Below are 144179 nucleotides of genomic sequence, written 5' to 3'. Positions count from 1 at the left end.
GGCACAGCAATGTGTTCTTTCCACAGCTGCATTTATAACTGCAGTCAACATTCAAAAGACTTGAAGAGGGAATCAATGTACTTCCCTCTTCAGTGAGATGAAGAGGGAAGTACATTTAACACTGAGAGTTATGTAACCACATGGTCTGTATTAAACACTGAGTCCTAAACATTTCCGATGATACTCGTCTTGCTTCCAGCTTTTTCTGCCCCCACATGTCATCAACACTCTTGGGTTTCGGTAACCCATAAAACTCATTATACATAATAAACAAAAAAAAGCTAAACGATTTAATGATTTTGTGGCCTGAGGGAATATAGATAAGTTTAAGTGTATTATCCCCCCAATATTAGATTAGTAATGAGAACATTTCTTTTAGGGTGTACTGAGAATTCAAGGGGCTACTGAGGCAGGAAAAGACTTCTATTATAATGCTACTTATCCAGCACAGAGAGCACTTGTCGTTTATCTTTCAGGACACAGTCTGCTTGTTTCATGGGCATACTGATCAAGTGTCCAGAACTAGAAAACAACGTGACTCCTTGCATTATAACAACCCCGTGGCAATAGTTCAAAATACAAAAGAAAAAGGGACGGAAGTAAAGGACCTTGGGTGGCTTGTCCTCAAAGTTACCTTAAAGTACATGGGCTCCACTTTGTGCTTGACAGCATGGGCCTTTCCCACCAGGGCGAGCACAGACGACACCTTCTCTGGGTCATGGAGGTTCTCCACCACAGTGTTGATGGCGTTCATCACCCTGCGGGCATGGTGCCGAAGTTGGCTGCTTCGCTCCATCTCCTCAGGATCCTCCATGTCCTGGAACTGGCTGAAGTACTGTTTTGCCGATGGGAAGTTGACAAAGAACCTAAGGAGACAAATACAATTAAAAACATTCGACAAAAATAGTTTTTTAGGTTGTGGTCCCTCTCCACAACAATCAGGTTATCAACATGATATCATGATATCAACAAGTCTAAATTAGCTGGTGTTGAAAATGTTTTAAAGTAGTTTTGCACTATTTATTTCTTTGTTTGTTGCTACCATTGCTTTTAATGTACAATGATTGTAAATCAGCATTTGATGATAATCATCATGTCATGGGACTAGTGTTGGAAATTAGCTTGGGCTATAAACATGTATTTACTACATTGTTTCCTGTTTTCCAGCTCTGGAGCACTTGTCTTGACATGCATCTAGTGACAATATACTGAACAGAGAATGAATCATGACAACTGATTTTTTTTTGCGCTGCCACCAGGTTCACATTACTTTGAAAATTAGGACTAAATAAATCAGGACCTTAAAAAAAACTGTAGAGGAATTACATCATTTATCTTTACTGGTCTGAAATAAAGACAGACTGAGAGAATTGAGAGAAGGAATTTAAAGGCAATGTGCTTTCTACATATAATTTGTGTTATAATTGCATTTTGGAAGAAACCCCATAAAGGATGTAAAAAAGAAAAGGTTTAAAATCCTACAGCAGAAGGAGCAAAAACATTAAAATCACAAAAATAAGAAAGACGTCTTTACTTTGCTGTGATGGACTGTGTCTTACATATAACTATCACAAATCCCATTAGAAACCTACAAAACCCTCAATGAGAATATCAGAATCAGAACACACACAATCACAACTTTTACCTAACTCAATTTTTCCAAACGACAAATGGTTGAAAGCCACACACTCTACATTTCATAGCACATAGTACCGAAATGTCATCTAGGCTACCTAGAAAAGATATCCTAAATGTTGTAAATGCTCTGTGTGCTCAGTAATTCAAATCAGTCTATATATTTCTTCTTTACTAAGTAGGTTTTGACTGAAGTGCAGTTCACCAGTGTGGCAGGAAGTCCCCAGTAGAAACCTTCACAGAACAGATACACTAATGAGACCCTGTAGTTAAGACTGATGGGATTCTTTGTGTAATTGAGTGTAATTGGATGCAGGTGTGCTGAAAGTGTTTAATTTTCAGGCATATCTAGTGCTGTGGATGCAAGAGGATCGAACTGAGAGACACCAACTGAATGTGTGACACTGGGCAGATTATAATGCTGTATCATAGGTTTTCATCTCCAAGGTGCCCTACTCATGTACGGAGAACACTGAAATTCAGTGACTGGTCGACAATAATTATATGTCTTCTTGTATGAATGCTAAAAAATGAAGCTTTGGTTAATGGCCACTGTTGAGGGCAGCAGACAGCATATACTGTGAATCAAATGATTCAGTTTATAATAAATCCATCTCCTCAGTCTTGAGGTCCACAAAACATGAAAATAATCTTTCCTTTCTTCATGGTGCATTAAAATGTACATCATAAAGGCATAAGCACCCCATGTAAACATGTACATCTACCCCATACTCCCTCACTGGGGCATCCCCCAGAGGAGTCCATATTAATGTCCCCCCTCTAGTGGTATTCAGACACATATAACTGGGAATGTGTTTGTAAGGAGAATGTTCACAAGGTATCAGGTGTTTGCAAACATCTCTTGAAAGGGAGGAGTATGGTAGCTTACTATGTAATTTAGTTATGAGTAATGGGTAAAGACTTTTTCTGATAATTTATATGTCTGGGAAATCCCAAAAGTGTTGTTTCACGGGAAACATTTGTCTTGGTTGCTTCTTAACACCAGAGCTTGCCTAGCAGCCGTATTCTCACAAAGTTACCACTGGAACAACAAGGATTTTGTGTTCATGACTTTCAATGTTTTAACCAAAAGCTCATTAGCAACGTGTGAAGGCAGCCATGTTTTTCTTCGGGAAAGGGGTGTGGCCAGCATCTGTCTCATTTGCATTTAAAGACAAAGACACAGTCTGAAAAAGCCAGTTTGCATGGCTAAATCTAGGGGTATCCAGTCACGTCAGAACAAATGATTTTTGATAAAACTTGAATAGACATGTGAGACTTGATTTAACTTGATCATTAATAGCAATTCAGACAGATGTTGGTCCTAAGACGACCATTTTGACTGACATGTAAAACGGTGTTAAATCCTTTAGTGCAAGGTGCAAAGTGTTTTCTGATCAGGTGCTCTTACGGAAAGAACAGCGTAATTTTTCTGTTTCAAAACTAATGTAAAACCATTTTATGATTCAGCTACATAGTCTGGCATCACCAGCCCCTCTCTTTAGACCTAAGCTGAATCATTTTGTTGGTCATTTAACACTGTAAGCTGACACGCAAAGAGCTTAAAATGTGTCACATTTTGCATCTTGTCAGGATGCAAAATGTCCAAAACGTTTGTGCTATTTATACACGTTCACATAATATCACGTAAGACACTGTACTAAGATGACTTGGTAAGGTTGAGGGAAAGGTGACAAATATGTGCTAAATATTAATGTCAGCAGGCTAAGATATTCACAGTGCCACGCTTGGTGGGAACAATTTAAACATATTTGGCCTGACACCAAAATATTAATGCGTAATAACACACAGGATCGCTGTTTAAAGTTTCACCGGCATCTATACAATAGTTATAGAGACATTTCAGTCTGGACCAACCAGTCGAGAGATCGCTTGTGTATGTCAAAATGGTAGTAAAGGTAGCCTGTCACTGACAGAAAAAAAAGATCCTTGCAATGCTTTATTCCAAAGCCTTTCTAAACTCAGTGCTGAGCATTTAAGACCTGCGATGTGACATTCAAGGACACTTATTTAGGATACAATAAATTACACTCTTGAACCACCCCTGTAGCTTTAAGCACACAGATAAATAAAGTGTAAATTATCTTGTGTGATTCTAGTTGCGAAGATTTGTTTTGATTCAGGGTTTGACAGTTTTCATTACAGCTGTCTGTGTCTCACAGCAGCTCAGTGAGAGAGAGGAAAGAGTGAATGCCAGAGCGACAACAAAGTTTGTGCGAGCCTAAACAAGGGGGATGTGAGAGATCTGACGGATTAAGCATCGCTGGTTTTCACTGACAATGCAGAGTCTAGATGTTAACACAAATCTTTAGAAATTTACACACAAACACTGGCTCTAACAGATGGATTTAAATGTGCACACAGGCACAACACACTTTTCCGCTCTGACCCACTTTAAATCTTGTCAGTGCTCCAGCTAACTAGAAATGCTAGTACAGTTATTTCCCTGTTGGAGTTTGGCCATTGGCAGCACCGCTCCACTACATCCACATCCCCCAGATCCTATGTCATGCTAGGCTTACAAAGGCTCAGCTTGCCTATAGCACTTCTAAGTTGGATCTACCAGCTGTCACGATGCGTACACACTCTCCTCCTTGGCGGCAGGAATAATTCGGGCTGTCTGGTAGCTCTTGTTCAGCTTAGACAAACATGAAAGTTAAAATGCGGCTCTCCTCTTGATGTTTTTTCTGAAGGGAAAAAAAGACATTGTCTTTTTGTTTTATTTGAATGCATGTTTCATCCCCTACAGCCAGAGCATGGTTGTACAGTGGATTTTAAAAATTCATTAGCATATTTTAATTGAGTTATAGAAGTGTACAAAGCCTCGTAACTGTAAACCATCTTGAGATGCCTACAGTACAGCAATAGTTCCTTACTTTCTAATAATGTGCAATGTGTTCTGGAGCACACTGGTAATTTTGTACCTTTTCTGACTTCTATAACAGCACATGCTTTTGAGTCAATATGTGCTGCACACTAATTTCGTTGCACATCAAATAGCTTAAACTACTTTAAGCTTTTAGTCTTACTTAAGGGGTTCAAACAGGACAGTCTGAACAGCTACAACTGACTCATTTGACGTTTGGTACCTAGTCATTTCACCTGACCAGAGGACTGGTACAAAACATCATAATTATGATTTCCTATTCTGATGCTTTTTCCAGTTGACTGCACCCTTATATAAGAGGATAATTTGTTCACATTGAATGATTCTGCAGCACTTCATTTACATCTAAAGCAACCATTTGGTAGTCTGAAGCACCAGAGGAATCTTGATCTTTTGACCTTGTGAGGATTCAGCTCCCTCTCAAGTTAACCACAGTGGTCAGGGTTTGGGTAGATGAATACACCTCATGCAACAGATCTAAAAACATTATTCTTTACCATAAATGCAATCCTTTTCTTAACAAGGGGTTCTGTTTTTGCTTAGGTTTTTTGCCTAAAGATACAGACACAGCAAACTGACAAGAACTACCAGGACAAAGGCTGGCAGTGATGTCACGTCATGTTATCTGGGCCGGAAAACTGAACTTGAACCATGAAAACTACAGCCAAGAACCAGCTCTCACATACTGTAAAAGGAAAAGCTACAAACTGTCATGCAGAGCTGGCCTCTCTTGACTCATGCTGATCAGTTGGTCTGCAGTAGCTGATAAGTTGAATGTTTGATGAAGATGTAAAATGACAAAGCCTTCTGTGTGTTGTTTTATTTACGCGTCATGGTCCTAACACTAATTATGTCTTAAACATACACAGTTTACTTTCACATACAAGGTACAAAAATCTCACCTAGCTTCATTTACTTAGTAAACAGCAAAATGTGTCAAGCTTGGAGAGAGAACAGTTCTCAGCAGTTTATGAAGTTGTGTCAACACATCAGCTACTGACTGACTACAACTTCACTGACAAGATGAATAACTTACTGTTGCACTTACTGTATACTTATGCGCGGCTGTAGTATAGCGCACAGTCTAGTAAATCCTATATGAAAAATATGAATGAACTGCTTATATGCTAATGCTTTAATGCCTGTGGAAGGGGCATGAATGCATAGAGATTTTTCTCAACTTTACTTTCGTAGCTTTGAGTTCCATTATCACGATCTAACCACATTTCTTTAGAGGCAGACTCTAAAAGAGAGACTGATATATTCGCATCTAAGATAATATGAGTGTATCGCCTGAAATATTTGCAGTTGATTATACAAGCAGAGAAAAACATTACGGTCCACACTGTGGAATGGATATATTTCAGACCTTTAAACTGCATGTGTACAAAGTCACAGTGAGAAATACTTTGTCCCTGAGTGGGTGAGGCTCTAGTGTTCAGTACTTTGGAGGGCTTTGAGCAAATTAGTGCACCTGCCTCTGCATTTAAATTAAGTCATAAAAGATAAGCAGTACCCTTAGTGGTGCTTGTTAATTGCTCTTTGATTACACTGGAAGGGTTTCTTTAATTCTGTGCTGTAGAAACCTTGAGATGAACTGCCAGAACTTCAAGGACGTCTTTTATACACGGTAAACTCTATGACTCCACACCGGCAACTTAATTACTGGGGAAAAAAACAGAGTCCTAAATTTAGTTTAGCACTATCAAAGGAATTCAAACAAACCAAATACAATTACTAATTAATTTGTTGTTTATCAGTAACCACCACAATCTACAGACATTCTTGGTTCCGTTTGTGGTTTATTTTCTGACTTTTTCAGTAACAAATTCTTGTCTTTATTGAATTATCGTGGTAATTATTTAATTTCGGATAGTCCTACAGCCAGACATACAGTATGCTTCGTCACAAATACTATTGTCCAATGGAAACCATGTGTTATAAGAAAATTAAATATTGTTAAGAGGACACATGACTATGTCATTAGCCCACTAAAGCCCAGCACATTGTTGCTGGACATGATGAATTCCAGACAGAGCGAGATCCAGATGGAAAGTGGGGGATTTCAGTTGGTTAGTAGGGTGCCCAAACCAGAAGCCACCAGTGGCGGCTGGTGGTGAAATTTGGTGGGTGGGCTAACAAATGGGTGATGCCAATTAAACACAGCAGCACAAGAAACCTCATCTACAATACACACAGTTCCCTCAATTACAGGTATACTATACTTTTCAGTGCTCTACGTCAGTGGTTCTTCTCATCTGGTCTGGCTTCAGAACCCACCATCAACCCTTCAAAATAAGCTGTGATCCAAATCAAACACCCCAAAAAAAAACCCAACTACTGAGAAATATTAACAAAAAAAAAAAAAAAAAACTCAATTTATGTAGATTTAGCAGAAAATCATCTTCACTCACTGAATCTACGACAATCAACACTGCACAAAAACTCAATTTTCAGTTCAACGGATGTGTTTTTGCACTAACCGAGGTTTGATCCACGACCTCCCATATGGTAGCCAGAGTCACTGAGCACTGCACCACCCAACCATATATGTCACATTGCTGAATCAAACCAAGAAACACAACATTTACGATTTTGTCGTTTGTTCCTGTTGAGTTATTTGAACATCGTTTTCCGATGTGATTCCAGTATCTTAACTTCCAACCTTTCCTACAGGTAAGGAAGTGGCTGAACTTCTTCTCCCTCCTCCCACTCTGACTCCAGCAACACTTTTAACCAATGACCAGTGGCCTGAGTGCTGACTGGATTTTGCCCAAATGATCAGCGAATGACGGGGGCGTGGCATGACACCTGTCCATCACAAAATCAGCCCATTATCATTTAAAGATATTCTGTGCTAATTTTGTCTTTTTGGTGGTGTTGCTGTCCCACTTAAAACAATCTGTTGTAAGCTATTTAAAAAGTATTTTCTCATCTTTTTTTTGTGTTAGCTTGGGAGTGCTTAGCCCTGTTAGCCCATTTAGACCAGCCATCCTTGGAAACCACTCAGCTATTCCATTAGAGGAATCATTTACAAATATTTATCTAGCTTCAGCATCTTCTTCTAAACACAGCATGAGACAGACCCAATCAATATTAATCAAGTGAGTTTGTCTATAAATTCTGACACTTAAATATCTTCCACTTGGAATGACAATGTGCCCGATGCCTCCCATCAGTGGCATACATGCAACATTACCATTTGAGTCCAAGTACGGAGGCTTCTATTGTGTTCACAACGCTGCCATGTGCACTGCTCTGCCCGCGCCTGGAGGGCTCTCACTCTTTGGTGCAATTGCATTTGTACGCATTGTTGAGATCGGCTGAGGCTTTTGTCACCATCCATTCTTTCTGTGCGTACAGGCAGATGGATCCACGCGGAAATGTAAATGTGCGTTCTTATGTGGTATGCTGTGCCCCGCTCGCAGTGATAAGAACTCAACCGAGCAGGAAATCTGAACCAGCGTCAGCCTCAGGTTGGGAACGGCAGGCCAACTGTTGATAATTAAACTCTTTGTGCATCACATAGCGGTGAAATACTGAAAATAATGAGTGCTGAAACAACACATTTGATCATTGATCTGGTATTTAAATGTTTTTTATCAAACTGAAAGGTCAATATTCTGGCAGACTTCCCAGCGACAAGAAGCAACGTTACATTCATTTTCTGACATTTTGAAAATGTTTCTTTGCTGTGGTTGTAAGTCCAAGAAGAAAACAAACAAGCAACTGGAACATTTTCATGTTTCATTGCCACGAGAACATCCCTACGACTCCCATGTCTGCTGTCTGCTGCCGACAGTCAGCTAAACATAAAGACTAGAAACAAAGAGCTTGTCGAGCAGTGACAAACTAGTCACAAAATTTTAACTATGCATCAATGGTAAATGGAACTAGCATTTTAAGGCAGACAGAAAGAACAATTCCAGCCAAGAAACTAAGGTTAAACTAAATACGTAATTGTCTCTTTATGACTTAAAGAAAGAGGATTGTTCTTGCTTCAGTATTTCTAACTATTAGATGCTGCCTCAGTTGAGCATGCTGTCTAACCTACAGTCTGTTATCTGTGTGCTCTGCTGTTTCTTGGCTATGACTTAGTTGTCAATATGCATCTACACCAGAGTCAAATAAACAAATTTTTGCATAGGTAATAGGCTTTGATGAAATTGATTTGATAGTCATTAAATTTCCCTTTTCCTCTTTCTTCAAGGAAAGTGTCAAGAAGATGGATGTAGAGGCTTGGGTAAGGGCATTTAAAAGCTAAACCTTGTAGCTGTCATCCCCAGATAAGAACACAAGTCACACACATGTAAATGATGCTCCCTGCCCCTTCTGCTCTCTCCCTCGGGTATTCTCGCCACCCCAAACCTAAAATCAGTTTGTTTCACTCGCATGCTGTTCACTCACATCAGTCTCCTTGGCTACGAGCGGCTGTCCATTTTAACAAGCCCTTAAGGGCTGTCTTAGTGTTGCACTGAGACAGTTTAACTGAGGACATTCAAATGAATCAAGGCTTTCTTCTTTCAGATTTATATATTTATCTTAACATGAAAAGAAGCAGGAAAAACATACTCCAGTCCTGTTACAGACAGCTGGTCTGCAACAGTTTTGCAATGAACCTTCACAGAGAATTACAGGTTTACGGAAGCTGTGACTGCTGGACTTTATATGGATATATTTAAACAACTTACAAAGACAGAGGCAGAGCTGAATCAGTAGAACATAATTAAAGCTCCGTGCTCAAAGTTAAAATTGTCTTCTATTAACAAAAAAATCTTTCTCAAGATTAATTTAAACTAGTCATTGTCTCAAGGGTGACATGTGTCTTGTCAAAGTGTGAGAGGAAGTGGACCAGAATCGGCCTTCTTCAGCATCTTAATGAGAGAGGAATGCGATGTTCCCTCCTTGTCTGTGCTTGTCACAGCTCAGTTATTGGTGAGAGGTTGATGGAATGGTTGCAGAACGCGCGTGTGTGTGTTTGTGTGTTGTGTTACTCATGTTGTGGGGACATAAACCTACACACATTGTGGGGACCCTCATCCCTTTTCAGAACAAACTTCTTCATGACATGAATAATTAAATCTAAGACTTGCTGCATAATTTGAGTAATGCTGCTCTGAAGGAAACAGGCTGTGTGTGTGTGTGTGTGTGTGTGTGTGTGTGTGTGCTCTGCATGTTTGCATGTCTGCATGCAAACAATCCTCTACACGCAGTTAAATTAAAGTTTGACATTTTCAGCTCATGGCTTCAATGGCTACGTGATGAAGTTCAAACAGGTGTTAAGTTATATTTGTAGTTTACATTTTTCAAAATATTCCAATGTTGACAGGTACTGTTTAGTGCACAGCAATGATATGGGACAAGAGAGAGGCAGCCACTGGTGCAGGAATGTTATATTAGAAAGATTTGTTTCCACTTTGGCGAGTGGGTGTATTCTAACATTTAGTCCTCAGCATGTTTTATTTTACGTGACTGTGACAGCTCTGATACAGCGACACATCTCTGCTGATGCTTGCACCAAATATGTATAGAGCATAATTCCAAAACAAAAGAAAGGCGTTAGTTGTTCTCTTTCTTACAGATAGATTTTAGATAGATGGATATTTATCACACAACTTTTGCCTTTTGCATCTTGATCTGTGAAGATTTCTGAATTTACTTACTCTGACACTGATTTGGAATTTTCACACAAAGACTATAAAATCCTTTTTTCCTCTTAACAAAACTCACCTTATGAGCACAGACACCCCCACATCCTCGCAGTTCTTGTAGACATGCCCCCATGTGCCCTGGACGATCTCCCGCTCGGCGTCGGACAGCGGCTCAGCGCGCTCCGGACGATCCTCGCAGTCCACCTGTCCTCTCTGCATTCCCAGCAGCTGTGGAGGAGGCGAGGGCGGCGGAGGGGACTCCCTGCGAGACATCCTCCTGCGGCGCAGCAGCCCAGAGGCTCCCAGCAAGGCCCGGGGGAGGTAGGGAGCGAGGGAGGGGGGGAGGGAGACGGAGAGCTGAGACCCCACGGCGGGAGCTGGGGGGCGAGTCTGGGATGAGAAGTGGAGCAAGAGAAGGGGAAGAAGAGAAAGGGAGAAGAGAGGAGGCAGACTGCACCCGCCGAGAAAAGAAAAGGGAAAATGAAGCTCCCGATCCCCCACCAAGCTCTCTCACTCCAAACTCTCCTTTGCTTGTCGTCAGTCCAACTAAAACTTCTTCCTCTCACTGTTCTGCTGTCTCCCCCTCTCCTCTTCCCCTTCTTTCACTCCCCCCTTCTCTCTCCTTCTCTTCCCCTCTCTCCAGCAGTGAGGGAGACTCTTGTCAGTGATGTTGATGTTGTTCTCCCGTCACTTCTCCTCTCCCTCTCTCCGACCCTCCCGCTCTGATGGAGGAGATGAGGCGTTCGGAGGCTGTGTTGTGAGGACCTGATGGAATGAGAGCGGGGTGGGGAGAAAACAGAGAAAGAGACACAGGGGTGGAGAAATCTACAGATAAAAAGAGGAGGAGAGACACACACACACGCACACACAGAGCACATGTCTGAGCGCACAGATTGACACCATCACTGAGAATGTATTGTATAAGTCTCTGCTTTAGAAACCCATAACACCATCAGAATACATCTGATGAAGATATTCTTATGTGGGTGGTATTTACAATAGTATTTCTGCACAAATGTAGAAGATTCAATTGTGTGTCTGTCAAGCAAACAGTACCAATTTTGCATCAGTATGCCCCTGCAGTTATTTCTAATTATTATTTCTAAGGCATCGTGACTCCTGCTCTATGTAATATGTTAATAACAAACAAACAAGTGACTGTGTGAAACTGAACAGCGTTGCCCATAGTAACACAACCTAGAGAGAATGATCCCTTCTGGATGTATGGATGACAAGTTTGTGGTTTTGTTTCACTGTCACCACTCTCATTAGTCTCATTGATCTTCGAATTAAATAAATAAAATTCTATGATGCCAACAAACACAACCTGCTTAGCACCAAACAGCACGCAGATTTAGCAACTACCTGGTGAGTGTAACAGATTAGTGACGTCTTAGTGGAGACCAAAAATAGAGATAAAACACAGTGACACTGGACATTTTCCAGTTCATCAGTACTTCAAAACATGCCAGTGTTACCTCACATTTTATCCATATGTAGGAGGCTGTTCAATCTAAAGAACTACTGGTTCAATTGTCATGTTGCATTTTAACTTATTGCAAAGACGAGAGTCAGTTTAGGCAGCACATTCCTCACCTGTCTGAAAGAAAATCATTCTCCACCCCAGAAGGGGCAGTAGTCTGTGTTCAACACTGACAAAGGGAAATCAGAAAGTCTACCATCTGGATGTGGTGCCTGGTCCATTTATCAAGAATGCATCATAAGGTCACTTGTGTGGAACTGGAGCAGCCAGGTACCTAAAAAGCATTAGTACACTGATGTTCCAGTTACAGAGTGAGCATCAGCATCCTCCAGAGTCAAACTACCATGTGCACAAGTTTGACGTTCTCATGCAATAATGTTTTTTGCTACTGCATGTTGTCTGTGTTATGAGGAATAAAATATCAACGTGCTGCTGCCTCTGCTTTCCTCCTCCTAGATTTTATTCACCGCTTTGCCCAAAGGTTCATATCTGGTGATAATTACTGTCACTGCTGCTCTCTATATGAGCACGCTGGTTGACCATTCCCTGTCTGAGAAATATAATAACCAACCTTCTTATACCTCATATTTTCTGCTCTGAGACGCTGACACATATTCCAGCTGTTCCATTCACTGGTTTGATGTATTGGAGCCCTGAAGCTGAACTGATCTCAGAAAGCGTTGGCTGATGGAATAATAAACCATGGCGCTAAGTTCAAGAACGTACTCTCTCTCTACCTGCCTGTGACTTCTCTCTGTGAACCTGTACCTTGTTTGCTGTCAATCTCCTGCTTTACTGATTGGATCTGTTGTGAATCTATTTCATGCTCAGCCAAACTATAAGACTGAATAGATAAATAAAAAATGTGATGCAATTTATTGTGACACACAACGATAGGCTAGTATCTTGTCATCATGGCATCTATCAGTCAAAATGTTTTCAGCGAATAAACATTTTAAAGCTGAATTGTAACAAGCAGGAAAACTGTGCAAGTTGAAGGATTTGAGTGGCTTTGGGGGAGGGACACAATGTGATGACAAAGTGTGATAGCTAGGTGACTGGGTCAACACATCTCAAAAAGCTCTGCAGCTCTTGCAGGTTGTTCTCGGTCTGGAGTGGTCAGTATCTGTTGAAAGTGTTCTTTAGAAAAGTGTCAGAACACACAGTGCATTACAGCTGGTTTGTTCAGATAATTCGCCATGCCACAACGCAAAAATGGTTCAGGAATGGTTTCAAATTTACAAGATATCAATCCAGCAGAGTATATGTGGAATGTGCTGGACTAACAAGTCTGACCCCAGGAATTAAAAATCTATTTGTAACATCTTGGTTCCCAATATCACAGCAGTCCTGCAGCGTGGAGTCAATGTCTCAATGGGTACAAGCTGTTTTGAAGGAAAAAGATGTACCTACACAATACTAGGTAGATGGTCATAATGTAATGGCTGACTGCAGAATGCTGGCGTGACTTTATCTTTAAAATGTAAGATGTTTTTCCTTGTTATTCGCTGTTTCTAATGCAGCTACTGATGATTACTGCCATTATCAATGGATCATCCTCAAGTACATTAGAAAATTAACGGAACGTCCATGATATTTTCCCACAGCATCGAAATCAGAAACACAATCAGTCTTTTTTTTTTATCCACAATAGTAGCTGATTGATTTTTGGTCGATTGACACAAATAACTGTCTGTACTTTTCTTATAATATCAGTCTGCACTATGCTCACAAATGTATTTACTATATATGGCAACAAAACAGAACGAAGAAATGAAAGATGCACAAAGTAGAAGATGTGTGTCTTGTAAAGGCACCTGCTTTGTCTCTGGACATTTTTAGCAGACAGTTCGTCGGGTGAGGAGGAAGCTGAGGATGACTTGGGGCTAGAAAGGAAACAGATCAGAATGTCATTACAGCCAAGGCACCGGTTGCTACGTAACCACAACGTTCCTTTGTTTTGCAATCCTTTAAACTTTAATCAGGCCATTACTTGCACAAGGATCTTTGACCAGACATAGAACTGAAAATAAAATTCTTTTTATGTTTAATTATTCAGTCCTGTCTTATTTATACAGTGACATTTAATTATGGTCTTTCTCAAGAATCAACAAATGCTGGAATCAAACTATAAAACAACCGCAATGTATGACGTAAACTTTCACGGGGCTCCTCAGTGTCCTCAAAGTCAGGAACGATTCTAACACTACTTCATCTGATTTCAACTGAAGCGTTATTTTGACAGGTAAGATTTACTACAAGATGACGAGAGATGACACTAGAGTGTGAAAAAAAATCATTTGTGTATAAAAGCCATTTAAAAGATAAATTCAAACCAGTGAAGAAAATATAATTTAAGAACTCACTGGTGGAGAAAATTACATATTAAAATGGAGATTCTCCAGTGAACATGTGCAGAGAGGGCACATCAATCAGTTTGCACGGGGAACTAAAGGTAGTGCCTGTGGAGGTCAAACTTTCATCTCAGCCCAATCAGGCTAGGTGGTACCGAAAACGCCACATATGACATTCCTTATCTGCACGTGCAAAATAAGCAGAAGAAAATAAAAAAGACGGAGATTTTTGATAAACTGCTGTCTAGACAATAGCAGAAGAGAGGCGGTGCAGGACGATGCGGATGACAGGTCTATTATGCCACAGAGGCGACCGGAGAAGCCAACAATTGAGCGATGGAGCTGTCACAGCATTTTGCAAAATGGCAGATTTCTGTGCAACACCAAAGGGTGTCACACTGTCACTCGTCAAGACTGGATGAAATAACTCGCTCAGACGTCTCGCATCTGTCATGCAAACTATGCTAGAGCTCAGTATGCAACATGAAAGTTATGAAAAAAAAATACTCTATGCTGTATGTGTGTTTTTTTTTTGTGACTGACTAATCTGTGTGGCAATTCATGTCTGGTTCATATATGAAGCAAAACACTGAGTTAATGAAGGGAAACACAGATGAAGTAAAAATACATAAAATACAGTCAGACACGGCTGCACCTCTGACAAAAACCTGACAGATTCATGAGCAAGAGAAATATCATGGACTATATTTTTAGCGCATAAAAGTATATGCATCATACAGCACATGTGAGGCTATAAGTAACTAATTTGAAGCTCTGTCAAGATGACACTCAGCAAATCTTTACCTTTACTGCTGCTGCCCTCTACTGTCTGCTGCACTCCAGGAACCAAATAATCAAGTCAATCAAATAATCTTAAAACTGTGGTGTATAAGGAGATGTGAATTTCTAGCATAACATTGCCAACTACATGGCAATTCTGTTTGTTATTGATATTTAGTAATGCAATCTTTGATTTTCAAATGGGCAAAAAATGTAGCCGTCAGCAGTTCAACATAACAGAGATATATAAGGTAAGACACGTCACCTGCATGAAGAACATGTGGATCCTCTGTGGTTCAACCTGTAGTTTCAGCCATCTCTGCAGCAACAGAGCTTTTGCCAAAGCAAACCCTCCAGTACCTGAGAGTCAGAACCTTCACTCAGTGAAATGGCGATTAAATGTGTGTCTTTAACTGCCATATGTGCAGGTGGTCAAAAGAGAACAACGCAAACAATGACTTACCTCATATGCAGTGCCTACAGTAACTGGAGTAAACAGAAGAGAATAAAAAATAAACAGTCTGTTATGAATAATAGAAAAGTGGAGCTAAAGATAGACTAAGATAGACCCACAGCCATACTGTGCAGTAAACCTGTACAATGGTAGTTATATAATATACTACAATATACTGAAGAGGCCACAGAGCTCTTAAGGTTGCAGTAAGAATCAACCAGCAGTTGTTAAAAATGTTAAATGTTGCTGTTAATGTTTTCCTAAAAGCCACTGATTTCAAGTGTTTTTAGCTAAGTTAGCTATTTCTAGCGTTACGTTAGCTAGCATGTGTTCATTGTCTGTAGGCCATCTGGGCCTGGTTTAATGCTCTTTTGGAAATTAGTGTAAAGATAATACGAATCAACCAACCAGCAGGTCCAGCGTTGGTTTCTTTAGTATGTAAACCTAACTAACTAACTAACTAACTAACGAACGAACTGACTGATCTTCACAGGTGTCACATTCACTCAGGTTCCTGACTCACTCTCTAGTTTCCGCTGCAGCATTTAAATTAAATCCTATACACATCAAACCTCACATAGGAGTCATAGAGGTATTTCATAATTTCACCTGGATAACACAATTAATTGCAATTTTCTTGAACGTCACCATGACAACAGCTGTTCGGGTCTTTCGTGCAGGAGCTTGGGCAGCGCTTTACTGTCGCCCTCTTGTGGTCATGTCGAGGTAGCGACGATTCCCCAACAATTCCCCCAACAAATAACATTCCGTCGAGAAACAGCGAGACTCATATTTCAGGAGATATAAAAGCAATCTGTAGACTAGAGCTAACGCAACATTTTCTTGGTTCACATATCTTTCCACCATGCTACTAATGTCCTAATCATCCGCTAAATCCCTTTTAATTGCCTGAATACACCGCCGGTCATCAGTTTGGGCTGAACTTTCTCATTGAATTAAATGCGTCCAAACGTTTATTCGGTAGTGTATGTCTTATCATTACATTCCTTGTAGAGAAAATGAAGCAGCAAAAATAAAAAAATAAAAAAATCAGGACATAAAAATCTCCTGACTTTTAAATATATTGAACAAAATCCCAATAACTGCTAAAGATTCAAGACGTCCAAGAGTCTTTCTTGTCATTATGAGGACATAATGACATTTTGCAGAGACTCCGACTTAAAGGTACACATAAGTATGTGGGCATTTAAATAACACTTATGGAATAGAAAAAAAAACACCCTTAAGTGAAAAACAAAATAAAGTAAAAAATATATATATACACAGACCAGCTCTATAGACAGAAATATCCACATGTCCTCTCCAAATCATATTAATTTAGTGTTGTGATAATAAGCTCCAAACCTTCTGTATTCTTGTTTTCATGTTGGATTTTCTGACTGTATAATCACATAGTATTGTTCCTTTGCAGTTATTTACCATCATTCTATTTTACATGGAGGTACTGCACATGAATGGCACCAGCAATGTGTGTATTTATACACTAGAGGGCAGTATTTAAACAGTATGAATAATGTGAACCCATCAAAGTAGACACGTTGTTTTTGATTGAAATTTAGTATGGGTTTATGTGTTTGTCTCGTGATTTTTTAACTAAATTGAATATATAAGAGACAGACATCACACAAACAAACAATGAAAGATGAAGGAAAGGATGACATACCTGTAGACAGGAAATAGCCTGTAAATATTTGGAAGATAAACAAAATAACAGCCACAACAAAAGACTCAAACAGAGAAAGTGAAATAAGAATAAAAGTTAAGTTATGTACTTTACTGAGCAAACTATATACAGTACTGTGCATGAGTTTTAGGCAAAATGCTGAAAACTGAGAATGCTTTCAAAAATATAAATAATGATTGCTTACTTTTTATCAATTTACAAAATGCAAAGTGAACAAAAGAAAAATCTAAATCACATCAGTATTTGGTGTTACTACCCTTTACCTTCAAACCATCCCTTATAGATGCACTTGCACAAAGTCAGAGATTTTGCAGGATTGTAGTCAGGTGTATATCGTCAAATGCTGATCAACGTCACATGTAAGTTGAAACACAGTCGTTAACTGAAAGAGAAACAGCTGTGTAGGAGACGGGTGAGGAGCAGACAAACTCTGCTATCGAGGTGAGGTTGTGGAAGACAGTCACACACTATGACAAGACAACGCAACAAGACACAAGGTAGTTAAGTCTCTCCCAGACCAATATTTGAAAGCATACTGGTGTTTCAAGATGTGCTGTTCGAGCAGACGAAAAACACATCAACCTTATTTCCCTTTGAAATCAATCGGAAGGTGTATAGCAGTGCCATCAGCTCAGGACTTGCAGAAACCAGTGGGACCCAGGTCCACCCATCTTCTGTCTGGAGAAGTCTGGCCAGAAGTGGTCTACATGGAAGAGTTGCAGCCAAAAGTCCATCCCTCTGACATGGAAACAAGGCCAAGAGACTCAACTATGAATGAAAACATAGGAACTGGGCTAAAAAATAAAATGGCAGCAGGTGCGCTGGATTGATGAGTCAAAATTTGAAATATTTGGCTGTAGCAAAAGACATTTTGTTCACGGAAGGGCTGGGGAGTTGTACAATAATTCAATTCAATTCAATTTTATTTATATAGTGTCAATAACAATACAATTTGTCTCAAGACGCTTCACAAAAACCAGCCTGCAACCTCCAGAGCAGCCTGAGGGCAATGGTGCCAAGGGAAAACTCCCTTTTAACCTTGAGCAGAACCCAGCTCATATGGAGGGACCCATCTGCTGAAGGCCAGTCTGGTAGAAACAGAGAAGATAGAGAGAAAAGAAGAACAAGAGAAACAAGATAAACTTCTGTCATAGATACATACATCAAGCTGAAGGAAACACATAGGATCTAGTAATATAACACATAGCTGATGATCTTATGTGACAGTTTGTGAGTATAACAGGAGTCATGGGCAATAATAAGTGTCTGCAGGCAACAGTGAAGCATGGCGTAGGTTCCTTGCAAGTTTAGGGCTGCATTTCTCCAAATGGACTACTTGTCCATCATGTAATACCATTAGGGAGGTGTATGATTTGTCCCAAATGTATTCTGTAGCAAGACCCCAAACATACAGCCAAGGTCATTAAGAACTATCTTCAGAGTAAATAAGAACAGGAAGTTCTGGGAGTGATGGCATGGTCCCCACAGAGCCCTGATCTCAACATCAGAGAGTGTGTCTGGGATGAAGAGCCAAAAGGATTTAAGGAAGCCTACATCCACAGAAGATCTGTGGTTAGTTCTCGAAGATGTTTGAAACAACCTACCAGCCAAGTTCCTTTAAAAACTGTGTGCAGAAGAATTGATGCTGTTTGGAAGGCAAACGGTGGTCACACCAAATATTAATTTGATTTAGATTTTTTCATACCTGTCTAAAACGTTTGCACAGTACTGTATGTGATATTGCAGAAGCAGACATTACACAATATGACAAATGCATATGTGATACTGTACTTTATTAACGATGTGTAAAATATACAATAAACATTTCAGCATTAATATAGGTTAAAATCTGTTATAGATCATTCTGAGGGTAAAATATATCAATATATTGTTCACTTACCTGTCAGTTCATTGGGCACACACCTCCAAAATGATCAAAATGAGTAACCACCTTTCTGATGCTAACATAAACTGAACATTATAACGGTCATGAGGGAGATTTAGTGTACGACATTGTATTATAATTTATTTGATCACCAATATTGTACCTCATATTTTGACATGTGTTTATAAACCAGAGAAATAGAAATAATACAAAACGAGATTATAAACGACATAGTCTACTTTTCGGAGGAGGAAGCAGAAGCAGCATTAAATGAAATGAGTAATATCAGAGTAAATAATTAATAAATAAATACATATTTTTCGGTAGACACTGATAAATGTGACTACAGTGTTAGGGAAACTTGGCCGACCTCCATCCGCGTCGAGCCGCAGGTCAGGAGCATCCATCCACCCGCCCACCGCTCTGCAGGTGTTTATTATCCAGGGCGGCAGTCGTCAACCATCAAACTTTTGGGACGGAGACTGTTTTTGCACCAATCACTGCAAAGCACCAGACTTTCACAGCCAATCGTAGTCCAGATCTCCGTTGTGGGCGTTTCTCTGGAAGAGTGCGGCGGTGCGGTGCATCTATCCTCCCGGGCTGACCGGAGGGAGTTCGGTTGAGAGGGTGCTGGCTGGTTGGATGGAGGAGGAGTACCACTGATGAGAGAGCGAAGACGCGTAGAAGGGACTGTTTTAGCACGCTTTGGAGGACTATTACATTTTATAGAGACAAACACCCGGGCGGGGGTTCTTCGTCTACTGGTAAGTCCAGGTGCTGTATCAGTGAGGATGTAGTGGCTAGGAACAGTAACCGTTAGCTAGCGGATTACTAATGATGGACCAACATCCACTGTGCTAACGTTAGCCGGCGCCGCAGAGGCGATGTACCGTTTCTATCAACACTTTATTACATAGTATTTGTGTTTCAGATATGTGTTTGAAAAGTCTAATCTCTAAGTGCTACTGTGGAACGGCGTGGTCATTGTCCTCCAGCGTTTATCCCCACCCAGACGTCTGTGAGCCACCCACACCCACGGTGCGGTTTTGCCCGAAGAGGCTGCACAGTAAATCTCCCGTTACATGAGACTAGTTATGAGTCTTGGTTCAGTTTTTTTGTGACTTAACGTAATTTAAAAAAATAAAAATAAAATAAATAAAAAATAGCAGAACTATCCGTGTTCCGCCAGTTAGTCCGTGCTGTGGAGTCCATGCAGGCATCTTTTGGAGCGGGTGTGACATGATGAAGCACAGCACGCCAACTTTGAGCTAGCGGTAGCAGGCTAACCTAGCCGATGCAGCTGTGTGGCCTGGCCGGGATGATCACCCCACGATTCCAAAAGCTATCTGCAAATCCTCCCACCCCCTTTCTTCGATATATCTTAATAGAGATGTGATGTGATTCATACCCTCCTGGGTTGACAGGAGATACAGTGACACGGTAGGCGACAGCCACTCTGATTCCACCCCCCATCCCGTGACCTGACCCAGATTCGTATCTAACCAGCGCCTGATTTAAGCATGGGACTAGATCTCTGAGCATTATTCGGCAGAGGTCGTCTCAGAATAATAAGATCGATGCAAGCTAGCGGGGAGCTTTCTGTCAGGCTAACTTTGAACGTGTCCCTGCATCAGCTGTTCAAGGCATCAAGTGTCAAGTTTTCACATAGTCACTCTTTTCAGCACACTGGACGTGTAGAAGTGCCTGTGTTGGTTATTCATTGTCTTTTTATTCTCTATTGATTAACATACTAACTTATTAACCCTTTATAGGGCACTCATTGAAGTACTAAATATGCATTTCCGCTAGTGTTGTTGTAGGGCATTAGGACACTTTTTTTTAACTTGTGTGTTTTTTTTTAAAATGTTTTTATTGTCATGGAGGAAATCAAGATGAATGAATTTACCAAATGTGGTCTGTGCCGTGGTAATCAAATGTAAACATGTATTTAGACCATTAGAGCATAAGTACTGATTCAGACACATGTTAACATCCACATTATCACATTAGACAACATTAGGACACTTCTTCTTGGTACCTAATCAAGCAGTTATGGTTAGTGTTCATGCAGAGCTGGACCTCGAAGGCCACATTAGACCTGAGGATGTCTCCTTGATCTTCTCTGATTGGCTGAATAAAAACCACATGCTTCTAAACCTCACTGAGAGGCACAGGGATGCATATTTTGGTTATAACTAATTATGTGGTGTTTTAAATCAGAAGAGAGTGTATAATAATGATAAAAACAAAACATTTCTTATACCTTAAAGCCCATGGTGATGTATTCAAATTTGGGCTGCAAAAACAGTTTTAATTACTAGGTTATTAGCAGTTTCAAAGCACCATCTATTGACTTGGTCAATCGTTTCCCCTCCAAAATGTAAGAAAATCTACATTTTGTGAATCCACCATAAATATTACATAATATCATATATTATATATGTATATATTATGATATAGGAGAAGCAGAAAAACAAACATTTGACAAGCTGAAATGAGGAAACGTTGTAGAAATGATTTGAATGAAGTTTTTGCTAACTTATCAGTATAATAATATTTTGTACTCTGATTCAATTTTACCGTGAACAGAACAGTCATGGTTTCTCATTTGCTTGCCTCAAATGGTGATGTCAGTCCACGTGTCATGGTTATATACACAGATGGATGCACACTATTCTGTGTGGGCCAAACACATCCTTCTGTAATACATTGAGAGCGAATTAAACTGAAGGCAGTGCACATTAGAATAGCTGTATTTTGTGAGTTTTTCTTCATCATACTCGCATTTACATAAAGGGAGCCCAGTGGTTTTAGCTGACATACTTTTCTAATAGTACCACAGGAATATGAAACTAACCATGACAGTCTCCTGCAGAGGAATGACAGGCAAACAGCCGCCACCATGCGTGACGTGACAAGATGTGACACTTGTCAGTTCATGACATTATCCATTATTCTGCATTATTCATGCACTATACAAATGTTGGAAGCAATGGTCATACTCAGTGAGATCTCAACTTTTTATGTGAGAAATACAGTGGGGGAAATAAGTATTTGATCCCCTGCTGAATTTGTAATTTTGCCCACTTCCATAGAAATGATCAGACTCTGGTTTTTATGGTTGTTTACTGGTTATGGGTATAGACAGAATATCAATCGAAAATGCATAAAAAACACACAATCTAAAAGTTATAAATTGTTATGTATTTTATTAAGGGAAATAAGTATTTGATCCCCAACAATTCACTTAGAATTCAGGCTCCTACAGATTGGCTGGTGCGCATGTGGCACACAGCTGTGCTCAGTCAACTAATTACCAATACTCCTGATCTTAACTCGTCATGTATATAAAGCACACCTGCTCTAAGAATCAGTTTCTTACATTCCAACTTCTACAGCACCATGGGCAAGACCAAAGAGCTGTCAAAAGATGTCAGGGACAAGATTGTAGACCTGCACAAGGCTGGTATAGGTTACAAAACCATCAGCAAAAGGCTTGGTGAGAAGGTGACAACTATTGGTGCCATTATTCGCAAGTGGAAGACCCATAAAAGGACCATCAACTGTCCTCGGTCTGGAGCTCCCCGCAAAATCTCGCCTCATGGAGTGAGGATGATGATGAGAAAGGTGAGGGAGCAGCCTAAAACAACACGGCAGGAGCTTGTAAATGATCTGGAAGCAGTTGGGACCTCCGTCACCAAGAAAACAGTTGGCAACACACTGCGCCGTTATGGATTGAACTCTTGCAGTGCCCGCAAGGTCCCCCTGCTCAAGAAGGCACATGTACAGGCCCGCCTTAAGTTTGCCAGTGAACATCTAAATGACTCAGAGAAGGCTTGGGAGAAAGTGCTGTGGTCTGACGAAACCAAAGTTGAGCTATTTGGCATTAACTCGACCCGCCGTGTTTGGAGGATGAAAAAACGTGAGTATGACCCAAAGAACACCATACCCACGGTTAAGCATGGAGGTGGAAACATCATGTTTTGGGGCTTTTTTTCAGCAAAGGGTACAGGGCAACTCCACCGCATTATGGGGCCAATGAATGCAGCCATGTACTGTAACATCTTGGACAAAAACCTCAGCAAGAACACTGAAGATGCCTCGTGGGTGGGTTTTCCAACATGACAATGACCCAAAACATACTGCCAGGACAACAAAGGAGTGGCTCAAGAAGAAGCATATTAAGGTCATGGAGTGGCCTAGTCAGTCTCCAGACCTTAACCCGATCGAAAACCTGTGGAGGGAGCTGAAGCTCCGAGTTTCCAAGAGGCAGCCAAGAAACTTGAAGGATTTAGAGACTGTCTGTAAAGATGAATGGGCCAAAATCCCTCCTGCGCTGTGTGCAAACCTGGTGACCAACTACAAGAAACGTCTCATCGCTGTGCTTGCCAACAAAGGTTTCTCTACAAAGTACTGACTTGTGTTGTGCTTGGGGATCAAATACTTATTTCCCTTAATAAAATACATAACAATTTATAACTTTTAGATTGTGTGTTTTTTATGCATTTTCGATTGATATTCTGTCTATACCCATAACCAGTAAACAACCATAAAAACCAGAGTCTGATCATTTCTATGGAAGTGGGCAAACTTACAAATTCAGCAGGGGATCAAATACTTATTTCCCCCACTGTAGGTTCCTGTTATTTGAAGAATTTGCTGGTTGTTATTTGAAGAATTCAAGCCTGGGCTTTCTTGGAGCCAGCATTTAGCATGACAGACATTAGAAACCAGCTGGGACCAGCTGTATTACTGTAATTTGGTTGGATCAGTGTGTTAACTGATATGGTTGTATTATGAAGCTACAGCCCTACATTTTAATATAGCTTAGATAATTTGCCATTAAACCTGACTGACTGACTGACTGCAGCTTTTACCATATTATACGGAAATAGCAACTGTCTGTGCCGTATCAGTAGCTATAACCATTTGCTCTCTTCTAGTCTGGATGTGTTATTATTTTTGGGCCATGTTGGAAATGATGTTGGATTTTAAAGAAAATAATTTAATACCGGTAATATAATATTTTATATATCCTTTCCACATGTCATAACAGGAAAGAACACGGATAAATTTCATGTCTCACTGAGACATTTTATTTATAACATGTTATGACAAGTGACAAGTGAAATGTCTGCTGTCAAATGTCTGCTGTGAAAAAGGTCTTAAAAGGATCATTTCACATCGACCTTGGTTCGCAGTGCTGATCTCATTATCAGGAAATTAGTCAACTTCATGATTTTTTTTTTTATTGGTCACATATACATTATGCTTTCCCCTTTTCCTACAGGTGCCCTTGATTGTTTTGCTTCTGGTTTCCAGCAGCAATGTCACAGAGGAGTGGGCAGGAGGACCCGGAGCGGTACCTCTTTGTGGACCGCGCTGTGGTGTACAACCCAGCAGCACAGGCCGACTGGACTGCCAAGAGGCTAGTATGGATCCCATCAGAGCGCAATGGCTTTGAGGCTGCGAGTATTCGTGAGGAGCGTGGAGATGAGGTGGTGTTGGAGCTGGCAGAGAATGGAAAGAAGGCAGTGGTCAACAAGGATGACATCCAGAAAATGAACCCGCCCAAGTTCAGCAAGGTGGAGGATATGGCTGAACTTACCTGCTTGAATGAGGCGTCTGTGCTTCACAACCTTAAAGACCGCTACTACTCTGGCCTCATCTATGTAAGTATTGTAATTCATGAAAATGTAATAGTTTTCACCATAGTCAAAAATAAATTAACGTTCGAAAAAGTATCATTTGAGTGCCATTTGTATTGCAGTGATTTACTACTTGAGAGAATGTTTATTATTGCATTTGATTTTTATATTGACAGTTGTTATGCCTGAAATATTTCTTTACAACGGTACCGCTGTCCCACTGGCTTCTGATGTCCTTAGCAAGGATTATTTAACGTACCTAGTTGATTTGTTGCAGTGATGTACGAGTCACATGTGGTTATTGGTTAAAAAATGATGCAAGTTGGCCGCATCAGTAATGATTTAACCAGAGGGACAAAGATTACTAAATCACCTGTTCTCCTACAGGCCACAAGGAATCCACCAGAGCAGCGTAACACTGAGATAGCTGGTCGTGGAACATTCCCTGTACTGTTTAACAGAGCACAGAGAGGCATATTTAATGTAATGTTGTAATGTCAGCACAATACTACATTTCTATAGAATCATTCACTCTTAAGGCTGTTTTCTACCAACATGTTTCTATTATTTTGACAATCCCATTTTAGTCAGCGGGCTAGGCTAAAAGGCAGGAAACCTTTAACAGCAACATAAACAACTAACCAATTGACTTACCACCTTTCTGACTAAATTTGTTTGAAAGTGTTTATTAATCATAACTGGTTCATCTACATACTACTTACTTACTACTCCGTAGCCTTTTAAACTCCAGCCTTAGCTCCAGAGACACATTCCTTCAACCGACAAGTCATAATGTCCAATATAATCTGCTGATTTCCCCTGTGATTATGACCCACTTAATGACGTGCATTCCTGGAATAGCCCAGCCTCAGAGCGTGTGGACCACCTGAGACCCCACGAGGAGGCAGGGGCTGTGGGGTTCACATCTGAGCCCTTGGTCAGATAGAATGAGAACCTAGCTTTTACTTGGAGCACAGTATGTGGAAGAAAACTTGTAAGGGGTTTGAGAGTGGTCATGAAATAACATGTGAAAAACCGATTCTTGTATTTTATCTATTTTATTCTTAAGTTGTGTTAGGTTGGTCATTGTGAAACAAGAAGCTTTGTGGATGAAGTCATAACATTTGGAAAAAAACAGATGCCTTAAGGCATTGGGTCCATGATGGGACTAATTAAAGGAAAAAAAAAATCTTCTTTCAAGTAATATTACTCAGCTCAAATTCAAAGACTCATTGACCATTTTATTTTGCATTGGCATATTTGGGACCTCTCTATTGGCTTTTTCTTACACAATCTACAGCAATGATGTCTTACAGTTCACTTGGTTTTTATTCTGTCAAAGGAAAAAAAACATGCTTGTATGTTCACAGGGCTTATAGTGAAGAAAGAAATGATCACAGCCCCATCTCTTAGCTCAGGGAGGCCAGTGCTGAGTCATACTGTAACCAAACCGCCTTAAGAGAGCTCTTTGTGTTCACTGATAAGCAACATCTGTCTGCTCAAATAACTGAATTTGGTCAGTTTTGCTGAGAGAAACACGTGCCAATCCATGTCAGCGTAGGTGCTCTGAGGGTTAAACAGGCGTGCCTTTCTTTAGGTGATATATTACCATCTTTTTTTAGCTTTACTTAAGGCTAATGTCCACAAGTTAATAATCAAAGAGTTGAAAGAAGTTTAAATGCACATAGAACTACTGGTCAGCTGTGTTAGCACTCCTGCATATTTCCCTGTCCTGCTTATGAGAATTGTGTAACACCTTAGATTTGATGAGCATAACCATGAGGAATCACACATGGGCTGACCTGATCGCTGAGGAGAAAGGAAAAGTGGATAAAGCCATGAAGTCACTACGATGTATTATTGAATGCAGGTCACTGTATGTTCATCCTTTGTTAGATAAGTGGTGCATCCTGAAGAGGATGGGGGACAGCTTCAGGCTGAGAGCTTTGTGTGACAGCCTGTATTGGCAAGCTGTTTCTGTAAGCCGCTGTCTTATTGGGGCACTGGTGTCATTGTTCACAAGTGAAACCTAGACATGAGACCCCACCTCTGTTTAATGAAAGAAAATAAGCATACTTTTATTGGCTGTGTTCACATCTCTGATTTTAGGGCCTCATACACCAGGGAGCATGCACCTGTGGGTTAAGTGTATTGCCCAAGGACACAATGGAAAGACTAGGGAATCAGAATCGAACCGCCAACCTTTCGCTCTACCTCCTGAGCTGCTGCCGCCCACTGTATTTCCTGATAGATTGTTATCCAGTCTCCCCAGGAAACATTAAGCGTTCTGGGTTGTTTGAATTTGGTCTAGCTCACTGTCATAAGCAGTCAAGAGGCCACAGTGATGACAGGTTTGCTATTTTAATCAAGTGCGTTTGAGCGAGATTAAGAGCACCTCAAGATTTAGAGCAAATACAGATCTAGGCAAATCTTCAGCTTATCTGGAAACATATGGAAATAATTAAAATGAGTTGTGCTGGGCAAATGCATTTCTTCCCTGTGTAGTCAGCAGAGATACTTTAAAATATGTGGTAAAACCCACTTATGTTGGAATGGACGACACTTATTCATGCAATCACAGAGACCCCAGAAATCTTTTCCGCTTTTCCCAGAGAGAGAGAGGCCCTGTTGCTAAGCACTGTGTAGTTCACAGACATTTATTTGAGCATTTCTGGAGAGCCAAGAAGCCTTTCAAATGTGTCAGAGTTTTTCTCTATTGACCACAGTTTCTGTGGGTAGGAGGTTTGTTCCTGCATTGACTCAGAGAATGATATACGCTTTTGTTTAAAGTATTGGTAACTTTCCTGTGAGGAGGCGTTCCTAAGTCATAGCTTGTATTTTCACATAGGAACGCAACACAACCCTGTGGTGTTTTGTTATGGCTGCTGGCTGGTGTTGTTTGGCCTAGTTGTGTAGGTGGCCAACCCCTTACCTTCAGGGCCCCACTAATCCCCCAAATACCCCCTGAGGTACGCCATGAAGTACAGCCAGCTGAGTCATCTGTCTCCCCACTGCCTGTGGTCTGTGCTGGGTCAGGATCACAGATCTGTCTGCTTGGCGCTGTGCCCACAGTAGGGGGTCTGGGAAGGGGTTATTATAACAATGAGCATACAGTACATTTTATAAATTAAAGTTAAAGTTAACATTGAATTTACCAAGGTGTGAATATGGGCTGTGTCAGTTTTCCTACAACAGGGAACGATGTTTGAGTTCAGCCTTTAGATACCTCCAGTGATCCCAGAGCTTCAAATCACTGTATGGCCAGCTTTCAGCACCGAGCTATGTCTAAAGCATCTGTGCACATACAAGACTCGGGGAGGGGTGGGTTAGTGGCCATCTGGTGACATTACCCCCACCTTCCACACTGTGGGCTACAGCACACGACACAGCCACCACCAGTGATACCCGCTAAGGTTAGATAAGGGTCTACATGTATAGAGGCATGTCTGTGAATGTTGTGATTTTAAACCAGCTTTAACATCTTTGGCACAGACATACTGTAAATCGTAATGAACATTTTATTGATATTTTATTATTGTTTATTGGTTTACCGGAACAACATTATACTAAACAGCTTTACATAATTTAGTTCCAAGGTCATATTCTAAGTGATGATGTTTTGCTGCCTTTGCATTCGTGAATGCTGCAGTAACTTCATAGTATGAAGTCCTCTGGTCACCACAGACAAGATTATTCAATTAATGTCCAATTGTTCTTATCAAGCCTTGAACAAAAAAAAAAAAACTAACACAGAAAGCTGTACTGAAGGAAGTTTGGCATCAAAACGGTAAGGATCAATAACTGGATACATGGTTTGATGTTACCCCCTAAATGAAGCTATTGTGTAGCCCATGTGCTCTCAGGTTAGTGTATCAACAGCAGCATCAGACAGTGAAGTCAGGGATTAACCCTGTCCTGCTCTGTAAGTCTGTCTGCATTATACAGATATACTGTTTGTAGATTAAAACGGCCTCATTCTACAACAGATTTCAGTTGTCTGGGTAAAAATACTACCAGTTCAAGGCACAGAAAAAGATTCCTTTTTATGCTCAGACTAAGTAAGTGGATTAAGAATCTTGAATGCTGTAAGGTCCTTCACAGTCACTTCACAGTCGTGCACAGTTTTCTGATGTACTCTATGAATTCATAATATGGACTTCACAATTGGCCTCTTGCCAGTATCACTCATACTAGCAGATTTATTCTTAAATGTAAAAGAAACTAACTGAACTTCCAAAGTTCCTGTTGTTCAGAAATTTCTTGTTCATACAATTCAAATTCAAATCTGTCATATGTGTCATTAACAAAAAGTCTGCCTATAAATACAGTAAGAGATGCTGTCAAAATGTAGGATTGGGAATGGATCAGGTTTTGGGGGATTTTCCAGTCTTTACACAAATTCATCACCATTGATTTTAGTGTTTTAAAATATTTCCACATATCTGACATTTGGTTTTCTGTGGCCAGTGTCACACCAAAACCTATTGGTACCATACACACAGTTTGGGTATTGTAATCTGGATTATGGATGAATGCATGCAAAATGAATGCACCTAAGTAGATGAGCAGCAAACTATATGACAGAAATAAGACAGTATTTGAGGGAAAAAATATTTGAAGACGTGATAGTGAATGAGTTTTTTTGACTAATTCTTTGATAAAATTAAATGCAGCATGTCATTTCTATCTCTAAGTAATTCCTGGAGGTCCTTTAAGCATTACTTGGAGGTAGAAAAAAGATTTAGCTTCATTAAATCCTTCGTCTACAAGTGTTAACCCACCAAAAAATAAGTCATCCTTTAGCACAGGCCTGAGAGACGTAATCATCTTTTTTTTCCCCGAATAAGAGGAGTATATTTATTTTGTCATGGTAGTCAGCACAGCACCAGTTTAGAGAAGCAGCCAGGAGCAACGGCACAGAAGCCAAGCAATGATCGTCTGTGGAAACGGTCAGAATGTGTTTTAACAATCTAAAACAAGACCCCTCTTAAAAATGAATCAATACCATCTTAAGTGTACACTATACTACTCTACCTCTCCATCGGATAACCTTTTCTGAAAAAGTGAATCGAAGCTGTTTTATTAATGAATGCTCTCTTCAAAGCCACCATACTCCATTAAGCTGCTTGTCTATTACTAGCTAGAAAGCTTAATCTGTGTTATTGTGTGACTTGGTTGTATCAACATGTTGGTTTGAATTTGTACTATCTGAGTTGAAGTGTTAAAACTACATAGTCACACAGTGGTAGACAAGTAACTCCTGTGTTCTACAGAGGGTTTGTTGTTGTCCAGCAGTCTGATGTCTGATTGTTGTACACATTTTTTGGTAGGCCTTATTTTATGTGCCTAAAATACTTTGCCTGGCCAAAAAAAAAAAAACTAAAACCCAAACTGATGCAACGAGTAGCTTCTCATTTCTTAAACAACCATGTGGAAAGACACGTCACATGGTTGTGGAAAAGATGTTAGTCTGTTTGAGAAGGGTCAAATCATTGGCATGCATCAAGCAGAGAAAACATTTAAACATCAAAATTGAATTCAGAATTGTCCAACGCATGATTAAAAACTGGAAGGATAGTGAGGAACCATCATCTTCGAGGAAGAGATGTGGTCGGAAAAGGCAGATGGTGCCGATCTGGAACTACTGCAGTTGCTCAGGTCTAGATTCAGCAACATTATGTCCAAAGAATAAATCAGAATCAGCTACTACCTGAATATACTGAGTGACCAGGTTTTTCAATCAGTGGATCTTTTCTTCCCCGATGGCTCAGACATATTCCAAGATGACAATGTCAGGATTCATGAGGCTCATATAGTGAAGGAGCGGTTCAGGGAGCACGAGACATCATTTTCACTCATGGATTGACCCCCACAGAGTCCAGACCTGAACCCATTGAGAATCTTTGGAATGTGCTGGAGAAGACTTTGATCAATGTTCAGACTCTCCCATCATCAATACAAGATCTTGGTGAAAAATTTATGCAACACTGGGTGGAAATAAATCTTGTGACAATGCAGAAGCTTATTGAAACAATGTCACAGCAAATGCTGCTGTAATCAAAGCTAAATGTGGTCCTTTTTTTTTTTGGCCAGGCAGCGTATATTTTGGTGAGCAACACTTTCTTGGTAGGGCTGGTATATGGCTGTGCCAACCACCACCAAAGATAATACACTGCTACTGTCACATTGATCGCTACAGGAAGCATTGTCATGGTGCCACAGTATCCTTGTAAAGTCATTTCGGTTCTTATGACAGTAGACTGAAAGGTGCACAGTCATTTCCCATTTAGTGCTCAGTGTAATCAATACACATAAATATTAAAATACTGTAAAATATTTACCGTGGCATAGTGATGACAGTTGCTGTGTGGGTGCTGTGTGAACTAACAAACAACGATGTTCTCTTTTCTTTCTGTAGACATACTCTGGCCTCTTCTGTGTGGTCATAAATCCCTACAAAAACCTGCCTATCTACTCAGAGAACATCATCGAGATGTACAGAGGCAAAAAGAGGCACGAAATGCCTCCTCACATATACGCCATCTCAGAGTCGGCGTACAGATGCATGCTTCAAGGTAAGTCTGAGTGGTCCTCATCAGTTTCTACTCTATCTCAGTCCACCACACGTACAGGAATGACCACTTTAACACACTTTAAAATGTCATTTAATGTCAGCGTATGGCTTTAAATCTTTTTTCTTTTTTTGTCAGATTATGCTCTTTATTGCTCTTTAAAAGGTCACATCTATTTACTATATGTTCAGTGTCCGGTTAGGTATGGTCCGATAATCATTCTCACTGGGATGTGACTTTGACCATGAGCACGAGTGTATAACTTTTGTTCCTCTTTTCACAGCCACTATGCTGTCAGTCTCCTCTAGTTGTTGCTTTTTTTTCTTTTAATTCGTAAGGAAAAACACTAAATCTTGTAAGTGAAGGTGGGTCAGACTGAATGATGTCTTCGAAAGATCCTTGCTCGGTGGTTGGAAATATTCCAGGCTCTATGAGCAGTGACTGACTAGGATCAGACCAGCGAGAACAGAGAGGGTGACCCCATTGTGCTCGACAATAGATCCTTTGTGTGATTGTGAGGGCTGGCCAGTGGGGGTGGTGACAAGCTGGACAGTCCCGTCAGTCCTTTTAGACTTTTGCTTTCCCCATGTTGGTCCACAGAAGGATGTTTTGGAAGCGTCAACAAGTAGCTTGATTACACGTTGGCTGTCTTTGAACAAAAGCATGCCGACAGTCACAAGACATTTTTACCAACCACTTTCATTTAACTGCAAATGTGCGTTTTGTTTTTTTGTTTTTTTTTTTACATAGCTGACTCAGTTATTTTTTCTAAGCTTTATTAAATAGACGCATGTTTGGGTTAACTGATGTTTCCACGTCAGTGCTTGACATGTTGTAAAAGTTATAGATACATATTTTTAGTAGCTGATGTGGAACTCTGCCATCCCATCATTTAGCCCATCTAGGTTCTAGTTTGTGTTGCCGCCTTTTCTTTTATTCACACCCTCTGTTCTCTGCAAACCTTTCTTCTGCATGGATGGTCGTAGACGTATGGGGGCAGGGTGGCAAGATCTGTCAATTAGTAATGCTAGCAATTTTTTGTTGATTCTTTCTGAAGCTTGAATCAGGCAGTGACCTCTGCCTCGAGCATTTCAGAAGGCTGTGACGGGACCTGTGATTTATTTTTTTTATGCAACTCCAACCCTTGTGGTGATATCAGATTTCAGATTTGATATCAGAGTTGTGGCGGAAAAATAGGTTTGTAGGTTGGAGATTAGTGGATGCCAGCTGCTGTTCAGCTGTGGCCTTGAGCGTTTCAGCAACCCGGTTAATATAAAAGAATATCCAGCTGTACGGCCATCAGTAAAGTTAGAGGGAAGCCTAACACTGAACAATATCATCAGTTTCCTCTATCCTCACTTCATAGGAAATCTATTTACTGAAACAACATGACAGAAATGTCTGTTTTTGGCTCATTTATCAGCGTTCAAATAGATTAAAAAAATCTGAATTGCAATATGACTGCAACAATTGATTTTTCTACACGTACTGTATATTTTTAAATAGACAAATTTGATCAAGTTTAATTAATGCTACTACCAGAGTATTGTCTACCAGTTCTGGTATTTCATCTTATCTAACTATTTTCCCCACCTCAGCCTCTGTTATCTGAATGATTCCTTTCATACTTCACGTTTATGCTTTGCTATGTCAATTGCCCCCTGAACAAGTAGCACTGGAGTCAAATAATTTGTTGCCTTTGATTTATGACATTTGGACCTGAGCGTGTTGGTGAACCATATTTATGACCGACGGGTGTCTGAACCTTGCAGGGATCTGTTAATTACTGCAACATTGCTGTGAAACCAGTCATTGCTCATGTGGGAGGTGAAATGAAGTGTTAGCTAACAAAGACAGGTTGTGTGAGCAGATCTTGAGAACACCCTGCACATCTGTCATTGATTAGACCTCAAGATTCTTTACATAATTGACCTCTCTGCTCTGTCGATGTGTGCTCACTGACACAGAAGAAGCTAATCATATCTGGGAGTGTGTTGGGAGGAAGTGCTTGTATTTGCTGGAATGACATATTAAAGAAAGGATCATGTCTGCAGTAGGATGCGTTCCAGGAGTAGACATGCATCAATAGAGCTGCAAGTGTCCCAGGCAGGGTTATGTAAAAGAGGGTCTTTGTTTCAGTGATAGTGGAGTTTGAGTTTGCCCGTGGTGTTTAATCAGTGCATTAGATCAAGTCCAGCTGGATCCATCTGTCTTAGTGGGGTTTCTCCCAATGCTCTTTGATTCGTCTCCATTTTAGTAAAGGATGAACATATGACATAAGGCGTTGCTGATTTTAATATAATTAATGGCAGGGCTTCAAAAAAGGTAAGTTGTTTACAGGAGTGTCCCAAAACGTGGGATTAATCAAGCTCAATAATGTTTATAATGGCACAGCTTACAGTCTCAGACAACACTGGCCCCACCTGCCAATAATCAGGACTGTAGCAGAAATAGCTTTCATTGCCTTTTGAACTCTTGCAGCTCCACACATTGTCCTGGACACACATGTAAAGCAAACAGGAAATATTTGCTCGACCATTTATTAAAGATGCAGAGGATGAGGAACAGATTTCCAATCACTGGAACTATTGTTCCAGTGATTTGTCCCATAAATGTGTGATAAGTACTACCAGAGCAGATTATCTGAATATCAGATGCATCGACTTTGTGTTCATCAGACTAGCTTTCTTCTCAGACACATAAATCCACATGCAGGGATTCATTCAAAAACTGCAGTTGTGAGTAGGGACATCCTGACCAAGGTTTTTCATTTTCATTCACTGTTGAGTATCAGCGGATCCTGAGTCCTGGTCTGGTGACCACAAATACTGTTTCAGTGTCTTTAGTCAATGGAAAAATTATGTCTGATAATGTAAATCACTATTATGGCTGTTTTGTTTTTAAATATTGTTCTTTCTACTTTTTGTCTTCTTTTGCCCTTTTGTCTTTATATGTAGCCTCCTGCATTTCTTATTTTCCCTTTCGCACTCACTGATTTCCTGTCTTCTGTCTTCTAGTCATTTCCATTTGGCTGCTACACTGGCCATCTCCACTTATTTGTTTTGAATCTGATGTAGCTATTAAGTTCCAACTTCCTAAACGATTTCCATCACTCTGGTTGCTTCAGCTTGCACGCATACCTTGAATAAAAATCTAAATCTCGTTGTCAGCTTTTCCAAACAAAGTTAATCTTCCCTTTCAGATTTCATTACGGTCTTTCCTTTTAAGGAATCCATATAGGAAACAAAACAACCAACGCTTGCATTTGTTTCCATTTGTAAGTCCTTGGCAGATGCTTTAGCCCCAGGTGTGGCCACACCAGAGGCTTTTGCCATTTCAATCTTTAAATGGATGGTTTGAAATGATTAACTACTTGCAGTTTTATATTCTAACTGACAAATACCTTTGTCTGTGTGTCACGAATATCAGGGTTAGTCAAATCCCTTTTGACTGATAGTAAATGGGTTTCTAATATCTACAAGGTGTAGTAGGATAATGGACAAGTATTTGTTCATACTACTGAAAGCTGAAATATAGCTTTCCTGCTGTAAAGTCCCTTTGGCAATGTGTCATAAGTTTAACTGCTCTGAGGCCTTGAGCTAATAAACAACCACAAGCCCCTTTTGTGTTTGAAGATGGCGTTTTATGCCAGAAAGGACGCTGCAGCAGACACCAGAATTCTTTAAAATCAGCAAATATGACTACTCTGTTAAAGCTCAGCTTCGTGCCAACGCTTAGCTGCTTCCAAATGTGCTTAGAGGCAGATCCTTTAATTGCCGCATGGGATGGATACTCACTACTTTATTTTTCCTGGAAAATCAATTTTATGAGATAGTCTACGCATTGGTCATTATACAGCTATGAAAGTGTTTTTTGTGTGTCCTATATTAGTCACTGCGGACATTAGATAGTGTTGTGCCATGACCTGATAACCTTAGATAATTATGTAAGAGTTAAATTATGGAATTTATTGGCACGTGTAGCTGTAGTGTCTCAACATTGAAGAACAGTGGAAACACTGCATTCTCAGTAATTGAGTAAAGTGAAGCTGTGATGGAAAGGTTGGTTGTTGCCACCCAGGTTCATCCTGTCAGTCAGGACGTTGAGCAGCGACTTTTAGATGGGTCATTACAAGGTTAGAGCACACGTGTATCATTTCAGATGTTATTCTTCCTGTTCCAGCACACTTCATAGATGGAATGTTTTTAAATCTTTTTTTTAAAGCTCTAACTTTGTGTGAGTTGGTGCCAGCTGTGATTGAGATATGGCCTTGTTGGACACATAAGGACGGGTCTGCTGTCACTGTTAAATTAACCATTATACTTAACACAAGATGCTGCACAGTTAACTGTTTAGTTGTAATTAGAAATACAGATTTTGTAATATAAATGTGTATTTAATATGTTTTAGCAGCATTTGTTGTAGATGTTTGCTTTAGGAGGAAGGGCTAAGTAATCCATAAATGATTCAGTATTGCTGAAGGGGAAACGAGGTGTTGATATTCGTTACACAGCTAAGCAGACGCTCATTTACTGAAATATCTTTTAGAGCCACTAGTTGATGACTCGGATAATGGTTTAATGCACTGTCTGAACCTAAATGATCATCCATCGTTTATATTATAGCTTCCTTTTTCTTCACGGACAGCCTAGAGAGATGACTGTGTTTCCTCTTGTTAAGGAGACGGCACCATAGTGCTTCTAGGCTTGACTTTATTACCATGAACATTCAGCTAATGTGTTTCCCTGTTCACATCGCTGGGATTTTGTCCCTGACATTTTAGTAGCTGCTAGATCTTTGTGCAGGGCTGCTCTCTGAGGTGAGTGTTAGCACTTCATTGCCACTCCTAAATACAGGCATTAGCCATCAGTGGTGGGCACTGGCCTGGGCCCAGCGTGGAACAGCTTCACAATGAGCTCACTGTTGTCAACTAAGATCAGCTCCCCCTCTTCCCCCGTCTCCTTATAGAGACAAACACCACGTTACTGTGTTGTTTATGTCAAAGCATCAAGAAATCCTCATATTTTTCACTGTTGCAGTAACAAAAATGTTGATGCAAGTCTATCAGGTATAATATTTTAAACATATTTGAGTTGTCTGTTGCACCTTCAGAGTAGGCCTACCCTTTAAATTTGGAACTCATGTGTTTATTATAACCTTTAAACTAGTTTGCGTTTTTTGCTCTTTTTGCCATTTAGAGGATACGAATCAAGTATTCAACATATTTTCAAGCTAACCCTAACCCAGGTTTCATTTGAGCTAATAATATTATATGTCTAGGGGAAAATCTCTGCCGCCCTCCATCATAATGGAGTCATGTGAAGCTGGCAACAGCATTGCCAATCATGAGAAACCCACAAAACAGTCCTTATGACCATTAAGTAATGCCACAGAAATAACAGCCCTGTTACATAATTCTCATCTGCACAGACACACAGTCTCTGCCAGTAATCAGCACTTTACAGTCTGGAGTTGTTGTTAAGGTCGCAGGATAACTGGTTAATTGGTGAATGGAAGTGAGCAGTCTCACAGTGACTGGATCATATCTTTCCACTGTGTCTGCAGCCAGTCTGATAACAGAGACATTCTGAGGGGTGTTGGTGTCCTATTCAGATAGGGATGTGAATGTAAGACAGACGTGACAAAGGCGGCAGCTAATGCTCGCATGTGTGGTGACTTTTGTGAAGGATCAGTCTAGCGTTAGTGCTTTTGTGTGAAGGCAGCTGTCCCCTTACATGACTGCAGGAAGATTTTAGTGGAAACCAGGAAACTCAAGTTGTCCTTGATGAGCCATCCAGCTGTGTCCTCACTCAGATAACCTTCCATCATTACCCCAAAGGAACACAGTCAGCACTTCAGCAAACCTTTACCTCTGGCAGAACAGTCCAGTCAGGGACAAACACGGACAAAATGAGTTGATATATTCACAGCATGGTTTACAGCAATAGGTCAAAAACCTTTTGGCTTCAGATCTTTCACAATAGAAGTTCTTTCCAGTTTAATATTGTTAATTTGTTTATTAGATTCCGCTTTAAACCATGTAAGAGGAATTTTTGGACAGGCTTAGGTGACACATTTTAGCGTTTCTAATCTGGAAGATTGATGAGAAAATGAGTGCCCTCCTTCATGGTGAAAAGCAGATCAGGACACCATCTGATACCCTCCACGCTGAACTAGATTATGCAGTCACAGACTGGACATGCTGCACTGCATGGTTACTCAGCCGCTGTAATTTTATTTGTGTTTGAGTGTTAGAGCTAGATCAGAGTAGTACTTGCAGTTGTGCCTCTTCTAAAACTAAAAGTAAAATAATTACAAATACCTTACAAATACCAAATATAATAAGGCTCATTCAGTGACTTTATTTTGATTTAAAAAAAAGAAGTGTATTTCCCTGAGCTATTCATGGCCTACCTCCCAAGTCAGTCTACTAATTCGTCAGCTGCCAATCACCAATGACTGGCAACTCCTCCTATTACTGAATGTGCAGTCTTAGCAATTCAGTCACAGTATTAAAGACCTGTGAGCTCAGGCCTCCTAATGAACAGGCGTTTGCTCATTGCAAGTTACAGGAAAACGTCTTAGCTTATTGAAAGTAGATGCAAAATTGATTTTTAACTGTCAAATCAATCACCCAGTCGCAGGTCTCAGCATGTTTTCGGCATTCAGCAGCCTTTTTGTATACTAGGATACATCCATATTATTTGGCGGCATTATAATTCAAACACTTGACGACACGACTGGTTTATCAAATAAAGAAAAACTTAATTTAAAACATAATGTAAATTTAAAGGCAGTATTTTATTAATTGAAATGTTCAAAGTACAATTAACTGTTCCCAATGGGACAAACAAACAGTCTGGGTTTTGGGTCCCTTTATGTCTCACCAGGGTGAGCAGGCATCTCATAAACTGAGGTTCATAAACTGTCACAGCAGTAGCAGAGGTCTTCCCCTTAGTCTCACCACATCTATCTGTCGATCTGTCTCCTGATCACTGTACTACAGAGATACAAGGGTTAATAACTTTTAAACTTTTTATGACATTGCTACTATTAGTAATTGCCTGGGACAGAGTTGACAGACAGTTGTCCAAAATTTGTAAATGGACAGTGTAACATCAGTTCAGTAGGGTGAAGAAGGTCTGGTGTCTTTGATCAAATCCTTGGGCTTCTGGCTGCTCAGTCAACCATGTGACTGGACAGGAGGCCTTATCCCTATGGGGTCATTGATGGAAAGACTAAGTACCATTTTCCCATGACACCATGACCATTCATTTCCCCTGTATGGCCTTGAGATGACTCACAAGACCCTCCAAACTGGAATACCCCACAGGCTGAAGGAGACACATTTACTGTCAAATTTTATTGCCACATGACCTCAACCTGCAAATAGTCTTCAGCACAGTGCAAATTACATTTTTTAACTGCACAGAGGTGAATCATATTTGTATCCTGTTGAGTCAAACTGTTCAGTCTTTTACCGACTTTGGTGTCTATATCAAGAATATACCAAAGAGATGACTAAACCCCTCCCCCACACCCTCCCTTCTTGTCTCCCACAGATCGAGAGGACCAATCCATTCTTTGCACGTGAGTCTACCACTGCATGACTGTGTAGTTGTCTGATTTCAGCATATCAGTTGTTGTCTTAAAACCATCTAAAGGGGGGGTGGAGTGTAGCTCAATGAGTAGAGTCCTCGCCGCAGACGGCCCTGGTTCGAATCCCACACCGGATGCCCTTTCCTGCATGCCCCCCCACGCCCCACTCCCCACCCCTCGCGCCTCCTCATTTTCTGTCTGTCACTGCACTTAATTACAGCCCCCCCAAAAAACAAACAAAAAAACATCTAAAGGAACCACATCTACACTTTGTTTAATTCTTTTGGAAGATAAATTGAGCCACTTAGCCTGATTTCATGTCTCCTTTCCACTAAGTTATCTTCAAAATAACATCACATGGTAAACGATGCATTCACTGATAATAACAAGAGTTCATAAGGGCAGTGAAAGTGAATGAATCACCCCTGGGTCTTGACAGTTATTTTAAAGCACGTATCCCTGTGACATTGACCAGCCTGTCACTACTTGAAAGAAAAGTGAGAAATGCAGCTCTGAGAAATGCCTGTCATTTCTGCTTCACAGCCCTCTGGTGTCATTTCAGTGACAAGTGTCTACAGATGACAGGAATGTAGTCAAAGAAATGCCAGAGAGGGCATCAAGACATGAGACACACAATGACCCTTTTCCTCCAGTAGCATAAACAGTGAGACTATAAAAAATTAAAAATAATGCAGTCATTTGAGAATTAGTTTATATTCATTGCAACTCCACATATTTGACTTAATCCAGACCAGAGTAGACTTTAATTTATGGTCCCTTCACAATCTAATTTTAGCTGTATTACTGCTGTAAGCTGTTCTCTTTTCATGCACTTTTACTTGCTTCTGCATGCTACTCCTCAGATGGTTTGGGTTCAAATTATTGAGTTCAAAAGGGGATGCCATAAAATAGTGTATTTTATTACCACCACCTACTGAGGTACGAGACACTGCTTTAGGCCTGCAACAAACTATTATTTTCTTCAAACAATCAGTTCATCAATTATTAATAGTCCATTAATCCTTTGATTACTTGCATTAAAAAAATACACATAACTTTTACCATTAATCTTTCATGATTTTTTCCCCCACTATGACATATTTTAGCATTAAATCTACGACTAACATCATAGGAAAGGAGTTTACCATTGCCATTCATGGGTCATTGGAGTACCACTATTTGAGAAAAAACAGGTTAATCTAACTGCAGGTGAGTATTATGTTGTTAACAGACTGGTGTCAATGTATATTTTAATTATTCAATCATCAAAACACGCTGGTCCTCTTGTGAAAGTGATGACACTTAATAGGGTATTGACCCTTTATAACCTAACGGATCGTCGGCGGCCCGTTAAAGCACATGGTATTTGAATTACTGTAGCTCCCAATGGTTTGAGCTATTAACAAAACTCGTGTTTTGTGGCTGAACGCTGGGAAGTTGCACTTTTGTCTGGACGACCTTTGTGACATCTCAAGGGTATAACTAACTTCGGTTTTACCAAGAAGTTCCTCCAAACAACTCTCTTTTCCTGGGGTTCCTGGTCTTGCACAGCAGCAGTGGGTCATCATTACTCTCTTTTTTCCAAAAAGCGCAAATTCCCAGTGTTCAGCCACACTTTGAATTTAGTCCGTCGGTGAGTTACGGTATTTCAAATACCTCAAGCTTTTTCTAATGTGCAGGTGGATGTTCAGGTCTTAAAGGACATTTATCACAGTTATCAGATAGTGAAATATGCTGTAAAAAGTGACCTGTGCACATTATTAAATGGTTTCATAGTGATATTACACACGTTCATTTCAAATCACAAACTCTACTTGACAGGTCATGATTAGGTCTGCACTCCCTGTTTATATTTCATGTCTTTGAAATGAAGGCGCTCAGGAATGTAACACGCAGCAGTCCAAGGCTAACAGCAGACACACTGACGCAATCCGTCCATGATTATCTCCTGTTCAGAGAGACTGAAATCACTTACTCCCCACTCCCCGCTCTCTACTCACAACCACATCACACTCACACAATCTGAAACAACAATATGTTGTGCATACTTGGTGTATGTAAATTTGCAGTCACTGTAAAACCTCAGGTATGCTCTAAATCCAAACTGCTCCCCCTAAAGTTTTTGCTTGGCTTTGTGGTCGTGGGAAGATTTCTGTGCCACGGTCACTGTTGGAGAGTTTGAGAAGTGAACAGCTTGCCAGAGACTGCAGCTGCTAAACTGGACTGACACTTGAAAATATAGTACAGTGAAAGATAGATATAGATAGACATTAGGTATGCACCAGTATTTGGTTTCACATTATATTTGTGCTTTTAACCAAATAGTTTTTAAAACTCAAAGCTATCTGCCTGAAAAACTGTCATTCATATAAGAAACAGTACTACTCTGTCTATTTTGATCATTTAGTGTTTTTTCAGTATTTTCAGCATGCCTGTTTTTGTCTGTATTATGTTCTCGTGCCTTGCAGAGGTGAATCAGGGGCTGGAAAGACAGAAAACACAAAAAAGGTCATTCAGTACCTGGCACATGTTGCCTCCTCCCACAAAGGAAGAAAAGACCACAACATTCCTGTGAGTATTCTGTCAAACTTAGTGCTGCTTATACCTCTCTCATTGCTCTCACTTAGATTAGCTAAGCTCATTAGACTGATGTAATATGACGTTAATATGAATACTGATGTAAAAAGTGCTTTCTGATGAAAGCTGAATTGCGTTGTAGGAGAGGGCATACAGGGGATTATCAGCGGGAACACTGTAAAGATAATGATTAACAAATGGCCACCTTGGCCAAGGTGGGATTGTTGTTAGATGCTAATTGGATAAAAATAAATGTAATAAATATGGAAATGGCATGGAAGCACCTGCAGTGACATTGTGCACCAGATTTGTGCACACACAATTTAACGATTTACATTTCTTTCTCTGTAACAAACAGCCAGAATCACCCAAACCAGTGAAACTACAGGCAAGTTTTTCACACTCTCTTACACAACATGTGCATGCTACACCAACATTTTCCTTTCAAACTAAACTATATCTATAACTGACCCTCATAAAGGATCTGTTTAAGTGAACAATGAAACAGCATATTTAGCATCTACTTTGTCTCTCCCTGTCAGGCTCAAAATGCAATTGTAAGTAAATTTGAAAAGCAGCATGAATATTCAGACTTTATTTGTTGTTGTGGTGCACAGTGTTTTACTTTGCTTTCTATTATATTGATTTATACTCAGTAAAACATGATCACATGCATGCTATGTTTATCTGTTGTGGTAGTTGTTGTACTTGTTGAGCCTTGACTTTTGTCTTGTGGTTTTTGTAATAATGTTACTGCTGTTAAATATTATAAAGATGCTGATAGTGATTCACGTGTTAGTTAAAAGTATATATGTGTGTTTTATTCATCTTCTGAACTGTTGAGACTGAGCTGCTGTCTAGTTTAAATGATGTCACTGCTAGAGGTGATGATTAGTTTACCTGCTCTGTCCTGGACCTAGTGCATGTACCAGCAACAGGATGGTTACTGTATAGCTATAAGGTCCTCATAACAACAGCTGTGCTCTGGGCCGTGATAACAGATCACTGAGGTAGCGATGACTATTGTAATAACATCTGTCGCTAATTTCGTTCATAGGCTGTTATAGGTTTTGCATAGATGTTAATGCTTCATTTCAGAAATGTTAGCTTTATCTACAGATCCACTTGTATCCATGACATTAATGCCATTTATAAACAATTTATGTAACAATTGAATCTCCCTATATCCTACAGAGTGGACCCCTGTTTTATGTGAGTAGCATGTAGTTTCTCACCTGTCTCACCTCACTGTATAAAAGGGGTTCTAGATGCTTTTAGATGAAATAACTATCAACTCTTAATATTCCATGATGCTGGGCTGTAGACGCTTTCCACCCACCTTATGCCACCTGCTGTAGTTTGGCTTTAACTTCTGCATTGCATGATCTCTACTCTTTGTCCTCACTATTTTAATAGCCTCTTTCATTTAACAGTATCAGTTTATTGGTCACCATACCGAACACTTTCAAACGTCGTTTCTATCTGTACAAACAGCATCAGATCAGTTTTCTTTTTGATTTCTCATACTTAGTTACTATAAAGTCAGTCTCTTAGTAGACTTGGCTAGTCCATAAACAACTAAAACATGCTCCCATAAAAGATATTACATTAGAGATATAGTGTTTGCTGATATTCATCCATACTCACATACAGTAAGAATGTGTAGACTAAACAGATGGTAACTTAAATGTGATAGTGTTTTGATACTGGACTGAGGACACCAACTGAAAACTGATGGAGCTGCTTAAGCTCATGTTTAAGGTGTAAAGCTTAGTACACACTGTGAAAGTTTAAATTTCTCTAGCTGTGATTTATACTGAGAAACACTATAATACGAGCCTGTAATATATAGCTTACTTATAAAGAAAGCAGCTCTCTATTCGGACACATTCTCTTATTCTTTCTTATCGTTTTTTCAGCTCAAAAATCCCACAGGTGTTGTTATGACTGAGATGGATCTGTCCTCTGTCAAGCATAAATATACACTGACATTCAGAGAACATATTAACAACAAACAGTCTTTCATTTGTTGCAGCCTAAAACACTGCAGGTCTTACCATTTAAAAACTATTCCTCATTTAGACAAGCAGCTGGCTCATATGATAACCCATCCATTTATTCAATGCTATGCATAATAATTTATACTGCATGCATGCAGGTAGCCTACATTTATGTTACATGATTGAAGTGGTTCGCTAGTTTCCAACTTAATCACTTGACCTAGTGGCTCATGCAGAGTGTCTGTCGACCTCTTTTCTGACTCTGGTTCAAATGGCTTCTCCTCATGGGCTTGTTTCTGTCCAGTGTTCTGCATTTTCTCGCTATTGGAAAGAGCGTCTTGCCATATTTGTCTGGCCCTGTGACCCCCAGAGCAGATGTTGAGCAGTGAACACACATCCACAACTGGCGTCAGCCCCAGACGATTTATTGGGATGATTGTGACTGATCCTCTTTGATTCCTCTAAATCTGTCCTGAAGGATTCCTCCACAGCTTGCCAAACAGCCTGCACTATGACAAGAGACAAACTTGTAGCTGTTTAGTAGGCAAAGCAATAAATAAAACTGTGAGTTCATGAGAAATCTTCTCTATTTAATTCAAAAATACAAGTTTTGAAGTGTGGGCTGATGATGTTGAAGCTGCTTTTGAAGCTGGTTGGATTGCTCCCATTTTATCATAGCTACACAACAATTGGCCAGCTCAAGTGGAGGAGTCACCACTTTTGGCTGTCACATTTCTGACATGCTCACTTTACAACAGGAATGTGGGTCAACTGCTAATGCTGCTATTGGACCCCCACTGGCGTTTGTAATCTGTTCTTTGTTTGTGTGTGCACAGCAGACCACACAGATGACAGGAGGTTGCCAGTGAACAATTTTAGTACCAATCTGCACCACAGGCTGGGGTTTATATAGAAACAAAGGCTTTGGGTTTGAATCCTCTGCCCTCTGTGGGCTGCACCGCTGCTCTGATGGAGAAGTATCAGGTTTATCCAGTTCAGCCCTGCTTCATTCCAGCTGCTCAAAAACTCAATTAAAAGCAGGCCATCATGCTCTCCTCGGCCAAAGATCACATTACAAGTCTCACATCCTGAGCTCAGTGCTGATTCCTCACTTGTGGAAAATGGCCTACGCAAACGTTGAGAGTATGGAGCTATTTTTGTTGTAATGGGAATATATTCCTCTCAGCCACTAGCAGAGAAAAAACAGTTTTTCCCTCAGCCATTTCAAATTCTCTGGTCATGACGAAGCCCACAATGCGGCTTGAATGGACACATAGTGGAAACACCTGTCTAAACATCTGCATAAGCCACTTATTTATTTATTCAGCTTCTTAAAGCGTCCTTCCCGACACAGCCTGAGAAATGTCAAACTGTCTCTGTTGGGGATAAATTCTCCCTGGCATGGCAAAATTGCTTTTTGGATTCATTATAGCAAAAAAAAAAAATCAAATTATCTCCACCAGTATCTGCAAAACAACTTTCAGCCAACCAGTGCAGGGCTTTGTTCAATTCTGTTTTTAAATTCCATTCGCCGTTTGAACTTCTAAAGATAAAACTTCTGCAAATGGAATTGTGTTGTTGAAGTTTTGTGGCAACAAGGCATGACTTAAAATATTTTGTTAAAAAAAAAGGAAATACAAAAAGTCCATTGTGCGTGGAGATCTTGACTATGACCAGCTTATTCATTTAGCTCATAAAATGTCAGAAAATAACGCGCCAGATGACTTTTTCAAGTGCTGATTTTACCCTAATTCAATAAAAATGCCTTAAAACTGACACAGAACTATTTTAATGATCGAGAGGTGATTTTAACCTGAATTTCTTCTTACTGAAGAAGGCTGTGTTTTTGCTTATTTGAACCTTATGTCACATAAAGACATTACCTCTGAGGACATGTTTTCAGGTGGTGTGGTCGCATTGTCTTGTGTTGACTTGTAAGGCGCTCTTTGTGTTGCCACAATGCACCCGAAGATACCTGAAATTTACAACTGGCCACTTTTTGAATTTCACTCAGCTGCTTATTTATTTATTTTTAGTATTAAATGTTTAGTTTGTTTGATAAAAGGTCGCATTGTTTTTAAGCGGGAGTCTCAGGTCTGGGGCTTAAGAGGATTTGCTCTTGTGTGCTGTGTTCTTCTTGCTCAGTGTGAATAATGACCTGCCATAATCTACTCTGTGGCTTTGCTAGTTCAGTTAACCTACATGGGGATAGAGGATGTAGAGTCTTTCTCCATCAACCACATCACTTAAGAGTCTGCTGTCTTTGGCTGCATGCTTCCAGTTCTCAACTCACAATTTCTCATATTTGTGTATTGGCCTTACTTGGTTGCATTGGACTATTTTAACATCATTCTCTCTTTCTATGTTTTAATTGTACTGTATTTATTTGTGTTTCATTTCATTTTTAGGGTGAACTGGAACGTCAGCTTTTACAAGCTAACCCCATCCTCGAATCCTTTGGGAACGCAAAGACTGTAAAAAATGACAACTCTTCACGTTTTGTAAGTAGAGAAGAATGATGCTCATGGAGGCCTCGCCTTTTTCCTCACGATCTTAATCTACCACCAGAATAAAATAGAAGTGCTTGTATCTTGAAAGTAATTTGATCATCCTATTTTCACCCTGAGCAGTTTAGCATTTAATGTGGGTGGACAGTGGCGCCTGCTACCACAAAGCTGTACTTTAATTAACTGGAGCCTTCGGTTTGGAAGCAGCACTTCTTATTTCCTCAGGACAACAGGGACATGAGTAAAGTCTCTTCTCAGGAGCTCCTGTTCCAAATTACTTTGTCTGATTACAATGTTTTTGCAACATAATACATAATCACAACAGAAATAGTTTCCATGTGGTGTCAGTGAAAACTCCATCACAATGAACTATTGTTGATGTTTATGAAGGATTCATGCAGGTTCAGGTACATTGTTCTGTTTATCTCGTATGGTTCACTTCCTGAACATTTATCTTGTGTTATCTCTGCAGGGGAAATTCATCCGGATCAACTTCGATGTCACCGGATACATTGTTGGGGCAAATATTGAAACGTGTATCCTGTTTTAAAGCAGTTAATGAGAATATGTTTGAGACAAGCCTCACATGAAGGCAGTCAAAGAGCCAGTTTGTTTTTAGTTCACTTATCAGAAACGTTTTCAGGACAACCTCAGACATGAGAACACTTTGTTGGCCAGACGTGTTTCATACTCACCTACCAAATGTATTGGTTGGTTTTCCTTGACCTCTCTGTGTCAGACTTACTGGAGAAATCCAGAGCTATCCGTCAAGCCAAAGATGAGCGCACCTTCCACATTTTTTACCAGCTGCTGGCTGGGGCTGGGGAACACCTCAAATGTGAGTAGACTGGGTACTTCTGTTCATCATAATTGTAGATGACCGCCTGCTATCTACAAATTAGAATTTTACATTCAGCCATGTGCTCGAATATTCTGTTTCTAATGTCATAAGGGCTGCAGCCATTTAGTTTGTACCTAACACAGCAGTCCTCTGTCATTGCATGGTTCTGATTGTCTTTCCATTTGTCTGTCCACAGCGGACCTGCTTTTGGAAGGATTCAACAGCTACCGTTTCCTGTCCAACGGTAACATCCCAATCCCAGGCCAACAGGACAAAGACAACTTCCAAGAGACAATGGAGGCCATGCACATCATGAGCTTCGGCCATGAGGAGATTCTGGGTATGTTTCCTGGTACACCTGCAGAAACCATACGTCTTTGTTCCTTTTTTTTAAGTACTCTCTGATGTTTATTGTGAATGGTTTTAAGTTAACTGGAGTCTGTTCTGTCAGTCATTCACTTCTTTAAGTGACATATCTCTGAGAGAGAGATTTCACCAAATTGGTTGCATATGAAGCTGTAACGGGTGGTTTCCTCATATGCAACCGATTTCCAATGCTAGAGCCAAGAAAAAACACACAAAAAGGAACATGTGAACATTTGCTAACATATCCTATGATATAGCTGTGCTAGGCACCATAACGCACAAGTATGGCTTTTATATGTTGACTGCAGTTTGCTAGTCACACCCAATTACATTTCATTAGATTCATTTCAGTATTTATTCATTAATTCAATAAATACAATCAATACAATTAGTGACGGTCCTATTTAATTAACATCTAATAACATTAAAGAAGAAAGAAAGAAACGGTAAATGAAATCAAAGCCTCCTCTTAATGCCCTTAAGACCATGAAACCGCCTCTTGTTTGTCAGCAGTCATGAGATAAATAAGGATTATTCGATTTTATATGGAACGGCAATAATTCTGTTTCCTCTGGGCTCTGATATTTGTAGCCATGTTGAAGGTGGTCTCCTCAGTGCTTCAGTTTGGTAACATCATCTTCAAGAAGGAGAGGAACACTGACCAAGCCTCTATGCCAGATAATACTGGTAAGTATCCAGAATTACTCACACACAAACTGCAATCCTTGTGCATCTGTTTTATAACCTCATGACTGGGAGCTCACAGGTCAAGACACTCTCAACCTTCTTTTCATATTCTAATATATATTTCAACTCTTTTCCTCCACCGGTGCCTCCCTCACGCTGTGCACCTCATCCACACCACAGGAACTGGTGATTTATGTCTTTTCTTTCCTCTCCAAAAGCCTTGTCAACCTGCCTTTATTTAAGCCACGTCATTGAGAGGATTTACTGAAGGAAATGGGGCACAGCCTTCCAGTTCCTGCACATGTGGCACTGCATTTTTGGCACTTAAAAGTGAGAGACAGGAGAATGAGTCTTAATGCCAGCGATGCAGTTCAACCTCAAGTTCAGCTCAAGATATTCCCTAAAGCAGCAGAACGTAGGACTAAAGCAGATGTTTTTTTGTTGTTTTTGCAGTAAGACTTGGCTGATTAAGACCAGATCATGCCTTTTCTATTTTTCACATGCTCAAGCCATGAAGAAAAGGAACAACACATTTTCAGTTAGATTTAATATTAGAAGGCGGTTATAAATCTGAATATTATTCAGTTAAAGGCAAATAATGATAATATATTCCAACCATCTTTTATTCTGATATATGGGCTCTGTTTATTTGATATGAATAGTTGAATTATATGATTGTCACATAATAGTGGCATAAATCACTGCTTTTTGTTCTATTGTTAACATATTAACCCTTTATACAGCACTCATTAAAATAGTTGGAAATTCTGAATTTCAAAGGCTTATTGATGGAAATCAGAAGACTGTTTTACTTTTTTAATTTTCATGGAGAAAATGAAGATTATTGATTTATTATATTATATTTTCTCATATATGGTTCCTTACCCCGTAAAGGCTGAAGAGGGTTACATTTTCAAATTCTACACCATCATTGTATTAAACTTTCCCTTTCTTTGCCTTTTCCACCCCCCAGCTGCTCAGAAGCTGTGTCATCTCCTGGGTATGAATGTACTGGAGTTTACCAGAGCCATTCTGTCACCAAGAATTAAAGTGGGAAGAGACTACGTTCAGAAAGCTCAGACTAAAGAGCAGGTCAGTTACAGATCTACAACACTTATTGTTTCACTTTTTCTAGATGTTACACACACATATTTTAGACAGACTATTTCTTTATTCCTGTACTATTACATTTTTTTTTGCCTCCTTTTAGGCTGACTTTGCTGTGGAGGCCCTGGCTAAAGCAACATATGAGCGTCTGTTCCGCTGGCTGGTCCATCGCATTAATAAAGCTCTGGACAGAACCAAACGACAGGGTGCCTCCTTCATTGGCATCCTGGACATCGCTGGTTTTGAGATTTTCCAGGTTTGAATCTAAAGTTTAAAGTTGTTTAGTTATTGACAATGTTTGTTAGCCACATTAGAAGTCTTCAGGTTTGGTCCTTCATTCCTGTTTCCAGCAACAGTGCCGTCATTTGTCGTATTTCTCTCCCCCTCTTGCAGCTCAACTCATTTGAGCAGCTGTGTATCAACTACACCAATGAGAAGCTGCAGCAGCTCTTCAACCACACCATGTTCATCCTGGAGCAGGAGGAGTACCAGAGGGAGGGCATCGAGTGGAGCTTCATCGACTTCGGCCTCGACCTGCAGCCCTGCATCGACCTCATTGAGAGGCCGGTCAGTCACGATACTGTTACTGTCCTTTCCTTTCTTTTTCCTTTTACGTTTTAATAATCATTCTGAGTATTTCTTTTTAACCACATCTAATTTGCTTTTTGGTTTTCTTGTTGTGATGCCTGATTGAGAAAGATAATTCTGTCCCGTGTTATTATTCCTTCAGGCGAACCCTCCAGGAGTGTTGGCTCTACTGGATGAGGAGTGCTGGTTCCCCAAGGCCACAGACAAGACCTTCATAGACAAGCTGATCCAGGAGCAGGGCACACACACCAAGTTTCAGAAGCCTCGCCAGCTCAAAGATAAGGCCGACTTCTGCATCATCCACTACGCCGGCAAGGTACCCTTGTTGTGTCTGTGTCAGAGTTACAATCAGCAGGTTTTTGTCACAGTCACAGCGCAGGTTTAACATAATTATCTAAAGTGTGTCACCTGTTGATGAAAATATATGAAAAGTATGACTTTGTATTGTTCTATATGAAATGCAAGAGCAGCTCCTTTATCTCTGTCTGCATTCACATTTTCCTGAATCTCTCTTTTGTCCCTGATGTTGCAAAAATCAACCATTAAGGGAAAAGTTGCTGTCGGTCAGAGGTCAGATAAAACAGTGACGCAAAGTTCTCCTGTGGTGGGATTTCTGGTTTGATTTATGTCATTGGGAGTGGATTTGGACGTCATCAGTGGAGTTATGCAACAGATCCCAGCATTTGTCTTGCTGGAGGGGCACATCTGCTTACCATTACACAGAGTTGTTTTAAGGTTCCAGTTCTGGAGAAAAATCTGCAGCACTGTCAAGCCAAATGTTGTCAACACAATTAGGCACATCAAAAATGTCTTTCTTTTTTCTTTTTTACCTAAACGCATAACTTAAACATTTACCATTAACCTCTGTCTATATTATAAAACTAGATTGTTTGACAGCGTAATTTGAACTCTGTGGCATAATAAAAATAAGTTAAAAAAATAAAGAAATACCAAGGAGTGATTATGATGAACAGGCCAATTGAAGAGATATTTATCTAAGATATCAGTTATGTTTTAATGTAAACATAAAAATCATCATCATCAAAAGCTTCTCTTGATTCTGTTGAGACGTGTCTTTGTTTGTTTGTTTGTCCAGGTGGACTACAAGGCCGATGAGTGGCTGATGAAGAACATGGACCCTCTGAATGACAACGTGGCCACACTGCTGCATCAGTCTACCGACAAATTTGTGGCTGAACTGTGGAAAGATGGTAATGTACCTCCTTACATTATCTCAGAATGTTTACAAACTAGGAGGAATCAGTTTAAGAAACACCTGCTATAGCATTCATTGTATATGTACCTGTTTGTAGTTAACAAACTATCAACAAGTCTGTCACTCAAGCCTACAGTACTAACAACAGCTCTCTGCTTTGTTGACCCAGGCCTACATATTAACTCATCAACCCCCCCTCCTCCTCTTCTCTCTCTCTCTGTGTTGTAGAGATTCAGACCATTCAAAGGGCCTCATTCTATGACAATGTCACTAGTCTGGATGAGCCGGCAGGTGAATGACTGGGTCGTGCTGTAGCTGACCTGGGCCAAAATAATAAAATGACTGAGAATGACCAGTGTTGGGTTATGAAACCACACTGCTCGGGGTGCTTGTTGGGTGGGCGGGGTGCTCCACAAGCTCTCAAAGTGATATTTTTGCCCAGATCTGGCTGTTTGTTTCATGCTTCATGAAATGTCTGTTGTAGCTGCAGTGGCTCCCATTTGCTTCCAGGCTGCATGGCTTCCTTGTCTCAGCCAGAAGCAGTAGTGTCCAGTTCCTAAATAAATTACAGTAGAATGTAGTAATCTGCTCCATTTAGTCAAACCAGACTGCTTTAATTCGTCTGAGTATTCCTTTGGGTTGTGTGTTCAGCAGCCCTGAAGCGAGCATTTAGAATCCAGTGCAGCTGCCTCTGAGTCTTATTCCTGTCTTTGTCTCCTCTCTGTGATGTAAAACGTCCAACAGTAAATTAAGGATTTGGTGCTTGAGTGAAGAATATTTAATAACATTAATTTCCTGCCTTCCTCCTGCCTAAATAGGATGGTGGCAACAGGGAATTGAAACCAGATTTTGTTCTTTGTAATTATCCTTGGACATCAGGGTTAAGACAGTGGTTCATGTATCACGTCAGTTAAATTCCAGCACTCTGTGACTTGTAGCTTTAATCTAGCAGCTGAGGCAGTAAGAAGTGGCAGAGTAATTAAACGTTAAAACTCATGGACTGTGTCATTTTGTGAAATGTAGAATAGGTCTGCAGATTATAACCTCAGGTATGTCACAACGTGTTGTTTTCAGTAACATTATACTTGTGAAAATTACAGAGGTCAACTTAACTGTATGATGGAAGTGTTGTCTCAGTGTAATAATTCCTATATGCAGATGATACAGAGGTGTGTCTGGTTTATTGTTGCAGTAACATGATGTTGCTTAAGTTGGTCAAAAGTTTAACAAAGAGCATTGTGTTCTCTGATTTAGAAAACAAGTGAAGAGCAAATGAAGGTGTTACAGAGACTCCTGATGTTAAGGAATTCATACTGTGACTATAGTTAATTAAATGATTGACATTAACACATTTTGGGCCATTTTAGGTAACAGGGACTTGAGTATGCTGTGGAGCATTAGGGACATCATATGACATCCACAGCTGCATCTATAAATGCATTTGTTTAAACAGAACTATGTCAGTGACGGTAACCATAGAAGCATCACCTGGTTGGTGGGTCTGATTGGTTATAATCAGAAGGCCAACAAAGGGTCAATTACCTCAACTGATTCCAGCCTGCTCCTGTAATCGGATAAGTACGGTACTTTTGCAGAAAACAAAAATAACAACTAAGGAAGATCTGCACACTCTTCTAGAGACAGCTGCTGTGGCCACAGCTGTCGAAAAGGAAAAGGGTGCCACGACTTGCATTAGCGAATATGCTTTAAACTTGTCAGAACAGAACAGCGTCCTCTGAAAAAATCCCATAAAAACACAGGAGATTAAACTTGGTTTTCTGTCATTAAGACTTTGTAAAAACTCATGTAAAAAATTAGTCCTGTAGGTTTAAATTACTAAAAACTACATTATCCAGCTGCTTTAGGCCCTTAATGAATGGTATATACTATGCTTCTATATTCTCCTTTCACAGTGAGTAGGACAAAACATGACAAGTGAAATAGTTTAGGTGATGATGATGATCTACATTACTTACAACAGATTTCAGTACTTTTTAATATTATGTTTGAACCAGTGTATTCTACATACATGCTGTAATGAAATAACTTTCCTGGCAATGTGTCAAAGCAGTTTTATACCAAAATCAGTAAAATGAAGAGAAAGATAATACTGTTACTTAACAAATGGAGTCTTTAGGCTAAAGTATAAAGAGGCTGTGCACTCCATCCCCATCTGCAGGAGATAGCTGTAGGTCTAGACTTTGAGTGCTTCTGTGACAGACTGCCTTCATTAGAGAGTAGTGTTTAATGTTGTTTTCATCCATTTGCACTTGGTCATGTAGCTCCATTCCACCACTGTGCTGCTCTTACAGTAAAAACCCTGCTCTCTGAGGTCTTCCTGTTCTAACCCTGTGTCTCTGTCTCCCCACCAGTCGACCGTATCGTGGGTCTGGACCAGGTGGCAGGAATGAACGAGACAGCGTTTGGTGCCACCTACAAAACGAAAAAGGGCATGTTTCGTACAGTGGGACAGCTATACAAAGAGTCACTCACTAAGCTTATGGCCACACTGAGAAACACCAACCCCAACTTTGTTCGCTGCATCATCCCCAACCACGAAAAAAGAGTAAATATGAGCTTTTATTTAAGAGGGTCATCCTGTTTAGTATAAGACAAACACAGCAGAGTGATTTGTAGAGTAGAAATATATATATCATAAGAATATGTTTGGTTTCTGTTCTTAATTGTGTGTTTGATTCTCTGTTCAGTCCGGTAAACTGGAGCCTCACCTGGTTCTGGACCAGCTCAGGTGTAATGGAGTCCTAGAGGGGATTCGCATCTGCAGACAGGGCTTCCCCAACCGCATCATCTTCCAGGAGTTCAGACAGAGGTGAGAGATGTCAGAGAAACATTGAAAGTCTTTTTTCGCATTGAAAAGTTTGGCTTGATTTCCAGTTTTTGTTTTCTTTACACATAGGTATGAGATCCTCACACCAAACGCTATCCCTAAAGGATTCATGGATGGAAAACAAGCCTGTGAGAGAATGGTAATGTATCCTTATTTCTTTCAGCTGTTTCAGTTTTTTCAGTTTAAAATGTTCTAGTGAAATATATGAATTTAATGTTGCCCATGCAGGTTATTTCTTAACAACTGTGTGTATTTCTTTTATAGATCCAGGCCCTGGAGCTGGACCCCAACCTCTTCCGTATTGGGCAGAGTAAGATCTTCTTCAGGACTGGGGTTCTGGCTCATCTGGAGGAGGAGAGAGACCTGAAGATCACTGACATCATCATCTACTTCCAGTCTGTGTGTCGTGGATACTTGGCGCGCAAGTGAGTGTCTGAGTATGCAGCAGTATAACTTCGTACTTAAGTTTTAAAGTTTGAGTTTTAAATTGTTCATGAAACTGTTACAATACGTAGTTTCCTTCCTGTCCTGTACCTCCTTGTAGGCCGTGTAGGTGCACTTTTGTAAGGACATCACATGTTTTATCAATCACACAGTCTGCTATATTCATGTGTTCCACTTGTGGTTCAGTATACTGGCAGTTAAAGCTCTTCTCTGGAGGGTCTTCAGTTTTATTCAAACAATTTTCTTGACCCCAATGGGGTTGCAAAGCATCCAGATGTTGGCAAGTGTAAACGCATCAGTCGTGCCAAGTCGTGTACACTTAAATCTTCTCCCTGTAGTTCCCTTCTTGTTTATACGTTCTGCTGTTTTTGTTACATTTTAATTAGCTGGAACAGATTATTAAAACACTGCTGTCCCATGTAATGTAATGTCCCAGTAATATACTAACAGAACATAAAGCACCACACTAAGAGAAAACTTAGACACTGTTGGTCAATTTGAAAGGTGATTATGTGCCAGTGTTCCGTTCACAATGTTTTTTTATTGCAATCAAATGCCAATCGAAAATTTAAATGTGGAGCTTTTACTTCTTATTTAGTGTCACATCCTGCCTTGCTTTGGTCTTCAAAAATATCGCCCTGATTGACCCAATGTCCTCCTTTTCTTCTCTTAGAGCCTTCGCTAAGAAGCAGCAGCAGCTCAGTGCCCTGAAGGTCCTGCAAAGGAACTGTGCAGCTTATCTGAAGCTGAGACACTGGCAGTGGTGGAGGCTCTTCACCAAGGTGAGAACCCTGACACAACCTCTTCCATCAAAGCAGTTCCTGTGCTACACTGATGACAAACAACTCTACGCTTTGGCTTTATCTGGTGACTAAAATGGTGAATTAAAAATGTATGTTGATTGCATATTTTTGTTTTGGGTCAAATATAAGAAGGTTAAATCTTCACCCCAGACACATTGCTAATTATTATTTGATTATATTTCTAGGAATAATTGTGCCTAAGATGCATTGAAAATGATATTATATACAAGCACATACATGCACACACTTAATAAATATTGTTGTAGACTTTTTTGTAGCCACTGGTTTGGTGTCAGACGGTGAAAAGGTTATTGAAACGACAGGTCAAGGCATTTTTTTGTCTTCTCTTTCTCAGGTGAAGCCGTTACTGCAGGTCACCAGGCAGGAGGAGGAGCTGCAGGCCAAAGACGAGGAACTCATAAAGGTTAAGGAGAGACAACTCAAGGTGGAGAACGAGCTGGTGGAGATGGAGAGGAAACACCAGCAGGTAAAAATGTCCCGTAACCTGGAATAGTCTTTGTTTAACACTAGATGAACGGCTGCATATAGATTGTTTGGTAAAATGCCTTTGATGAATCTTTTTGGACAAGAAGACGGCACTTATTTTCCAAAATGTTTCTTCTCTCCAGCTCATAGAGGAGAAGAATATTCTAGCAGAGCAACTCCACGCAGAGACAGAGCTGTTTGCTGAGGCCGAGGAGATGAGAGTTCGCCTACTTTCTAGGAAGCAAGAACTGGAGGAGATACTTCATGACCTGGAGTCCAGGGTGGAGGAGGAGGAGGAGAGGAACCAGAGCCTGCAGACAGAGAAGAAGAAGATGCAGTCTCACATTCAGGTTTATGTCGTTTCCTCTTCAGATTGCTATTTACTCTTCTCTCATGGTCTCATTTTTAAATGTTGAGATCCAGCACAGTATATTTAAAATAATCTGAAGGATTGAAACTGTTTTCATTTGATCATTCTTTGAACCCAAACAAATAGGACCTGAATTTGAATGTGGGACAAGTGAAGACCATTCATCTTAAACATTTTTGTACTACAACTTGTGTATCTATATCAATTATTTCACATTTCAACAAAGCAACTTCCAACTTCGCACTATTTGCATTAGATTTGTTGTAAATATTGTGTGGATGTTTTCAACCTCACAGGATCTGGAGGAGCAGCTGGACGAGGAGGAAGCTGCAAGACAGAAGCTACAACTGGATAAAGTTACTGCCGAGGCAAAGATCAAGAAGATGGAGGAAGACATTCTGCTACTAGAGGACCAAAACTCCAAGTTCCTCAAGGTGAGAAGAGTTGATCTGGAAAAGGCGGCTCAGACTGAAACCATAAAGTAAAGTGATGGATGAGATGGGTGCATAACTTTGTGCCTCTTACAGATTACCTCACATTTGAGTCACGCAACTTAGACTGTAGTTCTCAGAGAAAAAGAAAAAAAAACAGGGCTTAAAGTATTCCGGCACCGTGCTGGATCACTGTGACATCTGGACATATGGAATCTGGAATTTCCAAATTTTCGTGTCAGTTCTTGGAAAGAGTAAATTTATGAAGCTAGGAGAATGTGTTCTAACTGCAAACAAATAGTAAAAATGTCAATATTTTTACAATTTAGAGTTAGAATATGATCTAGAGTTGTTTTCGTATGAATCCCACCCGGGAAAAGTTCAGGCTCAGGCTCAATATTTAGTTTTATAATAGGGTATTTCCTGGCTCCTGATATTTTTTATCTATTTTTACTGTCATTTACAGTTTTTACTATTTTTCCAGATCTTTTGAACTGCAAAAGCTTTAATTGAGCAACACTACACAGGCATCAAGGACAGTGTGCTGTTTCCTGTACTTGGGCTGGTTCAGAGTTTAACTGAAGGCTCATTTGACATTGGAACATCAACCTTCTTTCCTGACACTCAACTGCATCTTACTGTATTGTAACAAAATAATCTGAGATTAACAGTGCTCGAACAGATTTCAAGTGTTTCAAGTGTCGATGAAAATACATATTGAGAAAAGGCTCTAACTTGGGTGAAACCAGCTCCACTTCTCTTCCTTTCCTGCTGTCACTGACACTGACGGCTGTTTCGCTGAGTTCACTCTGATCCTGCTGCTAGTGAACATCTACCTTGTCATCTCTTCACAAACTAAATATTCAAAGGGACTATTAATAGATCAAGTTGCTACACCAGATGATCTGATTGTTTCTCTGCTGGTGAAAGGAGGACCTCAAATACAGTAAAATCAATCCCTGCTTTGCTTCAGGATGGGTTTTTATGTGGTTTAACTTCATCATGCAGTAGTCTTGCATCCCACATAGCTGGTGTGGTTGCCAAGGTAACAAGAGCAGCCGCTGCCATCATTCTTCTTAAGGGGTGTACACACAGAAAACCAAAAACGTGGTGACAAGAGACAATGAAACGTCACGAAATTCAGAAGGTCATTGGTCAGTTGAAGTGGGCTGTACAAAGTTGAACTGATCGATTGAGGTGTCGATCAGTGGCAGCATAGGATAGGACTGATTGATAGACAACACATGAACGGAGTTCCCCAAACATTTCTGCAGGGATACACTGTCCACAGTTTTGGTTCCTATCTCCACATTCACCATGCTGTGTCTTACTGCAAACACAGTTCAACATTCAATAAACTGTGTCACTTAGTTTGAGTTACAATTTATGGTGGCACTGCGGCGCTGCTTCCTTGGTATCAGATTTGAACACTTCTATACAGTAATTGTGTGCTATAAGAGCTTTTATTCACCCAACAGGAAAAGAAGCTGCTGGAGGACAGGATCGTTGAGATGACCACCCAGCTAACAGAGGAGGAGGAGAAAGCAAAGAATCTCGGCAAGGTCAAGAACAAGCAGGAGATGATGATGGTTGACCTGGAGGGTGAGTGACTGCAGTTAAAAGTGTACCTTGACCGGGGTCAAGTCTAGAACAGGAGCTGGAGTAGTGAACCATCATCACAGTAAGAAGATAAATAAAGGCTAGAACACCACAAGGTTCAGTTACAGGACACCTAGTATGACCGTTAATGAGCCTTGATTGTGTTTATGTAGTTTTTACAGCCGTACAATGACTTAATGAGCAGCAGAGCGCCAAATGTGATTACTGTTAGTTGTGTCAGGCTGTTAGTAATTTTATTTTTGTATGTTCCTAATTTCAGTGAACTGTTAGTGACTCTATGACCCCTCTGTAAACTGTGACTTTGCCCAGAAAAGTGTTTTTGACGAATATTGATAATTTTGTCTCTTAAACTTGTTTGTGTTACGTATGACATTCTCTTCAGAGCGTTTAAAGAAGGAAGAGAAGACGCGCCAGGAGCTGGAAAAAGCCAAACGCAAACTAGATGCTGAGACGACTGACCTGCAGGACCAGATTGCTGAGCTTCAGGCCCAGATAGAGGAGCTCAAGATCCAACTGGCCAAAAAGGAGGAGGAGCTACAGGCTGTTCTGGCCAGGTTAGTTACAAGAAGGACAGGCAAGCTGCTGCTAACTCAACCTTTTATAAGGCAAGGAACCATATTTGGTAACTCAAGCACATTTTAAATTGCGTCCATGTGCCCGTTAGGTTTAGAAGTACGTGTTTTTCACTCAGCCAATCAGAAAAGATCAAGGAGACATTCTCAGGTCAAATCAGGGTCAAATGTGGTCTTCAAAGTCCACCTCTGCGTGAACACTGAACATAACTGCTCTATTAGTTGCCACGAAGAAGTGTCCTAATGTTGTCTAATGTGATAATGTGGATGTTAACTACTTTTGTTCTAATGGTAGACCATAAGATGTTTATATTTGATTACCACTAAAGGACAAGGAATCATGTATGATAACTTCATCAATTTAGATTTTCTCCATAAAAATTGAACATTTTGAAAAAAAAACCCAGCCCTATAAAGAGTTAAATGAACACATCAGACACGGTCTGCCGAAGAAACACTGACAAATCTAATCCGAACTGTTGAACGCTTGTCTCCAAATCCTACTCTGTACGTATATGCACTAAATTTAACAGGAAGCTGCTATAATAAACACAGAAATTATCCTCTGATTTGTTTATTTGTACTTAAAACTGGTGTGGCAGCATGTCACTGCTGCTCAGTGCACTAGATAAATACTCACATCCCTCTAGTGCAATGCTTCTTATTGCCATAACAACAGCATAGTGATGCTGCATAGTTAATACAGTACCTGACTTAAAGTGGCTAATGTTGCAAGCTGCTATCAGCTTTTCAGCACATGTACGATTTTTTCTTAGTCCCTCTTTGCTTTGTTTTCCCTCAGCGACGCTGGTTGAGACCTTTCATCTCAGAGGCAGCCGTGTCCGATTAAAGGCAAACTGGTGTTGATTGATGCTGTCAGTCCTCAGCTTTGCAGTAGCAAGAGCTAAAAAAAAAAAAACAAGCTTGTTTGATTGTGAAAAATGTAACCATTTCTAAATCCTTACTCAGTTTAGCTCAGCCCTCCCTTCATCCCAATTTTCCACACTTTGTCCAAATTTTCCCCATTTAGCAGTCGTTAAATAAGCAATGAAGTAAACAGCTGTGGAGGTCAGCTCAGTTCGTTTTAATATGACTTCTTTGTAGTTGCGTCTTCCCACCACAGCAAAAATCCAGAGAGCATTGGTAAATGTCTGCCTCACTAATTTCACACACAGAAATGACCAGTTTAGTCACAGCCACAGATAATTAAGCTTTCATTAAACGCATAGCACCACAGTTTGAATTTAGCCGCTCTCCTGGGAACAATTGTATCATCTTTGTTTGGAAAGTGGGGCATTCATTTTATATGAGAGTCATTAGGGCCTTTAATCAAAGCAGCGGTGGTGGATTAACTATATAACTGACTCATTATGACATTTATTGTTTAAAACGGTGAATTTCTACATAAGTGAGACATGTGACGGGAAGGAGCCAGAATCAGCAGTTATTAGTTTTTCCTGGTGTCAGCTTCAGCAGTGAACTGTTCACCACACTGCCACCCTGTGTGCACAAGTGGTTCAGTCTTTCATTTATTGCACTGCATTCCCAATAAATAGACAGTCACAGTCATGTCTGGGTGTCATAAATTTATTGTGTGTTACATATTTATAATTTCCTCTGTCATTTCTAAGATAAAAAAGTAAAAAAGATAAAAAAAGAAATCTGTGGCAAAGTGGAAATATATTAATATAGATTTTTGTTTTATACTATGTATTTAACATTTGAAATAAGTAAAATGCTGAAAGAAGAATACACACACACACACACACACACACACACACACACACACACACACACACACACACACACTGTTAAAATGGAGGCATGGTATAAAATGTATAAAATCTCAAAGCAAATCTGAAACTTAAGAGAAACTGAAGAGTTTGAAATGTCAAGGAGTGTAGTGTTATCCCCATGGATTATTTCATCAATACCAATTATTATTGTCCATGATTCCATTAACAAAAATATAATAAATAATTACTTTGTCATAATAAAAGTGGAAAAATATACATAACACATTGAGTTTGTTTAAGTTAAAGATGAATAGAGAAATGAATGACATGTAGAAGTCCAATACCTTAGCTGGACTCGTAAGCTAAGGAGACATTTATATAGTTTGATTATGACAAAGACTGAATTCTGTAATTATGATCTGCTCTGCATGTGTGTCTACAACCAGGAGTGACGAGGAGACTGTCCAGAAGAACAACGCCTTGAAGCAGGTTCGGGAGCTGCAGGCTCAGCTAGCTGAACTCCAGGAGGATCTGGAGTCTGAGAAACTGTGTCGAAGTAAAGCTGAGAAACTCAAGAGGGACCTGAGTGAGGAGCTGGAGGCTCTGAAGACGGAGCTGGAGGACACGCTAGACACCACTGCCGCCCAGCAGGAACTCAGGTGATTGCTTAAAACTATCCACTTGAGGCAACATTGGTCGAATATGGAATATCTGAAGGTGTGGAGTGAGACAGAAGTGAGTGTACCAAATCCTTGCTGCTCACTCCACATCTCTGAATGAGGATTAACACCTCAATCAGTGTTCATCATCTTCTGTAGTGTGACAAGGATTTCAGTTGTAACAAGTCCTACATGGTAAGATGTGTTTCAATTCAATTCAGTTCAATTCAGTTAATAACAATAGAAATCTTCTCAAAAAGCTTTACGAAACCTGCCCTGAAACATCCACAGCAGCCTGAAGGCAGTGGTGGCAAGGAAAACCTCCCTGTTAACGGGAAGAAACCTTGAGCAGAACCCAGCTCATATGGAGGGACCCATCTGGCTAAGGCCAGAGAGCAGAGACAGCAAAAGATGAAGACAAGAGAGTAGCAGGAGGAGTATTGTATATTAGAAGATATCCAGCTTCTTCTTTGTGTCTAAACTCCAGGACCAAGCGAGAGCAAGAGGTGGCAGAGCTGAAAAAGGCCATAGACGAGGAGACCAAAAACCACGAGGCTCAGATCCAGGACATGAGACAGAGGCACGCCACAGCACTGGAAGAGCTGTCTGAACAGCTGGAACAGGCCAAGAGGGTGAGTGGGTCATACCTGGTTGCCCGTAAAGAGCTTGCATTTGCTGACATAGACGAGCTCTCTAACGGCTTTATTGTGTGTTGTGTGCAGTTCAAGGCCAACCTGGAGAAGAACAAGCAGTGTCTGGAGAGTGACAACAAAGAGCTGGCCTGTGATGTGAAGAGTCTGCAGCAGGCGAAGACGGAGTCTGAACACAAGAGGAAGAAGCTGGAGGCTCAGCTGCAGGAGTTTATGGCCAGGGCCACTGAGATGGAGAGGACCAAGGGAGAGCTGTCTGAGCGCTCATACAAACTCCAGGTAAACATCTCCACGGACAGTTCTCTATATAGCCCCAGAGTTTAATAGTACTAAACTGATTTATTGTGTTTTCATCATCATTTGTCTTATGTTGTAGACGGAGCTCGACAACGTGTCTGCTTTGCTGGAGGAGGCAGAGAAGAAGAGTGTGAAACTGGCTAAAGAAGTTGACAACTTAAACAGCAAACTGCAAGACTCAGAGGTACAAAGTATTAGTAGTATAAGGCCGGGAGGGTTAATGTGGAATCTAGAAGTCCAGAATAATACTACCAAGCTTCTTGTGTAATATTCTTCAAATAATTTAATGCTACAAGCAGGCTGGCAAATTAAAGTTCTCTTTAGTCTAATTAATTTACAAACTGTAACTATTTGAGTAGTTGATAAATCTTTTGTTTGTCAGTAAAAGTAGTATATGTGACAGATTTTCAAATGTGGGAATTTTCTGCCCTTGTTTTATTACAGTATGAATACCAATCTGAGACTATTAGTCTAAAACTATTAGCTTTTGTGAAATAGATCAAATGATTATTCTATCAGTAAAATAACAATCATTGTACTGATTACAATTTAATAATGAAGATTGTTAATACAGGTAAATAAAGAACCAGTGTGGACATCTTTCACTTATTTAACTGGTCAGGATCTAAAGAACTAAAGGCAAAGAATTAATGCAACTAGGAAAATCACACATTACCCTTCCCTGACGCTTGAGATGTGAAATGTGCAACACGTATAACAGATACCTGTTTCTCCTTTGTTTCTTGTTGTGATCTGCTGGTGTGTAGGAGCTGCGACAGGAAGAAACACGTCAGAAGCTGAACCTGAGCGGCCAAATCCGCCAGCTGGAGGCAGAAAAGAACACCTTGCTGGAACAGCAGGAAGAAGATGAGGAGGCACGCCGCAGCCTGGAGAAACAGCTGCAGACGGTGCAGGCTCAGGTACAAATTCCCACTCACAGAAATTAATTATTCTTATAATTATGCAGGCACACGTTTATAGAATCGACACGCACAAGCACATGAGGAAAGCACACGTTTTGGGTTGTAGAGATAGTCGACTGAGTGCCAAGAGAAGGACCTGGCAAAAGTTTCCAGCTGTTTACCAGCTGTGAACACCTGCCGTTGAGGTGCAGAGCAGCAAGCAGACAGCTGCAGCTCAGTGAGGCCTTGCAGCGAAGACGGAGGCAGTTCAAGATGTGTCGTTCAGATTAAGGAGGATTCATAGACAGCAGTTTTGGAGCACATTTAGCTGGCTACTTGCCAAATGGCACTGAATGCTGAGAGGACACAAGGAAAAGGAAAAGCATGAGATGACTGTACCTGTGTATGTTTTAAGATGAAGGCCCTGATCAGGTGAATCAGCAGGAGCCAGAGTCATTTTAAACCTTTATATGAGAATACATTTAGATTATACCACAAGATACTAATGATAATATAGTTTGTTATAATAATACAGTGAGGGCAGATTCTGGGCTGATGTTCTTCATCTCTACAAACCATGAATTTCTTGTTTTTATGTACATAGAATATGAAGTTAAATTTGACACCACAACAACAGGATGTCCTATCAGTTGTTTAGATTATCCACATCCCATTAGACGATCCACATCTTTTTACACGTAGCTCTGCTACTCATTTTACCAGCACAGGTCACAGTGACCCTAGCAAAGGTGATGACTTGCGAGTGTTCCATTACCTCTGTGTTTTTTTTGATTTGAAACTGTCCTTCCTGCAGCTGTTTGAGACAAAGAAAAAGCTTGATGACGATGTGGGAGCAATGGAGGGCCTGGAGGAAGCAAAGAGAAAACTTCAGAAGGACATGGAGCTCTCCATCCAGCGTCTGGATGAGAAGACCATGGCCTTGGATAAGATGGAGAAGACCAAGAACCGACTGCAGCAGGAGCTGGACGACCAAATGGTGAACCTGGACCAACAAAGACAGATCGTCTCCAACCTGGAAAAGAAGCAGAAGAAATTTGACCAGGTACGCTGGATTACTCACAAGAGTGTCAATGTTGGTAGACCAAGATCACATGTATGTCAATCAATTGAAGGCCATTGCTTTGACGTCTATACTAGATGCTGGCTGAGGAGAAGACCATCTCTGCTCGCTACGCTGAGGAGCGTGACCGTGCTGAGGCTGAAGCCAGGGAGAAGGACACCAAGGCTCTGTCTATGGCCAGAGCTCTGGAGGAGGCCTTGGAGGCCAAAGAGGAGCTAGAAAGATTTAACAAGCAGCTCCGTGCTGAAATGGAGGACTTGATGAGCTCCAAGGACGACGTGGGAAAGAATGTGAGTGACCTTTGATCTCTTGAAGAATATTAAGTCTTTTTTATACGTTACGTCTTCTGAGCAGATAAATGTATCCTCATTAAATGTGGAGTTCATTTACACCTGAAACTGTAGCCTCCAACTATACTTATAGAAATAGCTAAAGGAAGTCGACCAACAGAGTAAAGTCTGATCAGCCGTGTAGCTTTTAATGGTGGATATGAAATACATTAATGTGGGTTGTTTTGTCCGACCTTGAGACATACTTGTTTCTCCTGTCACTGGATACAGGTCCATGAACTGGAGAAGTCCAAGCGTACTCTGGAGCAGCAGGTGGAGGAGATGAGGACGCAGCTGGAGGAGCTGGAGGATGAGCTGCAGGCCACAGAAGATGCCAAACTTCGTCTGGAGGTCAACATGCAGGCCATGAAGGCCCAGTTTGACCGAGACCTGCAGGGCAGAGAGGAGCAGGGAGAGGAGAAGAAGAGAGCGCTGGTCAAACAGGTGCTGAATGTGTATATTTTATCTAGCATTTATTTAGCATTTATTATTTTTAGACTGCACTGATGTGCTGTGTGTCATTTTCCTTTTCCAGGTGCGTGAGATGGAGGCAGAGCTGGAGGATGAAAGAAAGCAGAGAACTCTGGCTGTCGCCTCCAAGAAGAAGCTGGAGATGGACCTGAATGAGCTTGAGGGTCAGATTGAAGCCGCCAACAAAGGCAGGGACGAGGCCATCAAACAGCTCAGAAAACTGCAGGTACGCACCATTTGTCCTTCTCCACTTCTAGAGACCTCATTATCAACATGTCATTTGGTTTAAACTGAGGGCCATGTCCAGCTTTTCTCCAAATGTCCAGTTTTCTCCATGTCTGTCCTTAACTTGGTTCTTACTATGTTGTTGCTCAGGCTCAGATGAAGGACTATCAGAGGGAGCTGGAGGAGGCCAGAGCTTCCAGAGATGAGATCTTCACCCAGTCCAAAGAGAACGAGAAGAAACTCAAGAGCCTTGAAGCTGAAATCCTGCAGCTTCAGGAGGTTGGTTTTTGACTCATACTTTGTCTGTCAGACATGCTGTTTTATTCATGTAAGTGATAAACACTGCAGTCTGAGGGAGCCTGAACGACCTTGTGTGTCTGTATAGGACCATGCAGCATCAGAGAGGGCCCGTCGACATGCTGAACAGGAGAGAGACGAGCTGGCTGATGAGATCTCCAACAGCGCTTCTGGAAAGTCAGTGTCATCATGTAGAGACTCACAGATTGTTCTGGACCTCAATTTTAAATGTTTTTCTTTGAGACATAGGATAAATTTCATAGTGAAATTGAAAAAGTTCAACCTGTGTTTCAGGTCATCACTGCTGGAGGAGAAAAAGAGGCTGGAGGCTCGTATTGCCCAGCTGGAGGAGGAGCTGGAGGAGGAGCAGGGCAACATGGAGCTGCTCAACGACCGCTTCAGAAAGACCACCATGCAGGTAGACTGACTGATAAGGATCACTATTAATGGGTGTGTGTGTGTGTGGGTGTGGGCACATATATGTGTGTGTGTGTGTGTGTGTGTGTGTATACTGTATGTGTGTATATAAATGGCGTCACATTACAAAACAAGACATGCAACTATTTTGGTACCACTTTCTTCAAATTCTGGTGTTATATGTTTGTATAAAAAAAAGAAAAATAATTGTGATGAGTTATTCATTTTTAATAAATGAAACTACATTGTGCTTCGACCTTTGCCTTTCTTTTTCTTTTTTTCTGCCTTCCGCCTTCATCACCTCCCTCTCTTTTTCTCAGGTCGACAGCCTGAACAACGAGTTGGCTGGAGAACGCAGCGTTGCGCAAAAGAGTGAGAACGCTCGACAACAGATGGAGCGTCAGAACAAGGTCTGGTGCAGTTCTAATCCACATATGTATCCGTGCTTCTGTAAACGTAGTGGAGAAGCAGAGCTTCTTCTTTGTCAGCCTGCTCATTTCACTTTCTAAATTCATTTTCACTTCAGGCCAGTACACATCATACTTACAAATGACATAATTATGAATGACCTCACAATTGTCATCCAAGCTGTTGCTGAGCATCTGTGACTCTAGTTTGTGCCACTAGTCTGTCTCCCTTCCCAGCTCTCTCAGCCCATTCATCACTGAGAGAGAGCTCTCTGATTGGCTCTTCAGAACCAGTGCACAAGAAGGAAAACATGAAAGTGACAAAAGTAAACTAAATATCAATGTTTAAGGGTCACAAAGAAGGCTTTTCTAATTCTTCATTATCATCACATCTGAACATTTAGATACACAAAGGTGTGACAGCTGCCAGACCGTAGCCTTCAGTGTGCTCATGTGCAGCTCTTTGGTTCAGACACTAATGGCATCCTATGTTGCCATTAGTTCTTTGTCATCGGTTTAGCGTGTCCACTTTCTTATTTGACCGCTTCAGAAAGACCACCATGCAGGTAGACTGACTGTGATCTGATCCTATTTAATGTTCGCACATCATAAATACAGGAGTTGAAAGCCAAGCTGGCAGAGCTGGAAGGGTCTGTCAAGTCCAAGTTTAAGGCGTCTATCACAGCCCTGGAGGCAAAGATCCTGCAGCTGGAGGAGCAGCTGGAGCAGGAAGCCAAGTAAGAGTCAGACTTATTAAACACCAAAGAACACATTGCATTTCACTATTTGGTCTTACCGTGTCCTGTTCAACTTCCAGGGAGAGAGCAGCGGCCAACAAAATAGTCAGGCGCACGGAGAAGAAACTGAAGGAGGTGATGATGCAGGTGGAGGATGAGCGTCGTCACGCCGACCAGTACAAAGAGCAGGTATTAATTCACAAGATGAAACACTCATGGAAAGAAACTCTTATTTTGTCGTACTCAGACTGTTCAGCCAGCTGTACAACCTCTCACTGTCTCTGTGTCCCCATGTGTCCGTCCTCCTGTCAGATGGAGAAGGCCAACTCTCGTATGAAGCAGCTGAAGCGTCAGCTGGAAGAGGCGGAGGAGGAGGCCACCAGAGCCAATGCCTCCCGCAGGAAGCTGCAGAGGGAGCTGGATGACGCCACCGAGGCCAGCGAGGGTCTCACCCGGGAGGTCACTTCCCTGAAGAACCGCCTCAGGTACAAAGAGACCACTGCTAACCCCATCTCAGAGATTTCCTCAGACAACCTGTGACGGTAACATAAACTATGATAAGAATATGACATCGGTAACACAAAAAACTGAAACCATTAGTTTCTGCTGTGTGCAGAAGGAAGAATCCAACCAGGTTAAAGAATCAAAACCTTTAAATGTTCACTATTTAAGAAGCATCTGTTGGAAACATTCTCATACAACCAACTGATGTCCTTCAGTTATGTTACAATAACTATTTCACTTCACATCCAAATACAGAATAAATGTCCAGTAGAATCCAGTCAGCCAGCTTCAAAGATGATGCCAGTCAGTTGTGAGCCTCTTGTCAGTCTCTGCTCTTAATCCTAGCATCTTATTTTTGTTTGAGTTTTAGCTTCTCATCCAACTCACAACAAGAAATTAAATGAACACATCCGTCACTGCTTCTTTAAGCATCAGAGGCTTGTTTTTGTCTTTTTCCTTGGCCAGGCGTGGAGGTCCAGTGAGCAGCTTCTCCAGCCGCTCAGGCCGCCGCAACCTCAATCTGGACGGGGCGTCTGTTGACATGTCAGACGACGATGCCGACAGCCGCACCAGCGACTTCAACGAGACACAAACCTCCAACGTCGAGTAAACACAGCCATCCTCTCCTCCCTCACTTTTCTCCCCCTCTCCTCGTCACCTCCCTCCTCGTCCACCTATGACCTGCGCCCAGTTTTCCTTCCAAAGATCCTCGGCGTCCACATGGTCTTTATTCATTTCAAACCACTGACTGGTCAGAAGATTGGAGCGATGCAGCCATTTTTGATTGAGCGGGGCCGAGTGCACCTGGCAGCACGTCTCTGCCCTTTTTGTATCAGTTAACACTGCAGGGAAAATCCACCGCCCTCCTCAAGAAGAGCCTCCGGTCCTGGAGTCACAGGGGCAAATGGACACTTCTGCCTTACTCTGTTGTCCTCTGCCAAGCTGCTAGTCCTGGCTCATCTGTCAGCCATGTATCATCTCAGTGTCATAACACCCCCGTCCCATCAGGCGTGACATTCTCTGCTCAGCTTATTGAGAAAGTATGCATAGGTACAAAGTGCTTTTTATACATATGAAACTCTGTGTGTGGTGATGTAGGCGAAGGCTGTACGCCCTCATGTATGTGACCACTCTTCATACTGGAAATGCAGGACTACAAGGAGAAGTTTTTCACTCTGGTGTTGTTGTAAGTGTTCTGCTCACTAGTTTGTGTAGGAGTCATCTCGTACCTGACACACTCCCTCCTTCCTGTGTTCAGACTTAAAACAAAAAAAAAAAAAAGCCCAAACCAAGGTCACTGTGGCCTTCAGACGCCGGCTGCTTTAGATGCATGAGTCTCCTTCTAGTGATGTTCCTTGTTCAGCGTCTTCACGGCAGCACTACAGGAACGAGCCACTACCACGTGGGGACATGCAATAGAAAAACATGGACTCTGAATGGAAAGGGTATTACTGTGAAAAAAAAGGTATTTAATTTTCTCTGTTGGTTCATCTCAACATTTAGTGAAGGAATGTGTAGCTGGGTTTTAACTGGGAATTTGAAGCTTGTGGCCCATTTTGTGTTGTTGACCAGTTTGAACACTGATGTGTTTTGAAGGATACGGTCTACGAATGAGGTAAAGATGCTGGAGAATGCACAGAACTGCACAGAGGTCAATGTGACACTAAATGGTTACTAACCAGGTACTTTGACTGGGAAGGAGACGCATTATAAATAGTCATCCTCTCCCTACATTTCAGTGTTTGTGTTTAGCCCAACTCAGTATTAGCATTACATTTAAGACAGAGCTTCAGCTAAGCAGTGATTTGTCTGATCTTTGGAAAGCCAGGTTTAACACTTTACTGCAGTTCTTAAAGGTATTTCTAAAGTCCTCAAAACCCTATATCCATCTGAATTAAGAAGAATTGTCTCTTACTTAATTTTAAATCATTAGGCCGGCTGCTGCCAAAATTTACAGAAAAACTAAAAATAAATAAATTGGGAATGTTTCCTATCTCAAATAAAGGTGGTAGCTGGAAATTGTCAAATTCATTTAAAATAATCTCACCATTTGGTCCATTAGAGCAGCTGATCATTTTACACCTGAAGGAAAACCACTAGCATAACTCACCTGACTCAGACAAGTTGTGAATGAGTCAAATTTGAAAAGGAAGCAGGATTTACAAATAAAAGATGACTTCTCTAGTTTTATTATTGCATCAGTTTGATACATCTGTTAAACTTCCCAGTTTAGTATTCCTTTAAAGGACCGGGGTCGGTAATTGAGTGCCATCTGGTGGTGAGGCTGTAGATCGCAACCAACTGCTTGTCAAAGCGTGGAGGAAACCCCACATTGGTTGCCACCTCCTGAAAACAGGCTATTTTTTGTTGGTGCTCTCTAGGTTACTGATGCAACATGGCGGACATGAAGGGATCTTTTAGGCTAACAAAACAATCATTTGTATCAACAGATGAAAACTGCTGATTGATCCTCTAAATCCTACACAGTGGTCGTTTAATTGCTTCTTGTTCATACTGGTTCAAAAACAAATTTGTTTTTCTTCTTATAACAAAGTCAACCGAACCACTGAGATGGTTATAGTGTTTTTATTTGTTTTAATTAGATTTTAAGATTACCTTTAGAACAGTAGCGAGAGTTCTGAGTTTTTCACAAAAAGAAAAATCTACAAATGGATACTTGTAAGCTCTGTGACTGGAATGTAAATTGTGTCATTATTTTGAGTTTAATCCTGACTCTTCAAACCACCACCAGATCTCATCACGTATTAATGTTTGTAGGTAATGCTGCGATAAAATAGAGCTCATTACAACATGGGAAGTAATGTCGGTGACTTGTGAAGTTATCAAAATGTCCACTTAACAAGGTTGTGAATACCACAGGAGGAAACCATCTGAAGGCAGCATAAGAGAAGCATTTTTTCTGAAGTATTTTTTTTTTTCTTTCAAGTTTTGTCCAAGTTCTTTTAGTGCTTTTAGCTCTGCTCCAGTGTGAAAACTACATGCCAGGGTAGCCATATCCACCAACGACTCAACTTCTTTTCCTTTATTTTGGACATGTTGATGGTGGTCATCAATGGCAGACTCCTTTGCCCTTCTACCCAAATGTTAACACTAAACAGTATGTTTCTTTAAAAGTGCCTTAGACACTAAATAAGAACATAAGTGGGCAAATACTTCATTACGGATTTGAAAACAAACAAAAAACAGGAGATGACAGGTACATCAAGAATATACTCAACACGTAATCTTGTTTTCTTTCGTTTGTATTTCCGCCATGCGTCGTATCATATCCACTGTGTACCTCTGTGTCCATAATAACCTAGCTTCATCATTATTACAGTATTATGATTAACTAACATGAGAAGCGGGGCCCTCTGCAGCTGCTTTTCTCCCAGGTGAAGGCTCAGCATTTACTCTGGGAACTGATGGTGCTGCACAGGATTTAAATTTGGTTGGAAGCTTTAACATCCACAAGTAGTTAACTCGTCTTTCTTTTATAATTTTCCAGCTGGCTGTTGACAACTGGGCGTTCAACTGCAAATACTCCCACCATGTTACTTCTTGTATACCTGTATTTCTAGAAGGTGATTTTTTTCAGTTTTGTTTGTTTTTGTAAAAGGAAAATAAAGCATATTCATTGTAACTTGCTCTTGGTTTCATGTATTATCTTAGACATCTCTCCTTTCAGTTGGCTCTTCTAAAATATAATATTCCACTGTACCACTGCTGACCGTCGACGCCTCTGGTCTCAAGTTCACATAACGGTACTATTGCAACACAAAATACTATTTTCTGATTGGCTGATTAGTCACTGATTCAAGCAGAGCAGTCTGCCTTTGCCTCATTCTTTCATAGATTAATGATATCTTTTATACACAGTATGTTACTAATGCGCGGTGAGTTTTATCACTTTTCAGCGTGACAACTGTCATGTATAGTGTGTGAACTTATTGAAATGCATGAGTCTCATGCTCAACGCGCTAGACTTGAGAGCCCTGGTTCATATCAAGTTCATTTTAAGTATTTTTGATGTAACAATGTAGCATATTATTTCTAACGTTAGCTAACATCCCAGTGGGATCTAGCAAATGCTATTTTGTGAATGCAGACATACAACAATAAATTAGTTTATCTAAATCACTTATTTGTGATTAGCTGGGCATGACCAGAGGAGTAACCAAATCTACAAAAGACAATCATTTATTTATTGCCTCAGTTTCTGTTAGTTTAAATTAGTTTTAGGTCATTTCTGTTATGATAAATGTAGCGAAATAAAAGATGCTAACACTAACAACTTTACTGAGAAGTAATGTAGCCATACAATACTGTAGCGTCTGACCGGACGTTAAAAGGATAACGAGGAGTTTTCGTAAATATTCCATTCATTGTTTTATTGTTGGAACTGAAATAGTTACTGTCAGCCGTAACTACACCAAAACAACATCCACAAACTTATCTGACAGCCCTCCAAGACGTAACTTAAGAAGTAACTGAAGGTATGACTGAATCAAAAAACACAGCATAAATGAATATTACATTTTATGAATATTACAATATTAAAATAGATCTCCGACTGCTTTTCATATCTGTTGGTACAGTCGTACAACAGCTCTTCCCCATTTTTAAATTAATTTTAAAATTAGACGATATTAAGGTCTATGATTCAAACTAATGCAGAACTGCCGACCTTGGCAAAAAATTTTGAGTACCACTTGTGTCGTGTGTCGAATAGGTCGTAGATCACCTATTGACAGTCTGTAACACACACACACACGCACACATACACACACACAGCTTGTGCTAATTTCACTAGAAGAAGAAAAAGAAAAAAAAATGATTTCCCTATTGACCCCCCGATATGACGTTGTATTTTCAACATGAAAGTAGGTTCGGCACCCTCTACGATGATTGGTTGAATCTGCTTCGCCACCACTTTGTTGCATCATGCTAGACATGAGTATTGCATGTACACATTTCTAACAGTACTCACAGATGTGAGCAGCTTTTTGAGTAGTTTTAAATAGGCAGAACGTACCAGCGTATTTTGATGTCAAATTGAGTACTTGCTACACAAAATGCATACAGGTTGGCTAACCTGCTAATGCTGCTAATCTTCATGCTCAACTGTCACTTTCTGTCACTCAGTAGCCGTAACCACGGAGACGTTGAACTTGTCATTAGACATCGTCGTTGGTTTGACAGTACAGCTAGGTAAATGGTGAGTTTGAAGTCACAAGACTCCGTTCCTCAGAGCCTATACCTCCCAAGTTTTCTGGTTGTGGTGTTTCAGTGATTTGCTGAGACGAGACGAGACTTTCAATTTTAATCCAATGGTTAAACAAATATATTCTATGAAACGCTAAAGAATAGCAACAGCTTTTAAACATAGTTTCCTCATTTCAGAGGCTCAGAAGTAACTGGACAAATTACCATTATCATGAATAAAAAAGTACATTTTTTAAGTATTGTTGAGAATCCTTCGCAGGCAATGAGTGCCTGAAGTCTGGAACCCATGGACATAACCATCTGTAGATGCCTCTGCTTCCTTCAAAGATTTCTTTGTGATGCTTTGCCAGGCCTTTACTGCAACTGTCTTCAGTTGTTGCTTGTTTGTGGGTCCTTTTGCCCCAAGTTTTGTCTTAGGCAAGTAAAATGCATGCTTGACCAGGTTGAAAATCTGGTGATTGACTGACACATTGCAGAATATTTCATTTTTAAAATGCTCCTGGGTTACTTTTGCAGTATATTTTGGGTCATTATCCATTGTTACTGTGAAGTACTGGGGGTGATCAGTTGATTGCTCTGCTCCTCTCTTCACGCGAGTGTCCAGAAGATACAGTCGCAGGTCAAATGATATAACTATAAAGTCAATCATCGTCCTACAGCCTCGGCCATCATGGTGCCAAAAGCACTGATGAACAACCTTATGATCGAACTTGGTGTTAGTTATAAATAGCGACTTGGACACAAGTCCAAATTAAACTTGGGTTCAGATGAGGCAGGCCATTCCTCCCAGTCATGCCTCTCCATGTCAAGCTGTCATTGCCCATGAGAGTGTTGAAGTCCGTCAGCAGGACAACCCGAGTCGCCAGTTGGGGAGCAGTCCAGCATTCGTCCTAGGGCCTTCAAAAGGGCACATACTCTTAACTGCTGTTCAGTGCATAAGTGCAGGTGTCAGGACCTGTTCCCTGATCCGAATGCACAGAGAAGCAACACTTTTCTCCATCCAGAAGAACCCCAACATGTAGGCAGAGAGTCTGCGGACAAGCAAGAGGCCCGTCCCGGCCCTTCGCCTCTTACTCAGAACAACTCCAGCAAAGAAGAGTGTCCAACCCCTCTTAAGGAGTTGGGTTCCAAGGCCGGGACTTCGTAAGAAAAGCCAGAGCACACCTCTACCTGGTAAGAATACACAGGCACTTTGGAGGGAAGCCTCCTGAGGACCTTCTTAGTGGTGGCAAAGAAGGTCCTACAACATTCAGAGTGGATCTCATCGACTCCTGGAGTTCCACCACCACAGAGTTGTTTGACTACCTCTGCAACTTCTGCCCCAGAAACTAGACGGTCCAACCCCAGGCCCTCTGGCTCTGTTTCCACTATGGAAAATGTGTTTTTAGGATTGAAGAGTCCTTCAAAGTATTCCTTCCACCGCCCAACAATAACCCCAGTTGACATGAGCTCCTTGTCCCCACTGAAAACAGCACAAGTGAGTTGCCGCCTACTGCCTCTGAGGGGTCGGACGGTTTGCCAGAACCTTTTCAGAGCTGACCAGTAGTTTTCTTCCATAGCTTAGGGGTGGGAGTTGAAGACCATCTTGACAGGTTCTTCAACCAGGCATTCCCAGCAGATGCTCACTATTTGTTTGGGCATACCAGGTCTTCATGGCGTCCTCCGCTGCCATCTGATCCAACTCACCACCAGGTGGTGATCAGTTGACAGCTCTGCTCCGCTCTTCACCTGAGTGTCCAGGACATACAGTTGCACATCTAATGATGCAACTATAAAACTATATGCTGTAGGTTGATGATTGACTTCATTTGACCTGCGACTGTATGTTCTGGACACTTCCAGTTAGAGCTATACAGTCTGCAAGAGTTCAGAAGTAGCTCCTTATTTTCAGCAGCAGGGTACGCAGATAAGCGCTGACAACGCCCTAGTCTTTGTTTTATCTGTGTCATTTCTTTCCATGCACCGATGCAGATGTATGGTGGCCGGGAGGTGCAAACCAACATTATAAAATGTGAAGCACAAGCTTCAGACAAATTTACATTTTAGAAAACATTTTCACATATCATAAAACGAAATTACATTGCCATAACACGAATAAGTCCAGAAACAAATTTACAAACTCCACCATCAACCTGAAAGGTAATGTGCCAACTCAAGGGTTGAACTGGAAGTGGTAACAGGAGTGGTCAATATGAGTTGTTGTTGTTGTTGATAGACTTCAGTAATTATTTAATTACTAATTAATAATGAATAAGTCCTTTAAATAAAGTGTGTCAGATATTAGTTCACCAGGTATGTCTCGTTGATGTTACCTTTTCCATGCCATCATTATTATGGTAACAGTATTATAGCATTAATGAAAGACTTGGTTTGGTTTGATTAAAAGTGTTGAGCTGTGTTCAGTCGTATTAAAATATTAATGTTATATTACAGTATGGATCCAGACACAACGTTAGTCTAGATGTTGAAACAAGGTTATATGTTAGTCATTGAAGTTAGATGGTAATGTAAACTTAGCCATACACATTATGTATATACAACACATACATTATTTTACATGTCTATTTGTCTGTGTAGTTTTTCTGGTGATTCAGAGGTTGTACATGAGATGAAGAACTGGACTATCAGGGCTTCTCATCGGGGGAGAGATTATTTTGAAAGTCATCACTTTATCACTGATTCTTTATTACAGCCCAGATGTGTTTTGATGATTTTGACTTTGATATTTTTTCTATGAACATTATGATTAATGATTTATGTACATGTATTAGTATAGTATTTGCTTGTTGCGTTCAGCACAAAAGACCCAAGGAGCGTAAATTCAATAGGATTTATTGAAAAGTGAACCATAGTTTGTAATAGAATTTGTGACAGACCTCTTGTGTTCAACCTCATGCTGAACACGAGGTTGAAGAGCGAAGTGGTTTGGAAAATGTCAAATTAAAAGTTAATTGTATTAAATTAGTTCTATTAAATTAGTACAAGAAGCATGAAGAATAGGTCATCAAGATATTTAAAATATACAGTACTTCATCAAATATGGGCTACTGATCAATTTCTTAGATCAGGGGTCAAACTAATTTTAGTTCAGTTGCCACATGGAGCCCAATTTGATCTCAAGGGGCCAGTAACACAAAAACCTATTAACCTATAAATAATGACAATTCCAAATGTTTATTTAAGTGCAAAGAAGTCCATTACGAGTGTATGAACTGCACTATTACAGAACATTTAATACACAACCAGACAGAAATTGCAATTTCTGCATCTGTAAAGTTCCAGGACTCAGTGTTGTGTTATGTCCAAACCCCTTACTAAAACTATGAAATCTAGGAATATCTTATCACTTACTTTTATTGGAAAAATTGCAGTTAATTTTCCCAACAGTTTTTGGGATCATCAAGATGTTTTCTAGCAAACTGATATGAGCCTTTTTGTTCTTTTTGCTCAGCAGTGGTTTTGGTCTTGAATTCTGCCACAAGGCCATTTTAGCCCGGTCTCTTTCTGATGGTGGCGTCATTAACTGACCTCAACTGATCTTAACAAGTGAGGTCTGCAGTTCTTTGGATGTTTTTGTGGGGAGTTTTGTGACCTCTTGGATGAGTTGTCACTGTTCTTCTGGGGTAATTTTGGTCAGCTGGACACTCCTGAGAAGGTTCACCACTGTTCCATTTGTGGATAATGTCTCTCACTGTGGTTCACTGGATTCCCTTTAAATGACTTTATGCCCTTTTCCAGACTGATAGATCTCAATTACTTTCTTTCTCATATGTTCCTAAATTTTTTGGATCTCGGCATGATGTCTAGCTTTTGAGGATCTTTAAGAGATTTCTTGAATGAGAACAGGTGTGGCAGTAATCTGGCCTGGGTGTGGCTAGATGAACTACAGATAAACCACAGTTATGTTTTAACACTTTTTCACACCACTGTAGATGTTTTAAAACAAGAACCATTTCATCCATTTTTCCATTTTGAGTTCTTTTGTTTTTGCAGATGTAGAATTACACGTGTGGGAGGCAACAAAAACTAAAAATGAACTGATGAAGGCTCATGCTGCCACTCACACACTAGTAACAGCGTATGTATAAGAACCTAAATTTGGGAGAAACCAAAATAAAGTTTAATTGGGGGACAATGAAGAGAGCAACGCTGAGTAAAGCTCTGCTTGTTAATGACCTGTGACATTTTAATGAGCACCAAGAAATGGAAACGTTTTTTTCACAGTAAAAGCCTTCATATATCCAGGCAATGACTGACAAGCACGTGAATGAAGCATGAGCTGGTGTCTGGTGCCCATGTTGCTCAATCTTAACAACAGTGTTGAACTAAAACACAATGAACTGCTCAGGAGGAAGAAACAAACGTCTCAGAGGCATCATGAAAACCACCTGTGTTGTTTAATTTCATAATAGACACACAAAAATAATCTACAAAAGACCAAATTAAGTAACCAGTTAACCATGAAATGTCATTTTTATCCTCCCCCACCTGAAAACACACACAGATGTCACCCACTGCTCCAGTCACATGACTTCACAATGACATCCCCCACGACCACGCAGACACGCATGGGTTTAGACTTCTGTGGAAGGGAAATGTGGAAATACTCGCACAGACACTCACTGACCAGGAGCACCCCATCATAAGGAGCTACAGAACAATCTTTGGCGTCGTTCTCGGTGCAGCTGGTCAGCCAGACACACGGACAAGGGCAGGAGGGTTTAGTCGTTTTTAGGACATGGAGAGACTCAGGAAGAACGGTTAAGTTAACGGAGGTATTCAGCTGAGGGAAGGTTCTCTATCAGTGTTCAGACAAAGAGAAATTCATTTTAGGGAGAACTCACATAGATCCAGACTTCATTTATCTCAGTACCAATCTCAGCTAGAGGTAAACTACATAACTAGACTTTCTGCAGGAGTGTGTTTGGAGTTTGTGTTCAGGCTGGCCACAAACTCACCAGCTTTCTGTCATCTCCATCAATAAGGGGCAAGTCAATAAGGGGCAGCTTTTCACACATTTTCATAGTGTGAACGCACCATCATGTATGATGGTCCAAACATTTTGCGTAGCCTTTGCGCTGACTCTGAATGTAATAGAATCTAAAATTAGCTTTGCTCTCTGTCTGAACACAAGGCGGAAAAAGAAGGAGTCTCGAGTGACATAACAGCATCTACAAACATTCACAACTCCAGAGATGCACTGACAAGTGGAGTAGAGGTTGAAAGCCAAGCGACGACTTGCACTTTTGCATTGAGCGTTTACAGTCCTGCATAGATCTTTTTCATACTTTTTCAATATAAACTAAGGCGTTTTGTTATATTAAGTTGGTTTGAGTCAGTAAGCAGATAAAGTAAATTAAAAAAAAAAAAATCTTAACTCATTCAAAAACAAAAAACAATTCAAGTAGGCTACAATCTTGTTGTTTCTCCCCCTCTCTCACAGGTGGTTCCTCCGGCCAGAAGAGGAGCCGATCACTTTTTCTATTCAAGTCTTTTTTTTTTTCTTCCAGAAAAGGTCCAGTGTGATTAAACAGCACCAAAAACACACTGAGCAAGAGAGGGGCATCAAACTGAAAGGGGGATACATGTCCTTACCCACTCTGACACAATAATCTGGAAAGAAATTAACAGTATATTGTGTTTGTTATGTACATCCACGCATTCAAATCAACCTCACCACTCACTCGCACGGTTATTTGTCCCTGTGTAAATTACAAATAATTTATCAATATTAATTTAAGCTACTACTTAACAGTCATTTGTGGGCGCAGAGGTGACCAACAATAAACTTCTACTGACACGACAAACTCCCACATTTGAGACAAAAGACAGAAAAACAAAACAAAGAATTACTCTGTTTTTCTTTTTTGTTTTTGTACTGCAAGAACAAGAGTCCTGTTATTCCACATAAGCTTAAATACAAATTATATTACGTAGCATACTACTGCTCTCATCTGTACCACACCCTCGCTCACACTCATTCCACAGTGATCAAGGTCGGTCGTATGTAAACATGTTGACAAAAATAAAAATAAGCCCAACAAAAACAAGTGTCCTTGTCATTCACGCCGTCTCGTTGTCATACCCGGATCATTAGAAAATAAAGTTAAATTAATATCATCATTGCCACTTGTAGCGAGGATCAACTGATTCTCCTTTAGGTCCATTTTAAAAGAGGCAGTGGAGCCCCGCCCCCTCATACCACATCGTCATGTCAGTCAATCAATGTGAAGATTCCTATTGGTGGATGTGTCCAGGAGGCTGTGATGTCACAACATCTCCTGCGCGGTTATTGGTCAGTGGGATTTCCTCTTCATGTCTCCACCCTGGCTTTGGTTCGCATCTGAGTGGAGAGGACAGTCTGGTAAAAACTCTGACAGCTGGATGATGAAAAACAGTCTCCTAATATCCAACAAGTTCATCAAATCAACATTTGCTACGATTAATATATTTTATTATCAACCACTTGCGGTGGAGCATTTATCAGCTCAAGAGTCACATATTTGCCTCAAGAGGTGGTGGTTAATATGTCAACGACATGTTTTCTATTCTCTAGTGGATCTGGGAAATGAAGCCATTTCAAAGGGCAAAGACCTGCAGTTCCACAACTGACCACAAAGAGTCTTTGTTAAAATGTCCAACGTTATAGACATAATAAACGTGTTTATAGCCTGGTACGATAAAAATAAACCCTAAAGTCAAGTTGTACATAATTAAGGGTGAGGCTGCTTTGAGTCAAAGGTTTCCATCTATTTAGAAAATATCTTTATGTAATTATGTAAGTGTATTTATATAAATTCCATGTATAAATGTATGTAAATCTTCATATCAAATTAGTAGGCCAAAAAAAAAAAAAAAAAACAGTATCAATTTGATCAGCAAATTTTGATGATATATTTATTGTTTTTAATGAAGGAATTGATTATTTGAATTGTTATTTAGTGAGAGAGAATTTTGAAACCTTCAGTTTCAAGCTTCTGAAATTTTGTATTTTTTCCTTAGTCCTGGTTGTAAACTAAATATTCTTTGATTTTCACACACACAATTGTTTGTTGAACTTTAATTTTCATTAAAAATGTTTGTTGCATCTGTATATTCCTGAAGATTGATTTATTATATAGTTCAGCTGAAACTAGTTTCAGTACAAGCTCAAGTTACACATTTAAATTAATTCTAAGATTTCTGTGGGATCTTGTTAAATAGCCATTCATGAGAACTACATTTCACAGAAGCATAAATTAGAGGCCAAAAATGAACTTCTAAAGTGGCAGCAACTGTGTTACCTGGTTATACTTAACTAAGTCCATGACACAGTGGATACATCAGAAGACCACACAAAGATTTTCTGATTTGTTGTTAAAGGAATTTGAAACCATGTGACCTCAGCTCAATACGAGGAGAAGAAACCGTTTCATTTTTCCTAATTTCAGTCAAGTAAATCACACATGGCAGTTTTGCATTTTAATCAGACTGCTGCTGTCGAACCAAAGAACCATCTGCAGAAACCGAGAATAAATAATCCTCAGTCTGTTGTTCTGGATCATACAAACAACTGGTGCTACAAGCTGTAGCACCAGAGGTCAATCCAGAGGCATGCCAAATGCTAAATATACTGAAGCAAGCAGAAAGTTAAAAGAACAAACACCACAGCAGCTCAGCAGAGGACAACGTGGGTCGACTTGACACAGACAGATGGAGGGAGAGGGAGAGGGAGAGGAAGAGGGATGGAGACAGAGGGAGGACAAAGACTAGGAGGAAGGTAGATTACCTGAAAAAGCAAGCTGCAAGTGAGGAGGTAGGGCAGCCTGCGACCCTGACTGGAGACTCTTATACAGTTCTGAGGAGAGATGGAGGGAGGGGTTGGACAAATGAGAGGAAAGTTCACAACAATGACCACAATCAGGGGCAAAAAATTGGTACGTACAGATAAAGGAGAACACATAAAAATGGCCGGCAACAACAAGAGAGGATGGGATCAAAAGCAAAGTTGCAGTGATGCATACAATAACAAAAGGTTGAAAAGACAGAGACAGTCATAAAAGATGGAGGGAGCGAAGGAGGGAGACAGGGGTTTGTAAAAAAAAATGAAATAAAACAAAACAAGAGAGGTGAGAGGGGGGAGAGAGGGACACAGCAGAGTTGAGGAGTGCAGCAGCCACAGAGGTACTGCTGGTGTACAGCATGAATGCAGACACAGAAGTAAGAAAGCACATTCTTCTCTTTTAGTCCTGTGAAGCCAACTAGATTTTGTTTAGTTTGTGGATTGTGGTGGTAAAGAATACTTTTTTATTTTTTTTTCCTGCAGGAGGAAAGCTTACATTTGTCTGACAAACGCTGCACTTAAGATTTAAAATCAATAACAGGTTTGTACTATGCACTAATATATCTCTTCCGAGAAAATAAAATCATGCACATATAATCCTATAAATGAATTGTCACTTAAGGTTCTTTTCTTCTAACTCACCTGCACTATCCTGTGCTTCATGAAGCTAATCCTTAAAACAAAATAGGAAAACTGACCTAATTCTTTTTTAAACTGCAAAGATACACAAAAGATTCTGTGCTGCAGAGCTCACTATTGAACAAAAACAAAATTAAAAATACAGAATAAGACGCAGTGTTTGTCTACAAAATGAAACACTGTGAGTTGTCAGGGTTTGTATAACATAACGTACATAAGGAGGGGGTTTCAGTTGGTTGCAATCAACAATCTCACCACTAGATGGCACTGAATGCCACACACTGGACCTTTAATACACAGGTCTTCTGAACACAAAATGCACCCTTTTTCCTACTTTTTGTCAGAATCACTGGCCTTAGACAGAGAAGTATACAGTACAATGAAATCTGGGTGAACTGAGAGGTTGATGACAAGACAGTATGGCCTCTAAACAGCACTATCAATTAACTAAACCTGTTTGGTGCTTTTTTTCTGGCCCTTTGAAACAAGCATTAAAATAATGCATTTTTCTGTTTTTCACTTAATGAAAGGTGAATGGTTTATTATTTGAAATTCATTAACAAGCCCACTCACCCATTAGGTCGCTCTGTGCTAGTGGGTATCCTGAGTTGGAACTGGGGGCTGAGCCTATGCCTGCTGCCCCTGGGGCTCCAGAAGGGCTGAAATTTAGCAACGAGGGGAACTGGAAGGGAAGCGAGACTGGCACCAAGCCTCCTAACATCCCGAAGCCCAGGGGCAGAGCAGAGGGGCTGCCCAGGAGGGGAGTGCCTGCAGTAGATACCTGAAGGAACAGGAATATATGGTTAGTTTTTTTAGTCACTCCAACAAAACGTCAATCCAACATCTTGTCCGTGTGAAAACTAACCTGTGAGAGGTGTGACGTTGTGGACGATGTGGCCAAAGTTCCTGAAGGCACCCAACCATTTCCTGCTTTTGAGGCCTGGTTGGTGGCACCCACCACCCTCTGTCTCTGGCCATGATTGGCCGAGACTGAAGATGCAGAAGATGGGGGAGTTTTGTCTGGATGACTGCAGATTGCTGATACCACTCCCTTGTTAGAGTTGTTGCTGATGCTACTGTTGCTAGTGGTAGACTGAGGTTTCTGGCTGCCAGCGAAGCTGAGGCTGCCCTGCGTCTGCTTCACCTGCCCACCCCCCGATACACTGAAAGGGGGTCGAAATGTTTTGGGGGTTTTGGGAGAGTACTGGTGTTGTGCCTGTTGGCTGGGGATCATCTGATGGGAGAGCGGGTGTGACGGAGAGGATGAAGGGGAGGGGGAGGAGGATGGAGGCGGAGTGGGTGCAGGAGGGCGAGGGGTGAGTTTTATGATGGGAGACGAGTTGCTGCTGTGGGAGGACTTGGTGAGGGTGGCTTGCATGGGTGTGATGAAGTTGGCCTGGTGGTGGTGATGTGTGTGGGATTTACCTTGAGAGGAGTGTGAAGTGTGGGAGGTGGGGGATGGAGAGGAGGCCACTGGGGAGGGAGGGCAGAAGGACTGCAAGCTGTGGTGGGAGGTAGAGTTGGAGCGGGGCTGTGAGGAAGGGGAGGAAGAAGGTGTGAGGTTGGTGTTCACAGCCATGCCGTTGGATTTGGCACTACCCTTGGCCAGTCCTTGAGTGGTTCCCATTGCTCCCAGCATTCCTGCTGGGCTAGCAAAGCCTTTCTGATGAGGAGGCAGCAAAGGGGAAGCTGTGGGAGGAGGCCTCTGCTTTGGAGGTGAAGGAGACGGATGTGGATGCATCTTACCCATCACCAAGCTTGACCTCTGATTAGCTGATGCCATGGTAACATGTCTCTGAGTCTGGGTTTGGCCCATGGCACCAGGTCCTTTAATTAGGCTGTAGTGACCATCTGCAGTCCTGGATGCCAGCGACAGGCCCTGCACACGAGCCATGGAGGAGACAACTGGAGACGACGAAGAGGAGGTAGACGAGGAGGTTGGTAGCGTTGTTATCGTTGGCAAGTTCCCAACAGACGCAGCTGACAGAGGAGCAGTCTCCACCTTAGACATGCAACGCTGCTGTGTGGTGGATGCAACAGACACGGAGAGCTGAGAGGCTGAGGGGTAGTGAGGAGTGACAGGTGGAGGAGAAGACGTGGGCATTTGCAGCGGTGGGGGTGACAAGGGGCTGTCTGAGGAGCCTGGGCCCTTGGATGGATTGCTGAGAAGGGCCAGAGCGTGAGAGATAGAGTCCAAAGAAGGAGCAGTCAGATCCTCATCCAGTGAGTCCGACAGACAGATGGGCTCTGAGGGTGAAGAAAGGGGCTGGCGGTTGGAGGTCAGAGCAGATGTAGAGGTGGGCAGAGATGGAGTGGAGGCCATGGTGAGAGGTGTCTTGTGGATCCAGAGACCCTCCTTAAGAACAGAGAGCACATGGTCAGTAACCTGAAGCTTCTCAGTTGTATATGTATTCAACATATCATCCTTTTCCACCAATTACAATAGTGCTTTGTCATGTCATCAAGTTACCTTAATTTATCATGCATGAAATTGTCAAATCATAACTATTATTTACAAGTATGCTTTTAATCTGAAAAATGTCAAGAAGTATTGAGGTCTGTAACTTCACCCCGTATTTTTCTTTTAGCCCACTTTTTCTTTGACAGGCTCAGGGATTATTAGAAAAGAGCCATGCAGCGTGGAAATAATAAAAGAGGATTTCTAGAGAGTTCCTATTTACATAAAATGATATAAATGCTAAATAGCAATGGTGCCTTTAGAATTAAGCAAACACGATAAAAGCAGCCAAGACATAATGAGGCCAAGACAGCTGCATCCTTTTATTTCATGACAGGATGCTCTTTGATAAATAGGTTTAAATTAAATTATCATTGTAGGTTGAAAGCATAATAAAATAGAATATGGTGAGTAATCTTCGAGTTATATTCAGTAAATAGTCTAAGCTGTTACTCACCTTGGCTTTGGCCTTGGGTCCAGGCACCATTCTCCTCTTGACTCTGTATGAAAAAAAAAATGCCAGCACATATTCAGCCTTTTGTATTCACCATTGAACACTCAAGCTCAGTCACACTGGAGAAACATGAGCTGTGAAAAAGTAAATACTTACAGGTTTCCAGTGAGGTGATTGTGAACGGCAAGACTCTCCTTGAACAGTATCCTGATGAACACACAGTATTAACAAAAACAAAACCAGATGAATTAATGTCAGATTACCATTAGGAAGTAATTTAAATTATCTTAGTAGTGAAGCTATATTTCTCTGAGGGGAATCCGTTATTTAAAAATAACTGAGGAAAAAAAGATTCCCACCAAAAACCTGTTAACAAATTTGTCAGTTCAGCCTGAAGATTCCTGAACAAACAAGGACTTCATGCCTGAAAACCTCACCACAGTCAAACGTCGACCAAAAAGCACATAAAAGTAGGGTGACCAGACGTTCCTGATTTTGGGGACAGTCCCCGTTTTGGATGTCCTGTCCCTCTGTTAAAGCTGTCCCCAAAAATGTCCCTGACTTTATGGTTTTATGAATGACAAAAATATGTCACGTGTAGACTAGAACAACAGTTATTACAGTAATTGGATAGGAAGCTCCAGTAAGCATGTGGCACACAGACCACACCTCTATGGGAGCCAGTCGTCCTGCTATTGGCATTATGTTTAAATATGACCAAATATGTCAAAATAATTGAAACCGTAATTGTCCCTGTTACTTCGTTTCATCTTGATAACATGTACTTCTTTTATTTTTTATTATCTCTCTTAGCTGTAAATTTGCCGGGTCACCTGACATACAAGTCAACCTGAAAGTGGAACAAAGCAAAAGCCTACAGATTTATGGAGGGATGAGACTGAACTGGATCCGTGCTACATCTGGGGTAAGGAGTGTTTAAATCAAGAATCACAGCGTCTAAACATGGAGGTGGATCTGTCTTTCTATTGAGTGTTCAGCTGCTGCAAGAACTTGTAAACTTGACCTTGTGATCAGCGTCTTGAATTATAAAGAACTATGTGACGTCTGCCCTAATCTGCATCTTATTTTCCAATACATTTGTTTACCAGATGATATGTTTTCTCAACATGTTATTCATGCCACTTGAATGCCATGCAGGTTGGGGGTTGGTAGGCAGTGAAGCCACAGAAACACACAAAGGCACACACACAAACCTGGCCTGCATCCAGCCCTTGGGCCACAGTGGTTTGACCTCATTCTCTAAGAAGGCCTTGAGGTAGTCCTCCACGGACAGAGAGCACTGGCTCTCCATCTCATAGCAGCTCAGCTTCACTCGCACCAGGCTGCACAGCAGGTTCCTGCACAAACACAAATATCCATTTCAACACTGATCAATTCATATCAAACATCTAAATTAGGTTGCAGGTGCAGATCACACCAAGACACTTAATAATCAGTGTTGAAAAAAATCCTTCCCTAAAAATGTGAAGAAAAATTCATGAGCAGCTGTGAGGGAGTCAGGGTTGTTGTTTCATCCAGACACAGGTTCTTTATTCAACGTATATTCAGGGCTTTACTGGCAACTACAAAAACTTAGGTGAAAGTTGAAAGTGGAGTTTGACTTCTTTTTCCAGAATGTGACGTTTCGAATGAATATTTTTGTTAAGGTTGGCATTATTAAGGTCTTCAAAGAAGCTTTAAGGCCTTTATGAGCTCAGTTTACTAGTTTTACCAGCAGTAATGAACAATAGAGAAACTGGAGACAAAACATGGAAAGAACAAATCAGGAACTAAAAGCAAAGTGTTAGCACAGCATCCAGTCAGCCATCAGCAGCACAGTTACAGATCATTACCTGAGTTTGTCATCCCAGACAAACTTCTTCCGTGGGCCCATCACTCTTTTCCCTGGTTTCTCCTCATCCTCTTCTTCTGAACCATTCTTATCGCCCTCCTCTGACTGCTGCCTGCAGAACACAAACACACACAAACACGTGAAGGTAAATGAACTTTCACAAACAGCCCAAATACACTTTATCAGGGTTTATCACGGTCTTCTATTTTATACTACTACATGCTGCATAACATCATTAGTGCCAACAACAGGCACAGATTTAGTATGTTTATTAAAAAATGTTGGATCTATACTTGGGTTAACACTTGACTCAAAGCACATGAATGCCCAGTTTAGGAGGCTTCACAGAACAACTTTGACTGTGATATTTTTTTTGTGAAATGTGCCATTCGGACAGCGGAGCTATCCATCTCGTTTTAAACATATTCAGTTTGCCTTTTCAATTTATATGCCTCGCTTGCGACATCCATCTATGTATATCCCTTTCGATTTACTTATCTCAATAAGAACTTGATTGATGATTGCTTATCTTACGAAACCAAAGGGATCGACTTACTTTGCAACCTTGGCCATGCAGTCCATGTTGTATTTTGCTATCTGCTCTGGCATAACACTGCACACAGCCAGCTTCAGCTTCAATAATGGTGTCCGTAGTCGATCATCCTGAACGGGAATGAGAGAAAGCACAAAATAAGAAAGAAAAAATAGGGAGAAATGAAGAAGAAAAGGTGGATTGGGAGAGAAAGAAAGACAAGAAAGGAGAATGAAGGGAGTCAAAGAGGGAGGAGAGGTGGAGTATTCTGATTTATTTTGCTAACAATGTTGCTTTAATCGTGCGTGACAAAAGACATTTGGTGGCCTGTTTCCAGTGGAGGTCTTTGCTGCGCTGGTCTGCTCACACAGAGTGCCCTGCACAACTAAAGCACGGAAGCTGGCTGGGGATTAAAAGCTGCACAAAAAGGCAAAATGATGCAGACAACCTAAACATTTCATTTGGGGTCAAAATTATATTTCATTGCTTTTCTGATGTGTTTCTTATGAAAATCCTCCACAGAGTCATTTTGTAGAATGTTTTAAAGTACTACCACTACCCTATTTTATCTTGAAAATCTTGAGATTATGTGTTAGTCTGAATGTGCAGACTTTTGGAAAAGGTGTGGCAGACATGCACATTCAGTACCTCGTTGCTTCTTATCAGTCACTATGTGCATTTCTCAATATTCATTCTTGTCTGTACCTTGTCTGTACTTGTGTTCTGGAGAAACACAAACAGTTGAAATGCCCAGCTGTTTGCCCCATCCATTTTATCGAGGAATCATGGGTAGGTACATTGTGTGGACAAGGGATCGCCAGGTATCCCACAGTGCATTTTGCACTCATTATCAAGTAGGTGACTGTTCCAAATTATTGAATGACTGTCTTTCGTCCTCCATTAGCTTGAAGGAAGATCTGAACTTGTTATTCATTCTTGTCACGACTACGTGATAAGATTCTCAAAGTACAAATGAAAGGGCTTCAGTCCTTCCTGAATGTGTCTTTTAGTGACCACAGAGCAATCAGAAATGTAGTAGCATGAATGCATTTTTTAAACCACTATCTAGATCAAAATGGAAGAATGTTTTTACCGGTTCCTCCACAGATAAGCCTCACTCACCTGGATGTTGAGACTGAGCTTCTTCAGACGTTTGAGCAGCGCTTCTTTGTTGCACGGCACAAATGCCTCCATGTGGGAGTAGATGTCTGAACGCACCTCAGGAGGCTGCTCCTGGACCTGCAGCTCGATACTGAGAGGAGGGAGAGAATGTCAAGATTGTTAGGAAATGATAAAATGAGGAACAGAATAGAGGAGCACGATGGGAGACTGAAGAAGTGGATGTGGAAGGACTGAGGGAATGAGCAGAGGGTGAACTGAAATGAGAAGTATGTCATTACCGCAGACAATGAGAAACAGTGAACAAGAAAAACAAAACACGAAGAAGACCGAAGAAGAGGTGGCAAGTGAAATGTGTTAAAATGTGTGAGAAGGGCTGAAAAGGGAGGAGGAGATGAGCTTAATTTAAATGCTGTCCTACTCACTCCAGGAGAATGTCGTTCATGTCCAGGGTGAAAAATTTTTTCCTGCCCTCCTGATCAAACTGTCGTGAGGCCTGTGGCAGAAAAGGTTGAGTCAGCATACAGCACAGCTCAAATACATTATAAATGCATATACATAACAGAAGTGTCTTTTCAGATCTGACAAACATCTGTGTTGAAAATGTAGTTTGAGATGATGTGAGAACCAGTGACTCTAGATAGATCATTTTAGCATATATGTTAACATCCATCTGTCCATGAAGGAACTGTGAAAGAGAGAGGTACAAAAACACAAAGATAAGAACTTCTTCAGGAGTGAGACCTGCTGTTTTAGTTACATAAAATCCTGCAGGGTTCAGCTTTGAGCCATGTTTTTCCAATACTTTAGAAGAGACTATTCTCACTGTATTAAACAGCAACAAGAAACACTCTGTGCCACTTCCGAGGCATTGTGTTTAGCTTCAGTGAAGACGCTGCACAGGTAATTGCAGCCGCCTACTAACGGACGGTAGTTGACTCACCGCCCGCAGGTCCTCGATGCGTTTAATAAGAGGCGCAGGTAGTCCGTTGGGAAGAGGGGGCGGGGAGAACAGTCCGCTGGAAGACCCCAGGCCTCGCCCTTGGCCGCCTCCTCCTACCGTTTTATGTGCCGGAACACCGACTCCCAGAATGCCATTTTCTCTGGCTGCCACCATGGCATGTTGCTGGTCAGTGTCCAACAAGCTAAAGTCCAGGTCGCTTAGAAGGTCCTGCAGCTCCTTCTCATTGGCCGAGCCGAGCAGTGACATCACAGCGGGGTCGGAGGTGAGGTCTGCCAGCGAGAAGTCACTGCCAGCTGTGTTGCCCTGCGGGTGGGTGGAGTTAGTGGCCAACAGGTGGTTTGTTGAGTTACTAACGTGGGGCTTGTTAGCCACACCACCCGCCGGGCCGGGGTGAGCCATGTTGGGGTTTCTTTTCTTCATTTCTTCCTTCTCCCGGGTGAAGCGACGGAGCATGGCCGCCAAGTACAGCGAATCCTTCATCAGCTTCTTTCTCTTCTTCTTCTCCGGCCGGTGGACGTTCAGAGCACTCACTCTGTTGGAGGAAAACACAAGTTTGTCTTCTTTTTAGAGAAACACAAATACATGTTGGAATGAAAGACAGCAGCAACAGTATTTAGTTTTACAATATTCATTCAGCCGGACGTGCAGCAGCATTTATTTATTTATTTATTTTCATAGTTATGCATTTTAATGGAATATGAGAAACTAATATCTACCTTTACAGACACACCAAAGTAAATTCAAAGAACTACATCAACAAAGGCAGACTGTGACACTGCTGGTGTCTGCACCAAAAAGTTGTCCTTGAACACATTACAAGGACTACAGTCAACAGCCACCTGGCAAATAGGTTTTGTACCTGCAAGAAGGGAAAATACTCTCCTTCACTACCATTGAGAATCTAGTCAAAATCTGTACACACTCACCACTACACAAATTTGTACAACACCTTGCTGTATTCACAAAATATTTTCAACTTTATTGGGGTGGTGAATAAAACAAGGAGTACTAAAAGAGGTATGTTTTGATTTTAAAGTAAGTCATTAATGTATGAAGATGACATCCCTGCTCTTAATCCCACCTTCTAAGCTATGATTAGTCAACGGCTTCTCCAAACAAACAATAACAGGCTACACTAAACCAGAATCGCTGGGCAACACTGAGATGTGGGCGGCTACTGTGACAACTGAAACCAGGTTTCTTCACTCCTTCGTGTAACATTTGAACATATTCACAAGCGGAACGTGTGCACTCACAATCACTTTCACACACATGCTCATTAAGACAGCTCACTAATGTGGGAAGCATTTGGAAGGAAGTGTGGGGATTCTTAGAGATTACTTTGCTCTCAATGATCTAACACACATATCTAACACCATCCGTATCATAATGGCACAATAGCAAAAGCTGCAGCTATTTTTAGAAGTTGTTTTAGGAATGGTAGTGTGTTGGAGTATTCGACACATCTGAGCACGGATAATGGAGCATTTTCTAGAAGGTGGTTGACTTCTCTCAGTCAGCATACTGCCTCATGATAGATGTATGAGAAGGCCCACACAAAAGCAGAGGAGTATAATGTCACACAGGTTGGTGTGCTATTAGCTGGATAAAGAGTGGACAAATGCCTCATCACATATTCACAGCAGCCCACAAATCCTCAGACACCTAAAAGGTCAACTCTAAAAGCACAGGACGAAAACGTGTTCATATACATATGTGTTCCCTATAAAGATGCGTCTTTAAGCTGGGCTTTATGAATCCTTTGATTAAACAGGATATGTTTGATAGGATGCATGGAAAGTTATTTCCTACAAGGAAGGAGACTAAGCTTCCCTCAGCTAGAAGCTAGAGTCTTTCATTGAGTCTCATTAATATACACCGCAGGGGTTGGTTGCACCAGCTGCATGTACACCTGGTTGTAAGGCAGATGGGTTTTAAGTCTACAAAGTCTACAAAGAATAAATACCTGTTGCACCGCCATCTTATGCCTCCAATTATCCCTTTACTAAAATATGTTGGATTCAGGTTAATGTGTATTTCAGGAAATTTAAGTTTGTGGGGGAAAATTTTAAAAAAGCATTAAAAAAAATAAAGATTTTGCAACCTCCCTGCAGTACCTGTGCGGACCCCTTGTTGAAGACCTATTCTGTAGATATACAAGGATATAGAGCTTCTTGAGAGATTTAGTTTTCTAAAGTGGGAGTTAAGATGCTGGACATAGCCGCTCCTCGTATTTTTAATATGTGCAATCAGTACAAATATCACAAGGATGGATTTTAATATCCAGCTGGTGCAGCTGGTCCCCAGACTCTGTACACAAAGAAGCAGCTAACAAGTGATAAAATATTACACAGCAATGATTCTCACCCTTGTTTAGGTACTTTGTTCTTCTTCGGGTTCTTCTCTTCCAGACTGTTCACTTCCTTCTTCTTCCTCTTCTTAATCACCTTGTCCTTGCCATCATTCAACTTCTAAAAAAAAAAAAAAAGAGCACAGACACTTCTTAACTCACATAAGAAATAGTCTGGGGCACACAATAGATAACGATCAATGAGGAACGCAGCAGCCGTTGGATATGATGCAGTAGCATGCGTGTAGCAGTTTGTCCTTGTGAGATTTGTCTAGACCCGGTTAAAGATGAAAGATTTATACGGTTCACCACGACTGGTGAGATCCTGCAGTGTGATATCCTAAAATAAGCTTTGGAGAAGCAAACATGTTGTCTATCAAAGTTAAACATAAAGGTCCACACCTGTGTAACATTGTTTATTACTTTAAAGTAAGCTCTGTCTACTGCCACTCTTTATGACTATCACTTGATACAGCAGACGAGTTTTTAAAAAAACAAACAAAAAAAACAAATCAAAGAATCTGCAGCCATACTAACAGCATGCTAACATGCAAATACACGTATGTTTACCCTCCTAGTTTATGTAGGAAAGATCTGATCAGTGGGGCCGACACAGGAACATGCATGTTGCATAAAAACACTGTGGCAGCCTGGCTGAACACTATTTCAGTCTCGCTCAAATACTGACATTCCCACAGCCATTCATTTCCTGCAAGCATGCCTGAAAACATATCATGCTTTAACAAATACAGTATGTGATCAATAGACTGTACCTCCAACGTGGGCGCCAGTTGTGTTGGCTTCTGTGATTAAAATAAAAGTAACATGTTACCTGTGCATATTAAAATAATAAGTAATTATCAACTTACTGGCTTAAAGGAAATATGTGGGGGTAAACTTATCATCTCGTTCTTTGATCGGCATTTCATACCATACTTATCTGGACATTTGACTTACTGACATATTTTAATGGTCCTCATGTATGTATTTATAGAGTGAGAGTCAGTTTTGCCAGTTCTTTACATCAAAGGCTACAGAGATTATAACAAAGAAATAATCTTTGTAATCTTTATCATAAATTTGGAGAGAATTTTATTACATGGATTTACGATTTCATGTCAAGACCTACACACTGACTTGCCACTTCATTAGGGACAAAAGTGAAATAAATTTCAGATCATGTTGAAACACTGTAAGAAAGGAGGTAATTCATCTGTCTGTGGTGCTGTAAACTGGATTGAATTAAACACGAAGGTGTTTCTGTTATGTATCCTAGCCTACTGACTAAATAGGGTTGTCAAGATAATTGTAACATGTGTTGGTACAACACAATACAATTCAACAGAACTACAAACCGCAGCCTCCAGAATGAAAACACAGTTGAATCAACATTTCTTTCAGTTATTTGGAACCAATGCTGAACACCATTATGTTCATGACGTTAAGATTAAGTCCAGGACTTTTTTTATTATGATGCATTCGTTTTCACAAGAGAACCTAATGAACTGTCAGCTGAGTGTGCAGTGACACATTTGCAAAAAGCAGTTTTGCATTTATAACTTCTTTATATTACGGCAGCCTCACCTTGTCCTCCTCTCCCTCGGAGTCAGAGGTCGCCCTGAACTGCAGCGTGCCAGTGTTGATGTAGAATCCCCCCAGCTTTGTGGTGAGAGAGGCCGGCACCAGCTCATCATACTGAGAAAAATAACAATGGTTTGCAGCGTAAGATCACAGGACACAATAACTCCACTTACACAACAAAATGCCGATGCTGACTGCAGTTTAAAAACATTTTTGAGTACTGATAATGTGTTTTGTTAACATTTCACAAAGCAGCCTTTGCTCTGCCACTGGCCAGCGAAAAAATGGCTGACTAGTTTTGAGTATAAATAAATAAATAAATAAATAAATACAATCCCTCCAAGCCACGGAGAACATTTTTTTCCATCACATCACCACAACACATCAAAACTACAACTTTGACGAAAACAAAAAAACAGGTGCTGCTAATTTGAGAATAAAACCAAAAAAAAAATAAAAATGATATAATGGCAGAGAAGTCGTACAAGAAGCGTAATTCTATCTATTATATTTGAAGTAATATCCTCTGAACCCTGAACAACAAACACACAAAAACAATGACATATTCCTCTCAGGGGCACAAGGACCACGGACATCGTCATGAGTCACAAGGATGCTTTTAGACCGTAGTCTCACGTTGGTTGCAATAAGGGACAGGCTTCTATCTTTAGAAGAACATAATGTTTTGAAACATGAAGGAAGGAAATACATATTTAACGAGTGAGGGATCTGTCTACCCCAACACAGGGGAAAAAAAAGAGCAACTCAGGGATGAAATGAGCACATCAAATACATCAGTGGATAAGAAAACAGTGTTATCACAACGATAAAATCAGATATTTCACTCGGTTAAAATAGCAAAAAAAAAAAAACACTCCTCATCATTAATGAAGTACTCACAGCTTCTGAGTTGTCTATAAAAGGGTCTGTCTCGTCGTAGCCAAACCCAATGTCGATCAAATCTTGCATTCTGTCCTTCCTCTTCTTCCCAGTGTTACCCTAAAAAAAACAGTGATTTTTTATTCACAAGCTATCATATTCCAGTATGTTTTCACATGAATATCATCTGAAACCAAAATCCTAAAATGGCTGGGAAGACGTCTTCCGTTTGGAAAATACTGTTTTGTTTTTTCTACAAACAGAAAAAACATGAGGTCCATAAACGCATCTTGCTGATATAGTGCATCAATTACTGGAATTAAAAGTAAAAAGAAATGATAAATATGAATTTTATTTTATGTATCGGTGGCACAATTATTTAAAACCAACAAATAAACCAATAAATAAATAAATAAGGCCAAATTGTTTGTGTGCCTTTTGTATTTTTACATTATCATCAGAAATGACACTGCCATTTTTTAAATTTAAAAATATTAATATTCGTCTGACAAATACCATATTGGTTGAACATGGAAAAGACAAGTGGATTTTTTTGTGGTTTGTAGTTCTATTAAGTTGTATTGTGCTGTACCAAAATGTGTTTTTATTGTTTATTGTTGTTGTTTTTATTTAAACTAGTTTAACAGCATCATAAATTACATCCTCTTAAAGGAACGTTGGGTTTAAATCTTAAAATATTAATATTTGGCTGACAAACACCATATTGGTTGAAATGGACAAGACAAGTGGACATTACAACACCAAAAATGGTATATTACTTTAAAAAGAATGAAAAAATGCCATGAAAAACATAGGCTCCATGTCATCGAGCATTAAGTACAGCAGATGCCTCCAGCTGTGAATTATGAAGCTCTGTGAAACAATTTGTGATTAGAGGTATGTAAATACAATTTATGAGGCCATGACAACTTCTTAAATCCAACACTACAAGAAGGTTGAACTACTGAACCAGTCAGTGTCTCCATCACATTGTTTATACCCCTGAATACACAGACAAGTTTACATTTCAGCTCAAAGGGTTAGGGTTTGAAGGGCCTGAAAACGGTGCTGGAATTTTTCTCAAGACTCCATCTACAATAGAGATGACAATGAAAATAAATGACTCACATATTTATTTTCAAACTTTTTTGCCAAAGCTTCCACCTGGAGTCGCTCTTTCTCCTCGTCATCGAAGGGGTCGTTGGGATTGCGGGCCGAAGTCGAACTGGGGGGATTATTCTTTGCCTGGAACAAATATTTAAAACTGAATATTAAAAAAAAATACAGCAATGATCAGGTGTCCGAAAGCTTAACAACAATCAAAGTCTTTTTACAATGCTAACCTCAACTACAGTAAAATAAGTAAATGATCAATGAAATATCACAAGACTGCCTGCAAAACAACTGAATATATGCAAGTGACTCATGTTGCAAAGACATGAAATATGTAAAAGTGGTGACATGACAATATTTAGGACTAAAATAGAAAATATCCACTTTAAAGTTCAACAGTCCTGTACTTAATCTAAGCGTCACAAAGGTAATCATATTCTCCATTTGTTTCTGTTCGAGAGAGCTATTGATTCAGCAGGGTTTGCATTTTGGTGGCTGTGGTTTGTAGTGCTATTAAACTGTATTGTGTTATACCAACATGTGTTTTTGTTATTTTGATAATCCCATTTCAGTCAGCTTACCTGGGCTAAATAACTGAAACACTTTGTTGTGCCTGTATTATATTTAAACTAGTTAAACAGCACCATAAAATACATCCTCTAAAACGAATGTTGAGTTTAACTTTGGTATAAAATTAACAATACAACACTCATGAAGGAGGATCTATCGCAAGACTGTTTTATATATATATATATATATATATTAGATGCATTCGTTGTCACTGGTGTACGTAATGAAAAAGCAAGCTGGTGTATTTCCGTTAATACAAGTTAATTCTGTAAATTGTCAATATAATAATATAATAATTGCCAACAAACCTAAAATGATTTAATTTTAAAATTACTTAATAGTTTAGGTTTAGGTGGTCAGTGTAACAGTGGTGTTACATGAGCCACAGAATATGCCATTAGAATATCCCAGAATTTGGGATTAAAATAAGAAATATATAATAATTCAGTATGAGTTTTCCTCAGTTCAGACTGTAAAAACTTAGTTATCCAGATGTGGCCAGAGTATATATGAGGTGTATATGTCAGCTGTGACATTCGCCTTGCTCCCATGCTACATCCTGGTACTTCCATCAGCAATGCTCTCTCATCTATCTATCACCCGCAGCCACAGGGCCAAACTGCATGTGGCATTTCCAAGTGCTGTAATGGCTGTGACTGAGCTGTTGCTGGGCAAGTCTGAGTGGAAAGGACACAGGTAGACAGGCTTCATTTCGATATGGGTTACAAAAACAGAGGAGGTCCCCCGGCTCTAAAAGATAATCTTGTTCAGAGAGCGCAGCTGAAGTTGGAAAGCGTTGAGTGGACTGGCTGCTGGACGAGTGGCTAAAAACTGCTGCTGTCTTTTGTGTTGAGTCGCACTAATGGTCACTTTCAGCCACGCTAGTCCACGGAAAAGGACAAGGTGCACTTCCCCCTCTCACTTAGCAATGACAAGTCCACACAAACACTTCCAGAAGCGATAACTCCAGCTCTAGTCTCAGCCCGGCCTCGTAATGTTACTTAAACGGGGGGGTTCCTACCTGGAGGTTTTGGATGAGTTCGCCGTAATTAAACTCGGCGGAGGAGCGGTCGTCGGGCTCGGACAGGGGCAGGTTGAGCCGCACGGTCGCCCTCTTCTCGGCTGCAGCCTTGTCCCTGTCGCCGGTTTTGCCTAGACGACCGTTGCTGGCAGCACCTCCTGCCCCGGTCGCTGCCTCGACCTCCCCGTCTCTATCGAAGTTGAAGTCGGCCTCATCCTCCAGCCGGCGTTTCCTAGACTCCGCGGCTGCTCCAGCTGCGAAGGCCGAGAGGGTGACAAATTGCACTTTTCTCGGTTCGGCCATTTGGATGAGCTGCCTGCCTGAACCTCGCTCCGGACAGACAGCGACAGCGAGGAGAAGAGCTACTTCGCGAAACTACTCCAAATTGACGGCTTGAAGAAGGTTTCGCGGGGCTCCGACGGCTGCTCGGTGCCTACACGGACGTTAGAGCCTCCTCCGAGACATACGGATTGAACTCCAGGGGATGCGACGGTCGGGAAAAAGTTGTTTTTCGGCAGCTACGTGCATCCTCGATTTGCTATGGGGCTGAGACATTCACAGGAGCCATCTTGGGTTTCGGGAGTAAATAAAATATCAGAAGAGAGGGGTCGCTGCGCATGCGCGTACGCTCAAAACGGAAGCATCGTGCCACAGGGGGGTCATCACGTCCAATCACCGCGTGCCCCGATCCTAAACCCGCCTCTGTCACAACAGGCGATAATAACAACACTATAAGTACTATCATGACCTTTATAAAGTGTCTGACTGAAGGACGGGCGGTGGGAGACACGGCCCCCTCACGGTCTGTACAACCACTAAATAACCGTCTCATCTCGGTGTCTGAGTACACAGCTTTCACTTGATGCCTTTCATTCCGTCTATTCAGAAAATGCTGAATTGTGCATTTTTTCACCAGCACACACTCAAAACATCAAATCCTAACGGGAAGAAGGCGAGCCAGTCCATTGGCTGTTTTAGTCCACCTAAATAACAGCTGATCTTAGTTTCTAATGGCCACCTGTTGAAGCACAGCATAAGAGAAATTCTCTGCATTTCATTTAACAGTGGGAATATATTTAGACAAACTGAAGACTGTTCTTCTGCTGTAGATACCATATCTGGAGTAACCTGTTACAAAGCCCAAGAGTGAAACTTTACTCTTGGGCCCCATTAATGCCCCACCTACCTACATTCCCTTTGCGTAACATGGTTTAAGACCTACCAGTTCAGTTGTGGAAAATATCCAACTGGAATTTTCTTTACAGATTTGACACGACCATCATCTTCACATCAACTGGCACCCGCAACTCACCATGTGAATACAGCTGAATAATATGCTCTTTCTTTCTTGTCATCCTCGTCATGTTGGGCTTGAGCACAGAATCTGAAAAAGGTTAGGGCATTATAGGCAGCAGGCAACTCATTAAAGATTGGTGGGTATTGCATTGAAAGATGGAACCTTGCTCATTTCTGAGGCTTCTGTGTGTTGCATGTTATGTTTCCAGAAGTTTTAAGTTGTGTGGCTTCAGAGCCCAACTCTGCTCATAGGATCTATTTACTAACAGGTAGATCTACGTTTTAAACTGCCTGAATAAAACTGATTCATAAAACTAGTGCACATTTAACAGTTAACATTTTCCATTTTATACAATCAGGAAATGCTGCATAAGCTGTTGAAAATCAGACTGCAACCTGAAAATGTCAGAAGAAACAGCAAAAATCTAAAAATAAAAAAATCGACTCATAAGACTTACATATTAATAAAATGTAATGAATTCTTTTTCAGAGGGAATTATTTGTCATACTTTGATATGCTAACCTCTACTTTTCCAACAAAGCAGCAGTGCTTCCAATAACTATAAACAGTGAAAAGAAATGTGGAAGATGTTTGTGTTGGATAATTGTATTTACTACTCTTCTACAATAAAATAATGTTAATTAATGTGAACAACTTCATTTTATTTTTAATTCTATTTAATTAAAAAAAAAATGACCCTGATTACTTTGGTCTTTTTACACTGTCTTCCTTTTTCATATCTCTGAAATATATTCATATCTTCTATTTCATTCTATTTATTTTTGTGCAAATAGTTTAGTTTTTTGTTTTTTTAGCAGCGAAAAAACATTCAGTTATTGTACTTACATTAATACAAATAATTACAGACACCACAGAAGTTCTTTGAAAAATAGGGTCACATTTTAATACAAATATTGAGAATCTACACATATTAGTACAAATCGCTATAGACAAGCAGACATTTTCATATTTATTCATGTAGCATAGATATAATTTGTTTAATTCATTAAAGTGACACGACTCAATGAACTGATGATGTGTGCGTAACGTAGCTGCTCTTTGTACTGAAGGCCATCATGAGAGGAGCACTCTGTTGTCTTTGGCCCACTTCCTCAGAGCTCGGATGATGTATTCAACCTGTGGGTTTCCTGAATTTCGCAGAAGGGCGAGCACCTCTTTAAGTGTCTCCCTGGAACATAAACAGGATATGTGAGGAAACCAGATTAGATCAAGAATCCGAAATCTCTCATGTTTATTTTATTTACACATCACACCCACTCCAACAGACAACAGCAGATGATAAAATCACGACGCAGTTTACTGCACAGAAAGAAGCAGTAAACATACTTGGACTCTTTATTTGCCAGTATGAGCTGGAAGATGCCCACACATGCCCCTCGTTTGCCCTCCCAGTAGTTGGAGCCTGGGTCCAGCTTCTCCAGTGCATCGAACGCTTTGGCTGCATAGTAGAACTGGCCCATCTGAAACAAGAGGGTGCCATCATGAGCATCGCTGTGCAACCTAGTGGCTTTTCAGGAAAATCAGCTCCTCTGTCTCTGCAGTGACATCTCATCCATGACACTAGCTGCAGTCGCATTTTAGAAATATGATATGAAAATGGATGACACCACAGCTAAATAAAAATGTGATAATGCAAGACACAGCAACGCACAAAATCAAATGTGCTTTTAACTTCTGCTTTTACAAACCATTAGTGAGTTTAAATGCCCAAAAGAGAGTATGTTTTTAATTTTCTCAAGTGGATATTACATCTTTTAGAGTATGAGTTATTGATCTTTCGTGACAATTTGTGTAATTTTTTTTAATACAATTATCTGTCATATTAGAAATTAAAATATGAATCCACTGACCAAGAAAATAACCTGCAGATTAATCAGTAACAGAGAAGTCACACCGCTATATTCAAATTTATGCCAATAAATATTTCAATCCAATAAAAACTGTATTTATGTCAATCAATCTCTAATTATGTGAATATTTTTTAATTTGGGGAGAAATCAGGGGACACCTTCTATTTTTGCATCATTTACACCACAGAGCAGAGGCACCACATAGAGTACAGTACAAGAGGAAGAATATGGAGGATGGAGTCACCTTGTAGCAGTCGTTGGCAATGAGCTGCAGCATACTGAAGGAATCTGAAGAAGTGCCCATCTTCAGATAGAGCTCCCAGGCAAGCTGACCCTTCTTGTTCATTATGTCTGACAAGAGCAAGATCAGTGTTCAGTAGTCTGTCTTTCACAGGCAGTTTCAGCTTTTATACATTTGAAAATATTAATCAATAGATTTGTATTGATGTAAATCAAGCTGAAGAAGGATTTCCATTTCTTAGAGCTGTGGAGTGTAACCCTAGCTGAGTGATCGAGTGACTCTAAATTCTTTACAGGCCCGGGGCTAAAAAATCTGAAAACGTCTGATCCGAATCCCATCCTCAGTCAAAGAGTATAATGGTCTCCTCAGTTCTGTTATCACTGGGTTAAGGTATCTGAGAGTGTTCTTTGTGCTTTTATGTCGACAAATGATGAAATGGAAACTACTGTATGCTATTGCGTGTCTGGCTAAAGAATGATACGCAGTTGTTTGTTCAGCTGGTGTTGAAAGCAGCAAAGTAACCGTATCGTTTTGCTCTCGTTTGGGCAAAAAGTATTTGCAAAATATTAACTATTTATCCTGTACTGAAAAAGACTCTTCACCAGCTGTCTGGGATTAGGAGCAGGTATTCTCCTGCCGGTGGCCTGTTGTGCTGAGGATTACTTTTTAGATTGTAAGGACTATTTTAACAGTATCAGCCAACCTATTTTGAGGCCTCTCAGTTTTTAAATTAGGCTTTGATGTGTTGAGCATAGAAAAAAGTGCACCTTTGCTTAGATTTTCTGATCTTCAAACAGATATTTATTCTTGTGGTTGTCTTTATCTGGAGCCCTGCTATGACTAATATACTGAAATTTTATGTCTTGCTTAACTGGATTTTTAGATTAATGATAATGAGCTAGTGTTATTTTTAATGCACTCTTCAACTGTTTTATTTTACTTTTGTCTTCATTCATTTCACTGTGTATGCTAAACTAAAACTAATATTTTTGTGACTATAGTGTGACATTGTATTAGTATTACTGTTATACATACAGCATCGTGCCAGCCAGCTGAGATAAACATAGTCATTCTTGATCTTCTCACTCTGAATGAGCAGAAAAATCTACAAAAGAAAAACTTCAGTTAGTACAAAAATAATCTATACATTAATCCAAGTCTGTGAATAGACCATTTGCTCAGTTTGGGTACCTCTTCTGCTTCTTTGTAGCTGCCAAGGGCTGCTTTAGCCTGAGCATAATTGAAGTTGAATGTATCATCATTATAGAAGTAACCCTAAAAAATGAAAAGCACAGTTATGCTCACACAGAGAAGGATGAGTGCTCACATGTCCAAAAATAAAACGCATACAGCGTGTCAGGTTTGTAGGCCGAGTCCCGGGGAAGAAAGAGAAAAACAATACATGAGAATAAATGTACTGCAGTTTTAAAGCACCAGTTGTCATCTGAAGTGGCACTTCAGATCCACACCCAGCGTGTTGGAGTATTTTTTCCCTGCGACTCTTTTAACTCATTTTATGACAGTAAAAATAACAAGACTCATTCTACACTGGAATACACCACATTGAGCAAGACTGACCTTGACTGAGTTGAGATAAATGAGAACATCTTCAAACTGTCTCAAGAGGAAGAAGCAGGAGGCCATGCATTGCCTTCCAGGAATCGTATCTAAAAGGAAGAGAAATTTCATACATACACACTTATTCACCATTGCTTTCTACCTGACATGTCTGTGAAGAAGAAGACGTTTCACCACTCATCCAAGTGGCTTCTACACCTCTAAAGGACTGTTTACAATTGTATTAGTCAAGCAAGTATCCACCTGACAGAAACCAGGTAACAAAATAATAGTATTAATAATTTTTATAAGCCACTTACAAAAACAGTCTTCTACTCTGTCCCAAATTTAGTTTAACGTCTATTCAACATGTTTTTGATGTTTCTGGTCATTAATGGGTCCTCAAAGTTCCCTTCAGTGGAGGAGTAACAGGACATCACCAGGTTAATCTGAATCCTTTAGCTGCTTGTTAACAGATCCTAGTCATGGGATTTTTAAGTGTGCACCCCCCACAGATGTTCCTGATAAATCCCGTCTTTCAGCTAAAGAAGCTGCTTGGATGAGCAGTGACACGTCTTCAAGAAAACTCAACAAGTCAGTTGCTTCAGCTTTGTCTTTGGGATATTTGACGTACCGCATTCACTAGCCGAGCCGCCGACCAATTGAAAGAACTGTTGAGCAATTTTCAAGTGATCCCTCTAAAATATTAAAAACAGACATATTCCTCACACTCAAAGCTAAGACATTTCTCTGCATGTGATCTTCACGTTTAACAGAAGTACTCACTGATCCGATTTCTTGTCCCAGTGCTGCGTTTACCACACCTTTCAAAATGTACTCCTGTGAAAACAGTAAGTGATCGGAGTGAATCATTTGATCTATTGTTTCATGAACTGTTTCATCACAGCTTCAAACGCCGCAAAAATCTATTCCAACAAGTTAGGGTTAAAAAAAATAGACAAGAGAAAAACGAAAGCCAAAAAGGCTTTCAGATCCAGGAGACATTAAAGTGCTTTTGAAGATTTAAAAAAAGAGTCAGATGGTTTAAAATAAATAAATAAAAATAATAATAATAAGTCTTCAGGTACTGTCAAGCAGGGATTCAATTAATCGGGCATGAATGATTGTAATTTTCACTGGAGACTTTCCTCCTGTAAAAAAGCCTAAACTATGAACTGATTGTAGTTGAATCTGTTTATTACCACAAAAAGTGTATTCATTTTATGTTAAAGTGAAATTGGGCAGATTTGGAGGCAGTTATTGACTCCAGAAGCAGACGTCACCTTAGAACAAGAGTGCAAAACATTACATTAAAACACAGTGTCACCTGAGGGGTGGTGGGAACCAAATCTTGAATGAGGTTGTAAGCCTCCTGGATGTCATCTGAAAGTATAAACCACAGTATGTGAACTGCGTGATGCAGTTAAATAGTCAAATATGTATGAGATTTGTAAAAATACAGAATAAATAGATTATCACACCCCTGAAAATAATATGCATTCATAACCTCCCACTGTTTATTATATGTGAAGGAAACTGTCACTAACATCTTAAGTATACCTGTATATTTTATCTAAAACCTTATTTAGTTTGGTCTAGAAAACTACACTGCCACTGCGACACACCTTGTCTGAGATAGTAGATGACCAGGTTAAGTCTGGCTTCAGGAATCACATCGATCAGAGGAGGCAGTACCTGCAACGCTCCCTCTCCACCACGAAACACCACCTGCAGCACACAGGGATTCAGAGTGTGGAAGACCGGTATGGAAAGTCACTAGTGTATGCACCCACACACACCTACACGCTCCCGGCGTAGGTTTGTGAAAAGCTTACCAGGTTGTGTCGGATAAGCTCCTTAGCAAACTCAAAGGAGCAGGAGGAGATGTCGATTAAGTTCTTCAACTCAGCCTAAGAGGGAGAGAGTGCACACAGGAGTCAAACACACAACCAGCTACTGTCATCTTTGGTGAAGCATGCAAGTGAAAAAATGTATTTTCTTTCTGTAAAAGCACTATTTCTTGACCAAAACCCCACAGAAATATCAGCAGTTTGCCTGAATTCTAACAGGCTGTACCTCAGCTGCCTTGCCATTATAGAGCCTGAAGTGATTGCAGGCCTTGAGGTTGAGAGCAATAGTGGAGTCAGGGATGCTCTGCAGGTACACGGCCAAGACCTCTTGCGACACATCATAATAGTCCAGCTTGTAGTAACACAAAGCCACATACACTTTCAAAGCCAGGAACTCCCTGAAAAGATAAGAACTATTAAACTGGCTTTTAGATACATTTCATATTGTAGTTTTAACATAATAACCTCAAACGATCAATTATTTTATATTATTATTTATAAGTTCATAAGTTAAAAGCAGAAAACCTGGAAAAGAAAGAAAATTTTAAGTTACTTTGACAAGAGCCAAATTGTGACATCTAGATTACTAGGGTGGGTCTGTGCTTGTGCTTGACTTTGCTGGGGAATATATGTTCAGGTGGATTGTATCAAATTAACATCCACCTAAAAGCCAGGACCCAGGTTTCCCAGAAGAACATTAAATCTCAATAAGTTCATTCACGGTTTTTACTTCTGCTTTATGTAATTTAGAGCAAAACTCAACATGCTGGAGATGCCTTATCTGCCCATTCACATTTGAGCAGTGAACAGTGGAACAGTGCACTCTTTGCACAATAATCACATTACAATAACAACAAGTGCATGACTGTGACTATGGATTCCTGTGCTGACTAATTTGAACGGATCAGGGTGCTAGAAAATAGCTTTAAAATGGTATTTATATTTGCAGGCAAGATAACACAAAACAACACTTCCAGTCTAGACATCAGGAAAGTGTGCATGGTTTCCAAGCAGTCTTGCTTTGCCCTATTTGGATATTTTTGCATTTCTACGTTAACAGTCAGAGGTAGGAGTAGCATTATTTGCATTCTGACAAAGAGCGCGCTCAGAGCTGCTGCAGAAGCAACTACAGCTGGCAGATCTGCTGTCAACCTCAGATGCACTGTTGGTCCACAGATGCCACAAAGTCTTGAATATACTGTATCTCTGCAAGAAGAGGCACCGCATCTCTAGTGAAATCAGTCTTTTCATTTTTCTATTCTTGCCTTCTACAGATACTGTATATTAGTTAGAAAAAGTCAGCTCACCAGTTCTGCTGCATTGACACATTATCTTTCTCAAGGTGTGAAGCACATGAAATCTAATACTGTTCCATTAACAACTCGCACCTGTCAAGGTGCTGGCAGCATGGTGCATGTATTCAAGTACCGCAGGACTGTAAAAGTCATTTAAGAAAATAAACAGGAGGAAGAAGTACAGACCTGTTCTGCAGCAAAAGGCGTTTATAGATGTCTATTGCCTCCTGATAGTGTGAGCGCATGTAGTGGATGGATGCCAGGCTCAGCTGGTCCTCTGTCACATCCTCCAGGTTCTGGTGGAAACCCATTAGCTTCTTCTCATCATTGAACTGAGACACAACATTAAGACAGCAAGCAATAAGGTGATACATCAGTCAGAGGTGTGATCAGGATAATCAAGACTGAAGAGAGAGAGCAAAAAGACAGAAATTACTCTTAGGAACAAATCGGCGGTGGACTGAATAAAATAAATATACAGCAATGAACAGCATGTTAAGTTCTGAAAACATATCATAGTGTAATAATAGTGTAATAATTTCCAAACCTTGTGAGCCAGGTGGAAGAGCAGTCTGTTTTGGAGGGGGGACACTGGTGCTACAGGAGCAAATTTGGTCAGACAGCAAAACGCATGAGATTAGGGAACAGGTCATTGTGTCATTACATTGTTCTCAGGAGTCAGGTGACAGGGTAAATGGATGGTGATCTAATGTCGTGCAGTGAACCCATTGAGCAACACCCGCTTAATCTACCGAGTAATCTTTGCATACCTGAAGTTAAAAAAAAAAACAACAGACACATACACATACTTACTACACCACTTAAACAACAAATGGTGCACAAAAGAAGAACCTGTTTCTTGGTTTTCAAGGACCAATTTGGTGCACATTACGACCATTTGTTTCAAAACAAACACCAAGCAACCGAAATGTTTCTTACAATTATACCACATAAATGATCAGGTTTACATGACTTCAGTGACTATTGAGTCGTATTCTAAACTTCTTCTACTTCTATTCTAACCCTTATGGATTTTGCATTTGTCATGTCATCTGGATTAAGAAATCTATCTCACAAAAAACATCTTTCCTATTTTGTTATGAAATCCAAAAAGTCTACCTTTGGAGGCAGCCTCCTCAGCATCTTTATAGAGGCCCAGAAAAAACAGGGCACAGGCCAGATAGACCCACACATCTGCAGGGCATTCAGGTTTCATGGTCAGAGACTTGTACTCCTGTAAGAAAATATATATATTATCCTACAAAAACAGCCATATTTCAGGTATCCAGACCTTCTCATCTAATTAATGTATTCAGTTTTGTTGAAATATGTGCATCTAACTAAACATACTGAGTCAAACACACACGTAACAAAACTTACCTCCATAGCTCTCTTGTAATCACCCAAGTGAAAGGCACAGTAGCCAATCCAGAGGTCTGCATGCTCCTCTTTTTCCCCAATACTTCTCTGGAACTAGAGATGACAAAGCAACACATCAGCAGCAGCAGCAGCAACACCTCAGTATCACCGTGTTGCAGATAAGGATGTGATTCTATTTCTGTAATTCAAGGACATGATGGAGGATAATCTGCAAGCAGCACTGCAGTAAAAAAAAAATAATAATAATAATTATTCAGCCACTGAGGTAAATTAATCCAGTAGCTCCATCTCAGCCCATCAAGCTATTCAGTTCTTCCATTTGATTATTCATTTTTCTCAATGAATCATTTTTCAATGAGTTTATTGTGGATTCTTAAGAAAGTAGGACTATCTGTGGGTTTCCAGAGACAAAAAGTGGTAAATGATAATAATAATAATAATAATAATAATAATAATAATAAAGTGTTTTGACATTATTTACAACAGCAAACACAGAGCTGGTACAGTTTTTAATGATCCGTGCATGGTCTGTAATAGACTTTATGAAAAGCAGTTGGAGTTTAAGTAACGTTACCTCTAACAATGTCAAGGCCCCAAGGTAGTCTCTCTGTTGCAGGTAATCCTCCAAGCGAGGAACCTTAGTTTTGTTTTTCTTCTTTTTCTCACTGATGCTCCCTGGTGTCTCTCCTCCCACGGCTGGCTTCACACGAGAGAGGATCTGCCGAGGTACAAAATTAGATTTTCTCAAGTTATTGCATAATTTCAGTGAGTTGGTGGCGGGCTTCAGAGCGCCAGAGTTACACTTAAACGAAATATTTAATGCATAATATTTTTTGATATTATTATTGCTTTACAAAAAAAGCTGTCTCACCATTTCGACGAGTCTTTACCACGAAGGTGTGTGTTTATTTCTAACCTAGGTAACGTTTGCTGCTCCTCTCCGAAAACACAAATGTTAGCTATCTGCTACCAACAGATTTTAACTACGCTGTCTCGTTTCATCTCTCATTCAAACCAGTCATATCACGGTACCAGTGTACATTAAATTATCTTACGACTAACTCGGTCGCAATGAAAACTGAAAACTGACAACTTTTCCCCTATATTGTGGTAGACGTCTGCAATGTATGTTCTTGGTGGCGTTAGCTACTTAATCGTTCAGCTAACTGCGGACAAGATTGACATTTCCGCCCATGGAATTTCAAATTAAAGGCACAGGTGATGATCTTGACAAGAGAGTGAGAAGTCCAAAGGCTTCTCAGAGTAAAGTGTTGATATAAACTACACAACACCGTCCTTTGAGTGTGGCGAACAAAAAGTTTGCCATGAAAAACGCTGACATAATCAACGTTTTATAAATGAATGGCATTTATTTTGTAGATAAACAGCGTTTGAACCTTAACAGGAAACAGCTCAGCTTGTCGGTGTTGAATTTGACTCTGCAGTTTGTTCTTTGTTGCTTAGCAACCACAGAGCGAGAGATGGCTTCGCCGCTACACGGTGATTTTGCTGATATGATGATATAATGTATATCATATAAATATATACTATATAATAAATATGTACTGCAATGAATGCAAGGAAGATATATCCGTAATATAAATCGTGGTGAATTCCTAAATTTCTGCTGTGTTTTAATATGAGGGGGGAATCGTTGCCCCAGTGGCCTAATGGATAAGGCACTGGCCTCCTAAGCCAGGGATTGTGGGTTCGAGTCCCATCTGGGGTGGACTGATTTTAATGAAAACAAGGTTTAGTGTCATTACCAGGTACTGTATCCAACACTTGTCTGTACGAATGTCACCTCTTAACTATTTTCTATGGTATTTTAGATTGAACATGTGTTGTGTGTCGTTGTTATTGTTGTTGCACTTATTCTGTGTATGTACTTCCTTACAAGTACCAATTATTCAACAATGACTTTAAATCCAACTTTTAAAAACAGCTTTATGAATTACCAGCAAGTTTTACTGAATTTTCAGTTCATATAACTGTGCACCTCCCATGAGTTTTGAATAATACAATTTAGAACCAGTCTGAAGTCTGTGCAGTGGAAGCTGCAGACCAGTCAAATTCTGATACTAGCACTAGACTGGTATGCAATTAAAAGCACTGACAGAATTGGCATGCAACAGAAATTTACAGTGACCAAATCTGTTCCAACTGAGAGGTAACAGTATTCAGTTACTTAAATGTATTAGTTAGCAATAAATGTAATAGTAATTAGTAACCAGACATTCATTTCACCACTGTGGGACATCAGAAAGCAACCAACTCCACATTCAGCATTTGTAGCTTATACTGCCATCTTCTGTATGAAAAGTATTATTGTTATTATTTATAATGGCTGTATTATTCATTCATTCATTCATTTTCTGTAACGGCTTGTGCCTTTGGAGGGTCACAGGTGGTCTGAAGCTGGAATACCGTCCATCACTGGGTGGGGTACACCCTGGACAGGTCTCCATTCTATCATAGGACTAACATGCAAGACTAACATACAGACAACCAACGGGTTCAAACCCAGAACCTTCTTGCTGTGAGGCATCAGTGTTTGGATTATCACAACATTCATCTTCATAGTGCCACACCATACAGCAGCCACTCTTATAACTTGTGTGTGTGTGTGTGTGTGTGTGTGCAGGTGTGATTGTACCAGAAGAACAGTGGATTTTGATCTATGTTGACATGCAATGGCAATAAAGGTGTTCATTAATTGATTCATTTAGGTGGTTTTTAATGCTTTTCACTTACTGAATATTTAACTCCACAGCAAACTGCTGCCATGACAACCTAGACCTGTGCTCAGGCTCTTGTCTAATCAACTAGGAGCATAAACATGGTAGCCTCTTTGCTGCTGAACTTCTATGAAGTGACAACTTGACACCCACACAATATGTATGCACATAAAACAACTAATGGGTAGCAATGCCATATGAGGACATTTCATAACAGCTACTGCAAGAGAAAGCATACATTTCAGTTTTAATATCTCCATCGCTCATTGTTTTTGTGATGAAAGAACCAAATAAACCTTTCTGGAAACAGCCTGATAATGTGCCTGCACTTTCCTCTAACCCTGTCACTGAAGCAACTGCTGAATCACTGGAGCCAGGGTGGCTCTGGTTGTTTCCACATGGAAACGTGCTGCTTTGAGAAGATAGGTCAGCTAATGTGATCGAATGAATGAATGAATGTAACTAGTCCCATAGAAGGTGATATTTGAATGTGTCTCTGTTCGGCTGAATAACCAGCCATGTCACTCTGGCACATTTCCATCAACTACAACAACACTGGTAGATACAAAATGAAAACCATTTTTACTGCAGGAACATTGACTGTTACTAAAAAGCAAAGTTAAAACAAAGGGAACTGGACTTGTCAGACTTTTCTTGATTTTGATTTTGCCACTCATTCAGTTCAATTCAATTTTATTCATATAGCGTCAAAAACAACCAAACCCAGAGCCTGACCCCCTCAGAGCAAGCTATGAAAAACTCACTTAGAACAGGAAAAACACCTTGAGCAGGGAGGCCTATCTGCTTGAAACCAACCAGTAGAGACAGTATCTTATGATGCAAATACAAGACATAGCTGATGATGTTACATGGCAGATTAATAATGGATATAAAAAAAGCTGCAGGTGATTTAGCTGCTGTAATGATTGAATATAAGAAGAATAACAGGCAGGTTGGACAATTGTTCAACCAGGTAGGAGTGGACAACTGCAGGAGGGCATGAAGACTGGGCAGGTTGATTGGACCACGACAACAGCTCCACAAGTCAGAAACACACAACTCCAGGCCAGAGACACTCACATGGAGGAGGAGGAGGAGGAGGAGGAGGAGGAGGAGCGGAGGAGTTTGACATCATCACGTTCCAATGTAATATAGTCCTGGAAAGCCCTTGATTCTGGCATTCACATGGATGTAAGTTAACAACAAAACTCCAGATAGCCACAACCACGACACAAAAAACTGCTCAGGAACAGCTCAACAAACCTAAAATATAGCCTGAGGAGTTGGACCAGCCTACACAGTGATCGAGTGTCTGTGGGATACGCTGGAACTAGCCCAATGCCTCAGCTCAACGCACAAGACCCAAAGACTTTCACCATCAATGGCCCTCAGAAGGTCATGCTCATTCCCAGATGAGTCAGCGTTTCATTTGTAAAAACAATATGATACTTCCTCTCCTCCTCTCGTCCTCTGTACATTTATTATGTGGTATGTGGTAATATCTTTCATGTGTTTCATGACTGATGTCTCTCTCACCATGTAGAAACATGTTGTGGTTTGTTGATACTGTATTTTAAGAATAGCTTCTATTCAGGAATGTGACACTTATTCATTTCTAATACCAGAAAATCAAAAAATGCTTTTGCTTTTTTGGAAAAAAAAGAGGAGATTTTATTGACCTTAAAAATCAGGCAGGCACAGGATTTGTCTGAACGAACAGATCAAATATCTACACCAACAATGATGCAGTACAGTCACGACATAAGTGGTATGACAGTGGAGATAATCGACAACTTCGAGGTGTGAATTATGGCAAATGTAGCGCATAGTTAGATACACAGTTGTTACACAGCAAACACTGAGGTTTTTAGAAAAAAAGGCCTTGAAAAAAAACTGTACCTTTACCATCATTAAACTTCTTTGAGCTAACACAAAAAGAAGTTTCCATAAAAGCACTTTTTCCCACTTTACCCTGCTGCTCTCGTTAGCTAGCCATCCAAAGGTCTTCGTTTAGTGCATTTTCATCTGTTTTAATTAAGCTCATAAGATCATTTTGGCATTTTCTCTACAAACACACAAAGGAATTACTTTCAATATATCAGCTCTTTTTTTTATCAACAACAATAAATAATATCTATGGTAACAGACTATACAAATAACTCAACTGGCCATAGTGTAACAGCTATTTTAAATCAAATATTTACAAAGCCAGTAAGAGGCTGGAAAAATCCAGAGCTCCAGCCCTGATATAGACTTGTACAACTCTTTTTTTAGCACAATGATTGAGCACTGCTTCACCTACAAGCTTAAATATTCTGGAAGTATTGATTTGCCACAGGAGGTAATGGAGTTCAGCAAAATCTGAAACATTTCATTTTCACTGTCATTAAAATATTTAGTAGAGTAGAAAAAGGTCAGCTATGAGACAGTGCTCACTGCACTGCTGTTAAAGGTTCCCCCTTTGGAGTTCTCTTGTCAACACAATGATGTTCACTTTTAGTGTTTCAACAAAATGCTCCATATTCCACATATATGAAGTGGATTGTCTTGACTATCTTACACCGTGTGTTGCAAGATTCCTTTTGCAAATGTCGCTGTACTGCTGCCAACAAACTCATTCATAAAATCCAGAAATTCTGATTAGTCTGAGATAACACCACTTGATGTAGATGTGTTTTTGTTTTAACACACCTGAATTGACTATACAGAGTCAAAAATGCAGCAGGTATATAAAAGTTTAAATTAGCATAGTTCTGACAGCATGAGATTATTGGAGTTCGATTTTATTCCCATTTTGCAGCTGTGTGAGCACTTGTGATTGTCTGAGCCTGACACTAATAAATGTTCTCTGCGTTTTGATTTATATACATACAAGGGAGAAACATTGCTCAATCTTATGCAGGTTTCACAATATTGCAGAAGCAGGAGCCGCTCCCTCCTTCTCTGCAGGTCGTTTTTAGTCACCTCAGCAGATCTATGACTTGCTCGTCTTTTTCACCTTGTCAAAAGCAACTCTGCTGCCCAGGACAGTTAGAGCCCTTACTTTTTTGAGTGCACCCTCAGGGCGTCTGAACATAAATAGTAAGAGAAACAAGTTCACTTCACAGCAAGGAGTGTCACTACAGTCCAAGACTGATGTACGAGTGTGTCAGGTGTCACATCACAACCTCCAAACTTACACACCAATAGACAGGCACGTTTTAACAGACATTTAAACAACAGCAAAAACACACACAGCATCTCTCTTCTTTTCAGACGTATATCCACACGGCTCGTCTGATCTTGGTCGTGTTGGCTCATCACCTCCCTCTCCTTTTTGCATGAAACCTTCAGTGAAAAAATATATCTTTATCCCCTTGTTTATCTTTTTTTCTTCCATTTGCAGCGCCACACGGTTGCTTTTCAGGATTTGAGGCCCATTTGAGCCATGAGTTGTTCATAGACAGTCCAAGCCATAGCAGCCATCAGAGTGCGTCGAAGAGACCTGGGCACGGCCCCACGAAAGAATCCACGCAGGCCATGTTTCTGAGGGGGGGACATTGCACAAAGGTTCAGTGTGATATGGTACAATGAGGAAGACTGACAACCCTGAACCTCTGGGCCAGCCTTCCTGTTTAAATTATAGTTTCCCTTCGACTGAGTCCTGCTCTTTCATAAACATTTTTGATTGTCTTATAATGTTTTCAACACAGTAACACAGTAACCAGCCCTTGAATGTTTCTTACCAGGTGGATGTAGCGAATAGCATCCCTCGTGCTCCAGTGGGTTGGTCGGACTTGGATGTGTGTCTTCACTACATCTGCAGGCTGTGTGACCAGCGATGCCATGACACCTGCCACCACCCCACAGCTGAAGTTCACCAGCGGGGAGTAGGCCGCTGAAGTCACCTCTGAGAGAAGAGAAACCAGGGATCAAAATGAGGCCGATGAAGAAAGAAAAGGCTAAAGAATGTGTGTTTCCTTTCAGCACAGTTTTGAGAACATTCAGGCTGGATAATGGCAGCTGGTGAAGCAATTTGAATTTATTTCACATCATCCATTATTGTGTTCTTGGTTCACACATTTCTTGTGTTTCCATTTGCGGCAGTTTTTATTTCCTCGAGCTCCATGGAGGTTTATTTAAGTCTGTTTCCAAAGTGCAAATTCGCAAATTCACACAAAGATCAGCTCGATGGGAACACTCCTGAGTAGGGATGTATACCCAGTACCAGTATTGTTTGGTACCGATCTAGAAGAGATCAGATTCTGGACAAATCTGTACTTTTTGAACGTCTAACTGTCTACCTAACTGTCTACCTAACTGTCTACCTAACTGTCTACCTAACTGTCGCGTAATCATAACACTACCGCCGTCAACAGGTGATGACGCAGCGCCTAGTCCACTGATCATGCCCACAGAAAGGTCTAAACCAGGCATCACTAAATAGTGACCCCAGTCTGGGCACGGACCCAGTGACGGTTCTTCCCGGACCCGTTAAAATTCTATTATTAACAGTTTAAGACCTGAACATCCGTGTGCGCACCAGAAAAGGCTTGCGGTATCTGAATTACCGTAACTCACCAATAGAATTCAAAGTGTGGTTGCACAGTTGTACTTTCTGAAAAAAAAGCTGCCATTAAGATAATGATGACGCACCGCTGCTGTCAGCTCCAGGTTGAGGAGCGACGCACGATTGCGGAGCCCCAGGAGGAGAGAGTTGTTTGGAGGAATTTGGTGGTAAAAACTGAGTTAGTCATACCCTTGAGATTTTACGAAGATATCACGAATGTCACGACTAACCAGTGTTCAGTCACACTTTGAATATTGTCAATAGCGCAAACAACTGTGAGTTACAGTAATTCAAAATCTGTGTGCTTTGACGGATCCTTCAGTCTTTAAATGGTTAATAAAAAGATAAATCATTCATGCATGCGCCGCTAATCTTGGTATACATCAGGAGCGTCATCAATGGCGAAGCCAATCAAATCGATTGTAGTTCCATAAGTTCAGAGTTTTTGGTATGTTAAAAGTACAGGATATTACTTTGAAAACACTTGACATTTGACAGTAAATGATATAGAAATGTACATACGTTGTTGATTTTATTTACATCAGGTTACACTATTTCGAGTGACATTAGATTCAGACCTTTGCTGAGAGGAAATTGTAGTAACTGGAGCTCTTTGAATTTTAATTGAATACCCCTGGTCTAAACGATCCAAAGTGCGGGCCCACTTTATCAAGTGACAAAGATTCATCTCGATGCAACATTTGTCTGAGACAAGTGTTGTCCAATAGAGGTAACACCAGCAACATTATGAAGCACTTGCACTCATAGTATAAAACTGAAGGAGTGCGCTGTCTGCTGACTGCTTAGACACGGCAAAAGTTCGTCCGTCAAACGCTTCTGAGTGCAGTACATGAAAACCCATTAAGACCAACTTTACAAGCACGGCAAACCATTCAGCGATAGTTATCAACAAGCTGATTTTCTGTAGAGGAGATGTGATGTGCATTCACACTTCTGCTCACTAGATTTGTAAAGTGCAGTGCTTCATAATTTCAATGATCAATTTGGATCAGCTGATTGAGGAGCTCACCTTGAGGCAGAGCTTTCTTGGCCTGGCTATAAAACATGACGTAGATGCCAGAGAAAGGAGCGTCTCGGAGCAGTGTTGCAGTCAGGCCTGAGAACAGCGCCCGGATTCCCTCCGTCTCATACACACTCCTCAGGGCCCCGGCCACACTTGCATAGTTGTAAGAACCACTCTGAAACAAACAATAAAACTGAGCATTAAACACATCTTCACAGTGTCATCAGCTGAATGCCCCACAACATATTTGAGACTTGAGTCCTTCACCTCTGACTAAGAGCAGTTACATTTCAGCTCTTTCAGTTCACAATATCGCTTAAAACATGATCGTGAGAATGTGGTGATTTTAATCCACAAATAACACAAATCATCTGAGTTCAAACAGACTCAGTTTGAGGTCTGTCAGTTTGTAAAGAAACTGTTATTCACCTCAAAGCGTGTCTTAATGACTGTGAATGGTAGCATGCTGACTCCAGCCACAGCTCTGGCGCCGGCTCCCAGCAGAACAGCCTCGCCAGCGTTTGGTGCTCGGTCCAGGAAAAAATGCTGCTTCAGGGAGTAGAAGGTGCTGAAGTAGATACCCACCCCGGGGATGCAGCGCACAAATGACTGCCAGGGAAGAAACACCACGTTAAAACATTTCTCAAGAATCTGATTTTGTTTGAATTAAGTTGCTCAAGGTGGTTTTGACTAAAAAACATCAACAAAGGGTGTAATATTATTATCATTATTATTAATAATGATAATAATATACGTGTGTGTGCATGTGCTTAGTTTTGTTTGACTTATTACTTAAAGTAAATAAATGTGGTAATTGTTTTAATTTTCTGTGTTGTTAACCAGAGCCAACAGTGAAACTGAAAGACGGACGTCAACTAGCCAAGTGTCCGTCTGGATCTCAGGGCGAGGCAGAGAGGAAACGCTAATGTGAGCTGACAGTGTTGGGGGACTGCAGAGCAAATGCCAAACGAACATGTAACAACAGGGTTTGTAGCTGCAGGAATAATTGTAAATGTTAAAATAAAAAAGAAAGTCAGTTACTCACTGGTGAGACTCCCTTCCACAGACTGAAGAAATTTTCTGTCTTAATAACATTGATGAAAACGGTAAACATCCCCACCTTGGGTGCACTACAAAACAAAATTCAGGCTGGGTTAGACACACAACACAACTGTGTACATGGCGAATGATTGTTGTGAACAATCAACAAAAATATTTTTCTCAAATATTCCAAAGTAAGCCTTCCACGTGTGAAACACTGAAAAGAAAATCCACTTGTTCCTATCAGTGGTGCTAATTGCAAGCTAGCAGCCTGACAGTGCGATTATATGCTGCTGGTGTGACTAATTGCCCTATATGGGTCATGACCACAGATTCAGGCTGGTATTGCCTGCAAATTTTGTCCTGCCGTGTGTGTGCGTTTATGGTGGTGTGTGTAGGTTAAAGTTAGACCAAAAAACTGATAACACAAGAGGCATGCTGATGTATACTAATGATATACAGCAGAAATGTTTCAACAGTGTGTGTGTTTGTATGCGTACACACACCCTGGCTTGGCATTGTTCTGAAGGGTCTGCAGCCGTGTCTTGACCAGATCCAAAGGCTGGAAGAGCAGCGTGGAACAGGTGCCACTGAGGGACCCACACATAAAGGCTTTGAGAGCTGGGTGAGCCTGGGGATGATGACATGCACAGAGAGAGAGAGGGAAAGAGAGGAAGATGAGACGTGAACAGGGACAATGGAGGAGGCAGACCAGTGGAAGAAAAGAAAGACAAGAGGGGGGAATGGAAAAGAGAAGATGAGGGAGAAAAGAAACAAGAGGAAGAAATGGCGGCCAGAGAGGAGTAGAGGTAGAAGGTATAGAAAAAGAAGGACAGAGCAGAGAGGAAGGTAAAGGATTAGTCACGGTGTAGAAAAACAATATAAAATCATCTTTCTCTGCACAATTTATATCTAAGCAACGGTGTGTTATATAATCCAGACACAAAAACACAAATATACATAAAATATACGTGAACTAGTCTTTAGATACACACATTTGTTGTGTGACATTTTCTCTTTGAAAAAATAAGCCTGTAGCATAGAGCAGAGGCCCACATTCCTACACAATGGAAATGATGGAGATGTGCAGAGACAGTTTAGACACGGACATGCACGCGCGCACACACACGCACACAAACACACACACACACACAAACAAACAAACAAACAAAAACACAGACACACATACAGACCCACACTGGGGCTGTTGGGTAGAATTAAACGGAGTCTCAACGTTATCTGTGGTTACACGTCCCATGAATAAACAAGCAGCAAGACCCTGATACACATACAATGGATGTGTGAGGTGTTTAATTTGACTGCACTGCCAGGTTACAGTTACAGAAAAAAAAGAAGCACAGAAAATAGCAAAAGTTCAAAGACCACAAGCAGACTGCTATAACATTACTCTACATTGCTTTTACACAAACATGCAGATTAGGGACAAAGAAACACTCCTACCTTCCCCAGGATGCCCGGGGCTCGTCTCTGAGAATCCTGTTTTTCCTGCATTTTGCCCTCTTTCACCTCCCTGGGCCTGTGATGCTGCTGTTACGAATAGCATATTACAAAATAAACCTCCATCTCTCTCACAGACCTTCATACCCTCTCTCTCCTTCTCTCTCCCAGCAACCCAAAGTGGCTTTCTCCTCGCTCCTCCCTCCCCCCGTTTTGGAGCTAAAGCAGAAGCTTAATCCAGCCTGTGTTATTCTATGGGCTTCTATCTTTATCTTTGAGACACACTCACACATCTGTATTCCGCTCTGCCCCCTCCCCTGTAAAGCTCACTGCTAAACTGCATCTTTGTCAAATGGCATGAGTCATGAAGTGGTGTGTGTGTGTGTGTTTGTGAACTTTAAATGTGAATCACAAAAATGTATGTAGTAGGAGTATATTTCCACAAGTTATTCAACAACTGTCTACACATGAGCTTGTAGTCATGTAGATCTTTGACTTGCCCACATATGTGATGGGTGGTTTTTATTAGTGTTTGAATCCAGATGAAGATTGTTACTTTGGACAGCCAAGACAAACCTAATTTTTTTATAAATAGCTAGAAGGTCCATAATTTACTTTCAGTTTTAGCTAGGACCTATTGGAGCTATAGCTTGTTAACATTACACCTCATTGCAGACGAGTGACTGTAGCAGATTGTTGAGAATGCTGGTTCTGATAGAAAGGGGTCAGGACTCACAGTGCATTACAGTTTATTTTGTATGGGACAGTTAAAATGCCACGCTGAGCACTGTCCAATACTGTCATGTGGACATCAGAACTAGACCACGAAGCAATTAAAGAAGATTTGTCCAGGTCTGATAAATCATGTTTTCTTTTACATCACATAGATGGCAGGGCGCATGCACGCTGCTTATGTGAGAGAAATAGCACAAGTATTCAAGCAGCGTCCCCTTAACATTTCCAAAGTGGTGTGCTTGGTCTGCAACAATGTTCAGGTGGTGAAAGAACATGGACAGGAATATTTCATCGTAATGAGAGCAATATATTATTCAATTCACTGGTTGGTGGTTTTGATGTAGTAGCTGATGGATGCAAATACAATGAAGAAATATGAATATTTCCATGGTGTGAGATTTTAAGCTTTATAAAACGACAACGATATTCTGAATGTCAACTGGGGATAATGTTGCAAGTCAGTGAACAACACTGTCTGCATATTAACTGATTATGTACATTTCTAACTGACTTCCCATGCAATTTACTACATCATACAGTTACATATACTGACACTTAGACAGAGTTTAGGTTGTTACAGTAAGTTGTGTAGTGTTCACTGTGGGAGTGGAGCCGGATCAGTCTGCTCCCCTGTTTGGTGTAATGGAAGGGATGGTTTGTCCATAATCTAGAGTTTGTCCACTGTTCTCTTGTCCCTCACTGAGACAAACCACTCCAACTCCCGACCAATCGCAAGTCCAGCCTTTCTGATCAATTTGTTGATCCTACTGATGTTTTTGCTGGTAACCAACCAACCACAGTAGTACAGGCTGATAGAAAGACTCCAACAGCTTGCTGCACACATATATACAATCACACCCGCTTTAACTAAATGGTTTGCCCCTACTAACAATCTCATTCTGTCTGTTTTATATGTAAGAGAAAATAATAAAGAGGTGGCTGATTAAGCTCCTGTCACATCCACTGCATGAGGAACATGTTTGACACCAGCACTCACCGCTGCAAACTCCATCTTTGAGCAGGACGCTGAGCTGGACGCTGAGCTGGATGGGTCCAGGTTCACCCCAGCTACTGCCGCCGTTTAGGTGCTGGTCAATTTCAGCAAAATGTTGCTTAGAAATGGAGAAATCAGATGACATGAGTCAGGTTTCACAACAACAATGTGGACCGCATAGGTTCGCTAGCTAGCTGTCAGTGTGAGGTGAACTACAACAGATCCTCGGGACAGGCTAAGGTCAGACAATTACAGCTACGAGTGACAACTGAAAACAAACATCACCACTCTGAAACATCAAACACGTCAGCTACTTGTCTGGATCAGCCTTTGAAAAAGTAGTCAGTCTGACACAGTGCTCAAAGGGCCAGCAAGCTACCTTAGCATGCTAGCTCCTGTTACCTGATTTTGGAGTCTGTCATGGATTCTTGGAGGAGATGGGCACCCCTGCCAGCTTCAGAAAGTCCATGTTTTCCATTTAAAGCGACACTCCGCGATTGCTTCTTAAACTTCTAACTCACCAGAAATAATGACAGAACTTTCTGGCGAGGCTAACGAGCTAACGTCAGTTTAAGCCGGCTCTCTTCAATAAGTTATCTAACTTTAACCTGCTTCTTAAAAATAAAGTAGTTAACGCAGAAGTTCTGATCTGAATTGTGTCACAATGCGTCTTATTATATTTCAGTCAGAGAACAGAAGAATATGCTGCTATCGTTGCCTCTACGTGCCGGTGTCTTGACGCTGCTACTGTTAGCATGTGGCTAACAGTTGACCTACAGGCAGCGTTGTTATCAGGAGCACAGGAGCGCCACCGTTAGTTGACTACGACATCACTGTGTGTGTGGTCAGTGTTGCAAACCAACTCAAGACGCCCATCTATCTAGAAGATTAAGTTACATATATTTTATTTTATTATATATAAAATAAAATATATTTAACTAAATACAATAATTTTTATTAACAAACTTGCATCAATGTAAATATAAAAACTAATTTCTGACAGTGGCCTCAAGATGGCGCTGTTGTACCATGAAACTCCAAGAACTGCAGTTAAATATCGACATCCTCTTAATATAATGGTCCAAGTCATTCTTTCAGGTTTTTCAGAAAACATAAAAGTAACTGCACCAAATACTGAAAATAATTTTGAAAAAGGTGGCGATATGCAACCTCAGATAGACCGTGATGATTTTACCATTCAAAAACGTCCCTTAGGCACAACAAAATGTAAGTAATAGTAGTAATAATTAAATTCAAATTTGGACAAAAGAACCCAATCATAAACAGAAAGCTAATTATTAATATTTTGTTAAGTATCCTTTCCTTTCCTTGCAGGTGACTGGGCTTTGCTCTAGATTTCTTGCTGTTAAAAGGGGTTTTCTTGCTCTTGAGAGTTTCAAGGTGTCTTGAGATAATTTGGATTGTTATTTATGTTATATAAATTAATTTGAATCAGTGCCTGAAATCTGGGAGACTTGCTCACCACCACAAACAATTGAATCTACGTTGGGAAATAGGACATATTTACTGCTGCCGTCTTTCGATTGGGTTTTTTCATTTTGATTTCATCAAGTGAAATGCTGCTCAGTACGGTTGAGATCAGATGACTGAGATGTCAACAGTATGTGTATATGTATGTATGTGTATATAAATAAATAAATAAATAAAGAGTAAACTAAATTTGGAAGATGCATAATTTGTCAAACTAGGGATTTTCCCCACAAACACTATCAACAGGGTGAATGATTATGTCAACCAGTTCATCATTTCAGTGTGCATGAGTTGTTTTTTAGCAACATACTTGAACAAATGCAATGCCTTCTCAGATTACAACTTTTCAAATGGACTGAAGTCAAACAAAAGACAAGCAAATCAAATGTCTTTAATATTTTCTGAATTTATTGCATTAAGGCATTTTATAAAATACAGAATAGCCTTACAATGTTGGCATCAATGGCATATAATTTCTTTGATAATACAGTGGAAGAGTATAGTATTTATCTAAAATATGATGGATTCAACATTTAGAGACTAATGCGCCGATAGAAACCCATCCTGAAGTGCAAAGCAAAGCACAAAACATAGCACAGTGAACTACTACATAAGGACCCACCACCAATAAAAACCCATGAGAGACAATATATCAGCCAAGCTGTCATAAACCATACTACTTATTTGTACCCATATTTTCACCCAATATTACAGCATTTCATCTTTGCCACTGAAGAACTCCTCAAATTTTGTGTGTTGTCTGAGTTGGCATTGTGCAATTTTGGTTGAGGTAATAACGCAGTGAGAAGAAACGTGTACAGTACAGATGCAGATTTATAAAAGGTGAAATGCTGTTTGTACCTGCTGCAAAATCCCAGATGAAAAAAAACAAAAACAAATTTGTGTGCAAAACTAGCATAAAATGTCCAGTGATTTCTCCCCAAAAGTGACAGCACATCAGTCCCAAGCCAAAAAAAATGCCACAAAGAGCAATATTTTATGATAGAATATATCCATTAAGTAGAAACATAGATAAAGAGAAGTTTTTGTTAAGTCTTTGTAGAAAAACATTGCTTATACTCACTGAGATGAATAAAATTATTTGGCCAAATATAAATGCTTTAATTGGAAAATAACAACAGGAGCAGAAGGCTTAATCCTTGTTTGCATGGCTAATGTATTGCTAGATTTGCCTGTCGACTGTGGTCATTAAAATATTTGCCTCTTGGCTTTTATCCCCCTTTCACTCAGCTGCAGGCTCAGGCGTCTCAGGTGGCACATCCACATCCTCGTCGCTGTCCAGGCCTGTGCGATTCAAGGTACGCCGCATATTGAAAGGCAAATCCCCACGTCTTGAAAACAAATAATTTTAACAGTCAGGAGCTGCACAAATACAGTACACAGGTAGAAAATGATTCAGTAATACTGACTAAAAACTGAAAAAGAAAAAAAAAAAAAAATTGAAAGTTTGATTGCAGGTAGCACTGTAGTAACGAACTAGATTTAAGCCAGGAGACTGAACCTGCTGCTGTGACTTTTATTCCATCGATTACGACTCTCATATTTCCAATAATGCAACTTAATTCACCTGGTATACCTTCCTTACCTTGACTTGCCAAACCCCAATCCAATTAATCTTCACGTGTATGTACGTATGTATAAATAAAGAACTAAATGTACTAAATGTTCTACTCTCATCTGTTTGCACTCAGACAACAGCTCCTTGGATACGTAAACGTTACCTGAGTTTGCTCTTCAGAGAGGAGACTTCACGGTTCATACTGTCTGCTGACTCAGTGGCATCGTCCAGCTCCCTCTGCAGCTTCCTGCGGTAGGCGTTGGCTCTTGTGAGCTCCTCCTCCGTCTCCTCCAGCTGACGCTTCAGCTGACGCATTCGGCTGTTAGTCTTCTCCGCCTGCAGTTTTAAGTTTTAACTTGGCATGAACAACATCGATACGGTGCCAAAAACAATACAAGCCAGCCATTAAAATCCTCTCTTAAATGAAAAGTAAAAGGAGAGCAGTGACAAGGCTGACCTGATCTTTGTATTGCTCTGTGTTGCGCCTTTCATCATCAACCTGTAGCATCATCTCCTTCAGCTTCTTCTCAGTTCGCCTGGCAAGCCTGGAGGCCTGCTGGCGCTCCCTGAAATAAGTACCACATTGTTGTGAGAAAACCAGCACAATCCCAAGTACAAAAGTTGCTGTGTTACTGGTTTCCACTCACTTTGACTCAATGTCAAGCTGCTCTTCCAGCTGAGCTATCTTGGCCTCCAGGGTGGTGATTGAGGACTTGTACTTGGACTTGATGGTTACCTCCAGCTCCTGCAGCTTCAGTTTCAGCTCCTTATTCTGGCGATCAAGCTGAGAGCGAGTGCCCTCCAGCCGCTGGCTGGTACTGCGCTCTGAAGCCAGCTCTGTGGTCAGCTGCTCAGTCTAATATCACAGGAAGACACAGTAGAGATGCTATTAACATCAAATACTGAAATAGTAACCCACTTTTTTCTTCCTACACCTTCTGTACTAATGACACTACTGCTTAACACTGTCATTTACATCTTTCAGTTAGGGTTAGAGGGAAACTGAAAGATTTTTTCCAAACACATTGAACTAGTGTTCAGCTGGCTGTCACTCACTAGTGTAGACCGTCAATCTGCTTTTGAATAGAGTCCAATCAGCATAAAGCTACGCTCCATAGAGTACTGCTGGCCAAAACCTTTTGGGTGATTTCAATGTGACTGGAAACCACATAGACACATTGTCATTGACTCTCATGTTAAGATTGTGTTTTTTGAACTGCAAACACTACAGTGTAGTTTGAATAACTTCCGGGAGGGCTTGCCAAAACTGTTGCATGACCTGTATTTATTTTCTTTTATTTTTGTAGCAACCAGTTAACTTGCAATCAATGCTCTTAATCTCTAGTCAATGCAAACTAGTCAGAGATGTTTCTGATTTATAGACTGCATATTAAAATAAATGAAGGGACAGCTACTCCCCCTGGGCTGGCTGCAGTATACATCATAACGTCAAATGTATCTTTCCCAAAGTTGGTTTGTTTCGAACTGATGAGTGGCTCTGCAGGTCACTGTGCTAACCAAGGATAGCCAACCAGGATTGTGACAGTTTTTCAGTAAAATCTATTCTGTGGGACATACAGAGTCTGATTTCACTGAGGGTAATTTATCCATTTGCTGCTTTGGAAAAAAGATCAGCAAAATTCATAGGAAGTGAAATTAAAATGTATCAATTTAAATACAGAGTAATGGAATTTTACTTGTATAATAACTGAAATGACGTGTGTTAATTCACTACACATTATCACTGCCACTGCTCTTTACTCTGGATTTGCTGCAGCTACAGTGTTTTGTCTTTTTTTAATCAAAAGCTTCAATTATCTGCCACAGTCTACAGTCACTGAGATTGCGAGTCTCTTTACCTGCAGTGTGGTTCTCTTCAGACGATCATTCACCATCTCAGCATTGAGCTGTTCCTCCTCCAGCTCCTCCTCCAGCTGAGTGATACGAGCCTCCAGCCTCCTCTTCTCATCACTCAGAAGTGAACTGAGGAGGAAGCAAAGTGGCAATTAAAGTACAGAGAGAAGCTGTAGATTTCTCTAAGCTTAAATAAACTTATCATTTGGTTCATACTTCTTGGTGTTGCTGCTGTTAATTTCATCCTGGAACTCATCTCGCTCAGCCTGAACCTGTCTCTTTACTCTCTCTGCGGTGGCCAGATCCTGTAGGAAGAGAAATTATAGTTTTAAAAGACGTATACTACTGGGGCTTTTGTATTACATATGAGAAACGTCAGTTTGATCCAGGTTTCTCATAGATGAACTCCTTCAATTCAAAACCACTTTTTTCTTCAAGGAGCAATGAAAGCTTGAAGCCTCAACATGACAATGTTACATTTCCGAAATGTTTAAAAAAAAAACACATATACTACTCTTATCTCTGAACTATAACTCAGAGATCTATTATTTCAACAATTTATCATAATAGAATATCTCATTTCTGCTTTGCAAACTTCAAATTACCCAGGATATCCAAATCCACAGTTTTAATGCAAACACGCTACAGATGTAAACAACAGAATCCTGTAACATTCAAAACTTGACCAGGGATTAGATCTGGTCATGGTTTCCTCATAATTTATGTGTTGTAATTGTGACATTGTGGAAGGTCAGACGTCACAATTTAACACTTTAATTAATTTTTGTTTCTATATAATACCGTCACCATGTACTATTTCACACAGTAGCATCCATGATCTTGAGAATACCCCAAAGAAGACACTTTCCCCACATTGAGCCTTGAATCATATTTTATGGTAGCTTCTCTCCGTTGTTTCCTACCTCCTGGTAGTGAAGGACGTCAGCCTCCAAAGTCTTGAGCTTCCTCTCACTCTCCTTGGCCCCACTGATGGCTTCATCTCTGGACAAACGCAGTTCTTCCAGCTCTCTCATCAGGTCTTTCATTTGAACCTGTAGTGTGGACAAGCAGACGTCAGACACTTTGTATGAAAAAATTTAACTACAATTGCCACTACTGTTCTGAAGGTGCAAACGTCAGTAGATTGTATTAATCAAAATGACAAAGGGATGTATTCCCAAACATTTAGCAATTTATTAAATATTTAAATACAGGCATGTTATTACAAATGTGTAAATACCCTCAGTAAAAGTTACTAACAGGCAGTTAATTAATTCATAGTCAAATTGTTTAGTGATTGGAGGTTGCTGTTATTTGTTCATAATAAAAGTCACTTAAGCAAAACCAAGCCTATTGTTTGCTTGCTGTTGTAATACTATTACTTGCGTGTCTGTATGTGCGTCTATGTGAATTATACCTGATATTTCTTCAGCTGTTTGAGGGCCTCATCACGTCCCTTGTTGGCAGCATCAATCTGGGATTCCAGCTCTATCAGGTCCATCTCCAGTTTCTTCTTGGATGACAGGGCCTGACTACGCTGCCTGCGTTCATCTTCCAGCTCAACCTCCATCTCACGCACCTGAAGAAGAAGACATATATTCAGTCAGTTGAATCTCATTTAATTTTTAAAATAGAAGCGGTTATGGTCTTCTCTTGTACCTGTTTAACTAGTTGTTTCCTCCTCTCCTCTCCCTGCTCATCCCTGCCCTGCAGGTCTCGGTCAAACTGGGCCTTCATGGCCTGCATGTTGACCTCCAGACGAAGTTTGGCATCTTCTGTGGCCTGCAGCTCATCCTCCAGCTCCTCCAGCTGAACTCTCATCTCCTCCAGCTGCTGCTCCACGGCACGCTTTGACCTCTCCAGCTCATGAACCTGCAGGAGAAGGCGTTTCCATTGATATATGAAGTGTTTTTGAGGAGTGTTAAGAGTTGATTATTATAAGCTCCAATTCTACACCGGTCATCTCTTACACTCTTTCCGACATCATCCTTGGAAGAGACCAAGTCCTCCATCTCAGCTTTGAGCATTTTATTGGTGCGGTCCACCTCGTTCTTCAGATCTGTCATGGTCTCCAATTCGCGGGCCAGCGTCAATGCTCGCGTTTCCTTCTCCCTGGCTTCAGCCTCAGCCTTGTCACGCTCCTCAGCGTACTGAGTAGAAATCGTTTTCTCCTCTGCTAGCATCTAAAGAAAAGATAAAAGGTCATGATCTGAAAGAGAGCTTAAGAATCTGACTTTCTCCATTTGTCCATATATAAACTGGTTAAATCTAGCATTCTAGGATTCATACCTAGAGGAAACATGTCTTTAAAGTACTTCATGTTATTGGAAAAAAGACATTTTTTTGTCTTTGCATCTCCCAGCTTTTGTATCACGTTGTGGCTCAATATGGCAGCATAAAAAGCTGCAAACATCTCATTTGTGTATCCTAGCCATTAGTGATATAGTAGAAATAGTTCATACCTTCAAGTTTAACAATAATATGAAACATTTCAGTACATTCAGATGATGTGATACCTGATCAAACTTCTTCTGCTTCTTCTCCAGGTTGGAGACGATCTGCCTGAGGTGGTCTTGGTCCACCAAGAGGTCATCCAGCTCCTGCTGTAAACGGGTTTTTGTTTTATCCAGTTTGTCATACGCGGCCGTCTTCTCCTCCAGCTGCTGCATGATGCTATCCAACTCTCGCTGGACTCTCTTGCGACCCTCCTCTGCCCCCTCCACGGATGATGCCTCCAGTTCCAGCTTCTTCTTCATCTCTGCCAGCTAAAGACAGAAATAGAATTGAGAGGGATTAGATGGACATCAATGAAATCGCAGATATGATGACGTACAAGATCCTTCCTCTTCATCATCTGAAAAGACTTGGACAACAGGTGGAATGACATGAAAAAAGCCAGTATCACTTGGCCATGATTCTAAGAAAAGTGAACTATCCTAGTACGTAGATGTTTAGCAGTAATCATTTTTACCATCTTTGTTTCTATAGCTGTAGCTATAGCTGATGAATATCATGAATAGAATAACATCACACAAATGTGTGACACTGTGGACTAACCTGGGCCTGCAATGTGGAAACCTGCTTCTCCACGTTCCTCTTGCTCTCTTCTTCTTCCTCCAGCATCTCGCGTAGGCTGTTCTGCTCGTCTTCCATCTGCCTCAGGCGGGTGGAGAGCGACAGCTTCTGACGAGTCTCCTCTTGGAGCAGCTCCTAAAGTTCAGTGAAGGAAATATTGCAGCTTGAGAAAAGTATCCCAACCTTTTTAAACCAAAGCAACTAGTCTGCTTTTTTTTGGCCTATAGTTGTTTACACGTTAGATATTAGCTATGATCATATACCTTTTGCAGTGTTACTACCGATTTACATCCCTGAATTAATGATAATACTAAACATCCAACAACAATATCAAGTAAAACCTACAATTATAAGAAACAAAGTCCTTTTGTCTTCCAACACAGAACCACTAATCTGCTGATCTAATGACCCATGGTTTTTTATTTGGGACAAAATTTAGAAATGGTTTAATTTTCTGGAATTTGAATAAAGAAAATGTTAATAATACCTGTGCGTTCATATTTAAGAGGAAGGAGCCAGTCACTGCTTTCTTAAGAGGTAATAATCATAATTTGAAATTATAATGATAGTACTAATGTATTCTTTCGTATATACCTGTGTGTCCTGCAGCTGAGACTCCGCAGCAGAAATGTCCTTGCTGGATTTGATGTTCTTGCCCTCTGCTTCACTCAGGAGCCTGTTTACATTCTCCAACTCCGACTACACAAAAAAAAAAAAGAAACGAATAGTGAACAACTACAATGTCTTCTCAACAAGACAACATTCATTTCAAAAACATCCTTTACCTCTGTAAAAGCATTTAGTCAATTGTTCTCCCTCTAAGCCTCAGAGACCATTCCCTGCGTACCTGCATCTTTGTCATCTTGTCTGAAAGCTCCACCCTCTGTCGCTCACTTTCTCCAAATTTGACCTGAAGTTCTTGAACCTGGGCTTCAGCCTTCTTGCGACGATGTTCGGAGTCTCCTTTGCCTTGTGTCAGGGTTTTCAGTTCGATCTGCAGCTCGTTCCACTCACTCTCCAGGGCCTGCTTAGCTTTCTCCATCGACACCTTGTTCTGCAGGACAGACGCACACAAGACATGTTATTGACGGTATTCAGCTATTTGGTGGCTCCTTTCTCTTCAAACTGCAGCATTCATTACCCTTTTGGCCTGCTCCAGCTGTTCATTGAGTTCCTCAAATGCCTGATTGTGCTTCTGTCTCATGTCAGCCATCTGCTGCTCATGAAACTGGGCCTCTTCCTCCAGCGTCTTCTTCAGCTGGGCAACCTCTGTCTCACGCTTCGACCTGCATGGATCAAAAACTAGTTAAAGAACAAGTTGCGAGAAGAGGATATTAAAATTTTCCTCTAAGTGATGTATGATAGTTATCACCCAATCATCAATTGTACTTGTATTTCGATAAACAGATGTGAGAATCCACAGCCTGTTACCTCAGCTCCTGCTGTGCTGCAGTAGAATCCAAAGTGTCCTCCAGTTCAGTCTTTAGGGCTTCCAGCTCCTCTCCTAGGTCCCTGCGCTGTTTTTCAGCCTTGCTGCGTGCCTGCCTCTCCAGCTCCAGGTCCTCCTGGAGCTCAGAGATCTGGGCCTCCAGTTCCCTAATCTTTTTTTGGGCTGTGTTCTTTGCTGCAGCCTCCTCCTCAATCCTGGAGGTTAAGAAAAGTGAAGGGATGAGATTAACATACAACTAGTCTGTGAAAGTTCATGGAGTAAATCTAAAACTAGAATGGGAAAATACAGTCTCAAAGATTGAAATTCGCCCAAACCTGGCCAGTGCAGTGAGGAGTTCTTCCTCCTTCTTGGCCAGCTGAGCTCGAAGTTCATCAATCTGGGCCTGCAGGTCTGAAATCTGGTCATGGAGCTCAGTGGAGTCTCCCTCAAGTTTGCGACGGTTCTTCTCCAACTCCTGACGCGATTTCTCCTCTTTTCTCAGACGTTCTGTATTTACCAAAAACCAACAACAAATGAAAAGCTGAATATATTACTTGCAGGTAATTCAAATCACAGTCACAATCTAAACAACCACCACTTGCCCTCCAAGTCTGTGATCATGGCTTCATGTTTATTCTTGAGTTTCTGCAAGCTTTTGGACTTCTCTTCCTCCTCAGCCAAGTTGGTGGTGAATTCACCAATCCTCTCCTCCAGCTGTTTCTTCTCCTGAGGACAAAATACAATTTTGTTCAGTTGTTGAGTTTATTATGCATTCATGTTGGACCATTTCAGAGGTATTGGGTTTTGATTTGACCTATACTGGTCCGGATTAACACATTGCATGAGACCTTGTTGAGCTTGCTGTTTTGGTCGTCGAGCACCATGATGTCTTCCTCTAGTTTCTTCAGCTTAGCATCTGTGGTGACCTTCTCCATCTGAAGCTTTTGTCTGGCTGCTTCCTCCTCATCCAGCTGCTGCTCCAGGTCCTAGATAAAAAGACACAAAATTCTGGAACATTAACACATTTAAGGTTTATTTTTTTTACGTTGCTGCGTTGTCCCTTATTTAATACCTACCATCCTTGTAATCAAAAACATAACGTCAAGTTTTATATAAAAATAGACAACATCAATCATTTTGTCACCAGGACGTTTTACTGACCGTGATGTTCTGTTGCATCTTTTTTTTCTCAGTTTGCATATGAACGACCCTCTCCTCCTCTTCCTCCAGACGAGACTCCAGGTCGTGCAGGATCTCCTCCAACTCTTGCTTCCTGGTGGCCAGACGGGCTCTCATCTCCTCTGCCTCTGCACACAGCTCCGTCTCTGCCTGGAGCTGCTCCTGAAGAGCTGCCTTCTCTGCACTCAGCTAGCAGAGTGTCGTAAGAGAGTCACGTAATTACATCTCTACATTGATCAGTAGAAACGCTTCTGCTAAATATGTGCATTCAAATTTGGCATGATGGACGAATTAATCAGTTAAAAAAGAAAAATGTATGTATGTAGGCCTACAGATAAATCAGAGACTTTGAATTGATGAGACTGATTATATATACCTGTTGTTGCTTGGCCTCGAATTCTTGGAGCATCTCCTCAGCCTGCTGTTGTCTCTCCTTCACTTTGATCAACTCCTCTTCCTTAGCCAGCATTTCTTCCTCCTGCCGAGTCACCTGCAGCAGAGGTTTCACCTACGAGGAAAAAGAAAATTCAGATGGTGACTTTCTTGGGATTAAATAGCATAGCTCTTTTAAGACTTTTCAAAATGAGCCATCACCACCAGACTGACATGTTAGTTCCTCACAGTGATCCACTTTGGTTTTTGGAACAGAAGGAAAATGTCTCTAAAAATGATTTGAAGTAAGAGTAGAAAGCTAAGAAGACTTGATACCATCACCATATTGTAGGATGACACTTATTCCTTAACCATTTACTGATAATTCTGAATATAAATGTGCCCAACTTTAACTGCCTTTATTAATCGTACCTTTGTGAAAAGCCTCCACCACTGCCAGTTCCTGAGTTTGAGGTAGGCTGCGCAGTTTCTCTGGATAACTTTCATGGCTGTCAGCTGCTGCTGTCTCTTGGCAAATGCTCTGGAGTGGAAAAACAACTTTTATCATCATATCTATTCATCTGAAGAATTAACGTCAGCAGCAGTGTGCAAAGTTGTTGCCAAAATGTACAGCCTCTGATTAACTAAAGCATTTGTAAACTGATGCATGAATTCAAATGACTTGATCTGTCATACTTGCGGGCAACATATCCTCTGCACCAGGCCTGGAAGCTGATGATCACATCAGTGATCTTCATGTCCCTCTCCTCCTCCAGGTGGGCCAGGACGCCTGCTCTGAAGAACACTTTACTTTGGCCGATGCGGTACAAATTTGGGTCCAGCTCTAGTGCTTTGATCTGACGTGGCGGAGAGAGAGGTGATGCATGAAACAATGCTTGAGTTTAGGCATTTCTTCTAAAATTGATTTATTGTTCTTACCATGAGCACACAGGCTTGCTTGCCATCCATAAATCCCTTTGGAATGGAATTGGGAGTGAGGATTTCATACCTGAGAGGATCACACAGATTAACAGATTACCATTTAATAAAGAATAAATATGTACTTTTCTACAAACTGAGGACAAACCTTATAATCACAAACAGTTAAATGTTTTACATTGATCCAAGTGTCCAAGTGATGTCCATCTAATGAGGCAGCTGGCAAAACAGCTTGTTCTTCTTGAAATGGCCAGTATATCTGTCTGTTCTTGTGCTTGAATGCCTCCTATTTGGATTATGGGTTGCATGAATTCAGATACTTAAAGATCAAGTATTGTGTGAAGAAAGTCAAATTGACACGACTTGTCTTGTCACATCTTCACATGTGAAGAGGAACAGGGAGCAGCAGGAGTGTGGAACACAGGACCTCAAGACTGAAGAAGTCCTTTTCTCCCATTACTTATGTTTATATTTGGTATTATATGTATCTTCTTAAGGCTGTCAAATGATTAACAGGGATTAAGCCATCATCACAATTAATCTGATTAAAAGATCGACAACGAAATCCACCAGCAAATTGTTGATGTGCAGCCTCCTTCTCTCGGTTGCCACAGGATGTTTGGTGAAGTTGTTAATTGACTGCTATTGAGAGGAGTTGGACCGTTCCTCTGTTAGTGTTAGCAGATGCCTTTTCATATGAGTGAATTGCAGTAGACCTTTTGTTCTGACTGACTTACATATTCTGCATGTCACGGTAGAATGGACGTCATCTTTAGTGAAGCATTTCCACACTCTTGATGAACCAATTATAAGTGACTCATCATGCTACGGCAGTGAAGTCTAGTTGACTAGTTGACTAGTCTGTACAGACTAGTTCAGACAGTGTTGTGCCTTTTGCAGTTTTTATTCATTTATTTATTAAGAGATGGTTACATCATGATGATGCTATTTAAAGGGAGGGTACGATATAAATGTGCGTCAGTTTAACCTTTTGTCTAAACATGCTGTGAAAAGGAAGGTGGTTACAGTGGAAATGAATAAAATGAATGACATTAAGTCAGTGGTGTTTACAAATGCATCTACTCTCATTTTTCACCTCTGTCTGAACTCCTGGAAGACGATGCGGTTGGGGAAGCCCTGTCTGCAGATGCGAATCCCCTCCAAGACTCCATTACACCTGAGCTGGTCCAGAACCAGGTGAGGGTCCAGTTTACCGGACTGAAGAGAGAAACAATTAATGTAATAAACTAATAAAAATCCTTATTAAAATGTGTTTCAAGAGTTTGGCTGACTATTTTCATGTCAGGATAAAAGAAGACCTTTATTAGCAACTAATGGTGGGCATCATGACCCTTTACATGTTAAAATGATACAGGCTGAAGTAGGCAGCTTTTTCCTCATTACTATGATGTCCTTTGTTGTGTACCTTCTTCTCGTGGTTGGGGATGATGCAGCGGACAAAGTTAGGGTTGGTGTTCCTGAGTGTAGCCATGAGGTTACCAAGCTGCTCCTTGTACAGCTGGCCCACAGTGCGGAACATGCCCTTGCGGGTTTTGAACGCACCATGCATGGAGTCCGACATTCCTGCCACCTTATCCAGACCAACAATGCGGTCCACTATGAAGATGAACACAGAGTCAGATAATCATAGTCAGGATATTTAGATTTTACAACTAATGACACTCATGCTGTCACTGACAACTGACAACAGATTGCTTCAAAACAAATCCTCACATGTTAGAAATTCAATTTCTCATGGATAAATTCAGTCACATCACTTACCGTCTCTCCACAGGTCACAAGTAAACTTGTCTGTTGACTGGTTGAGCAAAGTGGCGACACACTCATTCAGGGGATCCATGTTTTTCATCAGCCATTCATCTGCCTTGTAATCCACCTACACCAAGGTAGAAATTTTAAATGAAAAACTGAGGAAACCACTAAACCATGTTGGGCTTGTGTGGTGGTTTAAGCAAATGCCACAGTATGTATGAAGGACTTAAGTTGAAAATACAGTGTAACTGGTAAAGAACTGTACTGTATTTTATTTCAAATTAATGAAATGTACCTTTACATTTATGACAGATATAGTCAGTAGTTGGAGAATTTAGTTTGTTGTCATTGTTTTTAATTGTTGATTTTCTTTTTTATTGTTACAGTATAATACTGTTTTAAGGGACATTTAAAGGAAATTAGCATCTTTGCTATAATCCAGGATGTTTACATTACTGTATGTTTGTCATTAACATATATTATCGCTTTCAAAGAAATAAATAGACTGAACCTCATAAGACTGTTCAAAGAAAACTTTGTTAATGATTGATTCAACAAAAAAATAATATTAAACACAGCTGTTTTATTACGCTGTCACTATCTGCATATGCTGCTGACATAAGACATAACTTCAGCTGTCTAGAGGAATGTGGACAAATCACTCCTGACTGTGTGCCAATCAAGTAGGACTTTACATCAATGCTTTCTCAAATAAGACATTGAAAGAAGTGCTTTTTTTTTTACACAACACCAAGATGTCACATTACACTTCCTTTGACCTCTTAGATATAGGTGGTAATCACTTTATTATTTTATCCTATTAGACAGACTGAATTTGAAAATATCGCATGACCTTTGACCCCCAAAGTCACTTCTTCCTTCAACCTTGATGTGGTAAACTTCAAATTCAAGGTGAATGAATTAACTTGAAAAATAAACAGTAGCAATGTAAAGCGTTGTCTGACCTTCCCAGCATAGTGCATGATGCAGAAATCTGCGTCATCCTTGAGTTTCTTGGGTTTTTGGAACTTGGGGTGTGTGCCCTGCTCCTGAACCACCTTCTCCACAAAGGTCTTGTCTGTGGCTTTGGGGAACCAGCACTCCTCATCCAGCAGGGCCAAGATGCCTGGAGGACCGGCCTGTGACGAGCAAACAAGACGACACATGTCAGTCGGTGGTTCCCTCACTGATTTATAAATTTATGCACTGCTACATGCCTCAGCTTGTACTGCACAACTGTTCGCTGCGGAACATGAAAGAATAAAACCAGAAGGTTTGTAACTGTTAATTCTAAATGTCACTCCAGGATAAGCCGGGTACTGTGAGTGTTACTGTTTGAGGTCTGAGGAGGAATAACCCATCGTACAGGTTTCTCAATGAGGTCGATGCAGGGCTGCAGGTCGAGGCCGAAGTCGATGAAGCTCCACTCGATGCCCTCCCTCTGGTACTCCTCCTGCTCCAGGATGAACATGGTGTGGTTGAAGAGCTGCTGCAGCTTCTCATTGGTGTAGTTGATACACAGCTGCTCAAATGAGTTGAGCTGTTGAACAGAATTGGGGAATAAATGATTAGGCATTTGACCAGTTACTTTAATAAATAACTTAAGTCATTTCTGGACCAAAGCTGTAACAAATGTATGTACAGCAGTATCTTAAATCTGAATATCTCCTATGTGAATAGCTGACGCCTTCAGAGTCTCTGTAGCTTAATTATAAAATGACAGTTAAAAACTGAATCTGTCAAGTGCTAAATACTTTACCTCAAAGATCTCAAATCCAGCGATATCTAGGATGCCAATAAAAGAAGCTCCCTGTCTCTTGGTCTTGTCCAAGGCCTTATTGATTCTCAGGACCAGCCAACGGAACATCCTCTCATAAGAGGCTTTGGCCAGCGCCTCAACAGCAAATTCGGCCTGCTCCTGGGTCTGGGCCTTCTGGACATAGTCCCTGCCGACCTGGAAAAAAGAAATAGAAAATAATTTAATGCATTTTGTATTGATTTTGAATTCAGTCTTGCAAACTACAACTTTGTGAACTTAAAAACTATACACACCTTGATTCTAGGAGACAGGATTGCTCGAGTGAAGTCGGTCACATTGATGCCAAGCAGGTGACACACTTTCTGAGCAGCTGGCAGAAAAATTAGGGTCACATTTGAGGATGTAAATGATGAATCCAAAGTAAGGATTACAGAAACATGTGTAGAGTGTGTAGAAAACAAAGGCATTAGGGTGAGTGAAGATTTTTCACCACTCATACAAGCACTTTCTTTTTCAGTTAAGGTTTAGAATTTAGGCTTTTATCAGGAACATATATTGGTGGTGTCCACTTGAAATTCACATGTCTATTGTATGTTAAGAAGACAGTGACCTGCAATTAATGGAATAACTTGGTGGTGCTCATTTCTGCACAATTAGTGGTTCTCCAAGAGGTTTCTCCTCCTCTGAGTCCTGAAATGAAGTGTGCTTTACCCACAGTCCATTTTTGATAAACAGAAAACATCACGAGCCAAAGAGCAGGCACAGAGGAAAATACAATGACGGTGGTGTAAAAATGTGTGTACCGGTATCGTCAGGCATGGAGGCCTGGTCGGAGTGACGCTCCTTCTTGAAACTCATGTTCCCCAACTGCAGCACAGCCGACACCACCTTCAACAGACCTGAGAGGGAAACACAAGACATTAGTTTCTGCTGGACAGGAAAAACACCACCAACTAAAAAAAAAAAAACCCCTACCTGTCTTTACATTCAAGAGTGTTAAGTTGTTCAATCTGAGCTACATTTCAACTACCTTCAAAATTTACAATTTATATAGGAATGTAGGATGTAGGAATATAGGAACCTTTGAATCAATTAATCAAGAAAAGGTTAAACAAATAAAAGAGATGGGTACCAATTCTTTCCTCTTCTGGAACACTCATGATCTCAAAGGCGTCCATGGTTTCAGTGAACATGTCTGTGTCCTGCTGCCCAGGGATCGTCACGTTTCCATTGGAGAGGAAGCGGTACTTGCTGTAGTCTTCCAGACACAACTCAGCTGGAAGAGAAGAGAACTGTTTATTGACAGCTGATCATTTCATTTCTAGGTCAGGTCAGAACACATTTCACAACTGATCTGTGAAAATGGAACATCATTTGTCGTGGTCATTTCTGATGAATTAAGTTCTTCAAACACTTCCGTTCAAAAGACCGTCTTGCTACTGAACTGAAAGTCATGTATCACGATTAATGCAACCACAGTTATTTTGCAAGGATCAACTCCAGCTTCCTTGTGTAGGCCAGTTTGTTGTATGTGTCGTAATAAAATGGTTTCAGTGCTCACAGCGCAGCTTCTCCCCTGCTCCTGTCAGCATGTAGTAGAAGACGTGGAAGCTCCTCTCGTCTTTAGCTTGTCTGATGGCTCGAGACTTCTCCAGCAGATCTGAGGACATTTCAGTCAAGGACAAAGAAATACAGAGAATACAAAACAGCAGCATCTTTAAAATGCAGTTGTCTAATATGACTTAATTCAAAGTGGTTTTGGAACTACGACTGCACAATTAAGACTGCACTTATCTTATAGGCTCTGTGTTATTAAAGGGCTCTTTTAATAGAGTTAATGTTTCAGTGGGTGTTTTTCTCATATGGTTCATGGAACAATTACAGGTAAAGTAAAATTATCATGAACTAATTGACACAGGCCAGGGGACATTCTGCCAAGAAAATACTGGTTTGCTTTCAGGATTATCGGCTAATGCCCTCTTTAGAGGTGCTGAGCTCATTTTTGGCTCCAGGGTCAACAGGAAGATAAAAACATTAGTCCTGAGAAAAGTAAGCAAAGTTTTAAAAGGATGCAAGTTTCGATGTTGGCCCCAACTATGTATCCATTGACATCAAAGTTGATCCTGATAAATTTTCCCTGAAAGAGAAGAGACATCATTTTAATATTTAGCACTAGAGTTTTTTGTTTAAAGATAAGATACGACTTGTCACATGCACAGTTAAAAAAAAGTAATACAGTAAAGTCAGTAATAATTACACATTTTATTTAACATAATGTTCAGTATAATATGATGTAACATTCATAAGGGGCACTCTTCTATATTATAATTCTATACTATATTTCACAGGGCAACCACAGAAATGTTCTGATACACTAAGCATTAGCAAACAATGTTGTGGTCACATTGGTCACATTTGTTCAGGAAAGTTACAGCAGTGGAGCATCAGCAGACAGAGAGGGTATTTACTGCAGCTCTGTGGCCTGTATATGAACTACATGTCTATTTTGATTCAACTTCTAAGCTACAGAGCGATTGCTGGGTCCATACCAGCCCAAAAATGATCCAACGTGCAGGAGGAATGTGCTCAACTTCAAACAGAAAACTAGCTGTGAAGGCATCTTCAGCTTAGTAAGTGTTCACCTCAGCTGCTCTTCGTTTTGTGGTTCTGACAAAGTCTGATAAATTTGGGTTAGGTTGTCCTGCACTTGACCACTTTTATTTTTTGAAGTGAGGTGTTGAATTCAGGAACGAAGGAGTGGTCCAGTCTTATCACAGATGGGTGTAATGATTGATTAGGCATTAGGAGAAGCCTGGGGTCATACATACCAGGCAGAGAAACTGACAGATCGAATACCAGCTGCTGCTTCTTTGATTTCCACCATTCATTTTTTCCTTTTCACACCTAGTTTCATTTAAGTACACTAATAAAAATGGATGAAGCATCCTTGATATATTCTTACAAATCTTGAGGAGTTGTCGTTCTTGACAGTCTTTGCATTGCCAAAGGCTTCCAGGATGGGGTTTGCTTGCAGCAGCTGCTTTTCCAGCTCCCCCTGACAGAGAAAAGAAAGTATTAGACTAAAGTGTGGAGGGACATTTTTCAAGCAGCGCTGCAGATCTGCGAGTAAACCCCAGTACGAACAAACCTGTATGCACCTTATTAAAAACAATTCTAACCTCACAATCAAAGAAATGATTTCAGTAGATTTTACTATTGCACAACTAACCACACATACACACAAGCAAAGACTGAATCCTGAACATTCCAACACACATTCCCGAGCGCAGCAAGCCCACTCAAGCTCCGAAGCCCGGACGACTGTCTCTGTCCATGCAGGCACAAACAAGACAACACAAGAAGCACACAGGTAGGTTAGCAAAGACCCCCCAGAGGAAATGCATGAGACGCTGCGCATATTGCAACCTGACAATGGCTACATCAAGATTGACCAGAGTGAGAAGATAAACTGCTGCTGGGTGGAGTGGGAAACCTGCCCCCTGATGCAGCTTTAAATTAGGCACAAACACTAGAGCACAGTTCAACCTCGGATAAAGTTACTGCTTGACTGTAGAAGTGTAAATGACCTTCTTCTTTGTTCCCTGAACCCACAACAATCAATGGAAAACCTGTTTTTGTGTTTTAAAAGACCCAACTCTTTAAAAACTTCCTGGGAAAATTTCTCACTGTTTTTTCCTCTTTTCACCTTCATATTTAGATAATAGTTTATGCAGGATTAATTTACTTAGAATCCTTTCAAGACCAATTCTAACTGCAAGATAAATATAAATCAAGGTGAATGGCAAGTTAATTTGGCTTAGCATGAAGCCTGGAACAAGAAGGACTTATATGGGAGGATCATTAGAGACTGCAAAAAAATGCTTGTCAATGTTACCTAAAGAGAAAACAATAGATTAAGAGCAAACACTCCAACCAGCTGTTGAGAGATTCAAAGTGAAAGCTTTGAAATGTGTAGTATAATCTCTGAAAAGTGGATGTTGAAAAGTCAGCTCTGAAAGAACTGTGCAATACATCCTTCACAGTTTCAAGGTAAAGCTTCCCCATTTTGAAACGGAACTGCTTTTGCAGATCACCATTTACACAGGAACCGGGAAAGAATCAACTACATTATGGCAACAGGGACAAAGTTAAATTTCAGGGTTTTTATGCAGTTATGAATTATGGCATAATCTTAATCCAAAAGATTTTAGAGTGTCAAAATGATAAGCAGTGGTTTTATGAAGATTAATGTGTAAGTCTGTTTTGTAAACTTCCGTTTCAGTCAAGATTAAACTAACAAGACATAACATGTTTTAGAGACACAAGTAAGTGGATCTTTCATTTTTCTTTCTTGATCGGCAAGGCTAGAAGTTTTCCTTACACTTCCTGCTAAACTAACCTAACTGGCCACAGCTGGATATTAACGCAATATCAATCATCTCATCTCTCTGCAAGGAAGTCAAAATGAGCATTATATAATAATAATTATATAATATTTAAAACTGCTCCTTTCAAGCAACATACTATTTCAGACTAACACTATATGCATTTCCTTTAATACCCAGACAAAGACCAAGACATATTTGCTGTTAGTAGTTTAGTACAGACACTGATGGAGTCAGAGCGAAGAACTCACATGTGATAACACAGCACTGCCCTGGAGAGGAGGTAAAAAAAAAAAAAGACACAGTTCAACACATTTGATACAAACACACAAATGACATACAAAACCTGGTGTCACCTGACAATGACAATCATCCAGAAACTATTTATAAAAGGTTTCATGTCAGGTCTTGTAAAATAACCCAATTCTAAGCATGTCAGTAAAACACTCCCACACATGCATCTGCTTTCTGCCTCACTTCAAGCCACTGCAGAGGTGAGGCAGGCACGTCGAGGCCTGAAACAGGAATGTTCAGTAATCACCACAACATTTGTTCATGTATACTACATTAAAGAGATGGACTTATGTGGAAATCCACAAACAGGAAGAATGGAGAGGCAGAGGAGAGCAGAGGGCATCAGAGGAAAGACAAAAATAATGGGGTGCTTCTATAATGGTATATGTATCAAAAGAAATCTGAAGAACAACCCACCTGGTCTTTCTTGGACTTGAAGGAGGAGGCCACATGTGCGAGATACTGAATGACTTTCTTTGTGTTTTCCGTTTTCCCAGCTCCTGACTCCCCTCTGCACAAACACAACAGATTCAGACAGAGAAATGATTTTCATTAAAGTGGGACAGCTGGAAATCATTAATATGAATGAAGAAAACAAAAGTTGATTGTTATCAAAGTTTAATTTTAATCGGTTTAAAATGCATTAAGAAAAAAATATATAATTTTATAAAATTAAGTTACAGATTTAGGAGGCAATTCTCTTTTGATTCATCACCATAAGCAACACACTTCAAATCTCTTTCACATGTGCACACCACCTTGTCAAGTCATGAATAAAAAAGGTGAGAGATGCTGACTTCAACTACGCCCTGAGGAGAAAACTAAATCTATGTGTGGCCAAACAATGACTATACTGTACAAGAAGTTGTATGAAACTCAACTGAAAAGACTTGACACTTAAGAAATGACTTAGGTACCAACAAAGGTGCTTAAAGAAGAGAGCAACATACGTGCAAAGGATGGACTGGTCCTCACGATCTGTGGGAAAGAAACATGAGAAGTCACATCAGGTGACAAAGTTGGCAGTAGAAAACACGACGTGTGTGTTTGTTTTGTAGCCACAGTTAAACACAAAAGCCAAACTTTCTCTGGATCCAGCTGCTTGGATGTGAATATGTATTGTGCTGAATATGATACCGTAGATTTTACACTGCTGGGGGAGGGGGGCAAAAGGGAAAACTATTTAAAGTTGTCATCTGTGGATCTTGGTAATTACTCACCATTTTCTGATATGTTTTAATCCTAATTATTTGAGTATAAATAATTATAAGTTGCAGCCCTAAAACCAGCTGTATGTATACATGTGCATATTGGTGTAAATGCACTGTGTGTGTACATGCTGCTGTGTTACCCTGCATCATGCTCCTGTAGGCCGTGTCAGTGATGGCGTAGATGTGAGGGGGCATCTCATGTCTTTTCTTGCCCTTGTACATGTTCACTATGTCTTCAGAGTAGATGGGCAGGTACTTGTACGGGTTGACCACCACACAGAAAAGACCAGAGTACGTCTGAGAAGGAAAGTGATGGAGTGTTATTACCGAGTTCAAAGCAACGAGTGTAAACAAATAGATGTCATTAAGACGGTCTGTAACAGGAGACTCTACAAATACTCCTTTGTGGCATCGCTAAATAAATATGTGTCTACAGATATCCGTGCAGACTCACGTAGATGAGGCCAGAGTAGTATCTCTCCTTGAGGTTGTGCAGCACAGAGGCCTCATTCAGGCAGGTGAGCTCTGCCATGTCCTCCACCTTGTTGAACTTGGGTGGGTTCATCTTCTGAATGTCATCCTTGTTGACCTTCACCTGAGAATTACAGATACAAGGCTCTCGTTGGACACCGTCCTCCGACAATAAAAGACAAAGTCAGGCTGAAAAGACAAATTCTCCACTCTCACCTTCTTGCCAGAGTCAGCCAGCTCCACCACACACTCGTCTCCCTGCTCCTCTTTGACTGAACCGGCCTCAAAGCCCATTTTCTCACTGGGGACCCATACCAGCTTCTTGGTGGCCCAGTCAGCCTGAGCCAGAGGGTTGTTGATCCCGCTGCGGTCCCCATACAGGAACTTGTCCGCGTCAGTCATGGTAGCTTGAGGACAGAGAAGGAGAAGGATTTAAACAAACATGAAATGTAAAGAAGGGGCTTCACCTTCATCATTAGACTTATTTTCAACACTGCAAATTCTGTCTGATGGAGATTTTTGACTTAAATGCTTCATAATGCCCTCTGACACCCATTTGGTGTCAGCAACACAGTTATTTCACGGGTCAAATTCAAAGACGACAACTTTAATATCAAGGAAAGCATTAAAAAAAATGAAAATTTATAAAAACTTTTTCATCTTCTATATTATTTTGTAATTTGTTACCAGAATCCTGTAGGTGAGGGAGGCATAACCTCACAAATGATGAAGCTTGCGTGATGCTGCAGAGTTTGACACCACTAAAACCACAGCAACTTATCAGAATCATGGTAAATACAAACAGACGCAAGTCAACACAAAAGTCTTTTATTCTCAGGGAAGAATGCGGCTTTAACACCGACCACCGTCTCTGACTGTTCTGATGCAGCTTAAGATTCAGATTAAAACATTTCCAGACTTGACAGACACAGACATAGACTGAATGCCATCCTTCCTGACATCTCTGCCACTAAACATGCTTTAAAAGTAATCAAGCATTAAATCATTCCAATAGAATGACTGAGAAAATGACCATTTAGTCCATCAGTTCATACACACAAAGAGTACTAAGCAGAGTTTGGGGGTTAAGTGTGTTGCTCAAGGGCACATCAGAGGCTACTTATTCACTCCATTCTCCCTCTGTAGAGCTTTAATGAAAAAAATACTTTTAGTGTACAACACCTAAAAACCCCTCTGTGTGTGTGTGATGTGATCAGCCTCTGTTATTACCGCTTGTTGTGGAACAGCCGTCACTCACGGTGGTCACAGGTCTGCGCTGAGTTTGGTTGATGAGTTTTAGCTTCAAACTACTCCCATGAATATTAAATGGAGCTATGCGTGCACAGAGACAGACGGCTCTGCAGCACAGGTTTGGGCACATTATCTCTGCAACATCTGTTTGTCACTGTATCATTATATGAACACGCAGTTTCTTTACCTTTAAACCTAGTTGTGCAACAGTGCTGTGGAAATCCACTGCTCTCAGGACTCATCACAAACACGATTCATTTCAGTCCGTACCGCTGTATAAACAACCTGAAGCTCAATACAACCAGACGAGGCTATTAGTCACTTCCGAGCTCTACAGTTCGACTCCCTCTCCTTCTACCTGTCCATCCTCTAGTCCCTGTCTGGCCTGCATTCCTTCCTCACCAACTCATTACGAAGGATTCCACAAATTCCCGACTCCTGCTCATTACCCACAATCCTCTTTTCAGATCCCCCAATTTCCACCAGAGGTAATAAATGCATACAGCCGTTATCCTGCTCTGTGCATTAAATCCATTTCTGCTGTTGAAGGTGGGCCAAGGTCTGATGCAGGTCAGCGGAGGGCTGGTGTGCAGGCAGAGAGGTGGGAAGGAATGTGGGAGCAAGTCTGGGCAGAGACAGAAATGCCATCATTTTCCCAACCACACCCTAGAGACATCCTCAACGCTGCATCAGAAAAATTACAAGCCCTCTTAGCTTTCTTCTGTGTTCACCCACAGGCTATGGATATACAGAGTATGAACTGATTCAGACTACTAGAAGGGCAGTATGTTATTTTTGAAAGTGCTGATGAGAAAATATAAAAAGGTTCTAAATAAAGTTACTTCATGAAAGATGAAAAACTAAACTAGTGAACATATTAGTGAAACAGATTATATAAAAAGCAATGTTAGATTTTGTGCAGCATTAAAGTGTCCACACATTACTGCCTTTTGTTGCACATGAGAAACAATGAGGAAGCATCTCACTGCTGCATAAACACTAGATTAGACTACTGCTCCGGTAGATGCAGAGAATGTCAGCTTCTGGATGCTCCGAGTGTGGGTTCAGGTGACGAGGACAGGCCTGAGGATGAATGATGAAAAACAGTATGCTGTGTGTGTACAGAGAGGCAGATAAAGACATGGATAGAGTGTGTGTTTATACAGTGAGGGATAAAGGGATCAGTGCAGAAGGTGTCATCTGTGTCTCTCCTAAGTTCATTATGTGCTCAGACTCTTTAAGATCAGTGGGGGAGGAAGAGGAACACGGCGACATGTCTTCTTTATCGAGTGGTACTGTAAACCCGAGGCCATACATGACTAAGAATGATTGTATATGTTCACACCTAGTGCATCTGAGGGCCAAAGACCGCATTAATAATTGCACTAAGAACACCAAACCATCACACAGAAAGCTTGTGACACTCACATGTGGCTTTGCTGTGAAAGCCGTCCATGAGCCAACTTCCTCAGGAAGTTGCACAAACAGCCGCTCTGCACATTTTGACACTCCTGTGGTTCAAAATGAACCACGCACAAGACTAGACTCTTCCAGTCTAATCTTCTGTGTCCATTCTTGTCCTTCAAATCCAACACATCCTCTTTAAAAATCACACCCAGCACTAGAGGCATGGATGGATCCCCTCAACCTGATCACCGGACACATACGTCCCTATTGTCTTCCTTGTGTTGTCCTGCAGCAGCATCTCCGCTCTCCTGCTTTCTCCTGTTCTTGGCGCCCACCCAATCCTGCTTTATCCGAGCTTCCCGGCTATTACCTAACGCCAAGAGCCCAGCCATCTGCAGCCTGGCCGCTCGTACGAGGCAGGTGGGGTGACACAACACACGGCAGGGACTCGGTGAAACGGGGGGGGGGGAGTGCGAGTGCAGCGTTTGATTTCTTAAATGTTCAGGGTGTGGGACGGTGCAGCAGTAGCAAGTTATGAAACAACAAGAACACAAAATGAGACAACATTTTAAACATCTGCATTTCACTCTGGAGGCGACAAGAGAGGAAGAGGGCTGAGAGGGCGTTTCTGTGCCTCAACAAAAAGAGGAAGACGCATCAGAAAACTGGCTTTACAAGTCAGAACTGGAAACGCCATCCAGCTGAGTTCGGCCTGTAAAGATCGGTCTGATCACAGGCAGCAACGCCACACGGCTGCTACAGAGCTTAGTCCTCTATTGTAGCTGCCTGCCAATTTAATGCCCTGAAGGCAGACACACACACACCAGCAGCTGGGTGTGAGCGTTTGTTTAATGAAGAGAGAGAGAGAGAGAGAAAAGTTGATCTCATGCAAACCTGACATCTGATGAACTGCTGAGGCGAAAATATAGGGATATAAACTAAACAGTGAATATTGGAGAACACATGAATTTCCACTGAAGATGAGCCTGTTTTTCCTGTCCTGATAACGCTGGTGGTGTCACTGTGAATAGTATTTTCTGCAAAGAAGGAAACCAAAGATATGTTGTGTGTTTTAAATTACACCACTTATCATTCCTTCTGATGGAGGCTAAATTTGACTTGTTACACTAGTGTGAGGACCACGAGTTGGAGAAGTGAGCTTCGCTCAGCTTTTAAAGTCGTTTTTAAGACAGGCTGCATCAATAATGAGAAAATAGGAGAGATAATTGAGCACGCGCAGGGCTCCTCTGTGAACACCTGGCCAGGTGAGCCACATTTCTCATCTGGACCCAATTAATTTAGAATTTGAAAGTCGAAATTTTAAATGAAAAGTGTTCTCCGTCTGCTGGAAACACGGGTGATATATCACTCAGGTCTCTGCAGCTAAAGGAGAAAAAAGAAAAAAAAAGAAGAAGAAAACGGTAAGAGGGAACACACCTGGTTTTCAGCTGCAGGCACTGCAGGTGAGGTCTTCCTGTGTCCGTGTTTGCAGCAGCGCTGTCCTGCTCGACGACACCTCGTTTTTTTTTTTTTTTTTAACAAAACAAGAAGCTGCTGGTGAAAATAAACGCCTCTGCGCTGCGGGTAGTCCGACCTCAGCCGAGTCTCTGCTCCGTCAGACGGTCCAGCTGCTCAGGAGTGGCTCGGCGATGATCTGCACCTTTGATCCACCCAGTTTTATTTTTCGCAGGTGAGTTGAAGGCCCCGCCCCCTTCTTCCACTCTGTGTAGTTGTGCGTGTGCTGCATTCATGGGCTCCACGTAAAAATCAGTATTCGTGGGTGTGTTGCCACATTTAAACCAAAATATAGACCTTTAAAACAAGCAGATGTTATTTTAATTATTATTTTAACAATTAGATACCACAAAGGAGCGCAAATGAGCATTTTATACACTATGTGATCAATGAATATGTCTCGCTGTGCAGATGTGAAGGCTTCAAAAGACTGATGCATGCAGAGTGCTCACTGTGAACTTCCTTGATGATGCCCCAGAGATCTGCACTCAATGGTGGAATATAAAAAGTTCACAAATTACAGTGACAAAAAAGTGAAAAATGAACCACCGACAGTGTTGATTATCGATTATCAATATCACTCAAGTGATTTATGAGGCAGAGAAACACTCAAACTCTCAAAGGTTTTTTTTTCCTATCGCCAACTTTATAACAATAAAAACAAGTTTCTTTAATTTTTTTCATTCATTAATTAAAACATTAATAGACAGATCTGTTAGTCACGAAACCCATGATT

At 40.7% G+C, this 144179-nt stretch overlaps 6 protein-coding genes and 1 non-coding gene across 17 annotated transcripts in view; 2 read left to right on the top strand and 5 right to left on the bottom strand.

Moving 5' to 3' along the window:
• cygb2 (cytoglobin 2) overlaps positions 1-17269 on the bottom strand; it is a 24509-nt gene extending 7240 nt beyond the window's left edge. Inside the window, exons 1-7 of one of the 3 annotated variants that reach the window (XM_047579320.1) lie at positions 17234-17269; positions 16950-16967; positions 15275-15288; positions 15077-15185; positions 13495-13563; positions 10274-11019; positions 635-866 (exon numbers count right to left, since the gene is read on the bottom strand). In XM_047579320.1, coding sequence (XP_047435276.1) covers positions 635-866; positions 10274-10467 — 426 coding nt within the window. In that variant the 5' untranslated portion in view covers positions 10468-11019; positions 13495-13563; positions 15077-15185; ... (1 more) ...; positions 16950-16967; positions 17234-17269. Of the gene's footprint in view, positions 1-634; positions 867-10273; positions 11020-13494; positions 13564-15076; positions 15186-15274; positions 15298-15788; positions 15954-16949; positions 16968-17233 lie in introns of those variants that run through there. The other 2 variants (XM_047579321.1, XM_047579319.1) reach the window with 2 other exon arrangements.
• A 2184-nt stretch (positions 17270-19453) lies between these two features.
• Positions 19454-70496, top strand: LOC125003663 (myosin-10-like). 4 transcript variants are annotated; one of them, XM_047577691.1, is made up of 45 exons: positions 19454-19619; positions 24146-24527; positions 30922-31078; positions 38638-38665; positions 41143-41245; positions 41610-41639; positions 41794-41808; positions 42446-42463; positions 45660-45752; positions 46231-46294; positions 46498-46596; positions 46796-46939; positions 47557-47652; positions 48626-48744; positions 48863-49015; positions 49153-49326; positions 49490-49663; positions 50444-50558; positions 52936-53129; positions 53272-53393; positions 53481-53550; positions 53676-53836; positions 54529-54637; positions 55014-55145; positions 55288-55494; positions 55811-55948; positions 57424-57547; positions 57948-58119; positions 60320-60532; positions 61020-61164; positions 61255-61461; positions 61559-61663; positions 62247-62399; positions 63196-63444; positions 63540-63752; positions 64023-64235; positions 64327-64488; positions 64638-64766; positions 64873-64961; positions 65079-65202; positions 65522-65611; positions 66227-66345; positions 66426-66534; positions 66658-66830; positions 67315-70496. In XM_047577691.1, the coding sequence occupies exons 2-45, from the start codon at positions 24183-24185 to the stop codon at positions 67457-67459; spliced, it is 5994 nt and encodes a 1997-aa protein (XP_047433647.1). In that variant the 5' UTR covers positions 19454-19619; positions 24146-24182; the 3' UTR covers positions 67460-70496. The 4 variants fall into 4 exon arrangements, with proteins under 4 accessions (XP_047433647.1, XP_047433648.1, XP_047433649.1 ...); XM_047577692.1 differs by lacking the exon at positions 41794-41808; XM_047577693.1 differs by lacking the exon at positions 42446-42463.
• Positions 70497-76453: 5957 nt separating this feature from the next.
• ubn2a (ubinuclein 2a) lies at positions 76454-97192 on the bottom strand. 3 transcript variants are annotated; one of them, XM_047578749.1, is made up of 18 exons: positions 95430-97191; positions 93854-93970; positions 92747-92845; positions 91850-91960; positions 91039-91068; positions 90283-90386; positions 87895-88447; positions 87377-87447; positions 86955-87084; positions 85857-85963; positions 85302-85412; positions 84663-84806; positions 83605-83655; positions 83452-83494; positions 81402-82892; positions 81110-81317; positions 79844-79912; positions 76454-78418 (listed from the first exon to the last, which is right to left on the bottom strand). In XM_047578749.1, the coding sequence occupies exons 1-18, from the start codon at positions 95730-95732 to the stop codon at positions 78372-78374; spliced, it is 3789 nt and encodes a 1262-aa protein (XP_047434705.1). In that variant the 5' UTR covers positions 95733-97191; the 3' UTR covers positions 76454-78371. The 3 variants fall into 3 exon arrangements, with proteins under 3 accessions (XP_047434705.1, XP_047434707.1, XP_047434706.1); XM_047578751.1 differs by lacking the exon at positions 79844-79912 and having other exon boundaries at positions 95430-97192; XM_047578750.1 differs by lacking the exon at positions 91039-91068.
• A 415-nt stretch (positions 97193-97607) lies between these two features.
• On the bottom strand, positions 97608-106075 carry ttc26 (tetratricopeptide repeat domain 26). The gene is made up of 18 exons (XM_047575617.1): positions 105792-106075; positions 105495-105638; positions 104921-105013; positions 104660-104774; positions 104088-104137; positions 103727-103872; positions 102472-102643; positions 102231-102305; positions 102021-102123; positions 101723-101778; positions 101182-101235; positions 101030-101093; positions 100417-100505; positions 100030-100113; positions 99874-99943; positions 98842-98948; positions 98074-98207; positions 97608-97915 (listed from the first exon to the last, which is right to left on the bottom strand). The coding sequence occupies exons 1-18, from the start codon at positions 105792-105794 to the stop codon at positions 97801-97803; spliced, it is 1674 nt and encodes a 557-aa protein (XP_047431573.1). The 5' UTR covers positions 105795-106075; the 3' UTR covers positions 97608-97800.
• A 501-nt stretch (positions 106076-106576) lies between these two features.
• trnar-ccu lies at positions 106577-106649 on the top strand. Its single transcript has one exon. It is a non-coding gene; the product is annotated as a tRNA-Arg (tRNA).
• Positions 106650-109304: 2655 nt separating this feature from the next.
• On the bottom strand, positions 109305-118254 carry LOC125004599 (mitochondrial glycine transporter B-like). 3 transcript variants are annotated; one of them, XM_047579323.1, is made up of 9 exons: positions 117862-118254; positions 117463-117577; positions 115734-115820; positions 114779-114903; positions 114277-114361; positions 113661-113840; positions 113238-113406; positions 111384-111547; positions 109305-111183 (listed from the first exon to the last, which is right to left on the bottom strand). In XM_047579323.1, exons 2-9 carry the CDS (start codon positions 117475-117477, stop codon positions 111061-111063), a joined length of 948 nt encoding a protein of 315 aa, XP_047435279.1. In that variant the 5' UTR covers positions 117478-117577; positions 117862-118254; the 3' UTR covers positions 109305-111060. The 3 variants fall into 3 exon arrangements, with proteins under 3 accessions (XP_047435279.1, XP_047435280.1, XP_047435281.1); XM_047579324.1 differs by having other exon boundaries at positions 115734-115817; XM_047579325.1 differs by lacking the exon at positions 115734-115820.
• Positions 118255-119336: 1082 nt separating this feature from the next.
• myh9a (myosin, heavy chain 9a, non-muscle) lies at positions 119337-143594 on the bottom strand. 2 transcript variants are annotated; one of them, XM_047578042.1, is made up of 43 exons: positions 143366-143594; positions 139487-139677; positions 139254-139394; positions 138940-139096; positions 138539-138566; positions 138006-138099; positions 137546-137566; positions 135872-135964; positions 134983-135046; positions 134471-134569; positions 134042-134185; positions 133713-133808; positions 133203-133279; positions 132910-133104; positions 132517-132690; positions 132116-132289; positions 131160-131274; positions 130804-130994; positions 130474-130595; positions 129378-129447; positions 129135-129295; positions 128871-128979; positions 128443-128574; positions 128049-128255; positions 127736-127873; positions 127490-127613; positions 127223-127394; positions 126890-127102; positions 126600-126744; positions 126306-126512; positions 126053-126157; positions 125441-125593; positions 124900-125148; positions 124354-124566; positions 124043-124255; positions 123801-123962; positions 123307-123435; positions 122600-122688; positions 122389-122512; positions 121177-121385; positions 120987-121095; positions 120693-120865; positions 119337-120302 (listed from the first exon to the last, which is right to left on the bottom strand). In XM_047578042.1, exons 2-43 carry the CDS (start codon positions 139670-139672, stop codon positions 120194-120196), a joined length of 5886 nt encoding a protein of 1961 aa, XP_047433998.1. In that variant the 5' UTR covers positions 139673-139677; positions 143366-143594; the 3' UTR covers positions 119337-120193. The 2 variants fall into 2 exon arrangements, with proteins under 2 accessions (XP_047433998.1, XP_047433999.1); XM_047578043.1 differs by lacking the exon at positions 137546-137566.
• Between the last annotated feature and the right edge of the window lie 585 nt (positions 143595-144179).

Source organism: Mugil cephalus, chromosome 2 (assembly GCF_022458985.1).
Source record: "Mugil cephalus isolate CIBA_MC_2020 chromosome 2, CIBA_Mcephalus_1.1, whole genome shotgun sequence".
NCBI classification, from domain to species: domain Eukaryota; kingdom Metazoa; phylum Chordata; class Actinopteri; order Mugiliformes; family Mugilidae; genus Mugil; species Mugil cephalus.
This window is presented reverse-complemented; position numbering and strand designations above follow the sequence as displayed.

Coding starts and splice junctions, on each gene's coding strand:
- myh9a (XM_047578042.1), bottom strand. CDS start 139,672: ATGACTGACGCGGACAAGTTCCTGTATGGGGACCGCAGCGGGATCAAC. Junction 129,448..130,473: donor TTCCAGGAGTTCAGACAGAG/GTGAAAAATGAG, acceptor TGATCCTCTCAG/GTATGAAATCCTCACTCCCA. Junction 124,567..124,899: donor AGCAGAAGAAGTTTGATCAG/GTATCACATCAT, acceptor TCTTTTCTTTAG/ATGCTAGCAGAGGAGAAAAC.
- ubn2a (XM_047578749.1), bottom strand. CDS start 95,732: ATGGCCGAACCGAGAAAAGTGCAATTTGTCACCCTCTCGGCCTTCGCA. Junction 87,085..87,376: donor ATGAACGACATTCTCCTGGA/GTGAGTAGGACA, acceptor CCCTCCTCTCAG/TATCGAGCTGCAGGTCCAGG. Junction 82,893..83,451: donor GACCCAAGGCCAAAGCCAAG/GTGAGTAACAGC, acceptor TCTGTTCTTAAG/GAGGGTCTCTGGATCCACAA.
- LOC125003663 (XM_047577691.1), top strand. CDS start 24,183: ATGTCACAGAGGAGTGGGCAGGAGGACCCGGAGCGGTACCTCTTTGTG. Junction 41,246..41,609: donor GAAAAGACCACAACATTCCT/GTGAGTATTCTG, acceptor TGTAACAAACAG/CCAGAATCACCCAAACCAGT. Junction 53,130..53,271: donor TCCCCAACCACGAAAAAAGA/GTAAATATGAGC, acceptor TTCTCTGTTCAG/TCCGGTAAACTGGAGCCTCA.
- LOC125004599 (XM_047579323.1), bottom strand. Junction 114,904..115,733: donor CCCCGGGCATCCTGGGGAAG/GTAGGAGTGTTT, acceptor CATCATCCCCAG/GCTCACCCAGCTCTCAAAGC. Junction 114,362..114,778: donor CAGAACAATGCCAAGCCAGG/GTGTGTGTACGC, acceptor TTTGTTTTGTAG/TGCACCCAAGGTGGGGATGT.
- ttc26 (XM_047575617.1), bottom strand. Junction 101,236..101,722: donor TGGTTCCCACCACCCCTCAG/GTGACACTGTGT, acceptor CTGTTTTCACAG/GAGTACATTTTGAAAGGTGT. Junction 100,114..100,416: donor TTTATCTCAACTCAGTCAAG/GTCAGTCTTGCT, acceptor TTCATTTTTTAG/GGTTACTTCTATAATGATGA.